Source organism: Haliotis rufescens, unplaced genomic scaffold, assembly GCF_023055435.1.
Source record: "Haliotis rufescens isolate VD_foot unplaced genomic scaffold, xgHalRufe1.0.p SCAF_13, whole genome shotgun sequence".
In the NCBI taxonomy this organism is placed as follows: Eukaryota; Metazoa; Mollusca; class Gastropoda; order Lepetellida; family Haliotidae; genus Haliotis; species Haliotis rufescens.
In genome coordinates, this window is record NW_025963813.1 from 34351978 (window position 1) to 34464603 (window position 112626).

General features: G+C 38.5%; 6 protein-coding genes across 18 annotated transcripts; all 6 read left to right on the top strand.

Moving 5' to 3' along the window:
• Window positions 1-18305: 18305 nt before the first annotated feature.
• Window positions 18306-23069, top strand: LOC125378730 (heparan sulfate glucosamine 3-O-sulfotransferase 5-like). Its single transcript, XM_048394682.1, has 3 exons — window positions 18306-18359; window positions 22105-22508; window positions 22562-23069. Exons 1-3 carry the CDS (start codon window positions 18306-18308, stop codon window positions 23055-23057), a joined length of 954 nt encoding a protein of 317 aa, XP_048250639.1. The 3' UTR covers window positions 23058-23069.
• Window positions 23070-30595: 7526 nt separating this feature from the next.
• Window positions 30596-47208, top strand: LOC124151571. Of its 2 annotated transcripts, none has more exons than XM_046524096.2 (5): window positions 30596-30713; window positions 45549-45659; window positions 45983-46078; window positions 46261-46395; window positions 46801-47208. In XM_046524096.2, exons 2-5 carry the CDS (start codon window positions 45557-45559, stop codon window positions 47004-47006), a joined length of 540 nt encoding a protein of 179 aa, XP_046380052.2. In that variant the 5' UTR covers window positions 30596-30713; window positions 45549-45556; the 3' UTR covers window positions 47007-47208. The 2 variants fall into 2 exon arrangements, with proteins under 2 accessions (XP_046380052.2, XP_046380051.2); XM_046524095.2 differs by lacking the exon at window positions 30596-30713 and adding an exon at window positions 44690-44829.
• Window positions 33564-43687, top strand: LOC124151569. 5 transcript variants are annotated; one of them, XM_046524094.2, is made up of 4 exons: window positions 33564-33696; window positions 40427-40563; window positions 40782-40919; window positions 43235-43687. In XM_046524094.2, exons 2-4 carry the CDS (start codon window positions 40431-40433, stop codon window positions 43462-43464), a joined length of 501 nt encoding a protein of 166 aa, XP_046380050.2. In that variant the 5' UTR covers window positions 33564-33696; window positions 40427-40430; the 3' UTR covers window positions 43465-43687. The 5 variants fall into 5 exon arrangements, with proteins under 5 accessions (XP_046380050.2, XP_046380048.2, XP_048250416.1 ...); XM_046524092.2 differs by lacking the exon at window positions 33564-33696 and adding an exon at window positions 39506-39648; XM_048394459.1 differs by lacking the exon at window positions 33564-33696 and adding an exon at window positions 39699-40080 and having other exon boundaries at window positions 43241-43687.
• Window positions 47209-47858: 650 nt separating the features above from the next.
• LOC124151572 lies at window positions 47859-51309 on the top strand. Its single transcript, XM_046524097.2, has 4 exons — window positions 47859-48325; window positions 48587-48709; window positions 49958-50092; window positions 50546-51309. Exons 1-4 carry the CDS (start codon window positions 48283-48285, stop codon window positions 50746-50748), a joined length of 504 nt encoding a protein of 167 aa, XP_046380053.1. The 5' UTR covers window positions 47859-48282; the 3' UTR covers window positions 50749-51309.
• Window positions 51310-58714: 7405 nt separating this feature from the next.
• LOC125371694 lies at window positions 58715-108955 on the top strand. 8 transcript variants are annotated; one of them, XM_048394453.1, is made up of 11 exons: window positions 58715-59288; window positions 59758-59868; window positions 60666-60761; window positions 61104-61199; window positions 61393-61527; window positions 64436-64549; window positions 65137-65369; window positions 67856-68768; window positions 69050-69175; window positions 70132-70245; window positions 108568-108955. In XM_048394453.1, the coding sequence occupies exons 2-7, from the start codon at window positions 59766-59768 to the stop codon at window positions 65340-65342; spliced, it is 750 nt and encodes a 249-aa protein (XP_048250410.1). In that variant the 5' UTR covers window positions 58715-59288; window positions 59758-59765; the 3' UTR covers window positions 65343-65369; window positions 67856-68768; window positions 69050-69175; window positions 70132-70245; window positions 108568-108955. The 8 variants fall into 8 exon arrangements, with proteins under 8 accessions (XP_048250410.1, XP_048250412.1, XP_048250409.1 ...); XM_048394455.1 differs by lacking the exon at window positions 70132-70245 and adding an exon at window positions 83156-83269; XM_048394452.1 differs by lacking the exon at window positions 70132-70245 and adding an exon at window positions 107873-107986.
• LOC125378636 lies at window positions 76061-78911 on the top strand. The gene is made up of 5 exons (XM_048394460.1): window positions 76061-76130; window positions 76599-76709; window positions 77529-77624; window positions 77915-78049; window positions 78509-78911. The coding sequence occupies exons 2-5, from the start codon at window positions 76607-76609 to the stop codon at window positions 78709-78711; spliced, it is 537 nt and encodes a 178-aa protein (XP_048250417.1). The 5' UTR covers window positions 76061-76130; window positions 76599-76606; the 3' UTR covers window positions 78712-78911.
• Window positions 108956-112626: the final 3671 nt, after the last annotated feature.

Here is a 112626-nt window from a genome sequence, read left to right on the forward strand (position 1 = left end):
AGATAATAGATCTGGAGATGTTAACCTGCGGTTCTTGTCAGTTTCCAATCGGTAAAGTGTTAACTCGGCAGTCTGCGGGACGTACACCTTAATCGTGTTACGCAAAGAAGAGCAACGGTTGGCGATATATCTTTTTGTTTATTAATATTGCTATGTTGCCTGGGAAGTAGCCTTGGTGGTGAGGAAAGTAAAACATCTTTAGTAAGCTCAGATTGTACGACATTGCCACAGAATCGTAACAGGACGGGACATGCTAAATAGCTAAAGAACAGTGTGGGTTACCAGGGATGGCAAATATCTGTAAGAATACGTTTCGCTTCTGGAAATGTAGTACAATGTGCTGTTATGAGACATTTAGGCCTAGTTTATTCTTACCACAGTGGCCGTGTCGGTTGTTGCGTTGATGGGTCGGAGCTTGACGACACGAACAAAAGGTCTTCACTTGTTTCCTCTTCATCACCATACCTTGTCTTGACTTTGAATTTCGGGAAATTGGCTGTGTAGGTTCAAAAGCATATGGCTTTACAAGTTCTTGCTGGTCTAATGACAATTCTTCGCAATCAGACGATAAGTCGGACTCGCAGGCCATGTTGTTTATCGTAAACGGGTACTTGATATCTTTTGCGTAATAGTAAAGAGAGCTCCGCGAAAGGGCTCTCGCTGTGAGGAGCCTGTTATGTCATAATCTAAGGGGGATAACTCAAGCCTGTTTGGCTCGGAAAACGAAGGCCTCATAACGGCCTAATATTTTCACACTTATTGCGGGTTTCCTACTTTCACTGTGAGAAATATAGATTGTATATTTTCAAACACTTATATTAACTAATTCTAAAATTGCATTTTGTTTCAAATAAGAAAGAAAGTGGTTTTTGCGTGTACACTTCCCGGACCCTTTAAGTGAACTTGCCCTTTAAGAGGTGACCAAATAGATTCGGTTGACTTGATTGATTGTATGTCACCATGCCCGGCTTCATAACTGATGAAGGGGAGGTCGGGTAGCCTAGTGGTTAAAGCGTTCGCTCGTCACGCCGAAGACCCAGGTTCGATTCCCGACATGGGTACAATGTGTGAAACCCATTTCTGGTGTCCCCCGCCGTGATATTGCTGGAATATTGCAAAAAGCGGCGTTAAACCATACTCACTCACTCACTCATAACTGATGATTGCTCACAATATCAATCAGCGGTTTGTCTGGTCCAGACTTAATTATTTTCTTGCTGCCATCACATTGTTTGAACATTGGAGTGCACTGTAAACAACAAGCCTTATACGTGTATCTAAGTCATAGTTCAGTGAACATATTCTGGTATGAGAAATTATGGGGTAGACTGCAGTATTTGGGCCCCAAAACGAAACGAACGTTTTTACGTATGCCTCCCTTGGTGTACTGATGAATCCGAGAACCTTAAAATATTCTAATATTTTCCCCCCGAAAACCTGGGAAAAGAATTGTTACCAAAAAAATGAACTCCAATAGTAAATTGATCAGTGGATGTCCTATATAACATTTGCTGTTTTTGTGTTTAGTTATCCTTTTCAAAGTAGGAAATTGTATGTTTTGAAGCATTCAGTGAAATATATCTTTTCTCTAACTAACATCCGGTGTAGAATAGGTCTTCAGCAACCCATGCTTGACGTAAAAGGCGACTATGCTTGTCCTTATAGGCGACTAATGTAATCGGGTGGTCAAACTCGCTGACTTGCGCGGATCGTTGCTCATGATGCCAATCACAAGAATGTGTGGTCCAGATTCGATTATTTACAGGCCGCCGTCATATAGCTGTAATATTGCTAAGTGCGGCGTTAAACAACAAACAACCTATACGACATTTCGCCTTTAGTATCAATAATAATGAAAGCCACAAAACCACATTCATAAGAATTCTATGCTAAAAGCAGATTCGAATGTCTGAGTCCGACTCTTTCATGGTAATGTGTTCATGAACCCCTATGAAATAGTAATGATACCAGGTGTTCGCGAAAATGCGTTCGCGTATCCTGCCCCAACGGTGGCACCCGTAACAAACACATGCAAAAGCAAGTCAATTGTTCACCTGAACAAAAAACGGGAACGGGCCATACTCTGACGTGATGAACGTTTACTGCAGAATGACGGTGACTTTGATCGATCATCCCAGCAATGGTATCGCATAGACTTACCTTTGTAATTGTGAGTCCTGGGGACTAGGTAATGAATTTTGGTGGTCTCAGGAATATAATCGGATACCAGCTTAGTGACCACTGTACCAACAGCAAAAAAACAATACAAATTATCTGTGAGGCCTTTTGCTTCTTTCAGAAAGGGATTTTGTTTGAAACGAAATCTAATGACTGAGTAAATAAAACTACAAAACCCATTCCATATCTAATAGACATCTCTGCTCAAAGCAGAGTCGATTGTACGATTCCGACTATATCATGAGCATATGTTTAAGAAGCACTATCAAAAAGTAAAGATACTAGGTGCTCGCGAAAAGGTGGGCGTATCCTGCCCCACCGGTGGCACCCGTCACAAACACATGCAAAGGCAAGTCAATTGTCCACCTGAAAAAAACATACGGTACAAGCCAAAATAGGGAATTGCACCGGACATTATTTTTGTCACTGATGCGTCAAATTTGGAAATGTCCCTCTCTAAATAAATCTGACATGGAATATCCGGACATTGATTGCGTTTCTTATCAGAACAGAATCATCATACAAAATCAAACTTACAGTTTCCATTCAATCATTCCAACATCCACCCCCTCCCCCCGTGTATCCAATGGATATTATATTTGCGTCCATTCATATTCGTAATGCGTACAGGGCGCAATATTTACTGTTTATAATCCCAGGGCGCAATATTTACTGTTTATAATCCCAGTATCGGTGTCTCTGCATATTGTTTTGTTGTATTGAAACTTCTGTTAATAAGTTTGGCATTTTCGTGTTCATTTTGTTTGTAAATAATTTCATTATTTTATTAAATATTCAAGCAAAAACAGGTGAGCTCCAGAGCTTTGTGCATGTGGCAGTATATTTATACCTGTATATATCATTATAAAACTTATTATAAATCCTAGCTCCTTTCCGTAACTTCAGCTTGTTTAATGGGCTTCACACATTGTACCCATGTGGGTTTGTTTATTTGTTTGTTGTTTAACACTTAGCATTCAACAATAATCCAGCTATGTGACGCCAGTATGTAAATAATCTGATCTGGACCAAACATTGCAGTGATTGACATCATGAGCATCGATCTACGCAACTGGGATACAATAACAATTCATCAAACAAGTCAGACCTATTTTAACCCGGATCTTCCGTGTGCGGAATCGAACCTGGGCCTATGGCGCGACGTGCAAACTCTGTAACTACCTCAAGGCTACGTCAGCGAAAGCGACCCCCCCCCTAATTATATGAGCTTGATGATTATGGGTCGTTTTAATTGTTTCCGCAGACAATATCGTTTTTACCTAAAAGACTGAAGCATAATTATTCTTTTCAAGCATTTTCTGGGAAAATTATAACTTCTTTGATAAAATCCCAGTTTGCTCATTGTTATCAAACCCATATATCGTACAAACTAATGCAACAATCAAAAAACGATATCGAGTCAACTTATCAACGACAATTTTCAAGCTGGGTCGTCCAGAAACACGGTTTCAAAGAGTAAGCGCTTGCTGTGCCACGTAGTTGCTGCACAGCTGTGTTGCATTCCAAATATATACTGAGGAGCAAAGGAAACTACATGTACATCTCAGTGGATTTTAGCATATCTTTGATTTTCAATTAAAAATATCTTAAGTTAGCGATATCATACCCAAAAAAGATTATATTATTCGGTGGCTTTGTCAGCACTTACAAAATACCCCAACATGGCTTTATTGTTTAACATATGATTTGATTCATATAAATGAAAAAAATCAAGTCGCATAATACACAACTGTTGATGGGTATCTAAGATATCTTATCTTGAAAATTTAAAAAATTGCTCTTTTCGGCATATATTTATAACATTTCAAACACGTTAGGGGTCATGTGGTTGCAAGTTCATTTCCTACCCCAGTCTGCATTGAACCAATATATGTTTAAACAAATTTCCCAGCTCCAGATTACATTTCACAAACTGTTGCATGAATGAGTGATGGTTAAATAGACATAATCAAATTTAACAACAGTTGTTTCAATTTTCCATTACATAAAAAAACAACTCGGTATTCTTTCCTTTGACCTTCAGTTAATATCTTTGATCAAAATGTGGAACTAATAAAATCGAAGCCATATTACGGAGAGGGGCGTCAAAATCGGGAGGGGAGTCGACGCTTTAACCTCGCTCGACAAACCCCACGGCCAATGGCTTAGTCGGTTAAGATTATTTATATAAACAAATGTCAAATCAGGTCAGAAGTGTTGTACATTTCACGCAGGTGTTCACCAGAATAGCCACGTGATGTCATGGTGACGAGGTTAGCCAATCGGGAAACACTTCCGTTGCACGAGGTTTTCATGCGTGTAAACCAGACTCCTTGGATCGAAGCAGACGACGCTTACTTTATCAAATGTACCGGTGCATGTTAAATTAATTTCACAAGCTGTTTAAAAATTAATTTAAAATCGAGATTACAATGGGCAATTTCTCATGTTTATATTATTCACGCGCTACGGTGAGTGCTGTTTTTAAACTTTGGTATGTCATTTGCATTATGAAGACTTTCCTGCCCTGTCGTATGTTTTCACTCTGGAGAGGACGTTGAACAAAACGACAAGGTAAGTGCAGCAATGTGTAATTTCGAAATCTGTTGGTGAATATATAATTATGTAAAAGTATAATTGCCGCGGCTGTAACGATTCACAGATGATGTGATGTTATATTCGATACAAAACAGCACATGCCATAGGCACCAGGCCCGTTTGAGTTTCTCCGTGTGTGTGTGTTTGTGTATGTGGTGGTTGGGCGGTGGTTTTGTGCCATGTCGTCAATGAATTTAAAGCATATTACAGAGCTCCAGATAAGCTTTTGGTGTTGTGGGTATTTTACCCATTCATTTTAAAATCGTTGGGTATCAGTAATTCTATCTGGGTATTCAAATTTCTGTTTCCCACTAGTTTTTACACATGTGGGTATTTAAGTTAAATATTTTAAAACACAATTCATCTAGTCCCTGCAAACTGGTGTCGTGTGGGTCCGAGAGCTCTATAGGACTCAAACATACCACAATACTTCCACAAGAAAGTGTGATGGCAAATGATAATGATGTAACTGTCATCGTGGAGTTTGGCAAGGTTGGCGGAATGCCTGTTTATAATTTCAAAATAAGTTGCTGATTTGTTAATCGAATACGCAGGGTTACTTCACAATATTTTGATGATGCGCACAAGTTTTATTTTTGTAGCGTATCTGTAATGTTCGTTGCGTATTTGATACGCTTGGATTTTATTTTACTGCGTATTTTACGCAGATATGCAGCTTATGTGTATCTCTGAATATTATTAAGGTAAGCAAACAGCATGTACATAAAAACTATTGATTTTAAATTCGGGTTTGCAGCAAATACTCCCGATGTATGCAAATGTACTGGCCTATATGTGGAGGCGTTGTACAATATTCTCCTTGTGAATATTCGTTGAAAGGAATAATTCGTTGCGTGCGTGTGTGTGTGTGTGTGTGTGTGTGTGTGTGTGTATTTAGTACTATTACCACGGGCCTGTGTACGTACACGTTGGGAAAACTGTTGTTAATTTTATCTGATAGATATACAAGAGAGTTACAGCCACTATGAGCTCAACTGACATCCTAGTTCCGTATTTGTCATGCTATCACTGATGATCCAAAATGCGAAGTAAACTGTATCCGAAACTAGGATTTTCAATACATTGATCTTACCTTAAACTGACAAATGATATTCGACTTGTCCGAACCGATGGATTTTAGAAATGGTATATTAACGCGGCATAATTGTTTTGAATCTGTTTTCTGTTGTTTACATAACTGGTGTTTTATGACCGCCGTCATATAGCTGGAATATTGCCGAGTGCGGCGTTAAACAAACAAACGAACAAATCTGTGAAACCCATCATTGGTCTTCCCGTGGTAATGCGGCTGAAATATAATGAGAATTGGGTTAGTTGAAAACACCAACGACATAGGTGTAAGAACCTAAATGACCCTTTTAACCATTCACTGAAGCTCTATCATGTCCAGCTCCGCTATGTCGCTATATGGCTGAAATAATGCCGATGCGACGTGAAATTTTAACTCACTCACTATGACAGGTGTAATAACATCAATGCATGCTGTTTACTTTGTGAAACCTGCAAACTGTTGGTTTACTGTCAATAAAAAACTTGGCGGGGGATATAGAAATGGGTTCCGTCCGTGTGTGCGTGCGTGTGTATGTGCGTGTGTGTGTGCGAGTGTGTGTGCGTGTGCGTCTCGAAATCGTTTCCGGAGCATAACTCAGAAACCGTTAAATATTTCTCTACGAAACTTTGCATGTCTTCTAGGCACATGCTGAACTGGTGCCTTTTGCTATTTATGAATTTTATAAATTTTTATTTTTTACGTTTCCATTGCAACAAGTTGGACTGGTTCTATAGGGTAGAGTTTGTTTCCGGAGCATAACTCAAAACCCATTCAATACTTTCCAACCAAAACTGTGCATGTTTACCAGACAAATACATGCTTTTTAGGAATTTTAGAATTAATTATTTTTCACGTTTCCATTGCAATAGGTTGGACTTAGGTTCTACAGGGGTTGTGTTCGTTTCCAGAGTGTAACTCAAAAACCGTTAAATACTTTCTTACAAAACTTTGCATGTCTACCAGGCACATACTGAATTGCCGCCTTTTGATATATACCACTTTTAGAAATTTTTATTGTTTATGTTTCCATGACAACAAGTTGGATTTAAGTTTTAATATAGGATTGGTTTACCTAAGTAGTATAACAAATAAACTGTTGAATATTTCCTTGTCAAACATTGCATGTCTATATATAAAGCGCATACTGAACTAGTGCCATTTGATATTCAGGAGTTTTAGAAATGTTTATTTTAGAATTTCCATTGCAGCTATTTTGACATGGGCTAAGAGAAATGTTGGATCAGTTACCTGGTTTGGGACCATAACGTGTTAAAGTGGGCGGGGGATATAGATGTCTTTGTCAACTATACGCTTGTTGCAAAATAAACGAGTTTAGCTCAACCGATTCAGCAGTCTTACTCCGACGAGGGTAGTCGTTTGGTCCGCTGTAAGCAGCCGCAAATTTAGTACCAGTGCCTGAATAGGTTAAGTGTCACGTTTTTCTCCGGCATTATATTTTTATCAACAAATGTTCACAAGGTGAGACATTGCTAAACCCTAAATCTACATACATACAAAGATTTTAGAAACCGAATTTAGATTCAATATAATTTTATATATTTATGTATAGATATAATAATATAATTTTCAGTTTTGTCTTTTGACTAGAAAATTGTATGTTTTGGGTTGGCACCATACCCGTACTCGTAGGTTTCACCAAAGTGATAAAAGTCGAATACTGCATCGCTTCGGACTTTTCTCCCACATAAGCAGACACATTGTGATATGAATGGAATGCTATTCCATGCAGCTCACTCACTCACTTAACAATGCCTACTTAAAGTCATATACACACCATGGTCTAGATTTTCGAAACGATCTTAGCCTAGATTAATCATAACAACTTACCTTCAATGTTACGATATCCTAAGATCTGAAAAGTGTAGGCTGTGAGAGAATTGCGCCCACGCGGCGCTGGAGCTACCTCCGGCTATAACATTACGCAGAAATGTAGAATATTAATTTCCTGTCTGATGGTTTAAATTAAAATGCAAGTATTAAATCGGTTTGAAAACAGTGCTAACTGTTGTCCGATAATTTATTCTGCGTTGAAAAACAACAAATTTCGCCGCTTTTTATCGTACACCGATAAAAATACTGTGCGACGATTGTTTTAATTTAGCTGTTTTACAGAAACTGAGCGAACAAAATATTGACTTATTTCTGAACGACATAACTATATATCAAATGGATTTATATGCTTATGTATAACGTTATACATACAATACAAAAAATAGCCTGCCGTAAATGACGAAAACTGTTTTTTTTTCTATGACGTCAAAAGACGACAGAGAGTTTACACATGTACAAAAACAAGGGGGCACTCTGCTATACTTAGCACTAGTTTAATTTATTGAAACTCAGGTCACTTAGTAAAAATTAGCTGTGGATAAGGACAATATATACACGGGGAAGTAAACTATTCCAACACAAATATAGATAGTGAAACTGTATACGTTTATGTATAAACGAACCCACAAGAAGTAATGATATCGTACTTCATAACAGAAGAAGTAATAGCAAAAAAGATGGCCCTATCTAACCCATGAATTAGTCCTTAGATTCCAACATTCTCCTGATTGTGGAACGCTAGCCATTGCTTCAATTGTAATGAATTAATATTAAAACAATTTACACCGTTCTATTTGACGTCATGGCTGTTTTTATGGCATTGACAATATCGGAGAAGAATGACACTGGTATTTTGATTAATATATATCTCCCCTAATTTTCGGTCATGGTATGGAAAATCTCAATGTGTAAAACAGAGTTTTTAAAAATTTTTTTGACACAATATAAACTGGCTTCTTTTGCAATGTAAATAATGTCTTGAATATATAAACAATAAGATAGTTTACCGTGTATCTTAATTGGCCAAGACACGCACCTGTTTTGTATCAGTTTTACGTAATCAAGTACGAATATTTCAAAACAACCAAAATTATATTCAATATTGGACATGTATTTATTCATTATTATGTGATTTTTTTCTCTTCATGTCATCTCAGAATCAGATAAAAGATGCGAAGAAAGTCCCTTTGGTTTAGAATTATCAGGATAATCGTACAAGGCTCGACCAACGTGGTACATGACAAGGTATATATTTTTTTATACTTTTCACAATTCTTGGAGAAATAAAGTAAACAGTTCAATATCCTGTGAGCACAGTATTTAAAAAAGGGTGAAGGTAATATAATCAGTTATAGTTTGAAAATAAAACGGCTATTCATTTACCTGTTTGATATAAAATTACAATATTGACTATTACACTCCAAAGAAATACGTACATGTTGCAGTACAATTACATTTCATCGCCTAATATAACACATCAGAAAGATGACATGTCCCCCCCCCCCCCCCCCCCCCCCCCCGGCAGCTCTCTGTAAAGTAACCACAATTAAATGTGCAATTCCGTATCTAATGAGTCAACAGTTGAATGTTCTTTAAGAAGCATACATTGTTTACCCACTGAATGGTTTTCAATTTCTGGCCCGGAAACGAACCCGTTCCCCAATGGAGTCTAGGTCCAATTTCTTTCCATTAAAATTGTCAAAAAATATAGATTCGTAAAAAAAAAATATATAAAAAGGCACCGCTTAAGTATGTGCCTGAAAGATTTGCCAAGTGTCGATCAAATACACTGAATGGTTTTCGAAATCTGCCCCGGAAACGAACCCCATCCCCAATTGAGTCTATGTCCAACGTCATTCTATACAAATTTAACCAAATAAAAATTAGAAAAATCCCCAAATATCAAAAGGCACCACTTCAGATGTGCCTGATAGATTTGCCAAGTTTCGATCAAATACACTGAAAGGTTTTGGAATTCTGCCCCGGAAAAGGAAATGACAGACGGACGGACAGACAGACTGGCTGATCGCTATATCCCCCCGCATTATATGCCGGGGGATAAAAATGTATACGACACCCTAAACTTATCAATTTCTTATTGGTTCAAACTAACAGGAGATTATCAAAGGTTCATACAGTTTGTGTACAGAATCTACGTATGATATCATATTGAACATTGATAAATATCCATAGTGAAATTAATTGTGTGAAAAAATGTATAACAGATATGCAAAATCAGCATCATAATTGAAACTATCCAAAGCAGGATACAATGATCTTGTGTACTTTCATTCAAGGACCGGTGACCGACGTTTACGAAATAACGTGTTCACTGACAACAGTATGCGGGATTTTACGAGAGGACTTTCGTTGATTAAGGGATCGTATATACATACATGTGACCTGTAAGTAATCAGAAACATTCAGACAATCAGTGTACTGTTATTTGTTGTTATATGTTTCATTGACACCAAGAGAAATAGTCAGAAATTCCGATAAATACCGTTGTCGTTGTGCGTGATTCTGCGTCAGTCATGGTGTCACGCAGGACGGAATCTTTAACGAATTCTGCTGAATTTATCAAATCATTGCTATGTATCTATTTTCAATTCCCTAATTCTTTCTACAGTTCTCTTCACATGCATATTCTGAAGACGTTGAGCCAATGCAAATAGACATATGGATAGATTAAAATAGGGCAAAATGCTACGTGTAAAATCTGAATTTCGCTTTGTTTACATTTCAAACAAGTGCAGTTTTCCGAGCACAACGTTCGTTTTCACACCTAATATATTTTGCTTGATTTCATGTAGACATTTTATATTGGTGACAAAGACCATTTGTCATTTGATTCTAAAATGTATGAGGAGTTCATGGATGAAGGTATCGATGCTGAGTTTTAAATATAAGTGATGTGATTGCATGGCGTCTCATAACCGGTATGAGTGAAACACTATCCAATATGGTTGAAAGTTCAGTTCGGCTATTTTTTAAATTCATTTTTCTGAGTAAATATCCGAAATTTTGATTTCAAAACATGCTGTAAATAACGCCTTGAATGGTGATTTGGTAATGTGTAAAAAATTGCGACATTTACGATGTACTTAATTTTCAGGTCATTTTCAGTAATTTTGCTTTGCCTAAAATGACAGTGGATGATATCTTAGAACAGGGAATTAAAGTCTCTATAGTCAAGTTGCAGAAAATATTTTGAGGGTTTTTTACCTTGTTCTATTCATTTGGCCTTTGATCTCATAAACGAGCCTTCAGTTCTTACACTATGCAAATTTTCCAATTCTAGTTTAGCTGAATTTAATTGGTCCATTAATTTTCCCTCTCTGTATTTTGTTCTCCTAACTTATTTTCAAGCCGATTTAAATCTTGTTCTAATCTAAATTCCAAAGCTATGTTTTCTTTTTTACGTGTTGATGGGAATAATCCTCTAATATTTAAAAGTATCATTTCCCAAAGTGGTTGGTCATCAATTGTAAATACTCTCTCGCTTGTAGCTGTCTTGTCTTCATATTGATCTAGAGTATCATTAATAATTGTTTTTTTTAACCATTGCAACAAAGTGTTTATCTTTCAAAAATGAGTTATTAAATTTCCAAAAGCCTGTTCCCCTTTGTATATCAGAGAGTGAGATAGAATAGAATGGTCAGAATTTATACCAGGTATTATATCGCTGTCTTTAACTAAATGTAGCACATTGTGTGAGACTAAAACATAATCCAAACGAGCTTGCTTTATTGGTGTGGGTTGTCGCCAGGTGTATCTTCATGCAGATGGATATAATTCTTTCCATGGGTCTTTAAGATCTAAACTATCAATTGTCTCCAAAAGTTCCTTTCTTGCTTTGGGGTGGTTAATATGTTTATAATTACAAGTGTCTTTATCTTGATCGATTATTATGTTCCAATCACCACATGTAATGATTCTTTCTCCTGTTAATTCTACAGCTAGTTCCTTTATTTTTAAATGATTTCTGGTTTGTCCGAAATTGGTCCATATAAGTTAATTATCATCAATACTAACATCTAATGCCGCTTATAGCCCCGTAAACTGAAACGGACACAGTTTTTAGCTGTACACACGTTTTCTTCCGGTGGTTCAGTTAGAAATTACCCAGTAATACAACTTTTGAATTTTGATGCAGTGATCGGCAGAATTGTATCTGAAACTATTATTTTATCAGGATTAATATATTCCAGCACTTTAATAGGCTGAGCGCTATTGTCGGATATTTTTACGTATGGAAGAATTTCACCAGTCACCGTCGAGGATCCCGCCCTTCTGTACGAACACTTTATGTTGACATATTATAGTCAAACTACAACAAATATGACTTTGAACGAGTAAAAGTATGATATTAATATCCATTCTCTGTCAAACAAAGTTCGTTTCAAGGCGTCATGATCAATAGCGGGTAATCTGACCATGGTTGCTGTAAATAACGGCCAGTTGTGCGATCTATCGATCACTTCACAAACGTTTTCGTCGAAATTAATGTCAACAAAAATGAAAGAAATTTTGAATTCAGTTAATGAAATAGGTTACAAACATAAGTCCAGATATACAGTAAACAACTTTTAAACCAGATTGTAATTACATAATGAATTTGCGTACTTCAGTACGGCTTTCTTTACATGGTGTTTCCACTGTTAGTGCTCACAGTAATGTCTTTGCATTTGGAAAAAAAACTTCACAAATTATGATGGCGTGTATTTTATATTGCGCACCCCTCCCTAAGACAGCTGTGATTTCTTTACAAAGTGTACAAAGTTAGAAACGAAGTGCAGTGTGCAACGTAATTTCTAACCTAAAGTATGTTTTATCCCTCGCACGTTCTTAGAAATAATAACGATGCACACGTAAATCAGATCATTAATAGACGACATACTTGGCAACTGTCTGTTAAACAAATAAACAGAAGCTTAAAAAGGAGGGTAATTATATTTATTATTTCTGATGCAAACGAATTTGTGAAGATGACTGGATGGCAGGGACTATGAATTATTTCGTACTGCCTGTCTCAAACATCCTCAATTATCAGATGCAAATTATTGACTGGTGGTTGGATTGAACAATAAGTTCAGAAATTACAAATTAAACTTTCAAGGGAAAAGCAGGAATATGTTCAATGCTGTGAACATGAACAAGTTATGAATTAACTTAAGTCAGCAAAATATCATGCAATATCACTGAATATATTCGTGAATTTTTACTTTATAAAAGTTAATTGCAGAAAATGTGTTGGTCTCTCATGTTTCAGCTCATGTTGTGAAGCACCACTTCATATGAGTTGGTCTCTAATGTTTCAGCTCCAGTTACATGTAGGACGTACCACTTTATATAATGAGTTGGTCTCTAATGTTTCAGCTCCTGTTGTGACGCGCCACTTCAAACATTGAGCTGGTCACCAATGCTTCAGCGCCAATTATGACGCACCACTTCATATAGATAGATATGTCCTGTCGCAATGCGTTGCCCTCTAATATTTTAGCTCCAGTTGAGATGCGCCCACCTCCTAGTTTAATATGATGCTCTCTAATATTTCAGATCCATTTGAGATGCCACAGATCCAATTATTAGTATTAGGTGTTGGTCGTTTAATGTTTGAGCAATACTTAGCAGATTATTTTTCCTGATAGTATCAGTTTTTCAATATTGTGGTTTAAACCCGGCGTTACATTAACTCCATATAGTTTCTATAGTCACCGTGACTTTGACTGAATGTAAACGCGTCCTTCTACAATTGTAGGTTATACCCAGACGACCAAGGTGCCTGGACATGGGTTACACACTGCAACTGTCCGTGGTCACGTGGGCTCCATTCTGAGAAAGCCATGTTATGCTGGACTTTCTCTGTGAAGAATGTGGTCAGTAGATATAGGGGTGTATTTTGCTGGTCCGAATGTTCCGAGTAGTGGGGAAAGTATAACCTTCCGCATTCATGGTGAAGTGTAAGAATGAGTTGCGGGTGCTGTCCACACCCAATGATACCCCAGTTACCGTAGAAAGGCAGTTGTTGTGTCAGCTGAGGTCGTCTGGAAGTCTGATCCTTTTGCACTTATATTGAGAGTTATTAAAAAACTCTAAGCTTTTGAATAAAATTAAGCGATACACTGTCTCTGTTTGACCATTTACTTAGCACAATAGTCAGAACAAAGATTTCGAGTTATGGGCCTGTTGTGCGAATCCGTTCCGGCAATTAAATTTTGTCGAGATGTATGACGATCTGTTATTCACTACCAAAGGATCATTGCAAAAACAAAATCAAGACATATTGAAATGTGCCATCTCCTATACTGATGATTTAGTCTTTTATTGTTTCAGATCATATTTGAGACGCGCCACTTCCTGTTATAATGGGACGTTGGGACGCGGCACTTCTAAAGGAGTTAGTCTTTTAATTTTAATGTTTCAGATGACGTTGAGACACGCCATGCCAGTTAAGATGTGCAAAATCCTATTTTAATGAATTGGTCTTTCAATGTTTCAGATCCATTTGAGACGTACCACTTTCTATTTGATTGGCCTGTTAAGGTTTGGCTCAGTTGAGACCCGCCATCTCCTGTTGTTATCAGTTGGTGTTTTAATATTTTAGATACCGTTAAGACACGCCACTTCTGTAAGGAGTTAGTTTTTTAATGTTTCAGATCTCGTTGAGACGCGCCACTTTCTGGTATGATCAGTTGGTGTGTAGCGTTTTAAGCTCCAGGTGAGACGCGCCACTTCAATAATTAGATAGTCTTTCAATGTTTAAGATCTCTATCAATGGGTCTCTTTTGTTTCAGCTCCAGCTGAGAGGCACATTTTATAATGATCTATTTGGTAACTTGTTTGATAGGCATTACTTAGAAGTTGACGGATGACAAGATAGACACAATTTTTGATGGATAACAACTTCTTTAATACTGTGAAAAGCGACGTTTCGGTATAGATCCTTATACCGTTGTCAAGCAAGGACTTGACAACGGTATAAGATCTATACCGAAACGTCGCTTTTCACAGTATTAAAGAAGTTTTTATCCATAAAAAATGTGTCTATCCTGATCTATTTGGTGTAGAATGGTTTAGCTCCAATTGAGTCCAGCCAACTTTCATAATGAGTTTGTCTTTAAGCGTCAGTTGAGACGCGCCATTTCCTACTCTGATAAGTTGATCTTTCAGCTCCAGTTGAGCCACGCCACTTTCTGTTCAAATGAGTTGGTCTCTAATCTCCAGTTGAGATGAGCTACTTCCTATAAGGAGTTATTCTTGCAAAGTTTCAGTTCCAGCTGAGACGCGCCACTTCACCAGTATGAGTTGGTCTTTTAATGTTTCAGTTCCAATTGTGACAAACCACTTCTCATTGTAATGGTCTTACCTCCTGTATTCATGGTCAAGTGAAAGAATGAGTTGCAGGTGTTCCAAATGATGGAGGGTGCCAACCCACCACATCTAGGCAGCCAGCATACCACTTAATTTCCCTTGGGATCCAATTCAAGAACTCTTAAGTGTTATCAATGTGTACAGCTGGTACAAGTAAATCAGATTTTCATACAGAAGGCATGACCATGCGAGCGTACAAGCTAAGGGCTATATCTTTTATATATTTTGGTCACTCTTTGCATTCATAACAATATTACAAAAATTCCACCCAGTACATTATGGCATCCGCGTACCAGATAAACTGCACTGCGACATCCAGTGTACAAATAGAGGTTTGGTACCCTCATGACACCCCAGTTACTCAAGGACCCGTGAAGATTCCGGGGTAGAATAGGTCTTCAGCAACCCATACTTGCCGTAAAAGGCGAATATGCTTGTCGTAAAAGGCGACTAACGGGATCGGGTGGTCAGGTTCGCTGACTTGGTTGATACATGTCATCGATCCCAATTGCATGGATCGATGCTCATAAAATTAATCACTGGATTGTCTGGTGAAGACTCGATTATTTACAGACCGCCGTCATATAGCTGGAATATTGCTGAGTGCGGCGTTAAACAACAAACCAACCAACCAGTTACTCAAGCTTCTTCCAAACGCGTGACACCGTCGTCACACTCTCGATAATATCGCTGCCACCAGTGTGGGCGCGGCTACTCGAAGAATCTTGAAATTTGCCCTCTAACCCCAAATGTAGTTACGTTCATCCTTTTGTTTGTGTCTTTGGGAAGGCCATCATAGTTTGTTTTGAAAGGTTTGTTATTGACCATGTTTTCCAGATGAATTTGCTTTGTTGTTTGTATAATCAAATTTGTTCGAGATTGCAGACTAACGGAAAATCAACCAACTTCTCCCTTACATTCTTAATATATCGGGGCGGTCGGGAAGCCTAGTGGTTAAAGCGTTCGCTCGTCACGCCGAAGACCCGGGTTCGATTCCCGACATGGGTACAATGTGTGAAGCTCATTTCTGGTGTCCCCGTAAAATCATACCCACTCACTCTTACTATATCAATTACATGATAGTTTTAATGAAATAGGAATTCAAATTGACAAACAAAGAACGTAATTTAGCAGCGGTAAGTGTATAGGGCGTCACGACAGTCGCCACTTGTTTGTAAACATAACGGTCATTCGGTTGCGAGTTCACCCCAAGCATGGTTGTGGTCATCTATCACTGTTGGGAGTTTTGATAATAAGACGATATAACAATATCTTATAATCGATAAGTATCAAAGACTCTATAAAAGCCTGAGACTGTATATGGTGAAAAAACATTCTCTATGGATCAGTGACACGACTATGTGTATATGAAACATCACATAGGAATCTTGGTGAAACAAATGAAAGGTATTTCCTTTGTATTATTACAAAGTAGTCGTCACTTCCCCAAACCATCCATGTGTAATCAGCAATGTGGTCGTCTTTGAGCGAGTTAATAGTGCTGACACGTAAAGTATCATCATCCATGCGCATCTTGCATTCACCCCAAGCATGGTTGTGGTCATCTATCACTGTTGGGAGTTTTGATAATAAGACGATATAACAATATCTTATAATCGGTAAGTATCAAAGACTCTATAAAAGCCTGAGACTGATATTGTACTGATATTGTACTGATATTGTACAGATTTCCACGAAGAAGGCCATAACAGAACTGAGGTAGCATTGTAAAGATTGCTTCTACTTAATTCAAGTCTATACAAAATGAAAATAATAGGAAATCATAAATAGTAAAAGGCACATCTCCACTATATGGTGAATATGTTTACCAAGTTTCACAGACCCTTGAACATCCGGGGTAGAATAGTTCTTTAGCAACCCATGCTTGTCGTAAAAGGCGACTATGCTTGTAGTTAGAGGCGACTAACGGGATCGGGTGGTCAGGCTCGCTGACTTGGTTGAAGCATGTCATCGAACCCAATTGCGTGGATCGATGCTCATGATATCAATCACTGTATTGTCTCGTCCAGACTCGATTATTTACAAACCGCCGTCATATAGCTGGAATATTGCTGAGTGCAGCGTTAAACAACAAACAAACAAACCAAATCGTAATGCTCAAGCCCCAGGAGTGCACGAGTGCAATGCGTGAAACTACATGGTCTTCACGTCGTGATTTGTCTAAATGACAGCGAAACGCGGCGTAAAAACATTCTCTATGGATCAGTGACACGACTATGTGTATATGAAACATCACATAGGAATCTTGGTGAAACAAATGAAAGGTATTTCCTTTGTATTATTACAAAGTAGTCGTCACTTCCCCAAACCATCCATGTGTAATCAGCAATGTGGTCGTCTTCGAGCGAGTTAATAGTGCTGACACGTAAAGTATCATCATCCATGCGCACCTTGCATTCATCCCAACGATACACGGGTTCTTGGAATTTAAGTCATGTCCACTGGAGTTGCGTCAGGTTCAAAGTTAATTGGTAAAATATATGCTCATGGTAATTAAAACGGACGAAGGCCCAGGTTCGATTCCCAACATCAGCACGTGGGTACATTGCGCCAATTGTTGGTGCCCCTCGCAGTGATATTGCTGGAATATTGATGGAAACTGCTTAAAACACCATAAAGCATTTACTCAAATGAGAGTCTGTTCAACTATACGTTCCGTAATTCACCATTATCAATTCTGGATAATGGGCGTGGCAGGCGTGTTCAACACTGACATCGTGTCGAACAATTAAAGCAAGGAAATCTGCCGTACTCATGGCAGTACTATTCTCCTAATGAAATGACTATAGGAGAGTAACATAGATTTTACTTATTGCAACAGTTATATTCGTTACAGTGTATGATTCAGTTTCCTCAGTGACTAGGATCTAAAATGAGTATGGTTTTACGTCGCTTTTAACAATATTCCAGCAATATCACGGCGGGGGACACCAGAAATGGGCTTCAAACATTGTACCCATGTCGGGAATCGAACCCGGGTCTTCGGCGTGACGAGCGAACGCTTTAACAACTAAGCTACCCGACCGCCCCGTCTAGGATATAAAGACTGACAAGAACATGAAACTTATTTTCAGATTGTGAACTTTGTAAATTGATTAACTCCTTGTGTTTGTTTTCTTACCGTTTTCATGGAATAAGGGGTGGTCCACGCACTGGGAATCGTTGTCTTGGTGTCTTTTTGGGCCAGTTGTTGCACCCTTTGTGCGTAGGAATGGTATTACATTCCCATGTGTCACTGGATTCTGATGGGAATGTCAACGCAAAGGTACTGCTTTCGCCTACGTAATGACCGGATCTGAACTTCATTGGACATGATTCTGTTAGATTTAGATAAACATGCATGAGTCATCCTCCTGCAGACCCGTGAAGTTCCGGGATAGAATACGTCTTCAGCAACCCATGATTGCTGTAAAAGGCGACTATGTCGTAAGAAGCGACTAACGGGATCGGGCAGTCAGGCTCGCTAACTTGGTTGATGCGTGTCATCGATCCCAATTGCGTGGATTGATGCTCTTGATGTCTTCAATCACTGGATTGTCTGGTCCAGACTCGATTATTTACCGACCGCCGTCAATATAGCTTGGATATTGCTGCGTGCGGCGTTAAACAAACAAACAAACAAACAAAAACATTCCCCTGCAACTCGCCACAAACTGGGCAAACTTTCTGCAAGGTGACTAGTACCCACGATGTTCGACAGTTGTCTGGGTGTCATCATTGTTGTTCAACATACATCTCACGACCACTGAAATTCAGTTCAATTAATGCGATCCTTTATTTAGTTATTTTTTGTGGCTGGATGTGTGATTTGTAGGTTCATTTACTTCTACAAGAGTATGGGCTACAAGCCAGTTATCGCGTGTTGAAATCCTAGATTCGCCCTTGGCTACCAACATCATATCCTTGTTCTTTGGTATAAGTTTCCAATGATCCTGTTAATGGCAAGACGATATTTCGTGCCAAAGTATGTTGCACTTATCTGTAAGGTATCACTCCTACATATACACGTGAGATTTCACTGATATGAGCATAGGGAAGTTAATTTGGAGTCAGGAGATGTCACAGAATTCGAACGTTTGATCCTGCATGGTGAGTATGTGTAGGTTATTACCAAACATCGCTATTGTGTGTGTCATGATATAACATAATATTATCTATTCTGTACGTAATTACATAGCCCAGCTATTAAGTAAGTAATTATCAAACACAGCTACTGTGTGGGTCATAATATGACATATCTCTTGTGCAGGTAATTACTAGTATATAACCCAGCTACTGTGTAAGTAATTATCCAAAACAGCTAATGTGTGGGTCATGATATAACATATCTATTTTGCAGGTAATTATAATTCACAGAAACTGTGAATGAAATTATCAAACTCAGCTTATAATTCACAGCCACTGTGTATATTATGATATGTATGTCTATTATCTATATTTGACCTACACAGTACCCGTGATATTTAATGACATACACAGTCCCCGTCATGTATAATGATATACCCAGTAGCCGTCATGTACAATGGCATACACAGAAGCCGTTATGTATAATGACATACACAGTCCCCGTCAGGTATAATGACATACACAGTAGCCCTCAGTCATAATGACATACACAGTAGCCGTCATGTACAATGGCATACACAGAAGCCGTCGTGTATTACGACATACACAGTCCCTGTCAGGTATAATGACATACACAGTAGCCGTCATGTACAATGGCATACACAGAAGCCGTCATGTATAATGACATACACAGTCCCCGTCAGGTATAATGACATACACAGTAGCCGTCATGTACAACGGCATACACAGAAGCCGCCGTGTATTATGGCATACACAGTCCCCGTCATGTATAATGACATACACAGTAGCCGTCATGTACAATGGCATACACAGAAGCCGTCATGTATAATGACATACACAATCCCCGTCAGGTATAATGACATACACAGTAGCCGTCATGTACAATGGCATACACAGAAGCCGTCATGTATAATGACATACACAGTCCCCGACAGGTATAATGACATACACAGTAGCCGTCATGTACAATGACATACACAGAAGCCGTCGTGTATTATGACATACACAGTCCCCGACAGGTATAATGACATACACAGTAGCCGTCATGTACAATGACATACACAGAAGCCGTCGTGTATTATGACATACACAGTCCCCGTCGGGTATAATGACATACACAGTAGCCGTCATGTATAATGACATACACAGTAGCCGTCATGTATAATGGCATACACAGAAGCCGTTATGTATAATGACATACACAGGCCCTGTGAGGTATAATGACATACACAGTCCCCGTCATGTATAATGACATACACGGTAGCCGTCATGTGCAATGGCATACACAGATGCCGTTATGTATAATGACATACACAGTCCCTGTCATGTATAATGACATACACAGTCCCCGTCATGTATAATGACATACACAGAAGCCGTCGTGTATTATGACATACACAGTCCCCGTCATGTATAATGACATACACAGTAGCCGTCATGTACAATGGCATACACAGAAGCCGTCGTGTATTATGACATACACAGTCCCCGTCGGGTATAATGACATACACAGTAGCTGTCAGGTATAATGACATAAACAGTAGCCGTCATGTATAATGACATACACAGTCCCTGTGAGGTATAATGACATACACAATCCCCGTCATGTATAATGACATACACAGTTGCCGTCATGTACAATGGCATATACAGAAGCCGTTATGTATAATGACATACACAGTCCCTGTCATGTATAATGACAAACACAGTCCCCGTCATGTATAATGACATACAAAGTCCCCGTCATGTATAATGATATACCCAGTAGCCGTCATGTACAATGGCATACACAGAAGCCGTTATGTATAATGACATACAAAGTCCCCGTCAGGTATAATGACATACACAGTAGCCGTCATGTATAATGACATACACAGTCCCCGTCAGGTATAATGGCATACACAGAAGCCGTCGTGTATTATGACATACACAGTCCCCGTCATGTATAATGACAAACACAGTAACCGTCATGTATAATGGCATACACAGAAGCCGTCGTGTATTATGACATCCGCAGAAGCCGTCATGTTTAATGACATATACAGTAGCCGTCATGTATAATGACATACACAGTAGCCGTCATGTATAATGACATACACAGTCCCCGTCAGGTATAATGACATACACAGAAGCCGTCATGTACAATAGCATACACGGAAGCCGTCGTGTAAAATGACATATACAGTCCCCATCATGTATAATGACATAAACAGTAGCCGTCATGTATAATGACATACACAGTCCCCGTCATGTATAATGACATACACAGTACCCGTCATGTACAATGGCATACACAGAAGCCGTCATGTATAATGACATACACAGTAGCCGTCATGTATAATGACATACACAGTAGCCGTCACGTATAATGACATACACAGTACCCGTCATGTATAATGACATACTCAGTAGCCGTCATGTATGATGGGGGGCGGTCGGGTAGCCTAGTGGTTAAAGCGTTCGCTCGTCACGCCGAAGACCCGGGTTCGAATCCCGACATGGGTACAATGTTTGAAGCCCATTTCTGGTGTCCCCCGCCGTGATATTGCTGGAATATTGCTAAAAGCGGCGTAAAACCATACTCACTCACTCATGTATGATGGCATACAACAGAAGTTGTGATATATATCTGCCTATGTGGGAAACTGTCGGGGATGTAACTGTCATGGATAGATATAATAACTGAACACATTATGGACCGATCACAGAATAAAGATATCTCTCGCGGGACATGCTGGGCCCTCTGAAGTAAATGTGTTGCTGGTCAAACCAGAGCCTTAAACAAAACTCTCAGACTCATCCTATCATTTTCGTCCGACATTTACCACCGACTTATAATACGTGAATACGTTGACGTATATGCGCACATTTGCTTATATCTTCCAGGTGACTGGTTTGGTGTCAACGCGATGGTTATTTTGAAGATGTGTCAATCAAACTGTTTCCATGAATTAAGTCGGTTTCAAATGTCATGGCTTGTCTGGGTTCCGCTGATCCTCGTTTTCTCTCTGGCGCTGTACTGCAGTGACACCATCACCATCAACACTCACCACATGTACAACCTCAACATCATCACTTTCCTTGGGCCCGCACGGGAACGGCGGCTGCCTCAGTGTATTATAATTGGCGTGCAGAAGTGTGGAACAAAGGCTCTGCTTGGGTATTTAGATCTTCATCCACACGTGGAAACGTCTGAACGTGAAGATCATTTTTTGACGACGACAGCAACTATGGACGAGGCATTGAGTGGTATCTCAGCACAATGCCGAGATCACGTGCCAACCAATACACAGTGGAGAAAAGCCCCCGATATTTCATTGACCATAGGGTGCCTGAAAAAGTTAAAAGTTTAAACACTTCAATCAAACTCCTGGTAATATTACGAAATCCAATGACTCGACTGGTATCGGATTATTTACAGTCACACTATAAAAGAGTCAAACGCAACAAGACCCATGTTGATTTTGAAACGTTCGTTCTAGACCCCTTAACACGTGAGATTAATGTTCAATTACAGGCCGTGCAAGTCAGCATTTATCATCAGTTCTTTTCGAGATGGTTCTTCGTATTTCCCAGGAACCAAATTCATATTGTGGACGGTGAAAACCTAATCATCGACCCTGTAGCTGAAATTTCCCCGATTGAACATTTCCTCGGCATTGAGCATCGGATAACCTCCAACATGTTATATTTCAATACGAGTCGTGGATTTTACTGCATGAGAATTAATGTAACGAATGAGAAGTGCCTTGGTGCTTCTAAAGGAAGAAAACATCCAGAGTTCAAGAAGTCTCTGATGAAAATACTTGACGACTTTTTCAGGCCCCACAATGTAAAACTTTTCCAAATGTTAAATAGACGATTTAATTGGAGTTAACTGGTAACTGCTGTTTCATTAAGGGATCCGAGAGATATGTATGTTCACATCTAGAGGTATTTATAAGTAAGTCTATCTGTATGTTGGAACGTGTGCTTTAAACTGACAAAATATATTTCGAAGTATTAATAAGAATGTATGTATGTGAGCAGGGTATGAAACTCCCAAAATTTTCAGCCAGACCACAGGACTGGCTAGCTGAAATACTTGCCAGCCCTGATCAAAACCTGCCTGCCCACTATAATCATATGTTTCTCAGGATAATTTAATTAAAATTTAAATCGAATTCATTGAACATGAAGTAATGCAAGAAAAGAAATAGCAAACACTTTTTAGGTCAGATTTGTATTTAATATGCTAGAATACATCATGTAAATAATGCTTATCATCGGGAAATATTTAGAATATTTTTACATATGAAATATAACCCGACCGTCGGGCAGGGGGATTTGAAAATCTGGCAGCCCGAGTTGAAATCAACCCGTCTCGGACGGTCGGGCAGGCAGGTATTTCGAACGCTGATGTGAAACACCCGTAAAGATCCGGGGTAGAATATGTCTTAAGCAACCCATGCTTGTGGTAAGAGGCGACTAGGCTTGTCGTAAGAGGCGACTATCGGGATCGGGTGGTCAGGTTCGTTGGCTTGGTTGATGCATGTCATCGTATCCCAATTGCGTGGACCGATGTTCATGAGGTCAATCACTGGATTGTGTGGTCCAGACTCGATTATTTACAGACCTCTGTCATATAGCTGGAATATTGCTGAGTGCGGCGTTAAACAACAAACAAACAAACAAACAAAAACAAAACCCCAGCTCCCAGCCACACCTAGTCCCGCTTCCCTTTAGGAATCTAACCTTGTGAAGTGAAATTGGGGTTAACGTCGCGTCCAAGCTTATTGCACTTATATAGCGACACGTGTGTGTGTGTGTGTGTGTCTGTGTTGTCTTGAACTAGTCTAGCCCACTGGGATACCATGCCGCAGTTTAACATGAATACCCCACTCAGACACAGTATACTGACTCCGAGCCGACCAGTCCTTGTTTTAGCCCCTTAATGCCGAGCGCCAGACGGGTAACCGGAGGCGGTCCTATACAGAGGAAGTCTCTTCTGGTTGACTGAAACAATGCATTGATATTGACTGTACATAAAGACTGTGGACGTGTTAGTATATAAATTGTATTTGATTTGAAAGAGACAGAGGAAATGTCCTCTCGTAGACTGTAAAGTACAGTGAACATACCTAAGCAGCTGGGGAAGTTGATGCATATATTTTGAATTGAAAGGTGAGGTGAGGTGAAATTGGGTTTAACGTCGCGTCCAAGATTTTTTTACTTGTATGATTGTGTGTGGCTGCTTGTACTAGTCCGGACTGATGCCGATTTATTGTACTAGCTCACTGAGATACCATGCCGCAGTTTAACATGAATACCCCACTCAGACACAGTGTACTGACTCCGAGCCGACCAGTCCTTGTTTTAGCCCCTTAATGCCGAGCGCCAGACAGGGTAACAACAAGTACAATCTTTTAACTCCTTTTTGTATGACGCGGCCGGGGATCGAACCCCGGACCTTCCGCTCTCCGGGCGGACGCTCTACCACTAGACTACGGAGGCGGCCCTTGAATTGAAAGAAACATTGAGTGGCATTTGTACATATACATGCAAATCCATGTTGTCACTTATTTATTGTGTGCATTAGTGTTGGTACTAGAGGTGTAACGATAGGGGAGGGTCGCGATACGATACAGTGTTTACTCGAACAAGCTAAGCCAAGTTGATGTCTTTCTGCTATCTAAAAGATGTGACAAGTACAGTTGAAGAAGATATAAGGTGTTTATTTACTGTTATAGCAAATTGTCAGCAATACTGTTAAACGTATTTCATGGGCGCACCCCCCCCCCCCTTTTTATTTCGAAAAAAAACTTATTTCTGTATAAATTACCACCAAAGACAATAAATAGATCTTAATTGTGCACCTCCCCCCCCCCCCCCCCCCTCCCCCTTTTCAAAAAAGCTGTATCCGCCCATGTATTTCATGTATTTTCTTGAGTATAGTGCGCACCAATGTATAATGCGCACGCCCCTCTAGCGGGTTCAATATTTTGGAAAAAAAGATATTTGAATATTATGCGCAGAAGAAAATTACACCGTACCCCTTCAGCGAAGTCCGGCAAACGAACGGGTGATGAGAGAATCTTCGTCAGTACAAATTCTAAATTTGAGATAAAAAAATCACAAGACATGTTGATTTACCGTTTAAATTGTATTTTTTGTTCAGCTAGGCATAGTTTTATATCCAGAGATTAAGGTTACCTTGTGTATTTTCTCGTAAACTAAGCCGGACACAGCAATCAGCTGTGCATGTAAACACGTTTTCTTGGAATCTACCGGTGATTCGGTCAAGACACACCCAATGATATAACTTCACAGTATTTTAATGCAAGGATCGGCAAAAGTTGTATCTGAAACTATTTTTTTTATCAGGAATAATATATTCCAATACATTGTTAATTTAGATGCAGCTTTTACTAAACATATTTAAAATTATAATAATCCCAAGCGAAGCAGCTGATCGCTATTGCCGGGTGTTATTTTTTTTACATGGAACCAGTCTGACCAGTCACCGTCAAGGTTCCCGTGCACGTGATCGCGAGAATTACGTGTTGACATAGAATCGTCCAACAAAAACAAATATGACTTTTAACGAATCAAAGTATGGCATTTATGATATATGTATCCATTCTCTGTCAACTAAAATTCCTTTCAAGGCGTCAATAGCGGTAATCTGACCGTGGTTGTTGCTGTTAATAACGGTGAGTTGTGCGATCTTCCGATCGCTTCACACACGATTTCGCCGAAAAATTAAAACAATATTAAAAGGAATTTTGAATAAAATTAATGAAATAAGTTACAAACATGAGTCCAGATATACAAAGAACACTTTTTTATAGCCAGACAGTGTAATTACATGAATAATTTGCGAACTTCAGTATGGATTTGTTGACATGGTATTTCCGGTGTTACGTGCTCACGGTAATGTCTTTCCATGGGGGAAAAACATCAAAACTCATTAATTCGTGTATAATGCGCAACCCTTTCTACACAGCTGTGTTTTTTGGAAAAAAGTGCGCACTATACTCAAGAAAATACGGTAGGTAAAACTGTGTTATGAAAATATCGTATGTATCGCGATACATGCTTTCCAAATCGATGCATCGTATCGTGGGCTGTGCATCGGGATACAATACTGTATTGCCGTATCGTTACACCACTAGTTGGTACTAGGATATTAGTATAGTAATGGTATTGTTAGCAGTAAAAGATCCCAAAATCATAAACCTGTCTCGTCATCCCCACAGTGTAAATGAAGTCAGTTTAAGGAAAAAGGTTTAAAGTTTACACCTACACTTACGCCCAATCCGGAGGTTATCTATATGCTACAACTTCATGTCCGTTATTCAGTTATGGCCTGGTGAGACTCGTAGTACGAGTTGTAAGCGCTAGCCAATTAAAAGTGTGTTCAATCTTACTCCACTTTTTTAATTATAACTAAATTGTGAGTGAGTGAGTGAGTGAGTGAGTGAGTGAGTGAGTATGGTTTTACGCCGCTTTTAGCAATATTCCAGCAACATCACGGCGGGGGACACCAGAAATGGGCTTCACACATTGTACCCATACTAAATTGTGCCTGAGAGTTAGAACTTTACTGTGCTATATATATATATATATATATATATATATATATATATATATATATATATATATATATATATATATATATCGGCAGATATGGATGTGATATATGCGGTATAGCATATGTATTGTTAATGGATCGACAAAGTTCATATCTGATATAGCATAGTATATGTATAATATATATGTGATATAGCATACCTATTGTAAACGGATCGGCAGATATATATGTGATATAGCATATGTATTGTCAATGGATCGACAAAGTTCATATCTGATATAGCATACCTATTTGTAAAGAATAATGTAGTATAATCACATAACGCAGTGTTACCTGTCTTTACGCTTTGTTGACGCCACAGTTTATATCTGCTACTCTCTTTGTCTCTTTGGTGAAGATTGTTTTCTTAAAGTGAAATAATGTTGTTTTACTACCTATGTCAGCAATATTCCATCTACATCACCTGGGCCTGTAAGTGATCGTTTGTGGACAAGGCAAACCAGAGGTGTGATGAATGACCACCACAGTAGATGACACATTATCTAACATATAATGATCCAGGTGACATTGTGACCACCTGATCCCCATTATTCGGGGATCCTGAGACACACTTGAAATAACCGCACACAGTGACAGAATGAAGACAGAAGCTATTTCGTTGGAATGTAAAGGAAGCCCTATATCTGTACCGTGGGTTTCACACTATTTCTTTAAGTGAGTGAATGAACGCGTGACGAGCGAACGCTTTAACTACTAGGCTACCCCAAAACCCCTATTTCTTTAAGATGTAAAGCAAACACTGTATATATGCCTGGGGTTTCACACTATTTCGTTAGGTGTGTGAGTGAGTATGGTTTTACGCCGCTTTTAGCAATATTCCAGCAATATCACGGCGGGGGACACCAGAAATGGGATTCACACATTGTACCCATGTCGGGAATCGAACCCGGGTTTTCGGCGTGCCGAGCGAACGCTTTAACTACTAGGCTACCCCAGCACCCCAATTTCATTCGGATGTAAAGCAAGCACTGTGTCTGTGCCGTGGGTTTAACACTATTTCGTTAGGTGAGTGAGTGAATGTAGTTTTACGCCGCTTGTCGCAATATTCCAGCAATATCACGGCGGGGGACACCAGAAATGATTAAAACATTATGATTATAAGGCCTGCGTTAGAAATCTCATATGTAGGAGTATATACTTGTTAGACACATGCAAACTCAAAGTTATTGTGTGAACATTCAAAAGTCAATGCCTGCAATATGATAATTCTAAACTATTGTACGCCTGCATCTCTGACCTCTTAAACGAAACACACCGATAGCAGCGCATTCGTTTTGACCTCCACATGTTCATACAAACGTCAAAAAGATATCCTTTTGAAAACGTGCATGACACGGTTGCCTCCCTTGGAGTGGAAGCTTGCAGCAATTGTTAATATCTTCATAAATATTAGAAGTGTTTTGTTTGCAAGAGTACCTCACAAGTCACTGTGCGTATATCACGCATGACTGTAACGGTAAAATCTCACGAGATAACGTTGTCTCGTCGTGGCCTCAATCGTGTTTAGACACTGATATGGTGAACCTTTACCAGATGAATAATATGAAAACTATATTATGCATTTAAAATATATTTTAAAAAACCAAGAAAGGCATAGGCGGGAATGTTATAGTTATACGTCTATAGAAGGGAAGATCTAGGTTTTCAGAATGCCTTAGGTTATGGATAGTCGTTGAGTTAAATTCCAAAGATAATTTGGCATAATCGTATTGGCTAGGTGATAAAGGGGAGTTAACTCTAGCTGCCCTATCGAATGTTTCACCAGGTCGTATCACAAATTCATATACCGCTATGAAAAACAAACGCATATTTGATGTTGATATACACTAGGAAAGACATGGATATAATCATTTGCGAGCAGGTTAATAATGATATTTGTGAAATCATTAAACGCAGCAACGACTATAGCCCATGTTTCACGTGGATATTCTGCACGAAGCGTTGTGGTTCTCTGTTACCAAGTTATTGTCTGTCAGCATCAGTTCAACTGCGAACATCATCGCCGGACTCCTGGACGAAGTACAATCGAATCCTACTGAAGCTAGAGTATTCAACGTGTCCCGGAGAACCATCGCTGGACTATGGTATCGATACTAACACCATGGTACTGACAATGCCGGACCCGTGAAGATTCCGGGGTAGAATAGGTCTTCAGCAACACATGCTTGCCGTAAAAGGTGACTATGCTTGTCGTAAAAGGCGACTAACGGGATCGGGTGGTCAGGCTCGCTTACTTTGTTGATACATGTCATCGATCCCAATTGCGTGGATCGATGCTCATGGTATTAATCACTGGATTATCTGGTCCAGATTCGATTATTTACAGACCGCCGTCATATTGCTTGAATATTGCTGAGTGCGGCGTTAAACAACCAACCAACCAACCAACCTTAATGCCGAGCACCAGGCAGGGTAACAACAACTATCATCAACTAAGCTCTTGTGGGTTAATGGCCGAGGATTGCACAAGCGACCTTACGCTCTCCGAGCACAGGCGCTCTATCCACTAGACCACGGAGGCGAGAGAGGTATTGGAGAGGTATTTGGTGTCTATAATTTGAATTGAATATGAACTTGTTTAAATTGAAATGTCAGTGGAGAGTATTGCATTAAATGGTATTATTGAGAAGAGAATCATCCACGATGTTAATAAGTCTGATCAATCTTTCTCAGCGGGTGCACGGGTGGCCCAGTCGTCTAAGGCGCCGCGATTCGGTGTGCAGAGTTGCGTCCCTTGACTATGCCAGAAACCTATGATTGTGGGTTCGAATCCTGGTTCGCCCCGATTATGTTTCTAGGTTTGTCAGCACCATACCCATCGTGGGTTTCATCGAAGTGGTAAACGTCTGAGACCTGCATCACTTCGGTCTTTCCTCCCACATGAAGCTGACACGCCGCGATATAACTGGAATACTGTTAAAAGCGGCGTTAAACACAACTCACTCCCTCACTCAATTTCTCAGCAAGTAAGTTTGAAACAAAGATAAGGCTAAGACAGCTGTGGATTAAAAGGAGTCAACAGGTTGATATTTCATCTGAAGGAGTACATTTCTCTTCATCATATACATACAGATGAGTTCTCGAAAACAAATGATTTGTATTAAAACTATGCATGTGTAGAACATCGGAGTCATGAACTCCAAAATATACGTACTTTAAATAATTATGTTGTTTCTGAAATTGTTAAGCCCTTTTTATCGACTCGATTTGATTCAAGATACGTTTATTTTTCTCAAAGGGTACTAACATAAATTGATTGGAAAAAAATATACGTATATTGGTAAATTCTCTATTTCTATTCATTCAAATATAAAATAGTTGATTTTCAATGTATCTTTTATTCAATAAACTATTATAACTATAACATATAACCACAGATGAACCGTTTTTTGAGACAATCGTCTTCAAACAAATATAAACACCTTTTCTCAAGAAATCTCTTGACACTTGAGCCATATTACTGGAATTATTGTTCGGTCATAACACGATTACTTCTGTCGGTATATTACGATTAATTCAGCGTAATTTGGCTGATGATGAGCGCTTGTCAACCCTAGAGCAGGAGTGCGATCGTCTTGATTCCAGGACATAGGATGTCATCGATATACTGGGATGTCCTTCATTTTCCTGACAATAAGACCCGCCCTACACTTGAAAGTGCTGGTTTCCTCGTTACTGACTCAATGAGGACTCAGTGACCTACTTTGATGCAGTCAGAAATGACGAATAACGACGCAGGATGGACATTAAGTGCATGTCCTGTTATGCCAGCGTTACAGGAAACACTAAAGCTAGTAATATTCTGTAAACTCTGAAACGGATTGCAAGCATATTTAGTGTACTGAACCTACTGAGAATATGCAGAACCTGTTGACAATCTGCGTGTTTGTCTAATGTACGGTACGTATAATGACGGGATGTGAAGGACTTGAACTTATTTTTGTTGATTTGTTTGGTGTTTAACGCCGGTAGTTCTATACATCATGGTAGTCAAGTAGAGCATGGTAGTCCCCGTAGTGCATGCTGGTCCTAAAGTGCATGATAGTCCTAAAGTGCTTGATAGTCCTAAAGTGCATGATAGTCCTAAAGTGCATGATAGTCCTAAAGTGCTTGATAGTCCTAAAGTGCATGATAATCCAAAAGTGCATGATAGTCCTATAGTGCATGGGAGTCCAGTAGAGCATGGTAGTCCTGTAGTACATGGTAGTCCAGTAGTGCATGATAGTCCAGTAGTGCATGGTTGTCCCTGTACTACATGGTAGTCCAGTAGTGCATGATAGACCTTTAGTGCATGGTAGTCCAGTAGTGCATGGTAGTCCAGTAGTGCATGGTAGTCCAGTAGAGCATGGTAGTCCAGTAGTGCATGGTAGTCCTGTACGTGTAGTACATGGCAGTCCAGTAGTGCATGGTAGTCCAGTAGTGCATAATAGTCCAGTAGTGTATGGTTGTCCCTGTACTACATGGTAGTCCAGTAGTGCATGATAGACCTTTAGTGCATGGTAGTCCAGTAGAGCATGGTAGTCCAGTAGTGCATGATAGTCCTGTACGTGTAGTACATGGCAGTCCAGTAGTGCATGGTAGTCCAGTAGTGCATGATAGTCCAGTAGTGCATGGTTGTCCTTGTACTACATGGTAGTGCTGTAGTGCATGATAGACCTATCGTGCATGGTAGTCCTATCGTGCATGGTAGTCCAGTAGAGCATGGTAATCCAGTAGTGCATGGTAGTCCAGTAGAGCATGGTTATCCCTGTACTACATGGTAGTCCAGTAGTGCATGATAGACCTATAGTGCATGGTAGTCCAGTAGAGCATGGTAGTCCAGTAGTGCATGATAGTCCAGTAGTGCATGGTTGTCCCTGTACTACATGGTAGTCGAGTAGTGCATGATAGACCTATAGTGCATGGTAGTCCTAAAGTGCATGGTAGTCCAGTAGTGCATGGTTGTCCCTGTACTACATGGTAGTCTCCGTAGTGCATGATAGACCTATAGTGCATGGTAGTCCAGTAGAGCATGGTAGTCCAGTAGTGCATGATAGTCCAGTAGTGCATGGTTGTCCCTGTACTACATGGTAGTCCAGTAGTGCATGATAGACCTATAGTGCATGGTAGTCCAGTAGAGCATGGTAGTCCAGTAGAGCATGGTAGTCCAGTAGTGCATGGTAGTCCAGTAGTGCATGGTAGTCCTGTACGTGTAGTACATGGTAGTCCAGTAGTGCATGGTTGTCCCCGTAGTACATGATAGTCATGTAGAGCATGGTAGTCCCTGTGGTGCATGATGGTCCTAAAGTGCATGGTGGTCCAGTAGAACATGTAGTCCCCGTAGTGCATGATGGCCCTAAAGTGCATGGTGGTCCAGTAGAACATGTAGTCCCCGTAGTGCATGATGGCCCTAAAGTGCATGGTAGTCCAGTAGTGCATAGTAGTCTCCGTAGTGCATGATGGACCTAAAGTGCATGGTAGAACAGTAGAGCATGGTAATCCAGTTAAGCATGGTAATCCTACAGAGCACGGTAGTCCCCGTAGTGCATGATAGTCCAGTAGTGCATGGTAGTCCAGTAGTGCATGGTAGTCCTGTACGTGTAGTACATGGTAGTCCTGTACGTGTAGTACATGGTAGTCCAGTAGTGCATGGTTGTCCCCGTAGTACATGATAGTCATGTAGAGCATGGTAGTCCCTGTGGTGCATGATGGTCCTAAAGTGCATGGTGGTCCAGTAGAACATGTAGTCCCCGTAGTGCATGATGGCCCTAAAGTGTATGGTAGTCCAGTAGTGCATAGTAGTCTCCGTAGTGCATGATGGACCTAAAGTGCATGGTAGAACAGTAGAGCATGGTAATCCAGTTAAGCATGGTATTCCTACAGAGCACGGTAGTCCCCGTAGTGCATGATAGTCCAGTAGAACAGGATAGTCCTGTATTGCATAATAGCATAATAATTATAATAGCATAATAGTGCACGGTAGTCGAGTAGAACATGGTCGTCATGTAGCATATCGTAGTCCACTAGTGCATGATAGTCCCCGTAGTGCATGGTAGTCCCCGAAGTGCATGGTAGTCCTGTAGTGCACAGTAGTCCTTTAGAACATGATAGCCCAGTAGGATATCGTAGTCTTGTAAATCCGTGGGGATTCCGGGTTCAAACAGATCCCAAGAAACCTATGCTTGTCGTAAGAGAAACCTATGCTTGTAGTAAGAGAAACCTATGCTTGTCGTAAGAGAAACCTCTGCTTGTCATAAGAGGCGACTAATCGAAATGGTTGTCATGCTCGTTAATTTCCCTGAATTCGTATCATCGTTCCACAACGGCACTTAATGATCTCGAGATACATGTAGCTAGCGTATGTGACATGACCATCACAAAATATCCGCTATCTATTCGTTAAACAAAGCAAACCAAGGCGCGTTCTGTGAACTCCTTAAGTTCCATGTCCTTCCTTATTCCGTTGAAATGACTAACACGCCATCGCCATATTTTATTACACAGTACACATACCAAATAAACAAAATAACCTTATATCAATACTATCGTTTATGTATGTAAGGAGAAACGTTATGTGAATATTGGTACACTTAGCTTCACATTCGCTATTCATTAATAGCATGTTTTTCTTCTTGAAACTGGAATTAAATAGTATCAGAAATGTTGAGGTCACCGCGAACAGGTGCCTGCAGTGCCCCAAATATAAATCGTCACGATATGGCTGAAATATTGACGTAAAGCATTAACTCACTCACACTCACACCCAAATATAAACAGCAGTGCAGTAATCCTACAGTATATGTATCAGCTATCGGCCGTCATTTCCGTGAATATGCCGGATCATTTGACGGAGTTATGTGCAGGGGTCACATCCAGCTGGGACACGAACGACGCCAGACTTACGGTACGTGTACGCTATTTTCCTATTTGAAACAATTAGTTAACGCCGTCTGTCTGAGTTTAGCGGCCGTTAAAAACTTGTCCCCAGCAAATCTAAATCGCTGACTGTGTATATCCTAAGTGAATTAAACTCATTAAGGATTGATTAATCACTGTATCCTTCTTATACCATTCTTCTGTCCTCATGTACCGATGTACATTACTTTGTACTAACCGTTTCCTTTCTTATGCTAGCACTTTTCATTAATAGAATGTTTTTCTCCTTGAAACTGGAATTAGATAGTATCAGAAATGTTGAGGTCACCTTGAACAAGTGACTGCAGCGCACCAAATATAAACAGCAATTCAGTAATCCTACAGTATGTTCTTTCTAAAAGAGCAAAAACGGCCATTATGAACGATTATTATTTTTTATCATGTGGTATTTTACGCTGTTTGTGTCGTAGGATCTGTTTGATGTCGTGTATCAGGAGTGTTGGTGCCATTCGATGTTATATTTGACAATGTGCTTGCTTATATTTGACATGTCTCTGTGATTAAAATGAATAATCATGAATAATCAACCCAATTGTGAGCAAAAAGGTCTTTCTCATCTGTAAGACGGTGGCACGGGTGGCCCAGTCGTCTAAGGCGCCGCAATTCGATGTGCAGAGTTGCGTCCCTTGGGCACGTCAGAAACCTTTGATTGTGGATCCGAATCCTGAATCGCCCCGCTTATGTTTCTAGGTTAGTCAGCACCATACCAATGCTCGTGGGTTTCACCGAAGTGGTAAACGTCTGAGACCTGCATCACTTTGGGCTTTTCCTCCCACATTAAGCTGACACGCCGTGATATAACTGGTATTCTGTCAAAGGCGGCGTTAAACCCAACTCACTCACTCATCTATAAGGGATCTTAGAGTTTTGACACCGGATGGTGTTGACAAAACACCATTGCACAGATGGATCTGGTCACGTGTTCATGAACGTTGGTGGAACGGGCGTTTATTCCTAGAATGTGATGACGATTCTCCTGATGAACAGCAAATTCCGCTTTAAATAGAAAGAAGGAAGTTTTAGATGTCAATCAATGATCTCCTAAATGAGGACATCTTTTACCCAACCGGGTTTTCTTAGTGTCATTGGGTTAAACATTATGTAAGGGATGGGCTGTTCTTAGAATCAAGGTTTACTTTAAAGTTCTTTAACAACACAATGATTAAATGACAGAAAGACCTTGTGTGGCGTGGATATGTGTTACTGATATGTTTATTGTTTAATAATATTTTAACGTACAAACATCGAACGGCTGCCATACTTAACACAATGTATACATTTTCGTATTCTTCACGGATGGGGTTGTAGTCCAGTGTTCAAAGCTTGAAATTGATACCAGTGCGTTGCCGCCGTGATATAACGTGAATATAAATGAAGCTAAAACCGGCGTATCACTCACTCACTCACTCACTCACTTACTCACTGATTATGAATATAATATTGATAACTGCGACTCAACTCACTCACTCACTCATTCACTCACTCACTCAACCCACTCACTCACTCACTCACTCAACCCAGTCACTCACTCACTCACTCAGTCACTCACTGAATATGAATATTGATGACTGCGACTCAACCCAGTCACTCACTCACTCAGTCACTCACTCACTCACTCACTCAGTCACTCAGTCACTCACTCACTCAGGCACTCACTCACTCAATCACTCCGTCACTCACTCAATATGATTATTGATGACTGCGACTCACTCACTCTGAGGTTAGAAATTATGTATTGATTTTGGGTTTTATTTAATAAAAATATGAACGTCCTTGGTGCTTATGTAACAAAACGTCAACCTGTTCACATGAGCAGTGAGTGTGTTTGAGTGCGTGGGCCTATTTGCCAGGCAGCCCCAATATGACGGAAAAGCGACCCATATCTCTCCGTTCAGATTTCAAATACTCACGCTAGCAAAATATGTCCGGTTTCTTACACTAAACTTAAGACATCCTCGTGCACATTATTCATTAAACTGTACAGCGAGTTTGCGTCATCTTATCCTAATATTACCTTCGACCGCCTCCTGGTCTAGTGAAATAAAGACCTCCGTGGTCAAGTGGGTACGGCGTCTGCCGGGAGAGCAGAACGTCGGGGTTCGATCTCCAGCCGCGTCGTACCAAAAGACGTTAAAATATGGCACTTGTTACCCTGCCTGGCGCTTGGCATTAAGGGGATGCAAGGCTTGGTCGGCCCGGAGTCTGTATGCTGTGTTTCAGTGGGGCATCCATGTTAATTTGCGGTATGAGATCGCCTCGGGTGAGCACCAATACAACCAACATTTGTCCGGACTTGTACAAGCAGCCAAACTCGCACGCACGCACGCACGCACGAGCACAAAACACACACACACACATGCTACACGGGTTTTATCATCTTGAAAGCGTCATCAAACCCCAATTCACCTCTCCCACCGCGCACATTTCCCTCACTCAAAAACAAAAATCAAATTTTATAATTGATTGTTGAGCAACTGATTATTCAGTTTCCAATGTAGCTGTATTGTTGATTGTACGTGGTAACAATTTTATGCGGCGCTTATATAATGGCACGCGCTCTGATTGTCTATGGTGCTACTGCCATGACAGCCTGTGTTATATAGTGATGTGGGGTAAAAATGGGGTTTAACGTCGCGTCTAAGAACATTGCACTTACAGCGACGTGCATGTAGGTGTATGTTGGGCTGCTTGTACTCGTCCGGACTGATGCCGATTTATAGTGCTCGCTCACTGAGATACCATGCCGCAGTTTAACATGAGTACCCCGAGCAGACCAGTCCTTGTTTTAGCCCCTTGCCGAGCGCCAGACAAGTACCATTTTTTAACGTCGTTTGGTATGACGCGGCTGGGAATCGAACCCCGGATCTTCCGCCCTCAAGGCGGACGCTCAACCACTTGGTCACGGAGGCGGGCAAGTAATACAGTGACCTCTCTTAGTGTTTATAGTACACACTCCGTACCCTTGTTTGACATGTTCGTCACCCTCCCGGCATTGTGAGCTTGGTACTTCTGTGGGGGTTTCGGGTTCCAACAGGTCCCCAGCGATCTCTGTTACTGGTACGACGCCCTTACACCCATCGCTGATCTTACATGAAAGTAGACCGCCTCCGTGATCTAGTGGTAGAGCGTCCGCCCGGAGAGCGGAAGGTCCGAGTTCGATCCCCGACCGCGTCATACCAAAAGACGTTAATGATGGTACTTGTTGTTACCCTGTCTGGCGCTCGGCATTAAGGGGCTAAAATAAGGACTGGTCGGCTCGGAGTCAGTATAATGTGTCTGAGTGGGGTATTCATGTTAAACTGCGGCATGGTATATCAGTGGGCTAGCACTATAAATCGGCATCAGTCCGGCCTAGTACAAGCAGACACACACACACACACCATACCCGTGCTCGTGGGTTTCACCAAAGTGGTAAACGTCTGAGACCTGCATCTATTCGGGCTTTCCTCACACATTAAGCTGACACGTCGCGATATAACTGGAATACTGTTAAAAGCGGCGTTAAACCCAACTCACTCACTCACTAAAACCCATTTCACCTCAGCTTACATGAAAGTAAATTCAAGGCAGTGGGAAATTATGGATGGCTTTACAAATATCACTCAAGTCATGTTGTAAGTTTTGTGGATTGAAACGAGATGTTAACGGTAGCGTCAAAAAGAAATATCTATCACCGTCAACACATGCCAGCCGGTTTATATATGTGTGGCCCAGTGGTTAGCCTAAAGAGTCCTTGGTGTGAATCAAGCTCTGATTGTACTCTTTTACATTAAATTCGACCAAAGTGTTCTGATATTTTCTTCCCATTATCAGTATGAGTCTCTTTCAGTTCAACACAAATCAAAATTTCACAAGATTGTTAACACTGCAAGTAAAATGTCTTTCATCTTTATACGGGTAGCTAGTAGTAAGCCAAGCAGCCAAGTTATTACTGACTCAGCTAATTTCTTAAATCTTGAATACAAACGTTCCCCTTCGCGCCGCCGCTATCAAACTCACGTTGTGAAAACTAGAGCTCTTACATATATTTTACACACACCTCCAGACATTATATACAGGTTTATATTCATGATGCCATTGTAAATACTCGTTATCTGTTAGTTAAAAAATCACTCTTAAATGCATATAATGTTGCAAATAGTATCTCAATTTACATAATTTTAAGTTATTAAAAACAGGTTTATGCCGGGTGGTTCTTAAAATCATTTGCTGTCTTATACTTTTTAAAATAACTCTATTTCATTTCAGTGTCCCTATCTTTATATCTTATCATCTGTTTTGTGAACTTTATGTATCTATTTAATTCAAATATCCATCATAGTTCGTGTCTAATGTACGTACATTAAATGCTTTATGTATACTTGTTACGCGGCTTTTTGTCTAAATATTAATGTCATGATCTGTGATATATGTCAAATTCTGAAAACGTAATAAATTATAATTATTTTTATGTACAGAGTAAAATAAAAAGTGCAACAAAGAGGGATTGTGTGATCTTGGCACAGTCAGGCTGGTTAGGCTCATCATCAGCTCAGGGCCCTTGCCCCCTCTACACGCAGCCCACATAGCGAATGGGATTTCTCCCAGGAAGCGCTGCATAGTCAAACCCACCCAAAACTTTCCGGAGAATGTGAAGACTCCCCAAAAATCTGCATTACCCAGATTGTCAGAAGGGCTGTATTCCTGGTAGCAAACCCGGGCACTCTCCCAATGTCAGTCAACAGATTGGGAGGTACCAAACCTAAGGCACCGAGAACAATGGGGAGTCGGACAACTTGGTACTTGGGATGCAAGCGTGACATTTCGAAGGCGATGTTTGCATATTTACCATGTTTTTCCTGAACCTTGTCAATCACATTGGTGTCAAAAAGGAACGAAAATTCAATAATAAATGATTTCATTGGATTTATCAAAAAGGACAAGATCAGGTTTGTTGGCCTGAATACGTCTGAGGCTGTAAACGGGCCTATTCTAAAGGAAATTGTATTGATCATTTTCCATGACGCCCTCTACATATTCCGGGTCGTACCATGGATGGACCTCTACGTCATTGCGAAGACGGTAATAAAATAATCGAGCCACTCCATCATGTCGCTTAAGATACTGTGTTTGTGCCAAAGCTGGGCATCCAATGACAATGTGTTGGACAGTCTCATCAAATTCCTTACATAATCTACATTTCATATTTACATTTTGATGCAAAAGCATATTATTATTTTTTATTTTTTAATTATTATTATTATTATTATTATTATTATTATTATTATTATTATTATTTCCCGTTCGTCCCGCACCTAGTTTGGTTACAACAAACCCAATCAATTGTAAACCCATTATGTGTGGTATTTCTATGGGAGATTGGACCCTGGCTATTTGTACATGTACATATATATACACATCCATATGATTGTAGGTTTAACTTGCCAAGTCTACAGTATACATTAACATGGACTATTGAATATACAAATATGTAGGCTAATGCTGCATTCAAAAACTATTCCTTGCTTATATTGGATATTTATATTTTGTTGAAACTAGTTGCACCTACACTTACCTATGAACATTTGTGTCTCACTGATCTATTATGCACAAGCATTCTGATTGGCTGTTCACAAACTCGCCAAGCTGCCATTATATATTACTGTCGGTCTACTGGTTTAGAAGTATGCAGAGACACATATATCGAGCCTAAATCCTCAGACGAAAAGAAGTTAAATACAATTTAGTTTTATATAAATAAACGCTATGCGGTACAGGAGACTCAGACTAGCGTAGGTCCTATTGCCTTTGGTGTTTACACTGCACTCCGTCATGCGTAGTATACAGCCTTGACCTACTAGTATCTTATCCCGCTGCAGAAGGGAATAATAGCGCGGACCGTGGATATATACATATGTCAGCCCTTGCGCGGTGTCCTGAGGTCAGTATACACACAACGTAATATTATGTTGCCTCTGTGTGACATGTTGTACCCAAGACGGCCCATATACTGGACACGCTATTGTAACTGGACGATATCTATCGTGTAAATGCCAATACTTAAAAACAATGTAAAAGACATGGGCCATGCATGTGTGTGAGTTAATGTATAGTCTGACATCGTTAAGACTGTACACTTGCGTTGGATGACGGACAAAACGCAAGGTTGTGACGGGCTCAACACAGGGACAATATATACAATACGCGACTACACTTATTTGAGGTCATCCGTTCCAGTCAAGGCGTCTGGATCATTCCCGCGCACCCGCCTTGCGTGGGTAACGATCAACTACACGCATTCAGGTCAACGTACGCCTGTATTGACCCGTTTCACTGACTGTCTACCTCATAATGGATGTACGGGTGTCCTAAAGTAAACGTTCATTGTAGAAACCAAATCTGATGACCTGGATGTTTAAATGTGAACGCTTTAGCGTTGATTTCAAGTGCAGATACAATGTAGCTTTAGGTGGAATTGAATTTGAATTTCCAGGAATGACGTCACTGGGTTTTTCCAATGTATTATTAGTAACTGAGCTGTCGTTTCACTATGTCCATTGTTGTTAAATGAATGTAGGTGTACAAGTGATCTATTATCGCACTAGGCTAGATTGTCAGGTAATATCTGTTTTCTGGGTAACGCAGTGAATATAGGCTGTGGCTCTTACTTCTCTTTGTCTTGTAGCAGTAGGAAGTTTTATTGTTTTACTCTACTTCAGCTGGATGAAGAAGATGGAGAGACTACCGGGATCTATAAAATTAACAGGGATGTCTGGAGGGCAGGCTACTTACAGCAATGTGGCTGCGGTGGTTGAAGGGGGGATGGGAAACACCTATCACGGGCCGCAACACAAAGGTAACTATTTTCGTAAATGCATTTTTTGTTAAAGATTGACCATTTCGATTAAATATGATATAGAACAATACATAGGCTAGGTCACCAATGGAAACAATGTATATGACGCACTCATCTGAGTAAATATGGAAAGAAACATTATTTGAACGATTGAATTGATTTCAGTATAGGCTAATGTTACACTTGCAATGTGTGTAAATGTGTGTAAATTTGTTCAGTGGAAAAGACATACCACAACAACGTGAGCGGCAGCACTGGAGTGACGACCGTCAATGAGGTCACAGGAGACACGGTCAACATTGGCAGCAGCAGCAGCAGCCCATCCCAACAACCAGCGTCACAAACTGCATCTCAAAGTAGGGCTCATATATTTATCTATGTTTAGAGAACATATCGAATACCAAACGAGCTCCCGTGTAATACCAATTTTATGAAACGAGTGAATAGTTCTGGTATTTGACGAGCGAAAGCGAGTTTCATAAGATTTCTATTAAACGGGAGCGAGCTTAGTATTATATTTATTACTCGCCATTTATAACGTTTTATAGAATTTCACCGTCGTGTATGAATAGGGAGACATCTACACGACCCACAACATAATCCTTTTGAGTTTAACAGAATACACCTTCAAACAAGTCAAACGGTGACGCATATTAATTTAATACCATACAACGGCCCTCCTTTAGAACTCAGGCGTCCGTTCCACAAAGTTATCGTAGCGCTAAGGTTATCGTAACTTACCTACTTTAACAGAAACTTACGACGGCCGTTGCGCTACAATACGATCGCCTTGTGGAACCACACAGTTTACAATCGCGTAATGAAACAATGACGTACTTTGTGGAATCTTGTTGCAATATCCACCGGCGACACAATGTCATGTGGGGTCAGTCCAACAACAGGGTTGCTGAAGTAGTTGAGTGTGCATAAGCTCCTCTCGTTGATCTATCATCTCCTCACGCAATGTCGTTGAACAAGCCAAGTGATGTTGGGAGTTTTCAATATTTGTCAGTGAACGTGTTCCCGCAGTAATCAAGCACGGGGTTTGGTATAACGCAATGTGTAATACAGCTGTATGTTTATAATATGGGTGATCTCTTCCCGGGCAAGTAATAAATCTCCTTAACAGATATAGGGCCGCGTTGAAATACGATTGTTAAGCGCTGCGGTGAGTGAATAGTCGCTGTGGCTATATATTCTGCACCTACAGTTTGTGTACAGTCTAAACAAGTCCATGATGTTGGTCGTTTCGGTCTAGGTTATATTGAAATGAGGAAAACACATCATATGTAGAGGTCACGGTAGCACAATACTGTACAAGGATTACAAGGAAAAGTATTATCTTCATATTTCAGTGTAGCTATCTCCATTACCCATCATTAAGATGGGTATTATTAGACTTCAACTCGTTAACATTCAAAAACATTTCGAATGTATTTGGGGGGCACGGGTGGCCCAGTCGTCTAAGGCGCCGCAATTCGCTGTGCAGAGTTGCGTCCCTTGGGCATGCCAGAAACTTATTATTGTGGGTTCGAATCCCGGTTCACCCCACATATCACGGCGTGTCAGCTTTATGTTGGAGGAAAGCTCGAAGTGATGCAGGTCTCAGACGTTCACCACTTCGGTGAAACCCACGAGCACGGGTACGGTGCTGACAAACCTGGAAACATAATCGGGGCGAACCGGGATTCCAACCCACAATCATAGCTTTCTGACGTGCCCAAGGGACGCAACTCTGTACAGCGAATTGCAACGCGTTAGACGATTGGGTCACCCGTCACACTATTTAGAATGGCTCTCCATATGTGTAGTTTACCTAAGTACCCATATCAGCTGTGATAACACCATTGTCAGACAGACATGGCATATATACTCACCGCCAAAAGAAACGCGAACCAAGAAACATATAGAGAAGTATGTACCTTGAGAAGAGATGTTTCCAATGTGTACCACTTAATGACAAAAGTAACAACCTGTAAAATGCTACCACCGTGTCTTTATTCTCATGACGATATGGTGCACGTGATTTTCAAACTTAACACGCTAATCCTGCACGAGACAAAAAGTGCAGCTCGAGTCACGGATCTATGGCGTCATGTGTGATGTTCATGAGAGTAGGTTCATACAGTATACCAGTATGTTCGTTTGTGCACGGAACCAATCTCATATCTGTTGAATATGAGTAGTTCTTCATGTATTAACCAACATTTATGGTTTTCACGTGTTTTCTGTCGGTGTGTTTCTGTACATATATGTATTAAATGTTTGATAGGCATTACTTAGAAGTTGACGGATGATAAGGTAGACAAAATTTTACGGATAACAACTTCTTTAATACTGTAAAAAACGACCTGTCGGTATAGATCCTTATACCGTTGTCAAGCAAGACTGCATGAGGGACATGGTACAGAATATATATAGCACACAGTACACCTACTATATATATTCTGTACATGTCCCGTTTTCAGTCTTGCTTGACAACGGTATAAGGATCTGTACCAAAACGTCGCTTTTTACAGAGTTAAATAAGTTGTATCCATACAATTGTGTCTACTATATATGAATTATTATTCGGCATAAGGGGTATATCTCTAAACCAGAATGTTGTTTAACGTATATATGATTTAACACACATGTCGAATCATATGATAACATCTACTGTTTTCCACAGTTCCAGGTCCAGCCTTAGAGCTGATGACAGTTGAAGATGTTCAGGATCTGATGACAAGAGAGCGTTTTCCTGAAACCACGAGAAAAACATTTGAGGAAAATGGCATTGATGGCAAATACTTCGTGAAACTTTTAGAAGTGGGCGTTTTGGAAGAGCTCGGTGTCACGTCACCCCTTGCTAAAATGAAGATAAAAACAATTCTCGAAAATCGTTCCAAGAAATCTAGTTGACTGCCCCATTGATGTTCGCCTATCATTCGGGTCCACTATGCTTCATCCTTCACCATCTCACGACATGACATGGACCGTGAACGATGACAATCTTTGTGGCTTCAGTGTTATCAACTGTCATTCATGACATCCAACGATTAATTGTTTTAATCAAAGTACATATTTGTTACCTGATTTTCATCGACTCATATTTTATCAAATAAATATTATCTATTTACTTCAATGTATGCATCACTGTTGTGTTTTCAAGTGTGATTGCGGAATTAATTTTGGATAGATTGATCCGGCTCTGTGTTTGTTTGTTTGTTTGTTGTAACAACAGGCCTCCAGGTAGGTCCGCGCTTAAGGCTTTATTTTATTTCAAGTGTGTTAGTGTGAAGGGTTTGTCCATTACTTATTTGTTTGTTGCTTAATGCCGCGCTCAGCAATATCACAGCTATATGACGACGGTCTGCAAATAATCAGGAGGACCAGACAATCCATTGATTGACAACATGAACATTGATCTGAGCAATTGGGAAACGATGACATGCATCAACAAAGTCAGCGAGCCTGACCACCCGATCCCGTTAGTCACTTCTTCCAAGAGTAGTTGCTCCCTAAGACAAGCATGGGTTGCTGAAGAGCAATTCTATCCCGGTCAGGCGATGTGACGGGGCTTGGTGCATGCGGGACACCGTAAGCATTGGTCGTTTCTCATGATTTTTGGGACCCTATTGTCTTCAAGCAACCGTAGCATCATTCACTCATTCAATCACTCATTCACTCACTCACTCACTCAACCCACCCACGAAACCCACTCGCTCACTCACTCACTCACCAGTCAAGTCCCCGAATGAATTTTAGGTGTTCGCAAAACGATGAGCGTTCCCGTCACAAACACATGCAAGGGCATATCAAACGTCAAACGTATGACTGAATACGTGCACGTGAGTAACGTACCAGGTGCACCATCATTCCACCTTTTGACTTGCAAAAAAAAACGCAACCTGGCTTTGTTATCTAACACTTGACCCAAATTTTACATTCTGAAAATCGTTTCGCACAGGACACTAAAATTAGATCCTTGTCATCAACAGATTTACTTCCTGCATGTACATTTGTTGGCAACTGATCAAATGTCAAAAGAGTTGACAGCCTATGCGAGTGGTAACCTGTCCACAATGGAAAATCTAAATTCGGAGTTGTTGTTGGAAATATTTTCCGAGAAATGTCATGGGCGTTCCCTGAGAAAAGTAGATCCACGTCATGGAAATAAAAATAAGTCCATGTCATCAGAAATCAATAATGTCAACACTATAGACAACTGTCACTTCGCTAAACCTACAAAGAAACCAGACGTTCATGATATTCGTCCCCACAAAGGTAATACTTTATTTCATGAGCAATTATTCAAAGTAATTAAATGCTGAGGTTTTTATTAAGGAGTTGAAACTAAAAAGAATGTAAAGGCATATTATAACCGATGTAGTTGGAATGTTGGAATTATTCCAATCACACAAACACTTTTTGTTTATTTTCAATTGTAATGTCATCAGGGTATGCAGTTTGGTATATTAAACAAATAATTTACGGATCAAAAAGTCGTTTATAGACATTCTGCTTTTATTGAAGAACAGGTAACTTCAACACAACCAAGCACATGCACGTCAAAACGTCCTGGGGCCTTACGATACATGGCATCTGTAGTGGTCTGGTGTGGGGACCGAGGTTTCATCTTTGTACAGTTGGTTGGCTGGTAGTTTTACGCCGCACTCAGCAATATTCCAGCTATATGACGGCGGTCTGTAAATAATCGAGTCTCGACCAGACAATCCAGTGATTGATATCATGAGCATCGATCCACGCAATCGGGATCGATGACAAGCATCAACCAAGTCAGCGAGCCTGACCCGTTAGTCGCCTCCTACGACAAGCATAGTCGCCTTTTACGGCCAGCATAGGTTGCTGAAGGCCTATTCCACCCCGGATCTTCACGGGTCTCTTCTTACAGGACAAGTCGACTTCGGGATAACGAGGTTACAGAACAGTCTGTAAATTGTTTACCACTGTGGTCATAATCTGAAGGATCTGTTATATTGCAGGTTAAACAATGGCAACAATTACCGTGACAGGGGCAGACGGAAACGCAAAAATAAAGAACTCAAGCGTTACTGGGATTCAAAACAGTAACGGAAAACTTCCATCACAGAAAGGTATGAATTGTTTATTTATCGTTTAATATAGTCGCTTAAAATAACAAACAATAGAATACGACATACACTGTATATGGACAAGCTGTTATGCTAAAGTCTGGATGCCCTACATAGCCAGTTCGTAGCTGGGTCTTCGGCGTTACGAGCGAACGCTTTAACCACTGGGCTACCCGACCGCCCCCGAAGCATTTGATTGTGTCAACTCATGATATGATTATGGAAAAGGGTTTGTGACTTTTTTTCATTTTTTAAGTATTACTATTATTATAATCTTAAATAAGGTTAATCATATATTCATGAGAATTATTTCTTCTATTCACCAGATATCAGGAAAATGGAAGTGACGGGTGTCAAGGGTAATGCTGAGGTAGACAATTCTGTCGTTGCCGGCATTAATAACGGCCAAATGGGATCTGTTGGTGAGTTTATGTATTCGCTGGAACAGATCCTTATACATTACCATGTTAATATGGTTGGTCTTTCATCCAAGTATCAATAAAATCAAGAAACGTAATACCATTTGAATTAGACAATTGACTCAATCGGTTTTCTATCTCCACACATTGAAATCATCATCGATATCAGTAATAATTTATTCCAGAAAACAGGCAGCAAACATACAATATTGGAACTGCCCACGGCGTCGTAGGTGGGCAGGACATGCAAGGCGCATCTGTGAATCAAGGGGGAATCACAGGGCCAAGATCAGGACCCATTGCATACTTCAAAGGCAAAGGTAATTATAACATTACTGTTAATCTGCTGTGTTATATGGATCTTTGAACCGCTAATATTTCATTCCGGGATCAATACTTCATCGGGAACCGAAATATGATTAGCTATGTACACATCTTTGCTGAAAGGCTCCAACGTTTCTAAAACGAAATTATGTACAAGCGAAAATGAATCACTTCTACACTACAAATAAGTGTCCTTCAAAAAGTATTCATAGATGCTCCTGAGACGGAATACTATTAATACAGAATCACTGATCTTAAGGAAATATGCTTATCATAAATTGTTTAAAAATAACTGATAACACTGTGTACCATTGAAACCATCAGTAAAGCTTCAACGTGACGTAACCTTTGGGTTTTGGCTTTTATTATGAAATATATTTACGACTCCGTTTGCCTTCCAGCTCGTTCGGACATCTCTGAGGAGGACATTGTTGGTCTCCTACAGGAGAAGAAGCTAGAGAAACACATTCCACTATTCGAGAAACATGGCATTGATGGGGATTTATTGTCTCAGCTCAACGAGGATGAACTCAAAGCAAACTTTGGCATTGACGACTCGTTTGAAAGGAAGAAAATACTGAATCTAAAGAAATATATCCCTCAATAATATATTCGCTCAACCATCTCGACTGTTAAAAGATCATATGTAATGGATTGTCTGTGTCGATGCTATCAATGTCATTATGAACTATCAAAAGGCTTCTCACTGTAGTTGGATCAACATACTCTTCCTTTATCATTTGAACAGTAGATTTTGCATTGCCTCATGCTATCATCCATCATTACACAATAAACATTAGATCTGAAAACAGTGTTGTTATATGGGACATGAAAGTTCTGAGAATAAGTAAACAACAATCATACTATCCCCGTTCCCATTAGCATTCATGAAAAAACATTAGTACTTCAACTGAGTGAGTGAGTGAGTTGGGTTTAACGCCGCTTTCAACAGTATTCCAGTTATATCACAGCGTGTCAGCTTAATGTGGGAGGAAAGCCCGAAGTGATGCAGGTCTCAGACATTTACCACTTCGGTGAAACCCACGAGCACGGGTACGGTGCTGACAAACCAAGAAACATAATCGGGGCGAACGGGGATTCAAACCCACAATCATAGCTTTCTGGCGTGCCCAAGCGCGCACCTCTGCACAGCGAATCGCGGCTCCTTTTGACGACTGAGTGAGTGAGTTGAAATTTTAAGTCACATCGGCGATATTTCAGCCATACCGTGACTCCTTAGACGACTGCCCCCTTCCCTCCTCTCCCCCCCCCCCCCCCCCCCCCAATCCCCCTTTCCTTCTAGTTCGACTGAAGAATGACTATCTGTAGAAAATGAAATGTGTAGAAAATGTAGCATGTTATACTAATTAATGCTACTGGTGGGGCAGGACATGCTTACCCTTTTCCCGAGCGCCTGGTGTTACATCACTGATTTTAAGTGGTCCATTCATAAAAGCTTCACAGCTATTTGGCCCTTTAGGCAAAACCTTTTTCGGTGGATAATCAGGGCTGCATTTTTGTGCATTGCCATTTTATAATTGCATATTACATCATGAGCACACATCAGATGAACAGACCACATCAATATGGCTCGTCCAATGGGTATACAGATCATTCATAGTAAAAACTAAACGTTTGCCATTCAATATCAATCCGTAAGTTGACACTAGCGATACACAACCCTGCTCTTTCTGCCTGACATCAGCCTAGATATCTATGACCTATTTGTAACGTAAAACATGGTGATAATACCTCATCAGACGTAAAGCTTGAGTTGTCTTCCTTTCATGCTATTCATAACCTTGCGTCATTTAAGGAACGTATTCCCGAGAAATATGGCTATAAATAGATCCATGTCAATGTGTTAACATGTTATACCGGGAATGATAGTGAGGCTCATAACGCGAAGGGCCCTTCAGATTCAAGGTAGGTTGACTTCCTTGTCATACACAGCTCTGTGTTATTAAAGTTTAAACCATCCAACAGCGGAGTATAAAAAAGAGATAGCATGTCTTCCGCTCGTATATAGCCACCATGTAGACACAGTTCGTAATCTAATTTGTTTGTTTGTTGTCCAGTTTGTCAAAAGGACACAACAGTTAGACGATGAAAAACCACGAGAGAAGCCTGTTGCAAATTTTGGGCAGTTATATTGCATATCATAGTTGTTTATCTTTTTTTATTCAGATTACAAAATGTCAAAGTATGATATCACAATGAAGGGAGGTGAAGGCACGACGAAAACGACCAATATGGCTGGTATCGTCCACGACGGGATGGGTAATACCTACACTACCAACCACAACCAAGGTAGTCAACTGAAAGAGTTTTTGTTCACTATTTGTAACATAGACTTAGTGTCCTGTGGATATATCCCTTTGCTGTTCATATCGATGTCATATTTTGAAATGTTCCATTTAACAGGGGCGGTCGGTTAGCCTAGTGGTTAAAGCGTTTGCTCGTCACGCCGAAGACCCGGGTTCGATTCTCGACATGGGTACAATGTGTGAAGCCCATTTCTGGTGGCCCCCGCCGTGACATTACTGGAATATTGCTAAAAGCGGCGTGAAATCAACTCACTCACTCACTCCATTTAACGATTCAAATAATTAAAAAAACACAGATTCATAATAAATGTCATACATTAATGTGGTAAAAAAAGACATATATACATTATTTGGCAAGAATATTTCGTTATTTACTGGATTTAAAAAGAAGACAAGCATACTGTTTTAACAGGGCTAAATTGAACTTGAAGGACATACAGCATTACATGGGTAACATTGCTAGCACTACGAACACTGGACGCTTATCTCCTTTCTTCAATACATAAAATAAACGGGAACACTTTGTTTGTTTTGGAAAACACTATGTTAGCTGACCTATGTCTCTTTAGCTATTTTTCGATCTGAATAAATGAAACACCCATAGTAGTCTTTAAAAGAAATAAGGCCCTGGACATATGCGTGTGCTCAAACATAATTTTATAACATCATAATACTTAAGTTGCACTGAGAGTGTGTAGCACCTTTTAAGACAATTAAGAGCGCCTTGAAAGATTTGGTTATATAGCAAGCGTCATTATTATGTCATAGCAGCTCTCATTGCTAGGCATTTATTACGCGACAGTAGGTGAAAGAAGGGAGCCAGAGCCTAGCTCTTTGTTGTCCCTAAAACTTGAAATACTATACCTTAATTAGTCTATTGTTCTCATGTTTACGGCTAAAAAGGTATTGCAACATATTTTGAATATTGAATAATTATAAATTATACACAATCCCTTATAAACCCTTTCCATATTGATAAGAGGTCTCTTTAAAACTATGAATCAGCAATTGGTCAATATGCTAGTTGCGATGACCAAACAAATAATAAAGACCAAATGAGGATAGCGATTCGCAGGAACACATCCTCCAACATTACACGGCTAATATGGTTGGCCTTGCATCCATCACATGTAGCAAATAAAATCAAGATTTGATATCGAATTTAAAAATTAACTGAATTGGTTTCCTATCTCCACACATTGATCTAATCATCATTAACATTTCATTCCAGAAAACAGGCAGCAAACATACAATATTGAAAATGCCCAAGGCGTCGTAGGTGGGCAGGACATGCGAGGCGCATCTGTGAATCAAGGGGGAATCACAGGGCCAAGATCAGGACCCATTGCATACTTCGAAGGAAAAGGTAAATTACTGTTAATCATCTGTGTTACATGAAACTTTGAACCGCTGATGTATCATTCCAGGATCAATACTTCATTGATAGCCGAAATATGATAAGCTATTATCTTTGCGGAAAAGCTCAAACGTTTTAAAAACGAAATTCTGCACCCGTATTTATTTTAACTAATAAGAAAAAATATGTTTACTTCTGCACTACAAATAAGTATCCTTCAAAATGTATTCATAGATGCTCCTGAGACGGAATACTATTAATACAGAATCACTGATCTTAGAGAAACACGCTTCTCATGAATCGTTAATAAGAAAACTGATAAACAATATTTTTTAACCAGCGCCACAGTGACATACTGTTTCATTGTGTAACATGAAAACCATCAGAGAGCTTCAACGTGACATAACGTGTGGGTTTGGGCTTTTATTATGAAATATATTTACTACTAAGTTTGCATTCCAGCTCGTTCGGACATCTCTGAGGTGGACATTATTGGTCTCCTACAGGAGAAGAAGCTAGAGAAACACATACCACTGTTCCAGACACATGGCATTGATGGGGATTTATTGTCTCAGCTCAACGAGGATGAACTTAAAGCCTTTGGCATTGACGACTCGTTTGAAAGGAAGAAAATACTTAATCTGAAGAAATTTCTTCCCAAATAATATATTCGCACATTCTTATCGACAATTTAATGAACATGTGCAATGCACTGCCGTGCCGATGCGATGCATGCCAATATGAATTATCTGATGGCTGCTCACTGTATTTAGATCCACAGACACTTCCTTTATCATTTGAACCTTAGTTTTAGCATTGCATAATGTTATCATCCATTATAACATAATAAACGTTGAATTTGACAACAGTGTTGTCATATGGAACATGACAGTTCTGAGAATAAGGAAACAACAACAATCATCTCACCCCCCTTCTACGAATAAGAAAACAACAGTCATATCATCCACCTTCTCATTCGTATTCATGGAAAAAATACTTCTGCAAATTAAGATCGATTATTTGTAGAAAATAGAAACTGCAGTGTATGTTTGGGTGCATAAGTAATGCTAAAACTGTGATATGTTATAATAATTACTAGCCTTTTATTGCAATTTATCATCCAAAACTGATAAATCTCACACTCATGTCTTTTGATATAAATTATATCAACACTCGTTTTCCACTTTCATCAATTTGTGTTGATAAATTTGATTTTGATGAGCGTGTTCCCTATTGGTTGAGTTGTCTGTATTGTATGTGAAAATCACATATTGGAGAAGTTCTTCATCCGTAGGGACACGGATGGCGCCGCGATTTGCTCTGCAGAGTTGCGTCCCTTGGGCACGCCAGAAACCTACGATTGTGGGTTTGAATCCCGGTTCGCCCCGATTATGTTTCTAGGTTTGTCAGCACACTCTGGTGAGATTATCTTTATCTTAAGATTTTGATAAGCGTGTTCCCTATTTGTTGAGTTGTCTGTATTGTATGTGAAAATCACATATTGGAGTAGTTCTTCATCACTAGGGGGGTTGGGGGGGAGGGGGGGCACTTTGTTAATTAGGGGGCACGGGTGGCCCAGTCGTCTAAGGCCCCGCGATTCGCTGTGCAGAGTTGCGTCCCTTGGGCACGCCAGAAACCTATGATTGTGGGTTCGAATACCGGTTCGCCCCGATTATGTTTCTAGGTTTGTCAGCACCATACCCGTGCTCGTTGGTTTCACCGAGGTGGTAAACGTCTGAGACCTGCATCACTTCGGGCTTTCCTCCCACATTAAGCTGACACACCGCGATATAACTGGAATACTGTTAAAAGCGGCGTTAAACAGAACTCACTCTCTTTCTTCATCCGTGGTCCAAATATTTCGAGTAAACGTGGTCTAAATTGTATTCCACAGTTGGTTGCAAAACGAATACACGCTTTACACTTTTTCCTTTACTTATAAGCAAAAGAATCTCTGTACTGGTACAAAGTAGGCTTAATTTCATTTTCTTAACGGATCGGTTTTCTGATTCATCTATCACTTGATTGTCTGGCCTGTTTTCAGGCTGCCGTCACATGGCTGTGCGGCGTCAGGTAATGAATGCTTGCTTGTTTATGCAACTGGTGTGAATGCCACTGGACATGCTTACCCTTTTTGAGAATACCTGGTGTCATCACTGATTTTCACTAGTCCATTCATAAAACGGTCACAGCTATTTTGCCCTTACGCCAAGTGGAGTCTGCTTCGGTGGATATTCAACACTGGTTATTCTCCTTTGCATTGACATTGTACATTTACATATTTTATGCACCTCCTGGTTACTTTCGAAGTTCATATAATACTGGTTAAATAAGATTTAATCCAGGTGAATAAAAGCGACAAAACCCTTTCCATATTCATGAGAAGTCTCTGCCACAAGCAATGTCGATCTTGAATCATATCAATTCGTGTCCAATGTTGAAGATTTGTTGTGAATAACTTCAATAATATCTCCATTCACTCAACAACAGTTAGAGAATCTTTCAATACACCTACACTATTCAAAAGCCTTCAACTACTCAGTGTGGGACAATGTGACTGATTTATTTATACCCTGCACGGTCATAGTGAGGGTTTTGCAATGGATGAATGCATGCTCTCCTCAGGAAAGACTGAATCAGATCACTGTGAAGGGGACACATAAATATAGTGTTTTAAACCGTCTGGTGGCGTTATTTCAGAACCTGCAGGTGAAAACATTTTGACGAAGTTTTCAAAACAGCATTTCTGATTTCAACGACTTAAAACGACAATTTCTGAACCTATATCTACATCATCATATTTTTATGCACCACAATGGTATGCACGTCAAAAAGGTAGCACCCCGAAAGACATATGTCTTTTCTGTGTGGATTTTCATTGGTACAAATCGATATTTCTGAATCGAGAAATACGTGCGTCAATATATGTTACCCTTAGGGTTATACAAATTCGATCCTAGAATAACCTGGCTGTTAAATGTATCACTGCCTCTTTTCTTAAATCACTTTTTCGTCTTGTGTCTTCCAAAAATGTCAGTGTCAAATAACCATCCAAATATCGACAGCCAATCGAACGCAATTGGGAATCTAAGTCAGTGTATGTCAAAACGTTCATTATATGTGACATCATAACAAAGCAGTTCAGCAGTTTTTTACGTCTTTTTTCAGTTGGGCCATCATTACCAGTCGTCGCCCCTTCTGCACACCGGGAGTGTTACTAAACAAATACAACTCGTGATTGAGCCACATTCAAAACAAGAGACAAAAAAATCCATTTGCAGTTCGTATCAAAAACAAATGCAATAACACAGCAGTTATTTCAAATAGATTTCGTGGAAAGATTTCAGTGTCACTATCTGTTTCGGATTACATACACTTAAAAAAACCAGTTAGGGATCATAAATCTTTCAGGGGACAGTTGGGATATTTTTTAAACAGGTACAACTCGTGATTGAGTCACTTTCAACAGAGAAAAGACCTCTCGTTCGATTGAAGGTTTAAATTCGCTTATCACTGAAATGATTGTGAAGAAAGATATCAGTGTCACTATCAATCTCTCGTGATGCTGATTTCAAATATACTCACCACTTAATTGAAAGCGTCAACAAAAGGGAATAATCAGTTTCCTTAATGTTTCTGTTATGATTTGGTTTGTTTGTTTGTTGTTTAACACCGCACTCAGCAATATTCCAGCTATACGACGGCTTCTGTTATGAGCACACATGAGATGAACCGACAACATCGATAGCGTTCACACAATAGGTGTACAGTCCGTTCCTACTTAATACTAAACGTCTGCAATTCAATATCAACCAGTTGGTTGACACAAGACTCACACACCCTTGCTCTTTTTTGCCTGATATAAGCCTAAATAATCATATGCTTTTTGTCATTTGAGACATGATGTAAGTCAGTGATGACATCAGAATTGAAGTTAGAATTGTTTTTTATTGACACAAATCATGACGTTCCGTAATTTACGGAAGGTATTTTCCAGGAAAGTGGTTGTAAATATGTTAATATATGATGACTGGTATGTAATAGCGAGGCTCATTGCATGAAGAGCCCTTCAGGAGCAAGGTAGGTTAACCTTCTTGTCATACACAGATCTGTGTTTTTTTAAGTTTAAACTTATCCAACAGCTTTGATATAATAAGAAATTAAATGTATTCCGCTTGTGTGTAGCCACTAGTAGACATTTGGTCGTAGCCCAGTATGTGTATTTCTGTTCCAGGTTGTCAAAAGCGCAATACAGTTCGACAATGAAACGCCATGATAGAAACATGTTGAAATGTTGTCGCCTATTCTGTACTTGTGACGTTATATCGCTCATCATGCCTGTTTATCCTTGTTTATTCAGAAAACAAAATGTCAAAAATCACAGCTACGGGAGTTGCAGGCGGCACGGTGGAAAAGTCCAATGTTGCTGGTATTAATTACGGCGAGATGAGCAATAGGGTCACTACCACCCATAACCAAGGTAGTCAACTCAAAAAGTTTACGATTAATAACATAGGTTTAGTGTATTATGCATTTTTATTACAATGTTATGTTCATTGAAATGTCCTTTAATTATTGTTTTCAACAACACCGACTAATCACGTATATATTGCACTTTAATGTGATGAAAAAAACCAACATGACATGTATTCATTATTTATGTATAATTCGTTATTGGTATATCATTTTTAACTGATTTAATGAGGAACCATCATTTTGGCACCCGGTATTCACAATTATTTTCCATTAAACACATAATCATATGACGGAAGATGGTCATTATCGAATAATAATCATAGACCTAGCTAGATATATTGTAGTCCGAACAAAAGTATTTTCTTCATTGTCATCCTATAATTTTGTGACCGTCAACATGGCCTTTGGATGAGAGTTGGGTGCCACAACAGACGACTTAATGTCTCCCAACATATACTTTAGTATTCTTTATCCTCAAGTCGCATTTACGACACGCATTCTAACTTGTTAACACAAAGTTAGTACCTCTAAATACAACTTAGCAGACCTTGAAAGGTTTAGCTCTATTACACAAGCCACAATAATGTCGTCACAACGCTCATTGAAAACATTTGAAGTCCCAGCTCTCTGTTGTCCACAAAACTTAGTCGACTGCTAATGTGTTTTCTGCTGAAAATGTATTCCCATTCATGTTTTGAATATTAAATTATAATAAACAAAAGCAACAAGAAGAAATACAGAGCTCAATGTACGATGCTGGGAAGACCACAAGCATGTGTTTATAAATCAAACTTTGGTCAATGCATTCGTTGTAAAATACTAACAAGTATTAAAAGTAATTTATATTCAATCCCAATATGTAATAATATGTACATTTTACATTCCAGGAAGTCGACAAATCACAAACCAAGGTAATATAGGTAATATTGCCACAGGTGATAACCACAGGGGGAATATGGCTGCTTCAGTCGGTGGCCAACCTGCAGCTGGTGGCACAAGAGGTAAGGCTTGTCAAGGACGGATCTTCTTTGTTTGCTGTTTAACGCCGCACTCAGCAATATTCCAGCTATACGACGGCGTTCAGTAAAAAAATCGAGTCTGGACCAGACAATCCAGTGATTGACATCATGAGCATAGATCCACGCAATTGGGATGCGATGACATTCATCAAACAAGTCAACTAGCCTGACCACCCGATCCCGTTAGTCGCCTCTAACGACAGCATAGTCGCCTTTTACGTTAAGCATTGGTTGCTGAAGGCCTACTTTACCAGGGATCTTCACGAGTCTACAGGACAGATCTCTATTGTATTACAGCCGAAATTCATGTATACATTAATTTGATATTTTACACTGTTGACCTTTTCTCAAATTCAATTGTAATATGTTTTGCTTTTATAAACCCATGGTATATAAGATATATATCCTTATGCGATTACTATTGTGGGTATTCAATGGTGTGTTTGTCAAACTGGTTTCTTTTATAAATCTTCGGGTAAATGGTTCTAATGAATACAATGTACTCATGATAATACTTGTGACATCGAGAGGCATACCTGTAATTGACATTATTCATCTTGAACAGATCCTAGAGCACTCACTCCAGGAGAACTGATAAACCTTCTGAGGGAGCTCCAGCAATGCGGACACTATTAAGAGTTTTGAGACACATAATGTTGACGGGCGATTGTTCATGGACCTAGATGATGAACTTCTTGTCGATCTTGAGATTAACAGCAGGATAGAACAAAGGAAGCTCAAGCGTTGAAAGGAAGACCTCATTCAGTGAACTGGATTTACATTACCAAAGAAGCAAGTGAATAACTGTGTTCGCCTTCTCGCTGTGGATACACTTCGCAGTGAATAGGAAGGTTTGCAAACATAAGTCCTCATGAAATATAAAAAATAAGCCAATTTCGTTTATTTAATTGTATTTTGTACTTTTCAAATATTAAATAATACACTTGCATTTCTGCTGCTGTGTTGTGTTTGTTTTTCAATGCAAATGAGCCCTCAGGAGATTACAACTTGAGGGCTAGCTGGCCGTGTCCTCGCATGCCAACAATTTGAATGACTTTCGCATTTATAGAAAAAGTACTCAAATGATCAACACCGGGATATCAAAACACATATGAACTTCATCCCTTAAAACCAATGACATGCGATTCTATTCTTAATTGCTGACATCGAAACAAGATCACTTTTTGTGTTGCTTTGATTTTCAAGGTGTATTAATTGACCCATTTATCTTCAATTCCTCAGGAAAAGCTTCCTGGTGCGTCCGAAACATATTGCACGGTCTCGGTATAAAAACTTCTTAGCCATCGTATTTGCGAATTCATGATGCATACTGATACGACAAGCATCCGTTGCTGAAGATCGTTGCCACGTTGGGCACCGTCTGGTTCAGACTTGAATGGGTGATGGTCGATATTGGACGAATTCCGTCACGAGTTATTGTAATATTCGTTGTCAGATTTATCAGATTGTGTTTAAGCTTAGGTTATCTTTGATTGGTTTTATTCTGCTTTGAGGTTACATCCAAACACCGGAAATACAAGTTGTTAATGACCGAGGGTTGTTTTTCTGACATGATGCATGTAGAGGTTATCGTGAAATTATGATGCTATTATCGATCTTTCACCCAACTTCGTACATCCGTTTCAGTGGGTGATACAACATATGACATAAAACTTTGTGTTGTTTCACATATTGTTTTTTTTAAATATTTATCCACACATGCTCCCCTGAGCATATTAAAAACACATTGATATCGGTTATTACTTACATATTGACGAGTTTCAAGTTGCAAAAAACTCTTCTTTTATTTAAAATCTCTGTATTGTCCTTTACATATGTATTTATAACAACAAAGTTCGTGGAAACGTTACACTTTTCAATAACATTGACTAACGATGGATCTATTTATAATGATTACTTTGATACCCCGGCTCAGTAGTAGTCAGCAATGGATTCGTAAGCATGGGACCTATGGTCTATTTTAAGTTGTTTTTGTATCGCCATGGCTGCAATATCGACTATAGCGTATTTTAACACGCTGTACATTACAATAGTGAATGATATCGATTATGTCATGAATTATGATTGCAGCCCTTCAGAAACATGGATGTGTATTTGTAGTTGAAGATAACATCCTAGGGCGACAGAATGTACAAACTTTTTCGGTATATGTCCTTGAAGGTTCATCTAAATCTGGAACACATTTTCCAAAGTAGAAGGATGTCCAAATCTAGTCCATACTGATCCATACTTAGTTTCCATACAGCTCAAACTTTTAAAGTACAAAATATTTATTTCATGTAATATCCCAAACAGTGTCAATCAAAGAATCAATATATCAAGTATATTTTTGTATAAGGCATTGGGCCAATGTACAAAAGAAATGAACAAAAAGGTTCCACTTTAGTAAGTTTCTAAATTTCATGGTTCTCAAGTATACACATAAGAGGCACTTAATACTCGAAAATTCTCGAAATTCGACCCGTGAAGATCCGGGGTAAAGGCGCCTATGCTTGTCGTTAGAGGGGACTAACGGGATCGGGTGGGTTGCTGAAAACCAATTATCCCCGAATCTTCGTAAGTTTATGTAACCCATACAAATTAATGCCAAATGATGATGTTTTGTTGTGAGCACCTTAAATAGGATTTTCTTTAACTCCAGGCATTTAGAGAAAAAAAATTTAACACACCCTTCACTATTTAAACAATCAACAACCTTTCAGTGCTGGAGGATGTTACTCATCTATGTATTCCAGTACCGTCATGGTTAGACAGATCCTCAATGTGTGATTCACTTACTCCAACAAAACAGAAAAAAACTACCCTGTTTATGTATGTTTATACATACTGGTTTAACTATATAAACACTTCATTTCCTTTTACGTGGATCCGTTTAGGGAGATATATAGTGTTCAAAAGCTTTTCCTAACCTCAATGTAAGGCATTGTATGTTTGAAGACCACTTCTCTTTCACAGAAACCGTCTATTCTTCTATTGGCCATGATATATAATCATTTACTAAGGAATAACAAATTACTGGTAGTTTTCGTTCAGTCAGCACGCGAGAAGACCTTATCCATAAAGACGATTCATTTAAGCATGACAGTTTTCATGGAAAATTTACGTTTTTTGTGTGACCAACACACCTTCTATCATACACGCAGCAAAACCAACATTCCATAAATGATGATAACTTGTTATCTGTTTTCTCTAAATGTAGGGATTCCGGTGTTAGAATATGTCCCAAGCAACTTTAGTTCTCGGTAGGAGTGAAGCATTCAAAACCAACATTTCTGATTCTGTATCTCACAATGAATTAAAACGACAAGTTTCCGAATGTATTCAAGCGTCAACACAATGCTGTGCACATTCCCGAGGAACGCAATGAATGGGTTAATCGATATAAATGAACGGGCTCTGGGATTGACATGCACAATGTGTTACCTCAAATAATGTTGAAACGTATGAACTTATTCAGATAAAATTTAAGCATACACAAAGTTTACCGTGCTAGTATTTAATCGATAACATACAGCAAAGTGTAAGTCAGTTAATGTGCCATAACATAAACATAAATTTAAATCCACGTCACGTGCACGAAACTAAAAATAAGTCCATGTCACAAAAAATCAATAATTTCAGTACACAGACTACTATCACATCACTAGGATACAAATACCAAAGCAGCCAGGATATTTGTTCCGCAAAAGGTAATGCTTTATTTCATAAGTAACTCAACTCAATTAAATAAGAAGACCTTTATGAAGGAGTTGAAAGAGAGTACAATTTAAGAATATATCAGAACCGATGTGGTTTTGATTGACATATAGTTTTGAATGTTTGAATTATCGACAGCTTATTCCAAAGCGGACACGAATTGTTAACTTTCGTTTGTAATGTCATTAGGGTATGCAGGTTGGCATTTTGATTAGTAATTTGTTTATGGATTATTTATTTCCATACCATAAACAATCTGTATTTACTCTTATTGAAGAACATGTAACTTCAACATTATCGGCACAACAATGTAATGACGCTCGATACATGTTAGGTGCCACAGTGTTGGACATATAAATCAACTTCTGCAGGTCAAATCTACTTCGGAATAACCAGGTGTTAGTACAGTCTGTAAATGGTGTACCAGTGTGGTTGTAATGTGTGTGTTCTGTTTGATTACAGGTTGAACAATGGCAACAATTGAAGTGACAGGGGTAGACGGAAAAGCTAAGGTGAAAAACTCAAGAGCGGTTGGGATTCAAAACAGTGACGGAGAACTTCCATCACAGATAGGTATATAATGTTTCTATATCTGTAATTTTGTTCTCACTTTTCAATGATGGCAATTGTTTATTCATATTTACTTTTCACATGAACACTTTAATTCTTCGTTCGTTCGTTTGTTGTTCAACGCCGCACTCAGCAATATTCCAGCTATATGGACTGTAAAAAATCGAGTCTGAACCAGACAATCCAGTGATTGGCATTATAAGCATCGATCCATGCAATTGGGATATGATGATATGAATCAACCAAGTCAGCGAGCCTGTCCACCCGATCCCATTAGTTACTTGTAGTAAATGGTCATATGTGTTGGTAATACTATGTGTTGGGCTACTGAAGTATATCAACGTGTGATGTTGTCATTGTTAGAATGCACAAATTCAAAAAGAGGAAACAATGAACCCATTCTGTCTCAGCCAGCTGCCATACTTAAATAGTTTCTAGCTGTTCCCACTATCAAGGCTTCAGATAGCATAACAATATATGTAAAGGTCTTTACATTATTGTGTGATCAAAGGATTTCGAACAAGTAACATATCATATCATAGCACTTTTATTTCAGGTTATAAAATGGGGCGGTCGGGTAGCCTAGTAGTTAAAGCGTTCGCTCGTCAGGCCGAAGCCCCGGGTTCGATTCCCGACATGGGTACAATGTGTGAAGCCCATTTCTGGTGTCCCCCGCCGTAATATTGCTGGGATATTGCTAAAACCATACTCACTCATTCACTCAGATTATCAACAGTATGAATATTTTCCTTTATTAGGTTGTGCATATATTCATGAGAAATGTTTAATATATTCACCAGGTATCAAGAAAATGAAAGTGACGGGTGTCAAGGGTAATGCTGTGGTAGTCAATTCTGTCGCTACTGGCATTAATAACGGTCCAATGGGATCAATTGGTGAGTTTATGGATTCACGAAAACACATCATCCTACATTAATAGGCAAATATGGTTGGTCGTTCATCAATCACATATATCTAATGAAATCAAGAAACGTTATTCCTTTTGATATTGAATTTGACAATTTACTCAATCGAGGCTAATACGGTTGGCCTTGAATCCATCACATGTAGCAAATAAAATCAAGAAACATAATCTAATTTGATATCGAATTTAACAATTAACTGAATTGGTTTCATATCTCCATACTCACTCACTCACTCAGATTATCAATAGTATTAATATTTTCCTTTATTAGGTTGTGCGTATATTCATGAGAAATGTTTAATATATTCACCAGATATTGGCAACATGGAAGTGACGGGTGTCAAGGATAATGCTGAGGTACGCAATTCTGTCGTTTCAGGCATTAATAACGGCCAAATGGGATCAATTGGTAAGTTAATGGATTCACGAAAACACATCATCCTATATTAAAAGGCTAATATGGTTGGTCGTTCATCGATCACATATATCTTATGAAATCAAGAAACGTTATTCCTTTTGATATTGAATTTGACAATTACTCAATCGGTTTTCTATCTCCACACGTTGATCTCACTATCGACATCAGTTACGTATCATTCCAGAAAACAGGCAGCAAACATACAATATTGAAAATGCCCACGGCGTCGTAGGTGGGCAGGACATGCGGGGCGCAACTGTGGAACAAGGAGGAATCACAGGGCAAAGTTCAGGACCCAAGACATACTTCGAAGGAAAAGGTAGATTACTGTTAATCATCGGTGTTACATGAACCTTTGAACAGCTGATCTATCATTCCAGGATCAATACTTCATTGATAGCCGAAATTTGATAAGCTATTATCTTTGCGGAAAAGCTCCAACGTTTCTGAAACGAAATTCTGCACCTGTATTTATTTTAACTAATAAGAAGAATCATGTTTACTTCTGCACTACAAATAAGTATCCTTCAAAATGTATTCATAGATGCTCCTGAGACGAAATGCTATTAATACAGAATCACTGATTTTAAAGAAACACCCTTCTCATAAATCGTTTATAAGAAAACTGATAAACATATATGTTAACCGTCGCCACAGTGACATACTGTTTCATTGTGTAACATGAAAACCATCACAGAGCTTCAACGTGACATAACGTGTGGCTTTGGGCTTTTATTATGAAATATATTTACTACTATTCAAGACACATGGCATTGATGGGGATTTGTTGTCTCAGCTCAACGAGGATGAACTTAGAGACTTTGGCATTGACGACTCGTTTGAAAGGAAGAAATTTCTTCCCAAATAATATATTCGCACAATCTTATCGACAATTTAATGAACATGTGTAATGCACTGCCGTGCTGATGCTATGCATGCCAATATGAATTATCTGATGGCTGCTCACTTCCTTTATCATTTGAACCGTAGTTTTATCACTGCATAATTTTATCATCCATTATAACATAATAAACATTGAATTTGACAACAGTGTTGTTATATGGAACATGAAAGTTCTGAGAATAAGAAAACAACAACAATCATCTCATTTGCGTTGCGTTTCATCTCGTTGGTCATTTGCGGAAGTTATTCTCCAGGAAAGTGGTTATAAATAGATCCATGTCAATATGTTAATATGTAATACCGGGTAGGTGTTAGCGCGGCTCATTGCATGAAGAGCCCTTCCGAAGCAAGGTAGGTTAACGTTCTTGTCATACACAGATCTGTGTTTTTTAAGTTTAAAACTAGACCAACGGCTTTGATATCATAAGAAACAAGCGTATAGTCGACGAAGTCATCTGTATCCCCCGCCTATTTTAACACGTTATGGTCCCAAACCAGGTAAATGACCCAGCATTTCTTTTAGCCCATGTCAAAATAGCTGTAATGGAAATTCTAAAATATACATTTCTATAGCTCGTTAATATCAAAAGGCACCAGTTCAGTATGTGCTTTATATATAGACATGCAATGTTTGGCAAGGAAATATTTAACAGTTTATTTGTTATACTCCATAAGTGAACCCACCCTATAATAGAACCTAAGTCCAACTTGTTGCCATGGAATCGTAAAAAATAATAGTTTATCAAATTCCTAAATAGCAAAAGGCACCAGTTCAGTATGTGTCTGGTAGACATGCAAAGTTTTGTAAGAAAGGATTTAACGGTTTTTGAGTTACGCTCAGGAAACGAACAGCACCCTTATAGAACCTAAGTCCAACTTGTTGCCATGGAAACGTAAAAAAATAAAAATTAATAAAACTCCTTAGTAGCAAAAGGCACCAGTTCAGTATGTGTCTGGTAAACATGCAAAGCTTCGTAGAGAAATATTTAACGGTTTCTGAGTTATGCTCCGGAAACGATTTCGGGACGCACACATGCACACACACACGCACACACACACGCACACACACACGGACGGAACTCATTTCTATATCCCCCGCCAACTTCGTTGGGGCGGGGGATTATTATACGTATTCCGCTTGTGTGTATCCACTATGTAGACATATGGTCGTAGTAGCCCAAAATGTGTATTCCTGATCCAGGTTGTCAAAAGCGCAATACAGTTCGATAATAAAACGCCATGATAGAAACATGTTGAAATGTTGTCGCCTGTTCTGTACTTGTGACGTTATATCGCTCATCATGTCTGTTTATCCTGGCGGCACGGTGGAAAAGTCCAATGCCGTCCAAAGCCGTATTGTCTACGGCGGGATGGGCAATAGGGTCACTACCACCCATAACCAAGGTAGTCAAATAAAAAAATATTCACGATTAATAAAATAGGTTAAGTGTATTCTGCATTTTTATTACAATGTTGTGTTAATTTAAATGTCCATTAAATATTGTTTTCAATAACACCGACTAATAACGTATATATTACACTTTTATGTGATGAAAAAAACACCATGACATTTATTCATTATTTATGAATAAATCGTTATTGGTATATAATTATTAACTGATTTAATGAGGAACAAAACATAATAGTCCGTCAAACATAATTTTGGCACCCGGTATTCACAATTATTTTTCATTAAACACATAATCATATGACGGAAGTTGGTCATTATCAAATAATAATCATTGTCCTAACTAGATGTATACCAGTATGTACAAAAATATTTTCTTCATTGTTATCCTTTAATTTTGTGTCCGTCAACATGGCCTTGTGATGAGAGTTGGGGTATAAGAACAGACGATTTAATGTCTCACAACATATACTTTAGTATTTGTTATCCTCAAGTCGCATTTACGACACGCATTGCTACTTGTTAACACAAAGTTAGTACGTCTAAATACAATTTAGCAAGCCTTGAAAGGTTTAGCTCTATTGCACAAGCCACAATAATGTCGTCACAATGCACATTGAAAGCATTTGCTTCATCTTAATCGGCTGTAGAGAAGTCACAGCTCTCTGTTGTCTTAGTGTTTTCTGCTGCAAATGTATTCCCATTCATGCTTTGAATATTGAATTAAAATAAATAAAAGCAACAAGAAGAATTATCGGCTAAGATAAAGAGCTTAATGTACGGTTCCGGGAAGACCATAAGCATGTGTTTATAAATCAAACTTTGATCAATGCATTCGTTGTAAAATACTAACAAGTATTAAATGTAATTGATATTCAATCCCAATATGTAATAATATGTACATTTTACATTACAGGAAGTCGTCAAATCACAAACCAAGGTAATATAGGTAATATTGCCACAGGTGATAACCACAGCGGGAATATGGCTGCCTTAGTCGGTGGCCAACCTGCAGCTGGTGGCACAAGAGGTAAGGCTTGTCAAGGACGTATCTTTATTGTTTGTTGTTTAACGCCGCACTCAGCAATATTCCAGCTATATGACGGCTGTCTCTAAATAATCGAGTCTGGACCAGACAATCCAGTGATTGACATCATGAGCATCGATCCACGCTATTGGGATGCGATGACATGCATCAACCAAGTCAGCGAGCCTGACTACCCAATCCCGTTAGTCGCCTCTAACAACATAGACAACATAATCGCCTTTTACGGCAAGCATTGGTTGCTGAAGGTCTATTCTACCCCGGATCTTCACGGGTCTACAGGACAGATCTCTATTGTATTACAGCCGAAATTCATGTATTCATTATTTTTATATTTTACACTGTTGAACTTTTCTCAAATTCAATTGTAACACGTTTGCTTTAATAAACACATGGTATAAAGGATATATATCCTTGTGCGATTACTATTGTGGGTATTCAATGGTGTGTTTATCAAACTGGTTTCTTTTATAAATCTTCAGGTAAATGGTTCTAATGAATACAATGTACTCATGATAATACTTGTGGCATCGGGAGACATATCTGTAATCGACATTATCCATCTTGAACAGATCCTAAAGCACTCACCCCAGGAGAACTGATAAACCTTCTGAGGGAGCGCCACTGCACTGAGGACACAATTAAGAGTTTTGAGACACATATTGTTGACGGGCGATTGTTCATGGACCTAGATGATGAATTTCTTGTCGATCTTGAGATTAACAGCAGGATAGAACAAAGGAAGCTCAAGTGTTTAAAGGAAGACCTCATTCAGTGAACTTGATTTACATTACCAAAGAAGCAAGTGAGTAACTGTGTTCGCCTTCTCGCTGTGGATACACTTCGCAGTGAATAGGAAGGTTTGCAAACATTAGTCCTCATAGTAAATTGTATTTTGTACTATTCAAACATTAAATAATACACTTGCATTTCTGCTGCTGTGTTGTGTTTGTTTGTCAATGCTTATGAGCCCTCGGGAGATTACAACTTGTGGGCTAGCTGGCCGTGTCCTCGCATGCCAACAATTTGAATGACTTTCGCATTTATAGAAAAAGTACTCAAATGATCAACACCGGGAAATCAAAACACATATGAACTTCATCCCTTAAAACCAATGACATGCGATTCTATTCTTAATTGCTGACATCGAAACAAGATCACTTTTGTGTTGCTTTGATTGTTTAGGTGTATCAATTGACTTATTTATCTTCAATTCCTCAGGAAAAGCTTCCTGGTGCGTCCGAAACATATTCGTCGGTCTCTGTATAAAAACTTCTGAGCCATCGTGTTTGCGAATTCATGATGCATACTGATGCAACAAGGATGGGTTGCTGAAGATCGTTGCCACGTTGGCCACCGTCTGGTTCAGACTTGAATGGGTGATGGTCGATATTGGACGAATTCCGTCACGAGTTATTGTAATATTCGTTGTCAGATTTATCAGATTGTGTTTAAGCTTAGGTTATCTTTGATTGGTTTTATTCTGCTTTTAGGTTACATCCAAACACCGGAAATACAAGTTGTTATTGACCGAGGGTTGTTTTTCTGACATGATGCATGTAGAGGTTATCGTGAAATTATGATGCCATTATCGATCTTTCACCCAACTTCGTACATCCGTTTCAGTGGGTAATACAACATATGACATAAAACCTTGTGTTGTTTCACATATTGTTTTTTTTAAATATTTATTCACACATGCTCCCCTGAGCATATTAAAAACACATTGATATCGGTTATTACTTACATATTGACGAGTTTCAAGTTGCAAAAAACTCTTCTTTTATTTAAAATCTCTGTATTGTCCTTTACATATGTATTTATAATAACAAAGTTCGTGGAAACATTACACTTTTCAATAACAATGACTTCCGATGGATCTATTTATAATGATTACGTTGATACCCCGGCTCAGTAGTAGTCAGCAATGGATTCGTAAGCATGGGACCTGAGATATGGTCTATTTTAAGTTTTTTTTGTATCGCCATGGCTGCAATATCGACTATAGCGTATTTTAACACGCTGTACATAACAATAGTGAATGATATCGATTATTTCATGAATTATGATTGCAGCCCTTGAGAAACATGGATGTGTATTTGTAGTTGAAGATAACATCCTAGGGCGACAGAATGTACAAAGTATATTTTTGTATAAGGCCTTGGCCAATGCACAAAGAAATGAACAAAAAAGGTTCCACCTACATAAGTTTCTAAATTTCGTGGTTCTCAAGTACTCACAAAGGGCACTTCACACTCGAAAATTCTCTAAATTCGACCCGTGAAGATCTGGGATAGAATAGTTTTTCACCAACCCATGCTTGCTGTAAAAGCCGACTATGCTTGTAAAAGGCGACTAACGGGATCAGGTGGTCAGGCTCGCTGACTTGATTGATGCATGTCAGCGATCCCAAATGCGTAGATCGATGCTCATGATGTCAATCACTGGATTGTCTGGTCCAAACTCGATAATTTACAGACCGACGTCAAATAGCTGGAATATTGCTGAGTGCGGCGTTTAACAACAAACCAACCAACCAAATCATAAGAAACCTCTGCAACAAGCAGAGTCGATCATGAATCATATCAATATAACTTTAATACTATATCCTTTCACGCAACAACAGTTAGATAAACTTTCAAAACGCCTACACTGTTCAGCAGCCTTCATCTACTCAATGTGGGACAATGTGACTGATTTATTTATACCCTGCACGGTCATAGTGAGGGTTTTACAATGGATGAATGCATGTTCTCCCCGGGAAAGACTGAATTGGATCATTGTGAAGGGGACATATAAATATAGTGTTTTAAACCGTCTCATGGCGTTATTTCAGAACCTGCAGGTGAAAACATTTTGTCGAAGTTTTCAAACCAGCATTTCTGATTTCAACGACTTAAAACGACAATTTCTGAACCTATATCTACATCATCATATTGTTATGCACCACAATGGTATGCACGCAAAAAGGTAGCACCACAAAATATATGTCTTTTCTGTGTGGATTTTCATTGATACAAATCGATATTTCTGAATCGAGAAATACGTGCATCAATATATGTTACCCTTAGGGTTATAAAAATTCGATTCTAGAATACCAATATATATGACTGCCTCTTTCCTAAAATCACTTTTTCGTCTTGTGTCTTCCAAAAATGTAAGTGTCAAATAACCATCCATATATCGACAGCCAATCGCACGTAATTGGGAATCTAAGTAAGTGTATGTCAAAACGTTCATTCTGTTTGAAATCGTAAGAAAGCAGTTCAGCACTTTTACGTCTTTTTTCAGTTGGACCATCATTACCGGTCGTCGCCTCTTCTACACACCGGAGTGTTACTCAACAAATACAACTCGTGATAGAGCCACATTCAGAACAAGAGAAACACATTTGCATTGATAGTTCGTATCAAAAACAAATGCAAAAAACACAGCAGTGACTTCAAATAGATTACGTGGAAAGATTTCAGTGTCACTCTCTGTCTCGGATTACATACACTTAAAAAACCCAGTTAGGGATCATGAATCTTTTAGGGGACAGTGGGGATGTTTCTAAACAGGTACATCTCGTGATTGAGTCACATTCAACAGGGAAAAGACTTCTTGTTCGATTGGAGGTTTATAATCGCTTATCACTAAAATGATTTTATAGAAAGATATCAGTGTCATTATCAATCTCTCGTTATGCTGATTTCAAATATGCTCACCACTAAATTGAAATCGTCAACAAAAGGGCATTAATCAGTTTCCTTAAAGTTTCTGTTAGGATTTGGTTTGTTTGTTGTTTAACACCGCACTCAGCGATATTCAAGCTATGTGACGGCTTCTGTTATGAGCTCACATGTGATGAACCGACAACATCGATAGCGTTCACACAATAGGTGTACAGTCCGTTCCTAGTTTCAGTTCAATTCAATATCAATCAGGTAGTTGACACAAGCCTCACACACCGTTGTCCTATTCTGTCTGATATCAGCCTAAATAATCATAGGCTTTTTGTCACTTGAGACATGGTGTAAGGCAGTGATGACATCAGAATTGAAGTTAGAATTGTTTTTTATTGACACAACTCATGACGTTGCGTCATTTACGGAAGGTATTCTCCAGGAAAGTGGTTATAAATAGATCCATGTCAATATGTTAATATGTACTATCGGGTAGGTGACAGCAAGGCTCATTGCGTGAAGAGCCCTTCAGAAGCAAGGTAGGTTAACTTTCTTGTCATATATAGATCTGTGTTCTTTAAGTTGAAACTAATCCAACGGCTTTGATATAATAAGAAATTAAATGTATTCCGCTTGTGTGTAGCCATCATGTAGACACTTGGTCGTAGCCCAGTATATGTATTTCTGATCCAGTTTGTCAAAAGCGCAATACAGTTCGATAATGAAAAAAGCCATGATAGAAACAAGTTGAAATGTTGTCGCCTGTTCTGTATTGTGAAGTTGTATTGCTCATCATGTCTGTTTATCCTTGTTTATTCAGAATACAAAATGTCAAAGTATGATATTAAAGTCACGGGAGTTGAAGGCGGCACGGTGGAAAAGTCCAATGTTGCTGGTGTTGTCCACGGCGGGATGGGCAATAGCGTCACTACCACCCATAACCAAGGTAGACAACTCAAAAAAGATTCACAGTTAATAAAATAGTATTAAGTGCATTGTGTATTTTTATCACAATGTTGTGTTCATTGAAGTATCCATTGAATATGTTTTTCAACAACCCCGGTTTATACCATATATATTGCAGTTTAATGTGATTGAAAAAACATGACATATATTCATTTTTTAGGAATTAATTGTTATGGGTATATCGTTATTAACTCATTTAATGAGGAACAAAACATACTCTTTAAGGAGAGCTAAAGTCCGTCAACCATCATTTGGGCATCCGGTTTTCACAATTATTTTCCATTAAACACATAATCAAATGACAGAAGATGGCCATTATCGAATAATAATCATTGGCCTAACTAGATATACTAGTCCGAACAAAAATATTTTCTTCATTGTTATCCTGAATTTTGTGACCGTCAACATGGCCTTGTGATGAGGGATGGGTGCCCCAACAGACGATTTAATGTCTCACAACATATACTTTAGTATTCGTTATCCTCAAGTCGCATTTACGACACGCATTGCTACTTGTTAAGTCAACACAAAGTGAATTCCTCTTAATACAATTCAGCAGGCCTTAAAAGGTTTAGCTCTATTACACAAGCTACTTTCGTGTCGTCACAATGTACATTGAAATCATTTGCTTCGTCGCAATCGGCTGTAGAGAAGTCCCAGCTCTCTGTTGTCCCCAAAATTTAGTCGACTTCTAATGTGTTTTCTGCTGAAAATGTATTCCCATTCATGCTTTGAATATTAAATTATAATAAATAAAAGCAACAGTAAGAATTATCGGCTAAAATACAAAGCTTAATGAACGGTTCCGGGAAGACCATAAGCATGTGTTTATAAATCAAACTTTGGTCAATGCATTCGTTGTAAAATACTAACAAGTATTAAATATAATTTATATTCAATCCCAATATGTAATAATATGTACATTTTACATTACAGGAAGTCGTCAAATCACAAACCAAGGTAATATAAGTAATATTGCCACAGGTGATAACCACAGCGGGAATATGGCTGCTTCAGTCGGTGGCCAACCTAAGGCTGGTGGCAGAAGAGGTAAGGCTTGTCAAGGACGGATCTTATTTGTTTGTTGTTTAACGCCGCACTCAACAATATTCCAGCTATATGACGGCGGTCTGTAAATAATCGAGTCTGGACCAGACAATCCAGTGATTGACATCATGAGCATCGATCCACGCAATTGGGATGCGATGACATGCATCAACCAAGTCAGCGAGCATGACTACCCGATCCCGTTAGTCGCCTCTAACGACAACATAGTCGCGTTTTACGGCAAGCATGGGTTGCTGAAGGTCTATTCTACCCCGGATCTTCACGGGTCTACAGGACAGATCTCTCTTGTATTACTGCCGAAATTCATGTATACATTATTTTGATATTTTACACTGTTGACCTTTTCTCAAATTCAATTGTAACACGTTTGCTTTTATAAACCCATGGTATATAAGATATATATCCTTATGTGATTACTATTGTGGATATTCAACGGTGTGTTTGTCAAAATGGTTTGTTTTAAAACCTTTAGGTAAATGGCTTCTTATGAGTATAATGTACTCATGATAATACTTGTGACATCGAGAGACATATCTGTAATGGACATCATTCACCTTGAACAGATCCTAAAGCACTCACCCCAGGAGAACTGATAAACCTTCTGAGGGAGCGCCACTGCACTGAGGACACAATTAAGAGTTTTGAGACACAAAAGGTTGACGGGCGATTGTTCATGGACCTAGATGATGAACTTCTTGGCGAACTGGGGATTAACAGCAAGATAGAACAAAGGAAGCTCAAGTGTTTAAAGGAAGACCTCATTCAGTGAACTGGATTTACATTACCTAAGAAGCAAGTGAATAACTGTGTTCGCCTTCTCGCTGTGGATACACCTCGCAGTGAATAGGAAGGTTTGCAAACATTAGTCCTCATGAAATATAAAATAAGCCAATTTCGTTTAGTAAATTGTATTTTGTACTATTCAAATATTAAATAATACACTTGCATTTCTGCTGCTGTGTTGTGTTTGTTTTTCAATGCAAATGAGCCATCGGGAGATTACAACGTGTGGGCTAGCTGGTCGTGACCTCGCATGCCAACAATTTGAATGACTTTCGCATTTATAAAAAAAAGTACTCAAATGATCAACACCGGGAAGTCAAAACACATATGAACTTCATCCCTTAAAACCAAGCGAATGCGATTCTATTCTGATTTGCTAACAAAATCCCTTTTTGTGTTGCTTTGATTGTTTAGGTGTATCAATTGACCCATTTATCTTCAATTCCTCAGGAAAAGCTTCCTAGTGCGTCCGAAACATATTGTCTCTGTATAAAAAGGCCATCGTGTTTGCGTATTCAAGATGCATATACTGATACAAGCATGGGTTGCTGAAGGTCGTTGCCACGTTGGCCACCGTCTGGTTCAGACTTGATTGGGTGATCGTCCATATTGGACGAATTCCGTCACGAGTTATTGTAATATTCGTTGTCAGATTATCAGATTGTTTAAGTTTAAGCTTAGGTTATCTTTGATTGTTTTTATTCTGATTTGAGCTTACATCCAAACACCGGAAATACAAGTTGTTAATGACCGAGGGTTGTTTTTCTGACATGATGCATGGAGAGTTTATCGTGAAATTATGATGCCATTATCGATCTTGCCCCCAACTTCGTACATCCGTTTCAGCGGTTGATACAACATATGACATAAAACTTTGTGTTGTTTCACATATTGGTTTTTTAAAATATTTATTCACACATGCTCTTCTGAGCATATTAAAAACACATTGATATTGGTTATTTCTTAAATATTGACGAGTTTCAAGTTGCAAAAAAACTCTTTCTTTTATTTAAAATCTCTGTGTTGTCCTTTACATATGTATTTATAACAACAAAGTTCGTGGAAACGTTATTCTTTTCAATAACAATGACTTCCGATGGATCTATTTATAATGATTACTTTGATACCCCGGCTCAGTAGAAGACAGCAATGGATTCGTAAGCATGGGACCTGAGATATGGTCTATTTTAAGTTGTTTTTGTATCGCCATGGCTGCAATGTCGACTATAGCGTATTTTAACACGCTGTACTTTACAATAGTGAATGATATCGATTATTTCATGAATTATGATTGCAGCCCTTTAGAAACATGGATGTGTATTTGTAGTTGAAGATAACATCCTAGGGCGACAGAATGTACAAACTTTTTCGGTATATGTCCTTGAAGGTTCATCTAAATCTGGAACACATTTTCATAGGTACAAGGATGTAATAATCTAGTCCATATTGATCCATACTTAGTTTCCATACAGCTCAAACTTTTAAAGTACAAAATATTTATTTCATGTAATATCCCGAACAGTGTCAATCAAAGAATCAATATATCAATTATATTTTTGTATAAGGCATTGGGCCAATGTACAAAAGAAATAAACAAAAATGGTTCCACTTTGGTAAGTTTCTAAATATCATGGTTCTCAAGTATACACATAAGAGGCACTTAATACTCGAAAATTCTCGAAATTCGACCCGTGAAGATCCGGGGTAAAGGCGCCTATGCTTGTCGTTAGAGGCGACTAACGGGATCGGGTGGTCAGACTCGCTGACTTGGTTGATGCATGTCATTTACCTGTACCGATGCTCATGATATCAATCACTGGATTGGCTGGTCCAGATTCGATTATTTAGACAGCCGTCATATAGCTGGAATACTGCTCAATGCGGTGTTAAACAACACATATACAAACAAATAAACAAATCATATGTTTAATAGAAAATGTGACTTTAACCTAATAACATTACAAATTTATTCATGATATAAAGGTGCTTGCGTATGATAAACGTCAATTGAAACGTACGATTGATGTGAATATTGTTGTGGGTTTATTTCCATTCAGAACAGAGTTCAAGTAGCATCACGTGGTCTTGAAAGGAAAGCAACATCTGAGTCACAATTATTTTGTAACCCGGAAGCACTGTTATGGTTCTGAGAAACAAAGGATCAGGGCGCTACTTTTTTTTAGACAACTGGGATATCTGCATATGACTATGTAATGAAAACATTTTTTCCAAAAATCTAAATGTGCATTGTAGTACTTTTTGTAATACAATAGAATACTTTTTCATGCCTGATGCTGAATATACAATTAATATAACTGGTGCTATAGCACGGTCGGCAAAATGGACAAAGGTGTGTGGAAAATATCAACATCATCTCATCTACGTTATATATTATGACATGTATTATGTTGATATTTCTATAACGAATAAGGTATATTCTCACTGACTTAATGTATTCAGATACAAGACTGACTGATCTCTTCAACTTTCGTTTGTATGGTATCGCTGAATGGGATAATGAGAGCACAGAACATGCATTCAATGTAAAGGACATTTCTTGTCATGCATATCTGACTGAAGTGAAGGTGTCACTGAGTCGTGATGTTTTCATGCACTATACTATTCTGAGTTAAATTCTCGGTTCAAAAGATTTCTGATTCTCCACAGAAAGGTCAGTGGGCATACATTAGGAAGTGTTTAATGACATTTACGTTCCCATTTTCCTTCACAAGATGTGAACACGTTGTCTCAGAAGTAGCAAAACACTATATGGAGTTATGCCCCTTCGTCAAATTTGCTAATCGTAGGTTCGACCTCCACGTTGGACCCTGTCAAATTGGTAATATCCACAACAGTTTTTGATGATACGTCATGATGTAACTGACATACTTTTCAATGTGGTAAAACTCATTCAATCACAGTACATAATGATGTACTAAAACTCAGATTCGACGTTCAATAATAAGAACATACACAACGAAACTTGATTCCTCGCAGCAAGGTGTAAGTCAGTTAATGTGCCTGGCAATATTTTTATGGTCTTGTATTTGACATAGATAACACATAACTACACATATACTTAAGTAACACATAAGGCAAAAACTACTTGATGTAAGACATAGAGGACGTCATAAAGGCGCATTATAACATGACAGCCTGTGACATATTATTACAGTGTGACAGAGAGGCCGTTATCAGGCTTTGGGTAACATTGGACGCATGCGCAGGAAGCATACATGTTTTGATTTAATTTAGTTTCTTAAACCCCTAAATCTAATTTCCTTAAGTCACATCTGTCTCATCACCCCTCTGGCTTGATGAGAGAGTTATTTGTGGCACTTGCGCTAAGTGAACCTCAGTTGTACTAATGAGACCTACAATGATCCTAGTTTTAATACATATAAAACCAAATGAATAATGTAACACAATGAGGGCTTTTAATAAAAAAAATGAATAATTGATTACTTTCAAACATTCACAGTCCAACCTAAGAATTTCCTTCCCAGCGTCATTGCCATTCGTATTTCAAGTGACACCACATGTGTAATTGTGTAAAACATACACCATCATTTCACTTCTGAAAAAAACCGATCCCCACCGGACAATGAAATATAAATTCCGTGTCAGCTAACGTTTGTTTCTGTATACATAAAACCTCGTTTACCTGAAGTACCCACCCACAAGGTTATGTCCAACTTTCAACGGTATGAAAATAATCGAGTCTGGACCAGAAAATCCAGTGATTGACATCATGAGCATCGATCAACGTAATTGGGATACGATGACATGCATCAACCAAGTCAGCGAGTCTGACCACCCGATCCCGTTAGTCGCCTCTTACGACAAGTAGAGTCGCCTGTTACGGCAAGCAGGGGTTTCTGGAGACCTATTCTACCCCGAATCCTTGTAGGTTTATGTGACCGATACAAGTTAATGTCAAATGATGATGTTTTGTTGTGAGCAACTTGAATAGGATCTTCTTTAACTCCAGACATTTAGAGAAAATAATTTTAACACCCCCTTCTCTATTTAACAATCATCAACCTTTCAGTGCAAGAGGATGTTATTGATATATGTATTCCAGTACCGTCATGGTTAGACAGATACTCAATGTGTGATTAACTCACGCCAACAAAACCGGAAAATTATTTATATCATGTACAACATATGTGCATAATAACAGATTCAATCTACCCTGTTAATGTATGTTTATACATACTGGTCTAAATATATAAACACTTCATTTCCTTTTACGCGCAATGGATCCGTTTAGGGAGATATATATAGTTCTGAAGCTTTTCCCAACCTCAATGTAAAGCATTGTATGTTTGAAGACCACTTCTCTTTCAAACAACCAGTCTATTCTTCTATTGGCCATGATATTTATATACTCATTTACAAAGGACAAACAAATTACTGGTAGTTTTCGTTCAGTAAGCACGCGATAAGGCCTTATCTATAAAGACGATTCATTTAAGCGTAAAAGGTTTAATGGAAAATTTACGTTTTTTCGTGTGACCGACACACCTTCTATCATTCACGCAGCAAAACCGACATTCCATAAATGATGATAACTTACTATCTGGTTTCTCTGAATGTAGGGACTCAGGTGTTAAAATATGTCCTCGGTTCTCGGTACAAGTGAAGCATTGAAAAACCAACATTTCTGATTCTGTATCTCACAATGAATTAAAACGACAAGTTTCCGAATGTATTCAAGCGTCAACACAATGCTGTGCACATTCCCGAGGAACTCAATGAATGGGTTAATCGACACAACCGAACGGGCTCTGGGATTGACATGCACAATGCGTTACCTCATATAATGTGAAAGTGTATGGACTTATACAGATAAAATGTAAGCATACACAAAGTTTACCGTGTTAGTATTTAATGGATAACATACAGCAAAGTGAAAGTCAGTTAATGTGCCATAACATAAACATAAATTTAAATCCACGTCACGTGCACGAAACTAAAAATAAGTCCATGTCACAAAAAATCAATAATTTCAGTACACAGACTACCGTCATATCACTAGAGTTACAAATACCCAAGCGGCCAGGATATTCGTTACGCAAAAGGTAATGCTTTATTTCATTAGTAACTCAGCTCAATTAAATGAGGAGGCCTTTATTAAGGAGTTGAAAGAGAGAACAATTTAAGAATATATCATAACCGATGTGGTTTTGATTGACATATAGTTTTGAATGTTTGAATAAACGACAGCTTATTCCAAAGCGGACACTAATTGTTAACTTTCGTTTGTAATGTTATTAGGGTATGCAGGTTGGCATTTTGATTAGTACTTTGTTGATGGATTATTTATTTCCATACTAAAACCATCTGTATTTACTCTTATTGAAGAACATGTAACTTCAACATTATCGGCACACCAATGTAATGAGTTGATACATGTTAGGTGCCACAGTGTTGGACATATAAATCACCTTTTGCAGGTCAAATCTACTTCGGAATAACCAGGTGTTAGTACAGTCTGGAAATGGTGTATACCACTGTGGTTATAATGTGTGTGTTCTGTTTGATTACAGGTTGAACAATGGAAACAATTGAAGTGACAGGGGTAGACGGAAATGCTAAGGTGAAAAACTCAACAGCGGTTGGGATTCAAAGCAGTGGCGGAGAACTTCCATCACAGATAGGTATACATTGTTTCTATATCTGTAATTTTGTTCTCACCTTTTCAATTACGGCAATTGTTTATTCATATTTACTTTTCACATGAACACTTTAATTCTTCGTTCGTTCGTTTGTTGTTCAACGCCGCACTCAGCAATATTCCAGCTATATGGACTGTAAAAAATCAAGTCTGAACCAGACAATCCAGTGATTTGCATTATAAGCATCGATCCACGCAATTGGGATATGATGATATGAATCAACCAGGTCAGCGAGCCTGTTCACCCGATCCCATTAGTCACTTGTCGTAAATGGTCACTGTATGTTGGTAATACTATGTGTTGGGCTACTGAAGTATATCACCTTCAAATGTGTGATGTTGTCATTGTTAGAATGCACAAATTCAAAAAGAGGAAAACAATGAACCCATTCTGTCTCAGCCAGCTGCCATACTTAAATAGTTTCTAGGCGTTCCCACTATCAAGGCTTTAGATAGCATAACAATATATGTGAAGGTCTTTACATTATTGTGTGATCAAAGGATTTCGAACAAGTAACATATCATATCATAGCACTTTTATTTCAGGTTATAAAATGGGGCGGCCGGGTAGCCTAGTGGTTAAAGCGTTCGCTCGTCAGGCCGAAGCCCCGGGTTCGATTCCCGACATGGGTACAATGTGTGAAGCCGGTTTTCTGGTGTCCCCCGCCGTGGTATTGCTGAGATATTGCTAAAAGCGGCGTAAAACCATACTCACTCATTCACTCAGATTATCAATTGTATTAACATTTTCCTTCATTAGGTTGTGCATATATTCATGAGAAATGTTTAATATATTCACCAGGTATCAAGAAAATGAAAGTGACGGGTGTCAAGGGTAATGCTGAGGTATACAATTCTGTCGCTACTGGCATTGATAACGGCAAAATGGGATCAATTGGTGAGTTTATGGATTCACGAAAACACATCATCCTACATTAATAGGCAAATATGGTTGGTCGTTCATCGATCACATATATCTAATGAAATCAAGAAACGTTATTCCTTTTGATATTGAATTTGACAATTTACTCAATCGAGGCTAATATGGTTGGCCTTGAATCCATCACATGTAGCAAATAAAATCAAGAAACACAATCTAATTTGATATCGAATTTAACAATTAACTGAATTGGTTTCCTATCTCAACACGTTGATCTCACTATCGACATCAGTTACGTATCATTTCAGAAAACAGACAGCAAACGTACAATATTGAAAATGCCCACGGCGTCGTAGTTGGGCAGGACATGCGAGGCGCAACTGTGGATCAAGGGGGAATCACAGGGCAAAGATCAGGACCCAAGACATACTTCGAAGGAAAAGGTAAATTACTGTTAATCATCTGTGTTACATGAAACTTTGAACAGCTTATCTATCATTTCATGATCAATACTTCATTGATAGCCGAAATATGATAAGCTATGATCTTTGCGGAAAAGCTCAAACGTTTCCAAAACAAAATTCTGCACCCGTATTTATTTTAACTATGAATATGAAAATGAATCATGTTTACTTCTGCACTATAAATAAGTTTCCTTCAAAATGTATTCATAGATGCTCCTGAGACGGAATGCTATTAATACAGAATCACTGATCTTAAAGAAACACACTTCTCATAAATCGTTTATAAGAAAACTGATAAACAGTATTTTTTAACCGGCACCACAGTGAGATACTGTTTCATTGTGTAACATGAAAACCATCAGAGAGCTTCAACGTGACATAACGTGTGGGTTTGGGCTTTTATTATGAAATATATTTACTACTAAGTTTGCATTCCAGCTCTTTCGGACATCTCTGAGGTGGACATTATTGGTCTCCTACATGAGAAGAAGCTAGAGAAACACATTCCACTGTTCCAGACACATGGCATTGATGGTGATTTATTGTCTCAGCTCGACGAGGATGAACTTAAAGCCTTTGGCATTGACGACTCGTTTGAAAAGAAGAAAATACTGAATCTGAAGAAATGTCTTCCAAAATAATATATAATAGCACAATCTTATGGACAATTTAATAATCATGTGTAATGCACTGCCGTGCCGATGCTATGCATGCCAATATGAATTATCTGATGGCTGCTCACTGTATTTAGATCCACAGACACTTCCTTTATCATTTGAACCGTAGTTTTAGCATTGCATAATTTTATCATCCATTATAACATAATAAACATTGAATTTGACAACAGTGTTGTTATATGGAACATGAAAGTTCTGAGAATAAGGAAACAACAACAATCATCTCATCCCCCTTCTACGAATAAGAAAACAACAGTCATATCATCCACCTTCTCATTCGTATTCATGGAAAAAATACTTTTGCAAATTAAGATCGATTATTTGTAGAAAATAGAAACTGCAGTGTATGTTTGGGTGCATAAGTAATGCTAAAACTGTGATATGTTATAATAATTACTAGACTTTTATTGCAATTTATTATCCAAAACTGATAAATCTCACACTCATGTCTTTTGATATAAATTATATCAACACTCGTTTTCCACTTTCATCAATTTGTGTTGATAAATTTGATATCAAAAGACACTCTTGTGAGATTATCTTTATCTTAAGATTTTGATAAGTGTGTTCCCTATTTGTTGAGTTGTCTGTATTGTATGTGAAAATTACATATTGGAGAAGTTCTTCATCACTAGGGGGGTTGGGGGGTGGGGGCACTTTGTTAATTAGGGGGCACGGGTGGCCCAGTCGTCTAAGGCCCCGCGATTCGCTGTGCAGAGTTGCGTCCCTTGGGCACGCCAGAAACCTATGATTGTGAGTTTGAATACCGGTTCGCCCCGATTATGTTTCTAGGTTTGTCAGCACCATACCCGTGCTCGTGGGTTTCACCGAGGTGGTAAACGTCTGAAACCTGCATCACTTCGGGCTTTCCTCCCACATTAAGCTGACACACCGTGATATAACTGGAATACTGTTAAAAGCGGCGTTAAACACAACTCACTCTCATTCTTCATCCGTGGTCCAAATATTTCGAGTAAACGTGGTCTAAATTGTATTCCACAGTTGGTTGCAAAACGAATACACGCTTTACACTTTTTCCTTTACTTATAAGCAAAAGAATCTCTGTACTGGTACAAATTAGGCTTAATTTCATTTTCTTAACGGATCGGTTTTCTGATTCATCTATCACTTGATTGTCTGGCCTGTTTTCAGGCTGCCGTTGCATGGCTGTGCGGCATCAGGTAATGAATGCTTGCTTGTTTATGCAACTGGTGTGAATGCCACTGGACATGCTTACCCTTTTTGAGAATACCTGGTGTCATCACTGATTTTCACTAGTCCATTCATAAAACTGTCACAGCTATTTTGCCCTTATGCCAAGTGGAATCTGTTTCGGTGGATATTCAACACTGGTTATTCTCCTTTGCATTGACATTGTACATTTACATATTCTATGCACCTCCTGGTTACTTCCTGGTTACTGACTAAGTTCATATAATACTGGTTAAAAAAGATTTCATCAAGGTTGTTTGTTTATGTGAATAAAAGCGACAAAACCCTTTCCATATTCATGAGAAATCTCTGCCACAAGCAATGTCGATCATGAATCATATCAATTCGTGTCCAATGTTGAAGATTTGTTGTGAATAACTTTAATAATATCTCTTTTCACTCAACAACAGTTAGAGAAGCTTTCAATACACCTACACTATTCAAAAGCCTTCAACTACTCAATGTGGGACAATGTGACTGATTTATTTATACCCTTCACGGTCAGAGTGAGGGTTTTGCAATGGATGAATGCATGTTCTCCCCGGGAAAGACTGAATTGGATCATTGTGAAGGGGACATATAAATATAGTGTTTTAAACCGTCTCATGGCGTTATTTCAGAACCTGCAGGTGAAAACATTTTGTCGAAGTTTTCAAAACAGCATTTCTGATTTCAACGATTTAAAACGACAATTTCTGAACCTATATCTACATCATCAAATTGTTATGCAACACAATGGTATGCACGTCAAAAAGGTAGCACCCCGAAAGACATATGTCTTTTCTGTGTGGATTTTCATTGGTACAAATCGATATTTCTGAATCGAGAAATACGTGCATCAATATATGTTACCCTTAGGGTTATACAAATTCGATTCTCGAACAACCTGGCTATTAAATGTATCACTGCCTCTTTTCTTAAATCACTTTTTCGTCTTGTGTCTTCCAAAAATGTCAGTGTCAAATAACCATCCAAATATCGACAGCCAATCAAACGCAATTGGGAATCTAAGTCAGTGTATGTCAAAACGTTCATTATATGTGACATCATAACAAAGCAGTTCAGTACAACTCGAGATAGAGCCATATTCAAAACAAGAGACAAAAAAATCCATTTGTAGTTCGTATCAAAAACAAATGCAATAACACAGCAGTTACTTCAAATAGATTTCGTGGAAAGATTTCAGTGTCACTATCTGTCTCGGATTACATAAACAGTTAGGAATCATGAATCTTTCAGGGGACATTTGGAATATTTTTAAACAGGTACAACTCGTGATTGAGTCACTTTCAACAGAGAAAAGACTTCTCGTTCGATTGGAGGTTTATAATCGCTTATCACTGAAATGATTGTGTAGAAAGATATCAGTGTCATTATCAATCTCTCGTGATGCTGATTTCAAATATACTCACCACTTAATTGAAAGCGTCAACAAAAGGGAATAATCAGTTTCCTTAATGTTTCTGTTATGATTTGGTTTGTTTGTTTGTTGTTTAACACCGCACTCAGCAATATTCCAGCTATACGACGGCTTCTGTTATGAGCACACATGAGATGAACCGACAACATCGATAGCGTTCACACAATAGTTGTACAGTCCGTTCCTAGTCAATACTAAACGTCTGCAATTCAATATCAACCAGTTGGTTGACACAAGGCTCACACACCCTTGCTCTTTTCTGCCTGATATAAGCCTAAATAATCATATGCTTTTTGTCATTTGAGACATGGTGTAAGGCAGTGATGACATCAGACTTGAAGTTAGAATTGTTTTTTATTGACACAACTCATGACGTTGTGTCATTTACGGAAGGTATTTTCCAGGAAAGTGGTTGTAAATAGATCCACGTCAATATGTTAATATACAATGACGGGTATGTGATAGCGAGGCTCATTGCATGAAGAGCCCTTCAGAAGCAAGGTAAGTTAACTTTCTTGTCATACACTGATCTGTGTTTTTTAAGTTTAAACGTATCCAACAACTTTGATATAATAAGAAACTATATGTATTCCGCTTGTGTGTAGCCACCATGTAGACACTTGGTCGTAGCCTAGTATGTGTTTTTCTGTTCCAGGTTGTCAAAAGCGCAATACAGTTCGACAATGAAACGCCATGATAGAAACATGTTGAAATGTTGTCGCCTGTTCTGTACTTGTGACGTTATATCGCTCATCATGCCTGTTTGTCCTTGTTTATTCAGAAAACAAAATGTCAAAAATCACAGCTACGGGAGTTGCAGGCGGCACGGTGGAAAAGTCCAATGTTGCTGGTATTAACTACGGCGAGATGAGCAATACCACCCATAACCAAGGTAGTCAACTCAAAAAGTTCACGATTAATAACATAGGTTTAGTGTATTATGCATTTTTTTATTACAATGTTATGTTCATTGAAATGTCCTTTAATTATTGTTTTCAATAACACCGACTAATAACGTATATATTGCACTTTAATGTGATGAAAAAAACAACATGACATGTATTCATTATTTATGAATAATTCGTTATTGGTATATCATTATCAACTGATTTAATGAGGAACCATCATTTTGGCACCCGGTATTCACAATTATTTTCCATTACACACATAATCATATGACGGAAGTTGGCCATTATCGAATAATAATCATTGGCCTAACTAGATATACCAGTCCGAACAAAAATATTTTCTTCATTGTCATCATGAATTTTGTGACCATCAACATGGCCTTGTAATGAGGGATGGGTGCCACAACAGCCGATTTAATGTCTCACAACATATACTTTAGTATTCGTTATCCTCAAGTCGCATTTACGACACGCATTGCTACTTGTTAAGTCAACACAAGGTTAGTACCTCTAAATACAATTCAGCAGGCCTTAAAGATTTAGCTCATTGAAAGCATTTGTTTCGTCGCTATCGGATGTAGAGAAGTCCCAGCTCTCTGTTGTCCCCAAAACTTAGTCGACTACTAATGTGTTTTCTGCAGAAAATATATTCCCCTTCATGCTTTGAATAATGAATTATAATAAATAAAAGCAACAAGAAGAATTATCGGCTAAGATAAGGAACTTAATGTACGGTTCCTGGAAGATCATGAGGATGTGTTTATAAATCAAACTTTGGCCAAGGCATTCGTTGTAAAAAACTAACAAGTATTAAAAGTGAATTATATTCAATCCCAATATGTAATAATATGTACATTTTACATTCCAGGAAGTCGTCAAATCACAAACCAAGGTAAAATAGGTAATATTGCCACAGGTGATAACCACAGCGGGAATATGGTTGCTTCAGTCGGTGGCCAACCTGGAGCTGGTGGCACAAAAGGTAAGGCTTGTCAAGGACGGATCTTAATTGTTTGTTGTTTAACGCCGCACTGATCAGCAATATTCCAGCTATACGACGGCGTTCAGTAAATAATCGAATCTGCACCAGGCAATCCAGTGATTGACATCATGAGCATCGATCCACGCAATTGGGATACGATGACATGCATCAACCAAGTCAGCGAGCCTGACCACCCGATCCTGTTAGTCGCCTCTAACGACAGCATAGTCGCCTTTTACGGCAAGCATGGGTTGCTGAAGGCCTACTCTACCACGGATCTTCACGGGTCTACGGGACAGATCTCTATTGTATTACAACCAAAATACATGTATACATTATTTTGATATTTTACACTGTTGACCTTTTCTCAAATTCAATTGTAACACGTTTGCTTTTATAAACACATAGTATATAAGATATATATCCTTATGCAATTACTATTGTGGGTATTCAACGGTCAAAATGGTTTGTTTTATAAATATTTAGGTAAATGTTTCTAATGAATACAATGTACTCATGATAATACCTGTGACATCGAGAGGCATACCTGTAATTGACATTATTCATCTTTAACAGATCCTAGAGCACTCACCCCAGGAGAACTGATAAATCATCTGAGGGAGCGCCACTGCACTGAGGACACTATTCAGAGTTTTGAGACACATAATGTTGACGGGCGATTGTTCATGGACCTAGATGATGAACTTCTTGTCGATCTTGAGATTAACAGCAGGATAGAACAAAGGAAGCTCAAGTGTTTAAAGGAAGACCTCATTCAGTGAACTGGATTTACATTACTAAAGAAGCAAGTGAATAACTGTGCTCGCCTTCTCGCTGTGGATACACTTCGCAGTGAATAGCTATAGGAAGGTTTGCAAACATTAGTCCTCATGAAATATAAAATAACCCAATTTCGTTTAGTAAATTGTATTTTGTACTATTCAAATATTAAATAATACACTTGCATTTCTGCTGCTGTGTTGTGTTTGTTTTTCAATGCAAATGAGCCCTCAGGAGATTACAACTTGTGGGCTAGCTGGCCGTGTCCTCGCATGCCAACAATTTCAATGACTTTCGCATTTATAGAAAAAGTACTCAAATGATCAACACCGGGAAATCAAAACACATATGAACTTCATCCCTTAAAACCAATGACATGCGATTCTATTCTTAATTACTGACATCGAAACAAGATCACTTTTTGTGTTGCTTTGATTGTCAAGGTGTATCAATTGACTTATTTATCTTCAATTCCTCAGGAAAAGCTTCCTGGTGCGTCCGAAACATATTCGTCGGTCTCTGTATAAAAAACTTCTGAGCCATCGTGTTTGCGAATTCATGATGCATACTGATGCAACAAGCATGGGTTGCTGAAGATCGTTGCCACGTTGGCCACCGTCTGGTTCAGACTTGAATGGGTGATGGTCGATATTTGTCGAATTCCGTCACGAGTTATTGTAATATTCGTTGTCAGATTTATCAGAATGTTTTTAAGCTTCAAATCTCAATCAAAATATTTTTTTCAAAAATGTAAATGTGCATTGTAGTACTTTTTGTAATACTATAGAATACTTTTTCATGACTGACGCTGAATATACAATTAATATAACTGGTGCTATAGCACGGTCGGCAAAATGGACAAAGGTGTGTCGCAAATATCAACATCATCACAGCTACGTTATATATTATGAGATGTATCCTGCCATGTATTATGTTGGTATTTCTATAACGAATAAGGTATATACCCATTTAACTAATGTATTAAGATACAAGACTGATTGATCTCTTCAACTTTCGTTTGTATGGTATCGCTGAATGGGATAATGAGAGCACAGAACATTCATTCAATGAAAAGGACATTTCATGCATATCTGACTGAAGTGATGGCGTCGCTGAGTCGTGATGTTTTCATGCACTATACTATATTAAATTCTCGGTTCAAAGGATTTCTGATTCTCCGCAGAAAGGCCACTCGGCATACATTAGGAAGTTTTTAATGACATTAACGTTCACATTTTCCTTCACAAGATATGAACACGTTGTCTCAGAAGTAGCAAAACACTATATGGAGTTATGCCCCTTCGTCAAATTTGTTAATCGTAGGTTTTGATGATACGTCATGATGTAATTGACATCCTTTTCAATGTGGTAAAACTCATTCAATCACAGTACATAATGACGTACTAAAAATCAGATTCGACGTTCAATAATAAGAACATACACAACGAAACTTGATTACTCACAGCAAGGTGAAAGTCAGTTAATATCCCCAGCAATAATTTTATGGTCTTGTATTTTGACAGAGGTAACACATAACAAACTATTGGATGTAAGACATAGAGGACGTCATAAAGGCGCCTTATAATATGACAGCATGAGACCTACAATGATCCTAGTTTTAATACTTATAAAACCAAATGAATAATGTAGCACAATTAGGGCTTTTAATAAAAAAATGAATAATTGATTACTTTCAAACATTCCCAGTCCACCCTAAGAATTTCCTTCTCAGCGTCATTGCCATTCGTATTTCAAGTGACACCACATGTGTAATAGTGTAAATCACAATCATTTCACTCCTGAAAGAATACGATCCCAACGGGACACTGAAATATAAATTCCATGTCAGCTAACGTTTGTATCTCTATACATAAAACCTCGTTTACCTGAAGTACCCACAAGGTTATATCCAACTTTCAACGGTCTGAAAATAATCGAGTATGGACCAGGCAATCGTGTGATTGACATCATGAGCATAGATCAACGTAATTGGGATACGATGACATGCATCAACCAAGTCAGCGAGTATGACCACCCGATCCCGTTAGTCGCCTCTTACGACAAGCATAGTCGCCTGTTACGGCAAGAATGGGTTACTGAAAACCAACTATCCCCGAATCTTCGTAGGTTTATGTAACCCATACAAGTTAATGCCAAATGATGATGTTTTGTTGTGAGCACCTTAAATAGGATTTTCTTTAACTCCAGACATTTAGAGGAAATAATTTTAACACCCTTCACTATTTAAACAATCAACAACCTTTCAGTGCTGGAGGATGTTACTCATCTATGTATTCCAGTAACGTCATGGTTAGACAGATCCTCAATGTGTGATTCACTTACTCCAAGAAAACAGAAAAAAAAATTGAAATCATGTACAATAAACTACCCTGTTTATGTATGTTATACATGCTGGTTTAAATATATAAACACTTCATTTCCTTTTACGTGGATCCGTTTAGGGAGATATATAGTGTTCAAAAGCTTTTCCTAACCTCAGTGTAAAGCATTGTATGTTTGAAGACCACTTCTCTTTCAAACAACCCGTCTATTGGTTGTTTTTGTTCAGTCAGCACGCGAAAAGACCTTATCTATAAAGACGATTCATTTAAGCGTAAAAGTTTTCATGGTAAATTTACATTTTTTCGTGTGACCGACACACCTTCTATCATACAAAACCAACATTCCATAAATGATGATAACTTGTTATCTGGTTTCTCTGAATGTAGGGATTCCGGTGTTAGAATATGTCCCAAGCAACTTTAGTTCTCGGTAGGAGTGAAGCATTCAAAACCAACATTTCTGATTCTGTGTCTCACAATGAATTAAAGCGACAAGTTTCCGAATGTAATCAAGCGTCAACACAATGCTGTGCACATTCCCGAGGAACTCAAATGAATGGGTTAATCAACACAACTAAACAGGCTCTGGGATTGACATGCACAATGCGTTACCTCAAATAATGTTGAAGCATATTGACTTATTCAGATAAAATGTAAGCATACACAAAGTTTACTGTGCCAGTATTTAATGGATAACATGCGGTAAAGTGTAAGTCAGTTAATGTGCCATAACATAAACATAAATTTTGATCCACGTCACGAAACTAAAAATAAGTCCATGTCACACAAAATCAATGATTTCAGAACACAGACTACCGTTACATCACTGACGTTACAGATACCCAAGCGTCCAGGATATTTTTTTCCCCAAAAGGTAATGCTTTATTTCATAAGTAACTCAACTCAATGGGCGATCTTTTTGTTCCAAAGGGCAATAACTCTCCTTTTGAAATGATATAAGCGACGGTCCAAACTGTCGCTTCCGGTCTGGTTCCCGGATCAATGCGCTACGAAAACTACTGACACGTAGAGACGGAGCCAAGCTAAAGAGTTATCCTGTTGCACCTTCGTTCAAAAACGGTCGTTTACAGCTGAATACTTTTAACAAGCACATATTTTGTAGTGATTATTAGTTTATATTATCAACATTTGTTGAGTCTATTAAGCACTCAGTTACTCAGTTGCAATAAACATACCAGTCATCATACTTTGAAATTAGAGATTTACACATATTATTCTGTCCCTTATAACATGTGTCTCACCATTAAGTGCTCTGGGTCATCACAGGTATTAATTCATTGATCCATCATTTCTTACAGAATTCTGATATTCATGCTCTTAAAATAGTAGTTAATTACAGAGATGTGTCTCAACAAACAACAAATCATACTGACTACCCCGCAAAATGGGTATGATGCCTAAATAGATCTAAATCATAGTTTTATCTTCTTGTTTTAGTAACATTATATTTTTTTTAATGTTGACAAATTATTTATCATACAAACCCACACACTATCCTGCTGTATCTAAGTATCCTGATTTTCACTCAACAGTACTTCAAGACACCTGTAGTATAAAGTATATATTGTAGATATTATCATCATATAGGAAATATGAATTTTATATGAAAATATGAATATGAAGGTTTATCATCAAATCTTCTGATGGTTAAATAAATGCAAATTGAACCCCACAGTAATTCCATGTAGATAAATGGATTTATTTATGTTATTTGTTCTTGCATATAACAGATACTTACATACGTTACAGTCAGTGTCTATAATCAGGCCCAATATGTATTTTGACTGAAAATATCAGTCAATATGCATATTGACTGATTCACTCAGGTAAGGTATATTTTTTCTTAAATTTCCATTAATTTATTATTGCCTGAAAAATAGGACCGGATTTTAGACAGACTGGCTGAAATGTATAAGACTGCATAATTTAATCTCCTCAATTTAATTTGGATCTATTTTGATCTTATCAAGATCAAAGTAACTTATGTAAGAAATTAAAAATGTTTTCACAATGAATTGATTGATTCTCTAAACCTAAAAGAGTCCCATTACTAGTACACATGCACAAGTGTGTCAAGATATTAAATAAAATAATAGTCATTGTGCAATGCAGATATATTTTGGTGTGAAGAGAAAAAAGAAAAACATTAATAATTTGTTTCTGTTGGAATTTGAAACAGTTTAGAACAAGGAAACATAAAAAGCAAGGCCTAATGAAGTTAAGAATCAGCTTTATCTGTGTCTCAATCGTATGATTATTGTCAATGCAACCTGGATGTAGACACTGCATTGTTAATACAATCAACATTATAGAGATTGGCAATTAGTATGAATATATTGTTTTATTTTATAAAAAATGTAATTGGTACAAATACTCTTGAATGTGTATTTTAGCTACTATATAGGGTCCTCTGTGTCTGAATTTTTTTTTTCTACTTTGTAAAATTAAAAAAAGGCCAAAATAATATATATATTTCATTGATCATATTGAAATATAATCATGGTAGTATTTGGCAACAAACAGCTACCATTCATATACATAAAATCCGTATACAACATGCACCAATTAACCCTTAAATATCAAAACAGATTTCAGTGATTTCTATTTCTTTTATTTTGAACATTGTATCATGATATCTAGTTGATGACGTAATTTTACAGTGCCTGTTACTCTTACAATTTCTTGAGAACATTTCTCATTGCTCTCAGTTATATATCTGACAAATACTTACATGTGTTGCTGTCAATATTAAAAACATTGAGGCTACGGGCAACGTTGCATGAGACCTTCACATTTCGCGTAACGTATCGCCTCACAGTTGTACATACTGAAATGCATGCATATGATGTAGCCTGCTCGGCGATGCTACAACATAGATATAGGAACGTATACAAATTCTACTTAATTTTCATATCTATATATCAAGGGCAACACTTTCAGTACCGATTGCAAAACATCAACAAAGCAACCTGGGATGAACGATCAGCTGATCTCACCGCATCGCTTCGAACGCCTATCTAGTGGTTAACTATACAATTTAATCAGTCGTGGTCATCCCTGATGTATCATTAAATCAAGGAACATTTATTTCCGGACATGGCAATAGATAAATCATTGTTTAGACGAAAAGATATGCTGTCCACACACAAGCGTGACCGTTGCCGACAGAGGTGAAGATTATACTAGTTAACTGTCTATAGGCGTCATAGTAACATGTAGTGCTCGTATTGCGCATACCACATGCGCCGTCAGGTTAAGGTTGGACCGTCCGGGTCAGCGCACCTAGCGGGTTAGTGAAGGGAAGATAAATTGAAAAAGATCGCCCATTAAATAAGAAGACCTTTATGAAGGAGTTGAAAGAGAGTACAATTTAAGGATATATCAGAACCGATGTGGTTTTGATTGACATATAGTTTTGAATGTTTGAATAATCGACAGCTTATTCCAAAGCGGACACTAATTGTTAACTTTCGTTTGTAATGTCATTAGGGTATGCAGGTCGGCATTTTGATTAGTAATTTGTTTATAGATTATTTATTTCCATACTATAAACAATCTGTATTTACTCTTATTGAAGAACATGTAACTTCAACATTATCGGCACAACAATGTTATGAGCTCGATACATGTTAGGTGCCACAGTGTTGGACATATAAATCATCTTCTGCAGGTCAAATCTACTTCGGAATAACCAGGTGTTAGTACAGTCTGTAAATGGTGTACCACTGTGGTTATAATGTGTATATATGTTCTGTTTGATTACAGGTTGAACAATGGAAACATTTAAAGTGACAGGGGTAGACGGAAATGCAAAAGTGGAAAACTCAACAGCGGTTGGGATTCAAAACAGTGGCGGAGAACTTCCATCACAGATAGGTATACATTGTTTCTATATCTGTAATTTTGTTCTCACTTTTTCAATTATGGCAATTGTTTATTCATATTTACGCTTCACATGAGCACTTTAATTCTTCGTTCGTTCGTTTGTTGTTCAACGCCGCACTCAGCAATATTCCAGCTATATGGACTGTCAAAAATCGAACCAGACAATCAAGTTATTGGCATTATAAGCATCGATTCACTAAATTGGGATACGACGATATGAATCAACCAAGTCAGCGAGCCTGTCCACCCGATCCCATTAGTCACTTGTAGTGAATTATATATGTTGGTAATACTATGTGTTGGGCTACTGAATTATATCATCTTCAAATGTGTGATGTTGTCATTGATAGAATGCACACATTTAAAAAGAAGAAACAAGGAACCCATTCTGTCTCAGCCAGCTGCCATACTTAAATAGTTTGTAGGTGTTCCTATTATCAAGGCTTCAGATAGCATAACAATATATGTAGTGGTCTTTACATTACTGTATGATCAAAGGTTTTGGAACAAGTGACATATCATATCATAGCACGTTTATTTGAGATTATCAATAATATTCACATTTTCCTTTATTAGGTTGTGCGTATATTCATGAGAAATGTTTAATATATTCACCAGATATAAGCAACATGGAAGTGACGAGTGTCAAGGGTAATGCCGAGGTACGCAATTCTGTCGTTACCGGCATTAATAACCGCCAAATGGGATCAATTGGTGAGTTTATGGATTCACGAAAACACATCCTACAATAAAAGGCTAATATGGTTGATCGTTCATCGATCACATATATCTAATGAAATAAAAAAACGTTATTCATTTTGATATTGAATTTGACAATTTACTCAATCGGTTTTCTATCTCCACACGTTGATCTAACTATCGACATCAGTTACGTTTCATTCCAGAAAATAGACAGCAAACATACAATATTGGAAATGCCCATGGCTTATGTGCCATGTACAAAGGGGAAAGGGTAATCCCGTCAATTAGGCGGACGAACCCTAAAAGTATTTATTAATATTAAAATGAGCAATATCGGAAAAATGAATATGCATATAATATCTGGCAATAAACACCAAGATCACCTTCTACAAAAATAAGTTTTAAAAGCCGGTTGATATTCGTTTGCGTATTTGACGATTATTTAACTTGCAAAAGTAAAAATCTTTTTCCTATACTCAGACGTTCCTGCGCCTTGCGCTTTCCTAATTATTTTGACTAATATTATTACCGTTCTCATTGTATTAGTAAATGGAAAATGCGAGCCGATCAAGTACGTACCATACATTTAAGCGACATTGTACGATTCCGAACCTATCACGAGACTGTGTTTATGAATCATTGTCAAATAGTGGTGACATTAAATCTAGGAAACATTACGCGAAGTCGCGCATGCACAGAACGGAACATTTGGACAAGGCATTAACCAATCCGCATGCGCAGAACGATTGATTTCAGTACTTCAGTCAAACTCGGGCCTGTAATCTAACATGGGAGAACTGAACAATGAAATCTGAAAAGTAGAAATACCGGTAGACGCTGTTGCTTGATTGACAATGTCAATCAAGAAAGGGAGGAGCTTGATAATATCGTTCTCTCCCAGGTAATTCCGATGTCAAATAACGACGTTATGCGGATGGAAAAACGATGGTTTGTAAACGTCCAATTAACGGAATCGTGACCACTGTCGCCGCTGGGTGAATATATATAACTATCACTGTCACCAATGTATTTTTGTTTTAGACACTTACGACTGCCATCCTAATATTTAATGTCACTGAATATTGTACTATCATCGCGTAAATGCAGTGCAGTAATTTGTGTTGATTGGTAAAGCTGGTCAATTCTGTAATGCATTTGTTGATTGTATAGGTCAATTATACGACGGTTGTTATTTGGTCACACAGGTTTCTCGATTAACATATTGTTTCTATTTTCGAATAGACGCATAACATTTACAAAATTGGCGTAAAGTGCGTTCTAGTTAATACAGTGCAATTCAGTAGCAACTGTGTAATAGACAGCACAATTGCTCCACTAACTCCGCCCTCCGGAAATAGGGCCATGAATATATTCATGTCAATATAAAATGCTTCGTAGGTGACAGAGAGGTCACAACGCGAAGCGTCTAGCAGGCACAAGGTAGGTTCGTTTCGTTGTCACGTAGGTCCCTTTTGTTGTGTAGCATTCGAGCGAATTTAACTAAATAAGTGATTTAGATATAAAAAGAAGAAGACATTAAGTGTCTTTCATTGGTCTACAGTCACCATGCACACATATTTTCGTAATTCACTTTTGCGATTATTATCTAGTTTGTCAACAGAACAATTCATTTAGCAAATGAAAAGTCATGATCGGACACGCTCGAGAATTTGTGAAGATATCGTTGTCATCAATTTTTTTTGTCTGAAACTTATCCAACAGCTTTGATATAATAAGAAACTATATGAATTCCGCTTGTGTGTAGCCATCATGTAGACATATGGTCGTAGCCCAGTATGTGTATTTCCTATCCCGTTTGTCAAAAGCGCAATACAGTTCGACAATGAAACGCCATGATAGAAACATGTTGAAATGTTGTCGCCTGTTCTTTACTTGTGAAGTTATGTTGCTCATCATGTCTGTTTATCCTTGTTTATTCAGATTACAAAATGTCAAAGTATGATATAAAAGTCACGGGAGTTGCAGGCGGCACGGTGGAAAGCGCCAATGTTGGTGGTGTTGTCCACGGCGGGATGGGCAATACCAGCACTACCACCCATAACCAAGGTAGTCAACTCACACAGTATTCACGATTTTTATGATAGCTTTAAGTGTATTGTGTTTATATGGATTTGGTCTTTTCATTTAAATGAATTTTGAAATTATTAGCTCACCGGATCCAAAGGACCAAGGTGATCTTATGCCATACTGTGGCGTCCTCCGTCCGTCCGTCGTCCGTACGTCAAGGATTTTTTTCAAACTACTTCTTCTTCTGAACCACCAATTCGAAATTAACGAAATTTGACTATAAGCATCCCTAAGTGTTGGGGATGACCAATTGTACAAATAGTAGCGCTGACCCCCCAGGGGACTGAGGACCGGGGCAAAATAGGGGTAATTTGGCTATATTGCTTTTAACGACAACTTCTCTGGATCTAAGAGATAGATATCAACCATATTTTGTTGGAAGCATTCTCGGGTGGTGAGGATTCAAAATTGTGCAAATGGTAGGGCTGACCCCACAAGGGTTTGAGGGCGGGGCGAAATAGGGGTAATTTTGTTATATTGCGTTAAACAACTTCTTCTCCGGAACTTGAAATATCGTTGGAATATCGCTGAGTAACAAACGATCAAAAAATAATAATAATAAATCGGGAATACAAAATATTTTTGTCAAAGGTGCTTTAAAGAACGATTCGTCTAAAATATATTGCTATTCGTACTCGGAATATACATCTCTGCTAAAACATATTATAAGAGTCCATTGTACGATTCAGCTAAGTCATAAGCATGTGTTTATGAATCAAAACTTGGCCAATGCAAGTATTTAAAATACTTGTACAAGTTCCGTCCCAATGTTGTAATAATGCATTTTACGTCCTTTAATTTCAGGTGATCAGAACATCACAAACCAAGGAACTATCGGGAATATCGCCACAGGTGACAACAACAGCGGGAATATGTCTGCTACAGTAGGTGACCAAAGTGGAGATGGTGACGCTAAGGTGAGGGGTAGGCTTAAGGTTCTACTACACTAAATCAGAACTGCTTGTGACAGTGCGGTTTTCGTAGGGAGCCTTCAGTACAGATCAAGAGACATATGCAGGCTGTGATTGGATGATATTGTGTAAGATTTTTATGTCTTTTAAATGCACATCCATCCAGTAATTAAAACTGCCCATATTTTTCAATATTTGGTGCTGACTTTTTGAACAAGATGACTTGTGCTTTATGTGAGCACAGATATTTTCAAGCAGGTGATATTTGGTGCGGAACTGGGGTTGGTGTGTTCAGCTTCCTGTACTCGGAAAAGGAGCTGGGTAAACTAGCCAAAATTTGTGTTTTTATTGCAGCTTTAAGGCCAGACTGTGCACATATGTAAATGTTATGGCTGTTGAATGCCTAGTTGTTTTTTAAAAAGCTATAACGTTACTATAGAAGTCTATGGGAAAACATTTGGTTGTGTGTAACCTGTAGGGTAAGTGCATATTTCAGCATTTCCTAATTTATATGTTTTTCTGTATATCTATTGCCATGGAGACCTTTTGGGATAATTGTAGAGGCAAATTTGAACGCAAAATGGGTGAAGCGAGTGGGAAATGGGGTTGTAAGGAATGGTTGGGCTGCCGTGATAAGCAGGGCTATGGTCGTTGCTTCTTTTTGTGGCCGTCAAAGGCGCGGACAGAGGAGAGAGCTCACAGAATAGCCCTCTGCATTGTGCATAAATGCCTTCCAGATGGTTTTAGCAACACTGACAACTTTGGCAACAAAGTTGAAGTGAGCCATCTCTGTCATAACGCCTCTTGTGTGAATGTTGAGCATTTGAAAGTAGAGTCCCATGAAATTAACATGGAGAGACTTCACTGTCGACAACAGGGCTTGTGCACCAAAAGTCATAAACCCTACTGTTTGGTGTAAGTTATGTATCTGATCATTACATCTTTCTGTTTGGGGCAATTTTTAAGATGGATTATCCTATTTTGGGTGTAAATTTCTCAAATATGCATTTCTTTTCAATAACATGTCTTTCGAATAATGAACTTTTCTACAATGATGGAGTTTGAATAGTTCTAACTTTTTCCTTGCACGGCGGTCCTTACTTTTCTGTGATTTCTTGTATGTTTTAGCTTTAAGTACTTTATTATGACTTTTGCTTATCTCATCATCTATTTTTCCTTTTGCAGTGACAGCACAGCCAAGCCCTGATCGAAGATTGCGAATTGACTTTACCGGACTCTGGCAGTTGACGCTATGAACAGCACTGTGAGCTCTACCTTGGAAGTTACGCGCAAAGGTGGTATCGCGAGGTAATGACCGGCGCAATGCCTTGTTTGTTGCCTCACACTTTTGACTATTGAGGTTGAATTGCGTCTTTTCGATCATGTTCGGGCCGAGACGAAAATCAGTGCATTTTCTCAAATTTTGAAAGTTAGTTTCATTGTTTCCAATTTTGAAGTTTTTATCTAAATATTTACTTTGCAATAACCAATTTTTCTTCTCCCCCTTGCAAACAAATGACTGCCTTCTACATTTTCTGTGATCACCCATGTAACAGTTTGCAATAGCATCAGAAGTACATGAAAGAGATGTCTTCAACTTTGTCAGGTTACCTGCATGACTTGAGTAAGCAGCTGAGAACTCAGCTGCACATCTGGATGCACAGTCTAAAGAAAATGTATTTGCCAAACTTTGTTTGTCTTTTTTGGTTCTAGCAGGCATCATATCCACAACAAATTTAGAATTTTTAATAAACTTTCTATGGCTGGCCGAGAGATGCCGTGTATCGAGAAAAGTTTGTGGGGAAACATCCATATCACCTGCTTCATACATTTCAGAGAGAGCTGTGTGAGCTGCACTGTCAGCATCTGTTGTCAAAAATTCTACCTCAATTTGATCTTTCTTTAAGTCCCTGAAACACTCTGCAGCTAACTGTTTTTCATTACCAATTGATTCTGACATGTGCAAATCAGATGTGCAGTCTGGGTTGTTGACACAAGAAATGTTGTCAACTAAACTGTGCTTTGAACAGAGCTTTGATTTTGTGTTTAAAGCCAAAATTTGATGATCACTAGTTTGGTTCTCAGTGGCCACATAGGTTACCTGAGTGGCTGGCTGAAAAGGGGTTTTCCCAACACCTGAACAAAGTGGATTGTTGTACATTGCATCAGTTGATAAACTAATGTTATTTAAATTTGTTCCCCTGTATTTATTTATTTCCCTTATTTCCACCCTCCTGGCTCTCATATCCTTTGTGTTCTGAGATTTTATATTATCACAAACTCTGTTCGCAGCTTTCTGCATCCCTGAATGGGATGGTGGAGGTATATCGGCACTCATGCACAGGACACGGAAACTCTCACTTCCAATGGGACATTTTGAGAGGCCTATCTGAAGTCCAGTATTGGCAGTGGAAGATCGACGTCCCCTTCTCATTCCACTACCCTCTACCTCCTTGTACAGTTTATGGTACTCTGACAGGTATGTACAGTCAGTGCATTTAAGTCTCTCTATCCAGTTAAGTCCCCACTGCTGTTCATTGTCTATGTCCATGACAATGTCCCCCTTACACATAGGCGAAGTCTTGGCGTGCTGGCGGAATGCCTCATTGTACAGTTTGTCAGTCTCTCCAACATGCAACAGGTGGTAAACATCAGCAGCAGTCCTGCAGATTAAAGAAAACCCATTGACTACTTTGAAAACTTCTAAATAAGCCTTTTAAGTATGTGATAGTGTTCGACATTTCTGAATTATCTCCCCTGGCAGATCAAATGCATATTCTATTTCTATCCCCCTCAAGCCCTTAATTAGGGTGTAACAACACTGTTTTTTATATGGTATTGAACAAACCACTCATATATGTATGAGAATTTGATCCCTTGCTGTACCTAATAACTGAAAACTGTCCATTATATTAAACTTTTATTAAGTGATCTCGTTAAAGGACAAATACTTGAACTTGGTAAGTTTATCCACCCATATCATTTAGCAGTGAGCATCTTGTATTCCCTACAAGTATTTCAAAGTCTAGGCCAAAGGAATAAATAGTTTAAAGTGTTATTACCTTTCACTTTTTGTTTTCAGGGAACTCTTATCCTCCTCAGGGGTGTTTTCCTTCCTTGGCCTTAACAGACGGTACGGTTCACTTGTCAGTGTTTGAACTTGCTGGACACCAGCCACCCCTACACTGCACACTTTCTTGTGGAGCTCAGTTGTCAACCTGACAGTTTTTGGCACTTTAAAGTTGCTTTGCTTTTCACTGGTGAATTTTTTGCCTGAATTCCAAGCTTTATGTCCCATTCTAAAAGATGTTATCGAATTCCTTCGATGTCTCCCCATGTTTCAAGAGTAGGTTCAAGATGTTGACACTATGAATTTTTCTTTGGAATGAAAGCATCAACATTGGTTCTTGACCTCCCATAGTTAAAATACCAAATATGGACCTGTCATTTATATATTGGCCTATGTAAACAAGGCAGGGGTACCAGTTCCAGCAAGCTCACTGAGTCCAGCTTCTTTTATGACTTAAGCTTATTAGTGTCACAACCAAATTCCATGTTATGTACCAGACTTTGCTATCCTCAGTTGTTATCAGCAAAGGTCAGCAAACAACTCACCATTAATAAATTAAAAATATGAAAGCCTAATTTGCTTTGAATTTCCAAGTATTGTCTATCATACGGGGTCGAAAAGATACTTTTGGGGGGATATGTTCGAAGCAGCGTCTGGCAACCATGGAATTGACCTGTGAACCCATCCTTGTGTGAAACAAGAATAAACAATAAAGGCCTGTGTACTGTCATAGAAAGTTCTTTATTAAAACAGAAGTTCATTTTGTAATCAGTTGACAAAATCTAAATAATTTAACCCTCACAGCTCTTTTGGTACATCAGATATGTGTATATGGGTGTCATATAGACCTGTCAGATAGGAAAAAGTATTGAACTTGAAACAATTTCCATTTGTTTCCAAGAAGCTACATCTATTTACAATGAATACATCACAAATTTGACAAGTGCAGTTTTAGACAGTTGTGTCTACAGGTTCTACTACACTAAATCAGAACTGCTTGTGACAGTGCGGTTTTCGTAGGGAGCCTTCAGTACAGATCAAGAGACATATGCAGGCTGTGATTGGATGATATTGTGTAAGATTTTTATGTCTTTTAAATGCACATCCATCCAGTAATTAAAACTGCCCATATTTTTCAATATTTGGTGCTGACTTTTTGAACAAGATGACTTGTGCTTTATGTGAGCACAGATATTTTCAAGCAGGTGATATTTGGTGCGGAACTGGGGTTGGTGTGTTCAGCTTCCTGTACTCGGAAAAGGAGCTGGGTAAACTAGCCAAAACTTGTGTTTTTATTGCAGCTTTAAGGCCAGACTGTGCACATATGTAAATGTTATGGCTGTTGAATGCCTAGTTGTTTTTTAAAAAGCTATAACGTTACTATAGAAGTCTATGGGAAAACATTTGGTTGTGTGTAACCTTAAGGCTTGTCCAGGATAGATCGCTAAGGTGTAAAAGCTGAAATACAGATAGAAACATTTTGGATATTTTACAATGTTGACGTTATCTAAAATTACATAGTAGCACGGTTGAGTTTATAAACACAAAGTTTTGTAAGATATATACACTTATGTTACTACTGTTGTGGCTGTTCAACAGTGTGCTTGCTAAAATGGTCTGGTATAGATAAGATATTAATGGCTTGTGATGATAACAATTCACCTGTGATAACATTTGTGCTATCTGGAGACATATTGGTAGTTAACATGTTTTGTCTTTAACAGGCCATACAGCAGTGATCCCCAGCAGAAATAATAAACCTTCTAAGGGAGCGCACTTACACAGATGACAAAATTTAGATGTTTGAGTGATGGGCGATTGCTCCAGAGGAACTGAACATTAACAACGGGATAGAAAGAATGAATTGCAAACGTTAACATATCTAAATATTAAATTATGCATTTGCTCTCCCACTCTTGTTGTGCTTTGTTTTTGCATGCAAATCAACACCCTGGGGAATTCATGGCTCACCAGTACCCGACGCTTGTCACAAAATGTGACCTGATTGTGTACTCTCAAACCGCGTGGAGAGTTACTCTGACAAACACTAGTTTGTGCAGACTTGATTATTTAAAGGCCGTCGAGACACATCTCGAGTATTGTAAACTGCGGAGAAAACGTGACAAGTCACTGAAATATTCATTGTCATATTGTCATGTTTGTGCACATATCGTAGGTTATCTTTGATGGGTTTTATTCTGATTTAAGCAAAGTTCAAATCGCTAAAGGAATCGGAAGTACAAGTTGTTACTGACCGAGGATTGTTATCTGATTTATTTGATTTAAACATATCTTATTGCGGAAAGTCAAATTGGTTATATTAGGCACAAGTGACACACTTACGAGGCCTTCTCCTATATACATTTCTTTACAATGTTATTTGTGTATAATTATAGTGCAGAATAAATGTACAGTGCATAGGAATAATATACAAGTGATGAGAAAATATAATAACGCACAGATATATATATATATATATATATATATATATATATATATATATGTGCAGTATTACACACAAACACATACATTGATACCTACATACACTCACACATACATATACATATGGTAAATGTATAGTTTTCATATATATATTGTAATACAATGGTATATTTGGGAAGGAGATTTAATATATTTGTATAATAACTCAGTAGGTAATAGACTAATAGACATTTTAAATTTATGTGAAGGGCGGGGAATCTAGAATATAACTAAGCTGTGATAATTACATTGAATGCTATTGTTTTACATACCAAAATCTAACTTCAGTAAATGACACGGGCGTATCTTGAGAAACATTACTTTTATTAGAACCACGTCACGAAAGTAAAAATAAGACCATGTCAGACAAAAAAACATTATTTCAAGTATACAGACTACCGTCGTATCGGTTAAGTTGCAAAGAATCAAGCGTCCAAGATATTCTTCTACAAAAGGTAATACTTTATTTCATTATAAACTCAATTAAGTTAACTGAGGAGGCTTTTATTAAAGAATAAATCTAACCGATGTGGTTATGGTTGACATATAGTTTTGAATAAGTAAGGATAAGAATGTATGGATGAACAACTTCTTTACTACAATTAAGAGCGACGTTTCGGTGTAGGTGCTAACACCGTTATCAAGCAAGTAGTATACAGAGTGTGGTTGAACCATGCCCCGGTTGTCTTCCTTCGGTTCGCATGACACGTCAATAAATAGTCCAGTCATATTAAATGTACATTATTCTTTCAGGATTGATTGATCGAATGATTGAGTTTGGTTTGACGCCGCGTATGACGTTTACCACCTTGCTGAACACACGAACAATATAACCAGGATTAATCGGGACTCGAACAATCAGACATGGACATCTGGCACACCTAATGGAAGCAGTTCTGACTGGGCCACCCATAACGAGGGGACATCACTCGTACTCGACCCGCCTTGCTGCATGAAGTCTCATGAAATCTAGCAAAACAAGATTCCCACAAAAGCATTTATAACAGTCGCCTGATTCAATTAAATGTATCGGGGACTTGCTGGTACAAGTTCGTGATTTGATTGAAGATTTGTATTGAACAATATTGATTGGTTGTTGGCTCCAATCACATGGGGAGGGTGTGTGTGCTAAGTTAAGCGATAAGAGAGATGGAGCTGGGGGTTCACTTCCGAAGCGATGCTCTGGGGACAGTTACATATTATTATAATACACATGATTTGATACGCTGAATAATCGATGATTTCATACATGTAGACTCACTAACACCAGAAGTGCATGACGTTTATATTTCATATTTTATATATTCAACGTTGTTCTAATCAATGTCTTACACATATATCAGAAACATAACTATCAAAGACGAAGAGACTAAAGTCGAACAGCTTTTGACTGTGTTCATGTAAACATGTCCTTTTGACTAAAATACGAAAGGACTATATCTAAGTCAACGATACAATATTATCTTCTTTGTATTAATGATAAAACTGTTTTTTGGTCATAAGGTTCCCCGCATATGAAAAACCAAATCAAAAACCAAAACCAAATCTCCTCTAAACTGCTAATTTCGACGAAAGAGATGTACAATCTGTATCTCGAATTTGCTAAGCAATCGATGATTATGAATATTCAAAAAGTACCACGATAACAGTATTATATAAAGGAACAGTAGGCGTGTTACAGTGAACAATGTCGCATGTGTGACGCACTGGGGGCTTTTTCCGAGGAAAGTAAATGGCTCAATCGATACAACTGAACGGGCTCTGGGATAGACATGCACAACACTTTGTGTAGTTTGAATTATAAGTCTGGTTAATCATTGACTTTGACCTGTCTAATGGAGAAACGTATTGACTTATTCAACATGTCAGCACTCGCACAGTGTACCGTGCTCGCCGTCTGTTTAAATCTGTTTAGACAGATAAACTGATTATTCTCTGGCGTTGACGTTTTGTATTTTCTATAATGAGCGTTATATCAATAACATCCTCCTGCACTTGAAGGTTGATGATTGTTAAATAGAGAAGGGGGTGTTAAAATTATTTTCTCTAAATGTATGGAGTTAAAGAAGATCCTATTCAAGTTGCTCACAACAAAACATCATCATTTTACATTAACTTGTATGGGCCACATAAACCTACGAGGATTCGGGGTAGAATTGGTCTCCAGAAAACCCATGCTTGCCGTAACAGGCGACTATGCTTGTCGTAAGAGGCGATTAACGGGATCGGGCGGTCAGGCTCGCTGACTTGGTTTGATGCATTTCATTGATCCCAATTGCATGGATCGATGCCCATGATATCAATCACTGGATTGTCTGGTCCAGACTCGATTATTTACAGACCGCCGTCATATAGCTGGGATATTGCTGCGTTAAACAACAAATACAATTCAATGTTAATATTTAACTGATAACACGCATCAAAGTCTAAGTAATTTAATGCGCCTGGCAATATTTGTATGGTCTTGTATTTTGACATAGGTAACACATAATAAAGGCAACAACCACTTGATGTAAGAGATAGAGGACGTCATTAAGTCGCATAATAACATGGCTGGCTATGCCATATTATAACAATGTGCAAGATACGCCGTTATCATGCTTGGAGTAACATAGGATGCAGGAAGCTTGCATGTTTAGATTTATTTTCTTCAATCCCCCCTAAATGCAATTTCTTAAAATGTCACATCACCCCCAAAGCTTGATGAAAGATGTCAGAGAGTTATGTATGGTATTTGCGCTCTGTGAACCGCAGTTATATCAATGAGAATGCAATGATCATATATTTCACACATGGAAAACGAAAAAATATTAAGCACAATGAGTGTTTTTAGTATTTTGTAAATAATTGTTTACTCTTAAACATTCAACCCTCAAAATTTCCTTTCCAGCGTCATTGTCATTCGTATTTCAATTGCACCTATGACAGCACATGTGCACATGTGTAATGTAACACGTACACCATCATTTCACACATATCGTTTTACCAAGCTGTGTCTTCGAGAACACCTTATGGCATGCATCAGTCGCATTCAGAGCTGCACATAAGTCCTATAATACATACATTACATGTGCTCTAACACTTGACTGACGTTCACACATTTCTCTTCTGACAGTAAACGGTACTGATATGTAAAATCCGCGTCAGCTAACTTTTGTTTCTGCATACCTCAAACCTCGTTTACTTGAACTACCCACACGGTTATAACCAAGTTTAGTCTGCCTGTACACTGTACAGAGATTTGCTATCAATTGTTGACACACCGTGTGATTTGGTTACCTGTCCAGAATGGGAAATTTATCTTATAAAATTTAACCGACCCTAAAGTGAAATACTGTTTTACTTTGTAACCTTGAAACAACCATGATAGCTTCCACGCGTAGCAGCATGTGAATTAGGACGTTTAACATTGAAAATACTCACTATAAAGCTTGCATTCACAGCTCTTTCAGACATCACCGAGGATGAAATTATTGGTCTCCTACAAAATAAGAAGCTAGAGAAACACATTCAACTATTCAAGACACAGGGCATTGATGGGGATTTGTTGTCTCAGCTCAACGAGGATGAACTTAGAGACTTTGGCATTGACGACTCATTTGAAAGGAAGAAAATACTGAATCTGAAGAAATTTCTTCCAAAATAATATATTCGCACAATCTTATCGACAATTTAATGATCATGTGTAATACACTGCCGTGCCGATGCTCTGCATGCCAATATGAATTATCTGATGGCTGCTCACTGTATTAAGAACCACAGACACTCCCATTATCATTTGAACCGTAGTTTTAGCATTGAATAATTTTATCATCCATTATAACATAATAAACATTGAATTTGACAACAGTGTTGTTATATGGAACATGAAAGTTCTTAGAATAAGAAAACAACAACAATAATCTCATCCCCCTTCTACGAATAAGAAAACACCAGTCATCTCATCAAACTTCTCGTTCGTATTCATGGAAAAAAGTACTACTGCAAATTAAGACCGAATAGAAAGTAGAAAATAGAAAGTGAAGTGTATGTTTAGGTGCATAAGTAATGCTATAACTGTGATATGTTATAATAATAACTAGCCTATTATTGGAATTTATCATGCAAAACTGGCTCCCACAGGTGATGTCGAAATCAAGCGATATTTACATTGTAGATATCGCTGCAATGAAATTGCATCACAGTGCTTTGCAGACCATTGTGACGTCATTGGTTACCATGACGTCACAATCAAATGACATCACTAATGGCTCTGCTACTGAAGCTGTTTGCAGTACTTTGTATACTTAAGACACTGCTTATTACTGTCTACAAACTGAAGAACTTGGAAGAATGATGTTGGATGATAAATCAAATCTCACTCTCATGTCTTTTGATATAAAATATATCAACACTCGTTTTCCACTTTCATCAACTTGTGTTGATCAATTTGATTTTGATGAGCGTGTTCCCTATTGGTTTAGTTGTCTGTTTTGTATATGAAAATCACATATTGGAGAAGTTCTTCATCCGTGGTGACACGGATGGCGCCGCGAAATCGCTGTGCAGAGTTGCGTCCCTTGGGCACGCCAGAAACCTATGATTGTTGGTTTGAATCCCGGTTCGCCCCGATTATGTTTCTTGGTTTGTCAGCACCATACCCGTGCTCGTCGGTTTCACCGAAGTGGTAAACGTCTGGGACCTGCATCACTTCGGGCTTTCCTCCCACATTAAGCTGACACGCCGCGATATAACTGGAACACTGTTAAAAGCGGCGTTAAACCCGACTCACTCACTCTCTTCATCCGTGTTCCAAATATTTCGAGTTAACGTGGTCTAAATTGTATTCCACAGTGTGTTGCAAAACGAATACACGCTTTACACTTTTTCCTTTACTTATAAGCAAAAAAATCTCTCTACTGGTACAAAGTAGGCGTTATTCAATATTCTTAACGGATCGGTTTTCTGATTCATCTATCACTTGATTGTCTGGCTTGTTTTCAGGCTGCCGTCGCATGGCTGTGCGGCGTCAGGTAATGAATACTTGCTTGTTGATGCAACTGGCGTGAATGCAACTGGACTTACTTACCCTTTTTGAGAATACCTGGTGTCATCACTGATTTTCATTAGTCATTCATAAAACTGTCACAGCTATTTTGCCCTTACGCCAAGTGGAATCTGCTTCGGTGGATATTCAACACTGGTTATTCTCCTTTGCATTGACATTGTACATTTACATATTCTATGCACATCCTGGTTACTTTCGAAGTTCATATAATACTGGTTAAATAAGATTAAATCAAGGTGAATAAAAGCAACAAAACCCTTTCCATATTCATAAGAAATCTCTGCCACAAGCAGAGTCGATCAAGAATCATATCAATTTGTGTCCAATGTTGAAGATTTGTTGTGAATAACTTTAATAATAACTCCTTTCACTCAACAAGAGTTAGAGAAGCTTTCAATACACCTACACTATTCAGCAGCCTTCAACTACTCAGTGTTGGACAATGTGACTGATTTATTTATACCCTCCACGGTCATAGTGACGGTTTTACAATGGATGAATGCATGTTCTCCTCGGGAAAGACTGAATCAGATCATTGTGAAGGGGACATATAAATATAGTGTTTTAAACCGTCTCATGGCGTTATTTCAGAACCTGCAGGTGAAAACATTTTGTCGAATTTTTGAAACCAGCATTTCTGATTTCAACGACTTAAAACGACAATTTCTGAACCTATATCTACATCATCATATTTTTATGCACCACAATGGTATGCACGTCAAAAAGGTAGCACCATCAAAGACATATGTCTTTTCTGTGTGGATTTTCATTGGTACAAATCGATATTTCTGAATCGAGAAATACGTGCATCAATATATGTTACCCTTAGGGTTATAAAAATTCGATTCTAGAATACCATGTATGTATGTATGACTGCCTCTTTTCACTTTTTAGTCTAGTGTCTTCCAAAAATGTCAGTGTCGAATAACCATCCATATATCGACAGCGAATCGAACGCAATTTGGAATGTATTCAGTGTATGTCAAAACGTTCATTCTATGTGACATCGTAACAAAGCAGTTCAGCAGTCTGACGTCTTTTTTCAGTTGGGCCATCATTACCAGTCGTCGCCCCTTCTACACACCGGGAGTGTTACTCAACAAATACAACTTGTGATAGAGCCACATTTCAGAACAATTTTCATTTGTAGTTCGTAATTCATTATCAAAAACAAATGCAAAAACACAGCAGTGACTTCAAATAGATTTCGTGGAAAGATTTCAGTGTCACTATCTGTCTCGGATTATATACACTTAAAAAACCCAGTTAGGGATCATGAATCTGTTAGGGGACAGTTGGGGTATTCCTAAACAGGTACAACTCGTGATTGAGTCACATTGAACAGGGAAAAGACTTCTCGTTCGATTGGAGGTTTATAATCGCTTATCACTGAAATGATTTTGTAGAAGAAATCAGTGTCACTATCAATCTCTCGTTATGCTGATTTCAAATATGCTCACCACTAATTTGAAATCGTCAACAAAAGGGCATTGATCAGTTTCCTTAAAGTTTCTGTTAGGATTTGGTTTGTTTGTTGTTTAACACCGCACTCAGCGATATTCAAGCTATGTGACGGCTTCTGTTATGAGCACACATGAGATGAACCGACAACATCGATAGCGTTCACACAATAGGTGTACAGTCCGTTCCTAGTCAATACTAAACGTTTGTAATTCAATATCAACCAGTTGGTTGACACAAGGCTCACACACCCTTGCTCTTTTCTGCCTGATATAAGCCTAGATAATCATATGCTTTTTGTCACTTTAGACATGGTGTACGGCAGGGATGACATCAGACTTGAAGTTAGAATTGTTTTTTATTGACACAACTCATGACGTTGCGTCATTTACGGAAGGTATTTTCCAGGAAAGAGGTTATTTGTAGATCCATGTCAATATGTTAATATGTAATGACGGGTAGGTGACAGCGAGGCTCATTGCATGAAGAGCCCTTCAGCAGCAAGGTAGGCTAACTTTCTTGTCTTACACAGATCTGTGTTTTTTTTTAAAGTTTAAACTAATCCAACGGCTTTACGACACTTGGTCGTAGCCCAGTATGTGTATTTCTGATCCAGTTTGTCAAAAGTGCAATAAAGTTCGACAATAAAAAAACCCATGATAGAAGCATGTTGAAATGTTGTCGCCTGTTCTGTACTTGTGAAGTCATATTGCTCATCATGTCTGTTTATCCTTGCTTATTCAGAATACAAAATGTCAAAGTATGATATCAAAGTCACGGGAGTTGCAGGCGGCACGGTGGAAAAGTCCAATGTTGCTGGTGTTGTCCACGGCGGGATGGGCAATAGCGTCACTACCAGCCATAACCAAGGTAGTCAACTCAAAAATGATTCACAATTAATAAAATAGGTTTAAGTGTATTGTGTATTTTTATCACAATGTTGTGTTCATTGAAATATCCATTGAATATGTTTTTCAACAACCCCGGTTCATACCATATATATTGCAGTTTAATGTGATTAAAAAAACATGACATATATTCATTAGGAATTAATTGTTATGGGTATATCGTTATTAACTGATAAAATGAGGAACAAAACATACTGTTTAAGGAGAGCTTTTGTCCGTCAACCATCATTTCGGCATCCGGTTTTCACAATTATTTTCCATTAAACACATGAGCATATGACGGAAGATGGCCATTATCGAATAATAATCATCGGCCTAACTAGATATACCAGTCCGAACAAAAATATTTTCTTCATTGTCATCCTGAATTTTGTGACCGTCAACATGGCCTTGTGATGAGGGATGGGTGCCACAACAGCCGATTTAATGTCTCACAACATATACTTTAGTATTCGTTATCCTCAAGTCGCATTTACGACACGCATTGCTACGTGTTAAGTCAACACAAAGTGAATGCCTCTAAATACAAGCTCTTAAAAGGTTTAGCTCTATTACAGAAGCTGCTATCATGTCGTCACAATGTACATTGAAATCATTTGCTTCGTCGCAATCGGCTGTAGATGAGTCCCAGGACCCTGTCGTCCCCACAATTTAGTCGACTTCTAATGTGTTTTCTGCTGAAAATGTATTCCCATTCATGCTTTGAATATTGAATTATAATAAATAAAAGCAACAGTAAGAATTATCGGCTAAAATACAAAGCTCAATGAACGGTTCCGGGAAGACCATAAGCATGTGTTTATAAATGAAACTTTGGTCAATGCATTCGTTGTAAAATACTAACAAGTATTAAATGTAATTGATATTCAATCCCAATATGTAATAATATGTACATTTTACATTACAGGAAGTCGTCAAATCACAAACCAAGGTAATATAGGTAATATTGCCACAGGTGATAACCACAGCGGGAATATGGCTGCTTCAGTCGGTGACCAACCTAAGGCTGGTGGCAGAAGAGGTAAGGCTTGTCAAGGACGGATCTTATTTGTTTGTTGTTTAACGCCGCACTCAGCATTATTCCAGCTATATGACGGCGGTCTGTAAATAATCGAGTCTGGACCAGACAATCCAGTGATTGACATCATGAGCATCGATCCACGCAATTGGGATGCGATGACATGCATCAACCAAGTCAGCGAGCCTGACTACCCAATCCCGTTAGTCGCCTCTAACGACAACATAGTCGCCTTTTACGACAAGCATTGGTTGCTGAAGGTCTATTCTACCCCGGATCTTCACGGGTCTACAGGACAGATCTCTATTGTATTACAGCCGAAATTCATGTATACATTATTTTGATATTTTACACTGTTGACCTTTTCTCGAATTCAATTGTAACACGTTTGCTTTTATAAACCCATGGTATATAAGATATATATCCTTATGTGATTACTATTGTGGGTATTCAACGGTGTGTTTGTCAAAATAGTTTGTTTTAAAATTTTTAGGTAAATGGTTTCTAATGAATATAATGTACTCATGATAATACTTGTGACATCGAGAGACATATCTGTAATCGACATCATTCACCTTCAACAGATCCTAAAGCACTCACCCCAGGAGAACTGATAAACCATCTAAGGGAGCGCCACTGCACTGAGGACACAATTAAGAGTTTTGAGACACAAAAGGTTGACGGGCGATTGTTCATGGACCTAGATGATGAACTTCTTGGCGAACTGGGGATTAACAGCAAGATAGAACAAAGGAAGCTCAAGTGTTTAAAGGAAGACCTCATTCAGTGAACTGGATTTACATTACCAAAGAAGCAAGTGAATAACTGTGTTCGCCTTCTCGCTGTGGATACACTTCGCAGTGAATAGGAAGGTTTGCAAACATTAGTCCTCAAGAAATATAAAATAAGCCAATTTCGTTTAGTAAATTGTATTTTGTACTATTCAAATATTAAATAATACACTTGCATTTCTGCTGCTGTTTTGTGTTTGTTTTTCAATGCAAATGAGCCATCGGGAGATTACAACGTGTGGGCTAGCTGGCCGTGACCTCGCATGCCAACAATTTGAATGACTTTCGCATTTATAAAGTACTCAAATGATCAACACCGGGAAGTCAAAACACATATGAACTTCATCCCTTAAAACCAATGGAATGCGATTCTATTCTTATTTGCTAACAAAATCCCTTTTTGTGTTGCTTTGATTGTTTAGGTGTATCAATTGACCCATTTATCTTCAATTCCTCAGGAAAAGCTTCCTAGTGCGTCCGAAACATATTGTCTCTGTATAAAAAGGCCATCGTGTTTGCGAATTCAAGATGCATATACTGATACAAGCATGGGTTGCTGAAGGTTGTTGCCACGTTGGCCACCGTCTGGTTCAGACTTGAATGGGTGATGGTCGATATTGGACGAATTCCGTCACGAGTTATAGTAATATTCGTTGTCAGATTTATCAGATTGTTTAAGTTTAAGCTTAGGTTATCTTTGATTGTTTTTATTCTGACTTGAGCTTACATCCAAACACCGGAAATACAAGTTGTTAATGACCGAGGGTTGTTTTTCTGACATGATGCATGTAGAGGCTATCGTGAAATTATGATGCCATTATCGATCTTTCACCCAACTTCGTAAATCCGTTTCAGTGGGTGATACAACATATGTGTTGTTTCACATATTGTTTTTTTAAAATATAAATTCACACATGCTCCTCTGAGCATATTAAAAACACATTGATATTGGTTATTTCTTAAATATTGACGAGTTACAAGTTGCAAAAAAACTCTTCTTTTATTTAAAATCTCTGTGTTGTCCTTTACATATGTATTTATAACAACAAAGTTCGTGGAAACGTTACTCTTTTAAATAACAATGACTTCCGATAGATCTATTTATAATGATTATGTTGACACACCGGCTCAGTAGTAGTCAGCAATAGATTCGTAAGCATGGGACCTGACATATGGTCTATTTTAAGTTGTTTCTGTATCGACATGGCTGCAATATCGACTATAGCGTATTTTAAAACGCTGTACTTTACAATAGTGAATGATATAGATTATGTCATGAATTACGATTGCAGCCCTTTAGAAACATGGATGTGTATTTGTAGTTGAAGATAACATCCTAGGGCGACAGAATGTACAAACGTTTTCGGTATATGTCCTTGAAGGTTCATCTAAATCTGGAACACATTTTCCAAGGTACAAGGATGTCCAAATCTAGTCCATATTGATCCAAACTTAGTTTCCATACAGCTGAAACTTTTAAAGTACAAAATATTTATTTCATGTAATATCCCGAACAGTGTCAATCAAAGAATCAATATATCAAGTATATTTTTGTATAAGGCATTGGGCCAATGTACAAAAGAAATGAACAAAAAAAAGGGTCCACTGGAGTAAGTTTCTAAATGTCATGGTTCACAAGCATACACTAAAAGGGCACTTAATACTCGCAAATTCCCACATCTAATGCCTCCTTTAAGCAGTTACTATATGAGTATATCTGAACGTGTCATGCGAGTGGAAGTGAATAATGTATTTAGGAATTATGCCATGTTATAATCATACACATACATGCAGCAATAGTATGAACTAATCGTCATATGTGATGTTCGTGTGAATACTACTTTGTTTGCTATAAAACCTGTAATGTCATCTTCTTCCTATGTATTTTTACGTCAAGAAATGATAATACCAGTGCTTGTAGCAATTTGAGACATGTGACCTAAGGCGACATGGCAACTGGATCAGGTAATAGAGTACATGTGTAAGTGTGTGAAATTTGTAAAACGCTGCTTTGAGTTTTAGAGTCTCTTGTTTTGGCATTAATGCCCGGAATATTGCAGTCCTAGTTGGGAGAAAAAGGAAGATAATTAATATATAATGGTGTCCTTTACCATCTTTCACAAATATTCCTGACATAATGAGCATTATACTTTATCACACAAGATAGACGTATTACAAATTGTTGCAATATACATGTACATAATTTCAATCTAACTACATTATAGTGTTATGCCATGTTTGGTCTGATAACACGGTCCCCAATCTGTAGTAACAGCTAGACTGTCACCCGCAGTTTTCACAGATGTTTTTAGCGTTGACTATCAATTGCAAGATTACCTCACGCAGCAGTTACAAGTATATTGTAAGAGGCACACGCCTGACCTGGGGCGGCTCAATGATAGGAGAGTTCACCAGCTCTGCAGGGTGTCTAGAGACGAATACCACTGAAGCACAGGCCTTTGTGTTTTTTTATCTTTTCTAAGATTGATAAAGTGCTGGTTGTATCCTAAATCAGCCAGCTGGAACACTCCTGTGAGTTTCTGTAGCATGGTTCATGCATTAGGCGTTTGTATAAAGACTTTAGGGCTTGTTGAACATATAGTCAATTTTACTAAATAACAAAAGTAAAAAGTTTAAAAAAATAAAACATTGAAAATTCAACAATCACATGGGAGAAAGAACCGTTTTCTTAACTGAAAACTAAGTCCTAGGCCCTGTGAAGATCCAGGATAAAATAGATCTTCAGCAACCCATGCTTGTCATGTCAGTATGCATCTTGAATTCGCAAACACGATGGCTAGGAAGTTCTATACAGAGACCGACCAACGTGTTTCGGACTTTACGACACTGGAAATACCAAGTCTATATAAAGGGACACTAGGCGTGTTATATCAACATGGTTGCAGTCAACAATGCCGGGTGTGGGACGCACCAGGAAGCTTTTCCTGAGGAATTGAAGATAAATGGGTCAATCGATACACCTGAACAATCAAAGCAACACAAGGAGGGACCTTGTATCGATGTAAGGAATTAAGAATAGAAATACACGTCATTGGTTTGAAGGGATGAATTTTATATGTGTTTTGACTCCCATTCACATGGATACAACAATCGATATCAAAATATGCAACTGCACAATACTCAGTGGTAGAGCTAGTCGACAACGTGATTCAACACGCGTTTGCATAATTCATGGATTTGTTATCTTGTACAGGTACTCGCTGTGTGTAGTCTTTGACAACATAGGCGTGTGTATGGGTGGTCGGGGTTGATTGTAGTGAGGGTCACTGAGATATATGGCAGAGAAATGGAAATATCATAACCTCAACAGTAAAGTAACTGTCACTGAGATATATGGCAGAGAAATGGAAATATCATAACCTCAACAGTAAAGTAACTGTCACTCAGATGTATGGCAGAGAAAGGGAAATATCATAACCTCAACAGTAAAGTAACTGTCACTGAGATATATGGCAGAGGAAGGCAAATATAATAACCTCAACAGTAAAGTAACTATCGTTCAGATGTTTGGAAGAGGAAGGGAAATATCAGAACCACAACAGTAAAGTAACTGTCACTGAGATATATGGCAAAGGAAGGGAAATATCAGAACCTCAACAGTAAAGGAACTGTCACTGAGATATATGGCAGAGGAAGGGAAATATCATAACCTCAAAAGTAAAGTAACTGTCACTGAGATATTTGGCAGAGGAAGGGAAATATCATAACCTCAACAGCAAAGTAACTGTCACTGAGATATTTGGCAGAGGAAGGGAAAAATCATAACCTCAACAGTAAAGTAACTGTCACTGAGATATATGGCAGAGGAAGGGAAATAACATAACCTCAACA

Coding starts and splice junctions, on each gene's coding strand:
- LOC125378730 (XM_048394682.1), top strand. CDS start 18,306: ATGGTATTACATTCCCATGTGTCACTGGATTCTGATGGGAATGTCAAC. Junction 18,360..22,104: donor ATGGGAATGTCAACGCAAAG/GTACTGCTTTCG, acceptor GTTATTTTGAAG/ATGTGTCAATCAAACTGTTT. Junction 22,509..22,561: donor GATATTTCATTGACCATAGG/GTGCCTGAAAAA, acceptor CCTGGTAATATT/ACGAAATCCAATGACTCGAC.
- LOC124151569 (XM_046524091.2), top strand. CDS start 39,854: ATGACGGACAAAACGCAAGGTTGTGACGGGCTCAACACAGGGACAATA. Junction 40,564..40,781: donor TCACGGGCCGCAACACAAAG/GTAACTATTTTC, acceptor AAATTTGTTCAG/TGGAAAAGACATACCACAAC. Junction 40,920..43,234: donor GTCACAAACTGCATCTCAAA/GTAGGGCTCATA, acceptor TGTTTTCCACAG/TTCCAGGTCCAGCCTTAGAG.
- LOC124151571 (XM_046524096.2), top strand. CDS start 45,557: ATGGCAACAATTACCGTGACAGGGGCAGACGGAAACGCAAAAATAAAG. Junction 45,660..45,982: donor AAAACTTCCATCACAGAAAG/GTATGAATTGTT, acceptor TCTATTCACCAG/ATATCAGGAAAATGGAAGTG. Junction 46,079..46,260: donor CGGCCAAATGGGATCTGTTG/GTGAGTTTATGT, acceptor AATTTATTCCAG/AAAACAGGCAGCAAACATAC.
- LOC124151572 (XM_046524097.2), top strand. CDS start 48,283: ATGATAGTGAGGCTCATAACGCGAAGGGCCCTTCAGATTCAAG. Junction 48,326..48,586: donor AAGGGCCCTTCAGATTCAAG/GTAGGTTGACTT, acceptor TTTTTTATTCAG/ATTACAAAATGTCAAAGTAT. Junction 48,710..49,957: donor CACTACCAACCACAACCAAG/GTAGTCAACTGA, acceptor ATTTCATTCCAG/AAAACAGGCAGCAAACATAC.
- LOC125371694 (XM_048394453.1), top strand. CDS start 59,766: ATGGCAACAATTGAAGTGACAGGGGTAGACGGAAAAGCTAAGGTGAAA. Junction 61,200..61,392: donor CGGCCAAATGGGATCAATTG/GTAAGTTAATGG, acceptor GTATCATTCCAG/AAAACAGGCAGCAAACATAC. Junction 64,550..65,136: donor TGCAGCTGGTGGCACAAGAG/GTAAGGCTTGTC, acceptor CATCTTGAACAG/ATCCTAAAGCACTCACCCCA.
- LOC125378636 (XM_048394460.1), top strand. CDS start 76,607: ATGGAAACAATTGAAGTGACAGGGGTAGACGGAAATGCTAAGGTGAAA. Junction 76,710..77,528: donor AGAACTTCCATCACAGATAG/GTATACATTGTT, acceptor TATATTCACCAG/GTATCAAGAAAATGAAAGTG. Junction 77,625..77,914: donor CGGCAAAATGGGATCAATTG/GTGAGTTTATGG, acceptor GTATCATTTCAG/AAAACAGACAGCAAACGTAC.